The sequence below is a fragment of the Lissotriton helveticus genome, chromosome 4_1 (assembly GCF_964261635.1).
Source record: "Lissotriton helveticus chromosome 4_1, aLisHel1.1, whole genome shotgun sequence".
NCBI lineage: Eukaryota > Metazoa > Chordata > Amphibia > Caudata > Salamandridae > Lissotriton > Lissotriton helveticus.
Genome location: NC_136063.1, coordinates 875,962,055 through 876,106,233, shown reverse-complemented (window position 1 = coordinate 876,106,233; position 144,179 = coordinate 875,962,055). Strand labels below are relative to the sequence as shown.

General features: G+C 44.6%; 1 non-coding gene and 1 pseudogene across 1 annotated transcript; both read right to left on the bottom strand.

Moving 5' to 3' along the window:
* Window positions 1–125,760: 125,760 nt before the first annotated feature.
* Window positions 125,761–125,910, bottom strand: LOC144829819 (5.8S ribosomal RNA; annotated as a pseudogene).
* Window positions 125,911–127,568: 1,658 nt separating this feature from the next.
* LOC144829808 (5.8S ribosomal RNA) lies at window positions 127,569–127,722 on the bottom strand. Its single transcript, XR_013610839.1, has one exon. It is a non-coding gene; the product is annotated as a 5.8S ribosomal RNA (ribosomal RNA).
* Between the last annotated feature and the right edge of the window lie 16,457 nt (window positions 127,723–144,179).

The window sequence follows — 144,179 nt, the reverse complement described above, 5'->3', positions numbered from 1 at the left end:
GTGGAACCTCTATAGGTAGGGATCCTCTGATCCAGATGTAAAAGTCTGGGTTGCGATAATGTAGTTTTCGTGCCAGTAGCAGCCTTAGTCCACTAGACTGTGGGGCTGTGGATCTGGACAACAAAACATAAATGTAGTTAGGCATTGGATGGCAAAGCAAGTTATCTGTATTGCCAGATAGTCCAATGGTAAAGAAAAAGGGATATATTACTCTATATACAATTAATATATTCAATAGCTGGACAAATCTCAAGATGACCACAAATACGTGAGGCCTGATCGGCTTACAATAGCAGTGCTAGGATGAAAAAAAAACCACAGTATATGTCCTGCAGGAGGACGAGTTGAGGATGAATGGGGGGCATGTTAATCCTATTGAGGTGCGCCTATATTTGAAAGGTCTAAATAAGTACTGCCCAAATTGTTTAATTGAAGATGTGCATCTAGCGCACTACAGACTTACGAATCGGAAAGGGAGCTCTAATTATATACGAAATGAATAAAACGCTTTCAGTTGGTTCTTACCAGTAGTAAACGCTGTTGTTTTGGATAACGTATGTATACTAAAGCAGTTTGCAGAGACTCACAGTGCCGCTAAGGACAAAATGAAACAGCCATGAGCGGATAGCCCGCATGGACCATAATGTAAAAATAATGGTAGAGAAAGAGAAGCAAAGAGAGAAGAGCAGGACTTACATTAATTGAAACTTTCTATCAGTTGTGGCGTTGAGGAATTGGTAGACGTAGATTAATTAAGCTGCAGGAAAAAAGAGGTTGCTTAATGTTATTTAATGGACACACTGTAGTGACTACACTAGCAGCGATATCAGGAAAAAAAAAAATTAAGGCATAATGGCACTTACCTACGATATCAGTGTTTGCAAGGGCGTCAGGGGAACCAGGTTATTTATGGAGAGGGTCGCACTAATTGAGGTCCGGATATTCACTGCATGGTCCCACGCACCTGGAGTAGTCCACAAACCGGGCTACAGCAGCGCTGTAGCAACGTTCATTGTGCAGTGGCAGCCGCTGGCTATTTAAGATTTGTTTGTGGAAAATGCACGCCAAACCCCCAACGGGGTGTAAAGGGCTAACTTACAATGATAGTTCTGGGATTTAAAGGGATAAATTAACTCAAATTAACTCATCCAGTCTGATGGCTTTCGCCAGCGGCTCTTTGTAGATATTAAATAACAGGAGTGAAATAGGACACGTCTGTCTTGTTCCCCTCTGGATGTTGAAACTAGAGGTTAACATGCCATTTAATAGAATCCTTGCGGATGATCCCTGATAGCATTTCCTCAGGGTCTGAATATAAATGGGGCAAGAGCCCATAGTCCTAAGAACCTCCCAGAGATACACCCAGCAGACCCTGTCAAATGCCTTGACCGCGTCCAAGGCCACTACTGCCAAGGGATCTGATATTACTATGGCCAGGTCAATATTGCCTATCAGCAGCTGTGTCTGCTCCTGTATGTATCTCCCGGCTACAAAGGCCTTCTGGTCAATATTGACCAGATTAGGGACCAATTTAGCCAGTCTCCCTGCTAAAATACCCATAAAGATTTTGTAAGCAGCATTCAGCAGGGAGATCGGGCGTTAAGAATCTGGTTTTAATGAGTCCTTACCGGGTTTAAGTATTAGTACTATGGTTGCTTCCTTCCAGGATGGTGGGATCTGGCCTGCTGTTAAAAAGGTTATCCAATACCGGTACTAATTCTTCTGAGTTTATAAACTTCATTAGGCAGTGGATCTATTCCTGGGTTCCATGATGAAATATCGATTACTAAAACATCGACCTACAAAAATATCGCCACAAATACATCGTCTAGAAAAATATCGTAACCATATACTTAAACAAGGATTTACACAAATATCGATATTTTTTTATCGACTACTCTAATATCGTTAACAATTATATTGTCTACATAAATATCGACTACTACATTATCGACAATATTTAAAATAACATTACCTTCTACATTAATATCAACACTAATATCGACTACCTTTCTACTCATATTAATATAAATAAAATATCGTCATTTTCTTTATAACCTTATATACACATTACCTTTCTGTTATTCACTTTTTCATAGTTATTTAAATAAAAAAAAAGCTTTTCTAACATATATGTATATACAATATGTATTATTTATTTATATATAATAAGAAAAAATACATTAGTAATATAAAGTATGTATGACGTTACAACACATATTTTTACAACGCATACCTTTACAACGAAATTTTTACAACGCAAAAACCATTACAACGCATGTATTTACAACGCATATTTTTACAACACAGGTACCTTTACAACGCATACCATTACAACGTAAGTATTAGTAAATATATAATAATATTTTTAATATAAATAATTAAAATGAAGAGATTTTAATTTAGTTTAATTTAATTTAATTTAATTTCATTTAATTTATTTAATTAATATATTACATTTTTTTTTACCCTGTACCCCTGTACCCCAAAAACACAAAACTGATCCTGAACAATAAAAATACCCCTTTACCCAAAAACTAAAAACTGACCCTGACCCCTTAAAATACCCCTTTACCCAAAAATTAAAACTGACCCTGAACCCTAAAAATACCCCTTTAACCAAAAACTGACCCTGAACCCTAAAAATTCCCCTTTACCCAAAAACTGAAAACGGACCCTGAACCCTAACAATACCCCTTTTCCCAAAAACACAAAACTGACCCTGAACCCTAAAAATACCCCTCTACTCAAAAACTGAAAACTGACCCTGAACCCTAAAAATACCCCTTTACCCAAAAACTGAAAACTGACCCTGAACCCTAAAAATACCCCTTTACCCAAAAACTGAAAACTGACCCTGAACCCTAAAAATACCCCTTTACCCAAAAACTGAAAACTGACCCTGAACTCTAAAAATTCCCCTTTACCCAAAAACTGAAAACTGACCCTGAACTCTAAAAATACCCCTTTACCCAAAAACTGAAAACTGATCCTGAACCCTAAAAATACCCCTTTACCCAAAAACGTGAAACTCACCCTGAACCCTAAAAATTCCCCTTTACCCAAAAACTGAAAACTGACCCTGAACTCTAAAAATACCCCTTTACCCAAAAACTGAAAACTGACCCTGAACCCTAAAAATACCCCTTTACCCAAAAACTGAAAACTGACCCTGAACCCTAAGAATACCCCTTTACCCAAAAACTGAAAACTGACCCTGAACTCTAAAAATTCCCCTTTACCCAAAAACTGAAAAATGACCCTGAACCCTAAAAATACCCCTTTACCCAAAAACTGGAAACTGATCCTGAACCCTAAAAATACCCCTTTACCCAAAAACGTAAAACTCACCCTGAACCCTAAAAACACCCCTTTACCCAAAAACTGAAAACTGACCCTGAACCCTAAAAATACCCCTTTACCCAAAAACTGAAAACGGACCCTGAACCCTAAAAATACCCCTTTTCCCCCAAAACTCAAAACTGACCCTGAACCCTAAAAATACCCCTTTACCCTAAAAGCCAAAACTGACCCTGAACCCTAAAAATATCCCTTAAAAAACCCCAAACATATTACATTTTAAATATAATTATATACTTACCAATACTTACGTTGTAATGATATGCGTTGTAAAGGTACCTACGTTTTAAAAACATGCCTTGTAAATACATGCATTGTAATGGTTTTTGCATTGTAAAAGTTTGGTTGTAATGGTAGTAGGTTGTAAAAGTTGCTTTGTAAAGGTTGTATACCAATATAAACATTACCAAACACTATCATACACTCTTATCGGATTACTTTAAATCACATTTCACTAATTTTAACATTGTAATAAATATTTACCATTAAAATAAAACACATATAATACATTTGGTTATAAAAATCGAAAACTATTATTGATGCTACTAACTCTTTACAAAATAACGGCTTTCAAATTCAAACTAATGTTGTCAGCCAATGAATTTAAATTATATTTAATTGAACCAATCAAGTATAACCATTAATTAACTCACTACTATAAATACAATTACAAACTTAACTTAAATTACCTTTTTTTGGCCAAACTTGGAGGGAAACGGTTACCTTGCTGAAAAGAAGAGAATACACACCTACTACAACGGCTACAACACAGCATACTACAACTCAAGTAAGTCAAGTCCCATTTCATTTATCATACAAACCTGTTGAAAAGTAGCTAAACTCCCTAAACTAAAAACATTGTCTTTATATTTGTTTAAATATAACTACAACATCCTATCAACAACCACCACAAGATAATAATTAAATTAAATTATAAACTGCCTTATCCATGTCTACTTAGAAAGCTTTTAAATAATTTTAAAAAGTTGCAAAGTAAAGTTGCAAAAGACTTGATATGTTATTACCTACTAATATATCCTAATACAATAAATAACACAAATTAACTTTCTTTTACAGAATATACAAACGTCATCTACCAATCTACAACTAAACTAACAACATCTTCTACTACATTAAGTAAGTATACCCACTGTGTCTATTAATAATCAGAAAGACAAAATAAACAACTATAAAACTAAATCATTTTTTTGTACTATTCTTTACCACAACTACAGAACATTAAAGAGTGAAAATCTAAATATAAGAACAGAAAACATAAAATTAGCAGGAAAACAACATTGTAAGTATGTTTTTGCACTTTTTCCTTTTAACGTACACATCTCAAGAAATGTTTTTCACTTTTACTAAAAAAACATATATATGTCTTCACAGATCTACCTTAGACATGGCAACAGGAGCTACTTTTATTACTTCTCAAAAAGGGAAAATAATGCTGAGCTACATGGGTTACACCTACACCCAAGAAAGAATAAAAGGGAATAAAACTTACTGGAAATATAGTAAATATTACTCAACTGCATGCTATGGTAGAGCACAGACTGTTGATAACAATGTTGTAAATGTACATGAGCATAACCACCCACCCAATGTAACAGAAGTCGAAGTAAGAGAAGCACTAGAGACATTGAGAGAAGCTAGTACAGGCTCACAAGAAACAAGCACCACTATTTTGAAAAATGTTTTAAGCAAGGTGCCAGAACATGTCACAGGACAGTTACCTTCAATACCCAACTTGAAAAGATTAATTGCTAAAACAAAACGAGATTCTGATCCAACTCCACCAGCAGCTGAAACTTTTCAAGACATTAAAATATATCCTGAATATACTATTACACACAATGAAGATAAATTCCTAATGTATGATAACCACAGTCATGATAAAAAAAAATTACTTTTTGCAACAAATAGCAATTTGCAAAAACTAAAATCGTGTGAAACCTGGATGATGGACGGAACTTTAAAGTATGTCCCAAACCTTTCTATCAACGTTACACCATCCATGGTGAATACCAAGAAACAAATATCCCTTTAATTTATACACTGCTGCCAAATAAAACAAATGCTACCTACGTAGAAATTTTAACAACTATCAAAGATTTTACTGATAATTACTATCCACAAAGAATAATAATAGACTTTGAAATAGCCATGATTCAAGCTATACTTAAAATATATCCTCACACATCTATACAAGGGTGTTATTATCACTACAACCAAAGTATATGGAGGCACTTACAAAAATCTACTTTAAGCATTGAATATTCAACAAACAGTAACTTTGCCTATCAGATTAAAAAGTTAATAGCATTGGCATTTGTACCAACAACAGAAGTTGTTAACTATTACAATTTACTACTTGACAGCCCTTTCTACCGCACCAATGAGAAAAAATTAACTCCCTTCTTAGACTATTTTGAAGATACCTGGGTGTGAAGATTACATCTTTCTGGCCACCGCAGACAACCTAAATTCCAAATTCCATGGTGGAATGTGTATGCTAGTACTATGGCACAGAAAGCCAAAACTAACAACGCGGTCGAAGGATGGCATAATGCCTTCCAAGCCACAATAGGAAGAACACAACCCACACTTCATAAACTAATCCAAAGCATCAAAAAAGAGCAAAGCTACCAAGAACTAAGAATAGAGCAATCTCTATCTAAAATCGGCCCTAAACTAAGTAAACAAACATTAAATATGTACGAATACCTACAGCAAAAAATAAGAATGGACCCAAGTATCGAAGGTCTTGAATACTTAGAACTAATAGCCAAATCTATCCTTTAACAAGCAACACATAAAAACATTTCAAACAATAAAACAATTTTTTTTAATGTAGTTAAATTATGTCATGTAAAAATAAATGTAATCTATTATTACAAGACATAATAAAACGACATTTAAAAAAATTGCACAATATAGCACAATCCACCCCAAACAAAAATATAATATTAACTTAACTGTTCTGCAGCTGTAGAATGTGTTACGATTAGAACCAAAATCAATCCACATGTTTTAAAAAAATCCCCACAAAATGCCAAATATACAACTGTTTTATAAGGGTCCCAGTAGCAATACTCTGGAGAACGGAACCATAAAAAACCCGAAAAATAATCACGATAAAAACTCTCCAAAATCCCGAAAAATCAAGAAATGTAGTGAAACATTTACCTGTATTTTACAAAAAATACGAGATAAAATCCATCTGCTCACCAAAACGAACACCTGTAAATAAATACTAACAAAACCCACCTACAATAAATACGAAAGCCAGAAAGCCTAAACATAACATATAAAACATAGGAAAACACCTGAACTAATTCATTTACACAATACATAAACCTTAATTTCATAAGAAATATCTAAGAAAGTACGTTATCAATAACGACCTTAAATAACACGTATTTTTCACATAAACTGTAAAGTACAACACATAGCAACACGTACACACTACAACTAGCTCTATAATGTATTAAAATGTAGTTAAAATTAATGTAAAATAAACTTACATTCACCAACACGAAGCAGCTCCCAACCGCGAGGTTCCGTTTTCTGAAATGACCCAAACAACGATGTAGATAGACTAAAAAGTGAAGTTCAAAAAACAAAATGGCAGCACAATAAAAATAAAAATAGGACTAAATCCCCATTATTAAAAATAAACACTAGAGATGAATAGTAATTTATTTTCCATGTTTTGTAATAATTTACTTATTGTTTGTAAATAAACATATGATTAATGTAAAATATACAATAATAAATATAATATATTTATATATTAATTAATTATTGTATATTAAAAATATGTATTTGATTGTTAAAAAATATTTTTTATATGTATAAAACTGAGCACTATTTTATGTACATACGTTTAGAAAAATACAATTACATGTCAATTAATTAACATATTAAATTTAAAAAAAGAAAAATTAAAATTTAATATACTAATTAATGTAATATAACAATGTATATATGACTAAAAGTGCATAGTAAAATGTAAACAAATAATTGAAAAAGGTGTATTAAAATTATGTAAATGTTTGCATCAACAAATGAAAGTATGAATACAAAAATGTGTACAAAACTATATTACTATTGTACTTAATAAATGTTGACACTTGTGATATGTATGTAAAAATGTAGAAAATATTCATATTTGTTTATTTATAAAAATAATATTACAACATTATATATAATAATAATTCTAAAAATAAAAAAAATGTAATTTTTTTTTATAAATAAAAAAATATAAAACATAACTCATAGAAAAGACTTAACAGTAAGCAACAATAAATAACTATTTTAACTCCAATCATGCATAAGTCAGATAAAGTGCTGGACAGGAAACCATAATAAATAACTATTCTAACTCCAATCCTACATAAGTCAGGGAAACTGCTGGACAGTAAACCATAATATTTGTGATATTATAACACATAAACATCACTTTATATATATTAATAACAACTCTTATCTATTATACTACAAAATAGACTATTAAATTACAATCACATAATATGTGTTTTTTGAACATAACAATAACACATTTTTTTAACCAAAATTTAAATTTCAAATTTCGATTTTTTTTATAAATTTTTACATAATTTTCACAATTTTATAATTTTTAACCCAAACTTTGTTTTTTAGTTTTTCGAATCATTCTTAGCATATATTATAAGAAATACACAAACATAAAATATTACACACTTCACTTAATTTAATATAATTTAAAAATTAATTTTCTAATTTAAAATGTAAAATTTCAAAATTAAATATTGAAATTCAAAATTTCGAATTTGTCAATTTTTTTTACATAATTTTCACAATTTTATAATTTTTAACCGAAAGGTTGTTTTTGTTATTTTCGAGTCATTCTTAGCATATATTATAACAAATACACAAACATAAAATATTACACACTTGACTTATTTTAATATAATTTAAAAATCAAATTTCTAAATTCAAATTTCAAATTTCAAATTTAAATATTGAAATTTCAAATTTCGTATTTTTTATAGCAATTGAATTTTTTATTAAACACTATATAAATAAAACCAACACTTAATTACAAAATTATTATATAATACATTCAATTTCAATTAAATATAATATTTTTTCGTATTTCAATTCATAATTTTTTTTAATTAAATTTACATTTTATGAAACATATTTTAATATACTACCCACCCTTATCCCCTATATCACCAACAACCCGCTACTAAATCTTTTTAAAAACCCATTAAAAAAATAATTCTGTTATTAAAATTAAATTTCAAATTTCGCCATTCAAAATAAAAAATAAATTAAAATTTTCTAATTTTTTACCATTCTATACATATTATTTACACTACTTTTTTAAATTACTACCCACCCTTATCCCCTATAATACCAATAACCCGCTCCTAAAATATTTACAAACATTTAATTTTTTTTTACATTTTGATCCCTATAATAATAAAAATAGACATTTAATTAATAATGTTTAAACATAAAAAAAAATTCTACACTTATATAACACATTAAATTATTTTGTCGATATTATATTCAACGATATTTCTCTAAACGATATTCTATACAACGATATTTTATTTTGACGATATTTTTGTCATTATACAAAATCGATATTTACAACAACGATATTTACTTCAACGATATTTTTTAAATTCGATATTCTTACCTCGATATTTATGCTAGTCGATATTATCCCGTCGATATTCCTGCTTTATACCCTCTTCCTGATGCTTTGATGTTTCTGGATTCCTTTATTTGATTTTTAATCTCTTGGAGTTATAGGGGCATCTAGAAAATTGTGGCTTGCATCTGTTAGTACTGGCAAAGATTTACCTCTTAACCATGATTGTATTTGGTTTGGAGAGGGGGCAAGGCTCTCTCTGTAGAGGTCCGAGAAGAGGAAGAGAAGACAGGTCTGCATGTCTTCTACTCTACTTGATTTTTCCCTGTTGTTATTTATTATAAGCTCATTAATGTTGTTCTTTGATCAATAAGTTCTTGCTTTCCAGGCCAGCAAAGCCCTCCTTTAGATCTGGAACGTCCCCTAACACTAATACTAGGGGTGCGGCTGCCGGGGAGAGAGGAAGGAACTGCAGTCCAGGGGCCCATTGACCGGTAGTCGGTGTTTCTGACCTTTGATTACCACGCTGGCTACCCTCCCCATTCTTTGGTTCCCCCCAGACCTGCAAGTAGTATTTCAGGATTAGCGCTCCTGTTAGGTCTTGCTTCCCTTGTCCCGTTCAGATGTTGCATCGGGGGCTGGCACAGAGCTGCTGTGTTGAGGTATGTCACCAAGTGAGTGTTCATGTTGGCAGAGTCATCGATATTACTGTGTGGCGGATTAGACCTTACAATGGGCATAGTCCCAGTCCCCTCCTTTGAATAACTCATAGGTGGAATCATTCCATGCGCCTGTATATGGCTTTGGGGCGCTGTTTCTGAACTTGATTCCTACATGGGGGGAGTGATTTCAATAGGTGTGTGTTAATTGTTGCCTGGATTTCGAGATCTGCTAGCTTCACTTCGATCCTAGTAAATTTTGTTAATATAGGATTTAACAAGGTAGCCACCAACATTTCGAAACTCTGCCACATGTCCTCATTTAATAAAGGCTTCATTTTACATGGGGGAACTTCGATTGAATTTTCTCCACCATGTACATCACAATCTCCTACTTGGTCTTCGTTACCCATTGCATTTGCTGCTCTGTTTTTTTTTGCAGGTTTATTATTCTGTGGGCCACCACCGCTTCCCCTTGCCTAGGTTCCCGTTATCCGGCAACTTCTTCGCCCCCACTGCCCTTGATGATGACCTGTTTGTTGGTAGTGCAGGTTCTTGGTGCTCCGGGGCCCCAACATTCCATGCTGGTATTTCTACATCCTGTGTTAATGTAGGGAAGTGTATATCAGCGGTATGCATGGTTGCATCCCCCTGCATGGTCCCTGTTAACAACACAGGCTCCAGAGATAGGCGACACTGTGTCAATTCAATTTCATGATTTAAGACCGATGTGGCTCGAGTTAAGAATGAGTAAAGGGTCCCCACAATTCCACCTCCCTGGCTGTCGATCAGGGTCTTGCATGTGGGTATTTTGCTCATCTCTACTACAAATATGAGGTTGGTGGATCAATTAACAAGCAGCTGTCCAATATGCAAGTAAGCAATTGCAGTGAAATGCAGTGAAATGTACCTTTACAGTGTGAACAATGTCATACGTCAGAGGGGCCCCAGCCCAGCCTACTCTGGCGTGGACGGGCCTGCCCTTGGCATGGGCTTTGCCCGCACCGCAGGAGCACGGGAGCGCATCACGCTTATGTGGTGCAGTGGGCCGAAGCCGGAAGTGACAGCCGCTTGCCTGGGGAGATGGAAGCTGTAGTTCTTTCCCTGGTGGTGCTCCTCTCTGCTCGGTGCTCAGCTTCCCCCTGCAGGATCTGTCAGGTCTGGTCAGGTTAGATTAACAAACAAATACAACTTCTCGGGGCACGTTGCGCTTATGTGGTGCAGTGGGGGGAAGCGGGAAGTGACAGCCGCTTGCCAGAGGAGATGGAAGCTGTAGTTTTTTCTCCGGCGGTGCTCCTCTCTGCTCGGTGCTCAGCCCCCCCCCTGGGGGATCCATCAGGTCAGGTCAGGTTGGATTAGCAAACAAAGATGGTAAAATCTTTGCTCCAGACGGCTGTTGTTGTACATGGTGTAGCCTCATGCATATTGTAGTCCTTTCATGACACATGTAGAGTCATTCCACATACTGGCACAAGTGCTCATCTTTATTTCAAGTCTCTCGGATAGCAAAGGGTAAGTGACAGTACTTCAAACAATCATACCTGAATCTGGGAGCAAGATATTTCGATGCACAGTCTTGTTTTCAATGGGAGATATGTGAAGACACATGTGGTCAAGTTGTGTTCTAGTAAGGATGCGAATGACAGTACCATAATGGGAATTTCTTCAACAACAAAGGGACAGCAATGGTGGTGTGTAACATGTGGACAAAGCAAGAGGAGCACAGTATCTTTTGATTTCACACAGGCACATTTATGAACAAAGTTCAAATGTTTCACATCATGTGACAGGGAAATGTTAGGGGGCAGTCTTATACTGTAATTGTTTCTCAGACAAATCCTCTTCTTCAGATGTGTCTGTTGGATGCTCAGTGGGGCTGTAGTAGGAGACTGGGTTGGACAATTGACACCTACAGCAGGGACTGAGGATGTTGAAGCCATGGTTCCAGCAGCTTTTCCGTGTGGCCAGTAAGGCATCAGTGCATTTAGGATGTTCTGCTGGTTTGTCAGGACAGCTACTACATCCCGGTGGTAGGCAGACATTGTGGCGAGGTAGGTAGCCTGCTTCTGCTGCAATGTCCTTAGAATGTCAAATATTTCCACAAGTTGTTTCCCCACCTCACTGGTGCCACTTTGGGAGGGCATTTGTTCAAGACTCTGCCTCACGACACCAGCAATGCAATTCAGGGATTGAACAAGGCCAGGACATGGAGGGTTGTTGCCTTGTGTATCCTCAAGGCTCTCATTAATGGAGTTCAGATATCTATGGATGGCCTGTAGCCTGCCTACTATGGTATCCATCCCCACATGCACGTTTTGCACAAGCTTGTGCTGGATTCCAACAGCACTCTGTCGGAACAAAAGTTATGTGTCCTCAGAGTTCAGGAGTGGATGTGTGCTGCCAGATGCAGTGGGTACACTTGGTTGTGAATCACCTTGAGACCCCACTACGCTGGTGTCCCTCACAGCAACTGGAGAGGGTCACTGTATGGAGCCCAGGATTTGATGATCGGTCTCCTGATCAATGGTGGACAGGATCTTGTCGATCTCAGGAAATTCCAGTGGATCAAACACCTGAACAGAGGCTGTTTGCAGAGTAGTTAGTTTAGGCTAGATTTTGCTCTACTACTTCACAGGATATTTTAAAATGTGAGTGATGTGGACCAACCCAGAATGCATTCTTGTGGTGCAAACCAAGGGTCAGACTTCTAGCCCCTTGCGCCAGCAGGGTGTCACTTTTTGTGATGCACCAGTGATGCAGTGTAGAGCCCCATATTTTCAAGGACACGCAAAGTCACACTAGTTGGCTTTTTATGTCCTTGTAAATATGGTCCCTTTGCGTGCAGCATTTTGCGTTAAATGGACACGCCATTGGTGTTGCTGTGAATGTTCCCATGGAACAGCCATAGCTTCTGCCATAATTACAGATTTACAAGAAATTGTTACGCTGGGAATGCCTTGGTAGGTTACGCCTCCCCAGGGGAGGTATAAGGATGCACATCTACGAGTTTATTCCTCATTCAATGCATGCTGCATTTCTACAGCACACATTGGAAGAGGGAAAAACCTCTTGGGATTGTTCTTGTGCAGGAAAGTGTCCCTTCATGCACAAAATCAATCTGCCCCGCAATGCAGGCACCCTTGCATCATGGTGCAAGGATGCATGCACTAGTGCACAGCAGCCTATTATGCGCTGGGGCAAAGGACAGGAATGCCCTGTATCACATATATATGGTACATTCCTGCCCTTTTTTTTACGTAGGGCATTGCAGCTAGATTACTTGTGGCGCTGCCCTTTGTCAAAAGCACCTAATTTAGGACCATGTTCTATTTTGACACAGCACTTTGCATGAAAGGAAAGTTTCATGGATGCTTCTGTGGGTGTAACCACCAACATACATGTATTTATCGTCTTTTACTTATTTTCTAAATTTTGTGAACATAGGAGTGCACCCAAAACATGAACCTACACAAGGGCTGTGTAAGGAGACACAATGAGGAGTGATACTTTATTATCTCATAATTTTGAATGGGCCTCATTTATGAGTTTTTGCCGTGCGCAGCACCAAACACCTTCCTGCAAAATTGTCAGTTGTGGTACTGTACTTTGCCAAGAGTCAGGGATCCTATTCAAGAACTTTGATGAAGTCATATGTAGTGATTCTCACTATGTTGTTGTTTTCACTGTTATATGCACATCAAAACTCTAAAGATGTTTTCCTCTGTCTGTGACAAACATGATGGGACTGATTCACAGAACTAATCTGAGACACTGTCCTAAACTTACTACATTTGGTATTCACAGAATGTATTTAGTAGTATTAAAGTTAGGATTTTGTCTTAAGTTAAAATGTTGTCTTAAGTTAGGATTTTGTCTTAAGTTAGGATTTTGTCTTAAGACCAAAACTTAAGACAAACTTAAGTTTAACTCAAGTTTAACTTAAATTTAACTTAAGACAATATCCTAAATTAAGACAAAATCCTAACTAAGACAAAATCCTAACTTTACTACTATTACGCGTGATGAAGAAAAATTAAAAACCAAAAAAGCAATAATGCGGAAAAAATGGAGGGGCACGATTTATTCAACGACTTACTCTGCTTTTTCCAGAGGGGCGACAATTTGGGTTAGACACAGTATGCCGTTTGCAGAGCTGGAGCGAAAGGTGGATGAGCAAGGCCGATTCATATTAGTGAAGGGCACATTAGATGGTACGTTGATAGTGCTTGGTTGTATTTATGCCCCGAACTTTGACCAGGACAAATTTTTGACGACAATTGGTCTGGCGCTTGCGGACTGGGCGGACATTCCCTGGGTCTTAGGAGGAGACTGGAATATGGTCCTTGATTTGAGCCGGGACAGATCACACCCCCCCCTGCAAGTAGCTGTAGTATCCCGACTGGTGGAATTATTCCAGACGTGGTCGACAGGGTGGGGCCTGAGGGACATATGGCGTGCACTTCACCCGGAGACAAAGGAATATTCTTATTATTCACATATACACATGCTACACACCAGGATTGATAGGTTCTTGTGCTCCGAGTTGCTGGTCTCGAGGGTGGGGAACCCAGAGTATATAGCAAAAACCTTTTCAGATCATAGACCACTGTCGTTTAGTCTCCTCTGGGGCAGAGTCCCGACCCCGGTCCGTACTTGGCGCTTAAACCCGCTCCTTTTAGAGGACACCCCCTTTCGGTCATCCTTGTCCGGTGCCCTGAGTAAATACTTTGTAGAAAATTGGGACTCGGCCTCCACTAATCTGGTGGTGTGGGATGCCATGAAGGTCGTAGTGCGTGGCACGGCAATAGGCCAATTGGTGGGAGCCCGACAGGAAATTCACCGGAAACTCTGCGCTATAGAGGATAGATTGAAAGCACTTGAAAGAGCTGCAGAAAGAGAATATAGAACATGCTGATACACTAGAAACATTGCGAGTCATAGATCACAGAGAATACCTCCGCCGGCAACATATGAAGGCAGACAAGTCAGGGGCGCTATTAGCCCACCTGGTGCGGGACCACCCCGACCCCCCGGTGATAACCCAAATACGAACACGAGCGGGCGACTTGCTTTGTACGCAATTAGAGATTAACAGGGCGTTCTATGACCACCTGACCGCGCTGTATGCCCAGCCTGAACGGGAGGATCTAGACCATGTGTCCGACTTCCTTGGTGACCTTCCTTTCCCAAACCTGACGGCAGATGCCCAGAGGGAACTAGAAGGACCCATCACACAGCACGAAATACGGGCCGCCATCAAACCCCTTAACCGCAACAAAACGCCTGGTATGGATGGGCTCCCGGTGGGGTTCTACGTGACCTACTCTGACACCCTGGTGCCGATTCTAGAAAAAGTATATCAGACAGCGCTTGTAGAGGGACACCTACCCGACTCCACAATGCAGGCATTGGTTGTCTCGATACCGAAGCCTGGTCGGGATAACTTGGATATGTCGAATTACAGGCCCCTCTTGATGCTCTCCACAGAGTATAAAATACTTAGCAAAGCAATTGCTTTAAGACTGCAGATGCATCTCCCTACCTTGGTTCATAGGGATTAATGTGGATTCCTCCCGGGAAGGAGCACCTCCATGAATACGAGACGGTTGCATGCACTCATGGCGACTACACCACAGCATCTTCCCAGGGTGGGCTGCATAGCATTGGACCTCACACAGGCAGTTGACTCATTGTCTTGGTCGTTTATGTTTGCAACCTTGGAGAAGTTTGGGCTCCCAGAATCCCTCCTGGCATGGATCAGACTGCTTTATACTGCTCCCTTGTCAAGGGCGCGTACAGGACGGCATGTTTCTGATGGTTACGCAGTACACCGCGGCACTAGACAGGGCTGCCCCCTGTCCCCACTCTTATTTGTCCTTGCCCTCGAACCCCTGGCCATAGCCTTGCGGGCCCAGGAGGAGCAGAGAGGCATCCCGAGTAGAGACGCACATAATCTGCTGTCGATCTACGCAGACAATATTTTATTATATCTAAAAGACCTGGAGGCGGACCACATTGCCATATATGAGATCTTTTACCGCTTTGCCCGAATTTCGGGCCTGGCTATTAACCCAAACAAATCCAATGGCTTCTACTTTCGGGATACACGAAGCCCAGCTTCCATTCCCTTTGGCGTCTACCTCATCCCGGTGGCTCAGACTACTTTTAAGTACCTGGGGATCCAGGTATATAGGACGCAGGAGGACCAGATAGATGGAAATATCAAATGATCCATCATGCGCCTTCGTAATTCTGTGGGCTTCTGGACAGCTTTGCCTTTATCTGTAATGAGCAGAATCGCGATTTCCAAGATGGTAATGCTTCCCCGTATGCTGTATTTTTTTGTTAATCTCCCTCTAATCCTACCGCAGTCTATATTTGATACACTCAATACACTCTTAGTTTGCTTAATATGGGGGGTTGGCAGGCGACGGATTACTCTTCGCAAGTTGCAGCTGGGGAATAGGGCAGGGGGCCCCAGATTTTAGGGGCTATTATTACGCTAGCCAGCTACAGTGGATGTCCTATTGGACGGCAGGTCGGAACCTCTACGAAATAGACTACACACCAGAGAGACTGAGCCGGGGAGAACTGCACGTCCTCCTGCTCCCGAAGAGCTGAATCCCCACCGAGTGCCATCCACTCCTGAGCACGGCTCTGGCGTGCTGGCGGAAAGCCCTGGCATACACGTCATCGGCTCTGGCGTACGCGGCTAATATTCCTCTGCTGGGAATCCCAACACCGCAAGGTAGGCTCACGGATAGAGTACTGCGCCCCTGGCAGGCGACTGGAATAACGGGAGTAGGCGCCTTTTTTGGAGATGATAACCTACTCGATCACGACACCTTCTTACAGGCCACGGGCGCTCCCCCCCGACTCTACCTACTGCATGCCACTGTCACGCATTACATCAGACAAAATTGGGCGCCACAACGACTCCAACCTCCACAACATAAATTAGTTCACTTGTTATACTACATGGGAGCAGGGGGACACCTGGTCCGCTGGCTGTATTTGGGGATTAGGAAGCACGCTGCAACCTCGATCACAATACTTAGGCACACTTGTGTCCAAGACACGGACATAATACTGACAGAGAAAGAGTGGCAACTGATCTTGGAACACCCTCGACGAGTTTCACGAAATGGCAAGTTCAGATTTATACAAGTGATGGTTCTGCACAGGGCATACCTGACCCGCAGACGGCTACATAAAATGTTTCTGGACTCCCCCCACCACTGCCCACGCTGTGGAGAGGACAAGGCTGGATTCCTCCATATGGTTTGGTCTTGCCCACGGCTTCGAGGGTATTGGTCGGAAGTGTGCTGGACGTTGCGGCTGGTTGCACATTTGCCAGTGCCGGAAGAAGCATTGCCCTGCCTCCTGGGGCTGCGTAGGCGATCTAAGTCACTGAAGGCCCAATTGAAACGACTTGACCTAGCCCTCCTATTGGCCATCAGGGCGATAACGATGAGGTGGAAATCCCCCAGACCACCGGGGATACCCCCGTGGCAGGCGGAGGTGGTAAAATGGGGGCGAGCAGAGGGATTAGCTCTCAGAAGGGAGGAGGCACGGGGCCACCGGAAATATCCCGTATCTCAAGACTGGGAGGTTATGCTGCTGGCACTGGAAGGCATAGACCTAACCCTGGCACCCGGGCGTGGATCGCAGGGGTGAGAGAGACGGGAGGGGGGCTGCTCTGAAGGGATCTGGAAGTTCCCGAGTACCCGCACAACATACTAAGATGCAGCTTATAATACGGCACATATGAGACAGAGATGACTGAGCTTAGTCGTGAGGGATTCCGTTCCCACCAGGAGACGGGGGAGGGGTCAGAACATGGATGGGGGGTGGAGGGAGGGAGGCGGGAAGTTGAGTGAGTTATTTGTTTATTCCTACGGAAATGTTGAATAAGGAAACAGACACGCAGCCGATTTGTAACGCGAGATAAGTTGATGTAACATATTGAAAGCATACAATGTTGGTGGGCTGCACGTCACCGGGTATATGTCTTGATGATTACCCTGAAGGGATGGGAGGTTATGTATGAGGGAGAAAACCGAAAAAAGGGCTGTCGAATTAATGAGATCAAATGCACCGATCTGTCTACTGTTTGTACAGCTATAAATAAAGAGTTTATAAAAAAAAATCAAAGCAATAAAGATTACTCATCAATGAAAAAGAATATCAGCCAACAGCAAATGAAATTGGCGAAACAAGGCAATTCTTTTCCACAGTCAATGAGTGCATAAATGGCAGATGCTACACAGTTCTTGGTGAAGCACTTAAAATTAAAATTCAGTGAGAAAGTTCTGTCGAGCACTCGAAACATTTTGAAATTCATCTGAGACTTACCCAAGCTGAGCATAAGGGATTGGTGTTGGGACCTTAAGTATCCTCAAATAAATTGTGGAAATGTCTTCAAACTTGCATGGGGTAGAGAATTCCGCTTGTTGCCAGTGAAACAAGTTTAAATAAATAAATCACCTCTTCAAAGCTTGAGAAGAATCCAGTATGAAGTTTATTGAAGACAGTAGTCAAAAGGTCCCATCCACCCAGGAGAGTAGCTTCAAAATAACTGTCAGTAAGAGAATCACTTATGACATGCTCACATTCTATCACCATGGCAATAACCTGGAATGCCTTAAGCATAAGGCAACCAACAGGATACCACACAGTCCTTACTTTTTCTCTTGCTATGGGTCAGCACAGCAGGGAGGTGTGTGGTGCTGCCCCACACCAAAAACTCATAAACGAGGCCCATACATATTATTAGATAGCAAAGTATCACTCCTCATTGTGTCTCTTTACACCTCCCTTGTGTAGGTTCATGTTTTGGATGCACTCCTATGTTCACGAAATGTTGAAAATGAGTAAAGGCCGATAACCACATGTATGTTGCGTGGTAACACCACAGCAACATCCATGAAACTTTCCTTTCATGCAAAGTGCTGTGTCAAAACGGACCATGGTCCTCAATTAGGTGCGTCTGACGTTGGGCTGCGCCACAAGTAATCCAGCTGCACTGCCCTACGTTAAAAAAGGACAGGAATGTACCATATATATGTGATACAGGGCATTCCTTTCCCTTGCCCCAGCGCAGAATGTGCTGCTGTGCACCAATGCATGCATCCCTGCACCATGATGCAAGGGTGCCTACATTGCAGGGCAGATTGATTTTGTGCATGAAGGGACACCTTCTTGCACAAGAACAATCCCAAGAGGTGTTTCCCTCTTCCAATGTGTGCTGCAGAAATGCAACATGCATTGAAAGAGGAAAAAACTTGTAGATGTGCATCCCTATGCCTCCCCTGGGGAGGCGTAACCTACCAAGGCATTCCCAGCTTAACAATTTCTTGTAAATCTGTAAATACGGCAGAAGCTATGGCTGTTGCATGGTAACACCCACAGCAACACCAATGGCACGCCCATTTCACACAAAATGTTGCATGTAAAGGGGCCATATTTACAAGGACATAAAATACCACGCAGTGTGACTTTGCGTGTCCTTGAAAATATGGGGCTCCACACTGCATCACTGGTGCATCATTGGATGTTTTAAAATCAGAGCTGCCTAATGTGAATTGTATGCGCCTACGTGGAACAGTAAAAGGCCTGGATGTGCATAATTGTTTCATTTGAAAAAATTGGGACTTTCATCAGTCAAACCGTGTACTGTGTAACAAAGTCTGATCAAATAAGGATAAAAATTGGAATAAACATGGAATAAAACACAAGAGGAATTTTGCAATTATTGCTTTAAACTGTGGGATTGGAATTGGAGCGTCACAACGTTGCAAATATTTTGAATATGTAAAACGTGCTTTGAGGTGAGGCACGGGTACAGTCAGCACGCAAGCGTGGATAAAAGACAAGAAAAAGAAAAAAAAATGTGAGTACGTTGATGAACATTGGTGTGCATCCTACCACTCTCAAACTGCATTCATAGAATTATTCTTACCTCAAAAAACTGCAGTTTGCACCCAGCAAAGATTGTTTGAACCGGATTATGACTGCACAGTAACAGCATCACGAAGAAGACTTGTTCAATTCTCGATAAGGAAACAATGAGCTTTTGCGGTTTGCTCTGAGGCTTATGGTCGTGCAGCACGTTGAAATAAAATTGCTGTATTTCATGTTTTTTTAGTCACGTGAAAGGAGATAAGTGCACTAAACACAAGAACATTTATTTTATATTATATTGTTTTGCACTATTCAAAATATGTTTTGTTAACACTAAAGGTGAAATATAGTAGAGACTGTCGAGGATGGAAGTTCAGAACAAGATGGAGGGAGTTGGAATCATGCGCAAGGGGTAGAGGAACAGGTAGTTGGAGGGGAAGGAAGGCGCAAGGAATGTGTCAGAAGATAGGTGGGAGTGAAGTTGGGGAAGTATTTAAGGAGGAAGGAGGGGGAGGAGTTAGTTGTTTGAAACTCCATTCGGCAACAGGCAGTAAATGAGAGAAGATGTCGGTATAGAGACAAGCAAAGAAGGGGGAAGAGCAGGTATGTAAGAAAAACGGGTTTATAAGTGGGTTTACAACCGGGATAGAAGTGGTAAAAGCAGTGAGGTCGGGCGGTTGGGCTGTGCATGAAAAGCGTGTGGGAGGATTGGTAGATACAGGGTGGATAGAGTTAATTGGAGCACATCGGGTAATGGAGAATTTGCCTAGCAACGCGGTTTTATTTGGCAGGTATGAGAACGAGGATGGAAGCGGGGGAGGTTACCGCGTTTGGCGGACACTCCATAGGGTGTTAAGATTTAGTTTAAGGGTGACATAATGGTTCTTAAGGCATCAATGCGGTGATTTAACAAGGCATTCGGTTATTTCAATATGATTTAAAACATTTAAATATGATTGTTTGAAAACAGAGATTTTTTGTGAATCCATTAAGGCTGTAAGCATAAAAGTCATTAACAGAGGTTCTTTGTTTTAACTTGACAGCTATCCCTGACGAAGGGCGAAAAATGCCCGAAATGCATTGGATGTTTTAAAATCAGAGCTGCCTAATGTGAATTGTATGCGCCTACGTGGAACAGTAAAAGGCCTGGATGGGCATAATTGTTTCATTTGAAAAAATTGGGACTTTCATCAGTCTAACCGTGTACTGTGTAACAAAGTCTGATCAAATAAGGATAAAAATTGGAATAAACATGGATTAAAACACAAGAGGAATTTTGCAATTATTGCTTTAAGTTGTGCGATTGGAATTGGAGCGTCACAACGTTGCAAATGTTTTAAATATGCATCACAAAAAGTGACACATTGCTGGTGCAAGGGGCTAGAAGTCTTGCCCCTGGGTTTGCACCACAAGAATAAATTCCGGGTTGGTCCACATCACTCACAATTTCAACCCTGATTCCTTTTCATACATGAGTGAGTTATTTGTTTATTCCCACGGAAATGTTGAATAAGGAAACAGACACGCAGCCGATTTGTAACGCTAGATAAGTTGATGTAACATGGGGGCTGCTCTGAAGGGATCTGGAAGTTCCCGAGTACCCGCACAACATACTAAGATGCAGCTTATAATACGGCACATATGAGACAGAGATGACTGAGCTTAGTCGTGAGGGATTCCGTTCCCACCAGGAGACGGGGGAGGGGTCAGAACATGGATGGGGGGTGGAGGGAGGGAGGCGGGAAGTTGAGTGAGTTATTTGTTTATTCCTACGGAAATGTTGAATAAGGAAACAGACACGCAGCCGATTTGTAACGCGAGATAAGTTGATGTAACTTGTTGAAAGCATACAATGTTGGTGGGCTGCACGTCACCGGGTATATGTCTTAATGATTACCCTGAAGGTTTGGGAGGTTATGTATGAGGGAGAAAACCAAAAAAAGGGCTGTCGAATTAATGAGATCAAATTCACCGATCTGTCTACTGTTTGTACAGCTATGAATAAAGAGTTTATAAAAAAAAACAACAAAGCAATAAAGATTACTCATCAATGAAAAATAATATCAGCCAACAGCAAACGAAATTGGCGAAACAAGGCAATTCTTTTCCACAGTCAATGAGTGCATAAATGGCAGATGCTACACAGTTCTTGGTGAAGCACTTAAAATTAAAATTCAGTGAGAAAGTTCTGTCGAGCACTCGAAACATTTTGAAATTCATCTGAGACTTACCCAAGCTGAGCATAAGGGATTGGTGTTGGGACCTTAAGTATCCTCAAATAAATTGTGGAAATGTCTTCAAACTTGCATGGGGTAGAGAATTCTGCTCGTTGCCAGTGAAACAAGTTTAAATAAATAAATCACCTCTTCAAAGCTTGAGAAGAATCCTGTATGAAGTTTATTGAAGACAGTAGTAAAAATGTCCCATCCACCCAGGAGAGTAGCTTCACAATAACTGTCAGTAAGAGAATCACTTATGACATGCTCACATTCTATCACCATGGCAATAACCTGGAATGCCTTAAGCATAAGGCAACCAACAGGATACCACACAGTCCTTACCTTTTCTCTTGCTGTGGGACAGCACAGCAAGGAGGTGTGTGGTGCTGCCTCACGCCAAAAACTCATAAACGAGGCCCATACATATTATGAGATAGCAAAGTATCACTCCTCGTTGTGTCTCTTTACACCTCCCTTGTGTAGGTTCATGTTTTGGATGCACTCCTATGTTCACGAAATGTTGAAAATAAGTAAAGGCCGATAATCACATGTATGTTGCGTGGTAACACCCACAGCAACATCCATGAAACTTTCCATTCATGCAAAGTGCTTTGTCAAAAGGGACCATGGTCCTCAATTAGGTGCTTTTGACGTTGGGCAGCGCCACAAGTAATCCAGCTGCACTCCCCTACGTTAAAAAAGGACAGGAATGTACCATATATATGTGATACAGGGCATTCCTTTCCTTTGCCCAAGCGCACAATGTGCTGCTGTGCAACAATACATGCATCCTTGCACCATGATGGAAGGGTGCCTGCATTGCAGGGCAGATTGATTTTGTGCATGAAGGGACACCTTCTTGCACAAGAACAATCCCAAGCGGTATTTCCCTCTTCCAATGTGTGCTGCAGAAATGCAACATGCATTGAAAGTGGAAAAAACTCGTAGATGTGCATCCCTATGCCTCCCCTGGGGAGGCGTAACCTACCAAGGCATTCCCAGCTTAACAATTTCTTGTAAATCTGTATATACGGCAGAAGCTATGGCTGTTGCATGGGAACACCCACAGCAACACCAATGGCATGCCTATTTCACACAAAATGTTGCATGTAAAGGGGCCATATTTACAAGGACATAAAATACCACGCAGTGGTGGGGGCGGAGCTTGCAGGCAGCGACAATGGCAGCCTAATTCCCTAGCTCCGCCGGCACCACTATTTATCCTTTAAATATCCTTATTCAGAGCAGCGATTTCAACTCCCCTCCCGCTCTACTAGCAATCGGAAGTGCTCTAGATCCTAGCTGCCCGGCGCCGGAGGAAAATCCGAGCTGTGTGAGGCGCGTGCGGCTCGGCGGAAGATCGGGTGGTGGCAGGCCGCAGTCCGCGGTCCCCGGCAGTCCCTGAATCCGGGCGACGTCGCTGTGCGTGCGGCCGGGGGAGACGGGTCGCTCCCGTGTCTCGGAGGACAGATCAGGAGTCGGGAATATTCCGGCGCACACAGTGGACGCGGGATCGGAGCTGCCTCGTTGGCCCCCAAGCAAGGTTGGTGAACACACGGTGGGCGACTAGGAGGCCCTTTGAGGCGGAGGTAGTGTCGCAAGTCTCGGGAAGGCGCCATTTTGGGTCCCCAGCGCGGCTGCAATGAAGACGCAAGATCGATGAGGCTGGGAGCTGGGGTGCGAACCTGAGACGCTTCGATAGCTGGCGATTGTTGCTGAGTACCAGCACAGGCCATATATACAGGTGGAGGGCGGCCGACTACATTGCTGGTTCTCTGTTCACTCCGACTAAGCTACGGGGCGACCCTGTTCTCGAGGCCTCCGTCCAATAGCCTGCAGAAGGGAAACGCTACACCCCCACAGGGGCATACTCCCCCGTGGGCTACGAGTTACCCTGTGGTGGGCGTTATTGGGACCGCAACCAAGCAGACGCTGTGATTGAACGTGATCAGCACTCCGAAGCAGACAGCGACAATCACTGAGTCCGTCGCGCAGGAAGGGCCTCCCACACCATAACAGGTCAGACTGAGCGAGGCTGATGCAGGCATCCAGCGTGTTGCCTTAACTGCAGCGCCGGGAGGATAGCGAAGGACCCAGCGTCGGGCCTAGTGCAGTCTGGCTTCAAGAGTCCACGTCCTAACGTCCGGTGGGCCCCCCTGGTGGACACAACTGTCCTTTTGAGCTGCGCAGACGCCGACCACCCCGACAACATGGGGAAGGGGGATAAGACTCAAAGCAGACTCCCATTTTCGCAGAGGCGGGTTCCGGTACAAAGCCCCCCTTCACAGCACAGAGAGGAATCACGCCCTGAAGAGTCTCACGCTGAGGACGATGACCTCAAATCTATGCTCCGGTCCATGAAGCAGAGCCTACAGTCCAGCATCTCTGCGCGGGGCTCCAAGATGGACGCCATGTCCTACAGAATGGACCGCATGGCTGAAAGACTTGACAATCACGCGGAGAAGCACGACATGGCGGAACGGAGAATAACAGAGGTTGAAGAAGCACAGACGGAGTTGTAAACGGCCCACAGGAGAGTGGAGAACCTGATGAGATCCCTTCAAGACAAGACCGAAGACCTGGAGGCATGTTCACGTCGCCGTAATCTCTGCATTACGGGCCTGCCGGAATCCACTCAGACTGGCAAGATGGAACTCTTCGTTGAGCGGCTGCTCACCACCCTGCTGGGAGAGGGGGTATTTTCGACAATGTTCGTGGTGGAACGAGCACATCGATCTCTGGGTCCACAACCAAAGCCGGGACTACCTCCTCGCCCAATTATAGGGAAACTGCTCAACTACAGGGACAGAGATACAGCTCTAAGGTTGGCTCAAGCCAAAGCGGATCTACAATACGAAGGCTCTGCGATTTCCATATTCCCGAATTTCACAGCTAGAGTGCAGGAAGCACGTAAACACTTTGCTTCACACAAGAAACGCCTCAGGGAACTGGGACTAGACTACGCGATGCTGTATCCTGCCAAATTGCGTGTCAACAGACAGGGCCACTCGCACATCTTCACTGACCCTACAGAATTGCAGAAGGCACTGAAGAGCTGGTCTAACGAGAAGAGGAACGGCAATGCTGACCAACAGGCGGACAATGACAAGAGCCAACTGGATGAACAGGAGTGATCTGGTGTTTGGTACTCCACGACGGGGTCGCGTGGCGGCAGATACAGGTCGCTGCTGTGAACCCCTGTTGATCTGAGGAGATGGAGAGGACTGGGCAACCCACTTCACGAGCAGACTGATATATTGCAGATAAGTGGAAGCTGGGTTTCTGGGGAATCGCACCTGCCAAACTGTAGTGTTATTAGTTAGCAGGTTGGGTGAACTATAATACTGTGTACCCTCTTCTCACTCCTTTGAGATGGGGGTTTGCTGCCACTTCAGGGATGGGGAGAGGGAAACCGGTCTCCTGAGGAGATGAACAATGCACTATATGAAACTGCTCTGTTTGTTACGAAGGTGGTGCGTGGCGGGGGGGTGGGGCCTAGACTTCATTAACGGAGGTTGTTGAGATGCTGACACTGTCTGGCGACCTTGGCCCCCGTACGCATCGCTCTGTTGGAGTTGGAGTCAACATGTTTCATGGTTTTATATCAGGGTGGGATGGGGACCTGCAAGGCCAAGTTGGGTGGGTCTGCTGTGGGAAGAGGGTGGAACGTTCTGGGAATGTTGTTGTTGCACTGATGTCTTTTTTGCCTGCTAGCAGGGACAGCGCTGGTCTTATGCTCCATATTACTCTGTATGGGTATACCACTCTTCTGACATCGATACTACACACTTGGTGGCCTGCTCCAGTTGGTCCATCTTGCCCAGCTTACCGACGTGCTCAAGGCACCTCACTGTGTTTCCTTCTAATGCTGCCACATATCACTCTGAGGCATACAAGCCATTACTTCAGGTATGGCTGAGACAATTACACCGATGGCAGACAATGCCACTGACTTTCTAAGGACTTTGACTTGGAACGTGAGGGGTCTCAATGACTATCGAAAGCTCAGAAAGGTCTTAAATTACCTACGTAGACAACACATCGACCTAGCACTACTGCAGGAGACCCACGTCCCTCTCACTAGCAAAATGCTTTCAGCTAAGGGGTTGGAGGGTTGCAGTGTAGTGGCAGGGTTCACAACACACTCAAGGGGGTGGTCACCTGGGTCAACCCACAATCTAAACTGAAACTAACGGCACTTGAGAAGGATCCTGAAGGTCGCTATTTAATTGCCAGATGTGTAGGTAAGGGGCATGACCTCCTAGTGGTAAATGTCTATGGTCCTAACTATGACTCCCCTGACTTTTATGCCATGCTAGCCCAGCACTGCAGGACTCACAATTACTCTAGAATGCTTTGGGGGGTGATCGCAACTTGGTGTTTGATCCGGAGTTGGACAGATCAACGGGGCCGCCCCGGCGTCCATCGGCAGCCGCCCAGTCAATGCAGGCAGAACTTGTTAAATTAGATCTTATGGATGTCTGGAGAAGCCGACATCCCCTGAGAGGTGGGTATACCCACTACTCGGCCTACCATGATATCCACACCAGAATCGACTACTGGCTGGCCTCCCAAGCGCTTGCTCACAGTATTAAGGAGTGCATGATACTACCGCGCACTCTCTCAGATCACTCTCCGCTGCTTCTGACTCTGGAAACACCTTTACAAAGGATTCCTCCATTTACATGGCGTTTCCCCCCGTATTCATTGCTGGATGAGGTTTTCAGAGGTGAGTTGGCAGATGAGATCGATAACTTCTTTGAGACCAATGTCGGGTCTGTCGATAGTTTTTAAACAGTGTGGGAAGCATTTAAAGTATTCATTCGTGGAATAGCCATGTCCAAACATTCCAACGTCCTTAAGTCCCTTAGACGGCGGTTGCAACAATTGGAAGCACAACTGTCGGCCCTGGAAGCACGGCAGCTAAATGAGCCCGATGCAGAAACTGCTGCGCAGATTAAACTTCTAGTTACGGAATACAATGAGGAGGCTGACAGGGAGGTGCAGCACATGGGTAAATATGCCACTGCCCGCACCTATGTCGAGGGGGAGCGACCTGGCTCCCTTCTAGCTCAACTTCTACGGAATGAAAGACGCCAACAGGTGATAGGTGAGCTGGAGTCGGAATCGGGGAGGGTAATTACGGACAACTCGGAGATAATTGTGGTATTCCGGAATTTCTATTCTGGCCTTTATAAGTCCCGATCCTCACGGGTTGAGGAGGAAATTGACGATTATTTAAGCTACATTAAAATGCCTCTACTGTCAAACTCCCAGAGGGAATTCCTTATGATGCCCATCCAGAAGGACGAGATCTCCGATGCACTGGAGGGGATGCGGTCCGGGAGTGCCCCTGGCGCAGACGGGCTAACAGTAGGCTTCTCTAAGGCTTTCAAGGACAAGCTGGTGCCGCTTCTATCCACCCTCTTTGATGACATATGTGAAGAGGGAAGTATGCCTGGTTCCATGAGGGAAGCCCTACTTATTACGCTTCTGAAGTCTGGGAAGCCCCCTAATGAATGTGGCTCCTACAGGCCCCTATCCCTAATAAACGTTGATGCCAAATTGTACGCTAAGGTATTGGCAACACGCCAGGTTCTACTTGCGCCGGAGTTGGTCGCCCCAGAACAGGCTGGATTTATTCCCAGCAGGAACCTCACATATAACATCTGCACTGTATTAGGAACCATGCAACACGTGCGACAGGAGAACAAAGCGCTAGCGGTTTTCCTTGACATGGAGAAGGCCTTCGACTCGGTGGAATGGCCCTTCATGATCAGAGTGCTCCGAAAGCTAGGGCTGGGAGATCCATTCCTACAGATGATAGGTGCCCTGTATTACAAACCCAGAGCCAGATTGCGAATGGGTGACCGGGTCACAGACGCCTTTGATATATGCAGAGGTACCAGGCAGGGCTGCCCTCTCTCGCCCCTGCTGTATGCTCTAGTGGCGGAGCCACTGGCATGCGCGCTCCGTGAATACCACCGGAATGAAGGTATTAGCTTCCTCACATACAAGATCTGTATTTCTACTTACGCGGATGACACCTTGTTGTATGTCCGGGACCCGGAGGCTAACCTTTCTCCAGTGTTGAGGGAGGTGGTTCGGTTCGGAGCTCTTTCAGGACTGAAAGTGAATTGGAACAAATCAGTGGCGTTCCCGTTAACACCTGTGACACTGCAATTTGATATGGAATATCCGTTGCAGTGGACTACGGAACCGGTTAGATACCTGGGGATCCAGCTCCATCCCGATCCCGACGTTTTGGTGCGGGAAAATTATGGCGTTGCATACACTAAGTTAGTGGAAGATGTAGATAAGTGGTGCAGACTTCCTCTATCCCTCTTGGGCCGTATCGCCATTATGAAGATGGTCGTGTTGCCCAGATTTCTGTTCCTGTTCAATAACATCCCGGTGGTCCTATCTAAAGCCTTCTTTACAACCTTAACGCAGGCTCTTATTCGGCTTGCTTGGGGTGGTAAACAACCCAGAGTTCAATGGAAAGTCCTTATGCTCCCATATGAATTGGGAGGGCTGGGAACACCGGATATGGAGCGTTACTACCGAGTCGCCAAAGCGGCACGCCTGCACACATGGATACACGGGGACCACAACACTCCACAGGTTATATTAGAACGTTTGTTCACGGACCCATTGCCCCCTCCGGCTACGGTGTTGCAACCGGCTGACCGCCGCATAGGCTTACTGGACTCGATTAAATCTACCAACCATGCATGGCACGCGTTGTTGAAGGAGCAGAGCTGCGAGTTACTGTACTCCCCGCTTGTCCCGATAGAATGGGCGGTGTGGCTTGCCCCACTGGCCGAAAAAGGGGTCACGCGGGCTTTACACCAATTGGGAATCATAAAACTGGGTGACCTATTCAAGGACGGAGTGGTTAAGACCTGGGAACAGGTTGTGTCCGTTGATGTGATGACCACGCTATTACTGCGCTTCCAGTTCCACAGAGTCCTCACTGCGTTACTGGAACTTTTGGGCCCAGACCTGGCAGAGCCCCCGGAAATCCCAGAACTTACGTATGTGATTAAAACATCCTCGTCGCGCAAATTGATCACGCATCTTTTTAAAATAGGGGCGCAACACAGGGTACAACAACCACTCTCAAAAGCCAGACTGGCATGGCAGTGTGACCTGCAAATGCAGATTGATGATGTAATGTGGAAATACTGTTGTCAAAACACGAGGAAACTGTCTCTTAACGGCAGACACAGGCTGATACATTTCAAATATTTGCAACAAGTATACTATACCCCAGAACGTCTACATAGATACGGCCTTCGACAATCTGCCGAATGCGAGCGGTGCCATGCCTCAGTAGCAGACTTCATGCATATGGCATGGAGCTGCCCCGGTATTAATACATTTTGGAAAGAAGTCTTTTCGGAATTGAGCCTGATACTGGATACGGAACTCCCTGCTAACCCCGCGCTGGCATTGCTGGGATACTCCAAGACACTCCCATTGGCAATACGCCGTCTGACGGATATGGGCCTGCTGATAGCTAGACGAGTTGTCGCCATATGCTGGATGAGAGGCCCTCTGCCGACTACACGCAGATGGGCCAGGGACATGCTTTACTGTAGCACCCAATCGCAAACTTATAGTGAGCTCCATCCACCTGGGAATAGGCCTAAAAACTTTTGCGGTCTGTACCAAACATATTTACACACCAAGGACAGCGCAGATACGGAACAGTGTGGGGCAGACGATAGTCAGGAACTACTGGAAGAGTTAGTTGGACCGACCGATTAGGCACTCACCTATATTGAGAGCATCACCTGGGGAGGGGGAGGAACCTGGACTTACTTCACCCGGGACACATGGGGAAGTCCGAAGGTCGTGAGCCCTCCTACACACATTTACACCTGGGGGGGTACGTGGAAGTAGAGGATTGTCCGGATGATCCTGATATAATGGTGGAGTTGGGCGGGGCGGGACAGGAGTGTGGGAGGACTTATTACAGGTATTTGTGGGACTGAGTCACAGCATAATTTTTAAGGCAAACGGTATGTGCTAGCGGGCAGTTAGTATGTTGTGGGTGGTTTGTTGGGTATAGTTCATATATTGTTTAGCGGGAAGGGACTAAACAGGTCTACCTCTTAGCTGAGCAGCCGCAACGATGTTCTATGACAAAGAGACTGCCTTTATTCTTCTGAGACAAGGCTGGGTGGGGGGTACCGACGCAGCATGGGAATTGGAGTCGACTGCAAGTAATTTTCCCGCACTCCGCCGGACCCCCGGGTTGTCGGCTTACTGGCTGTGTTTGATCCGCTCTGATAGCGTGACTTTTCTGCCCATGTTTTGCTGCCGGCCCTCCGGGTTGTAGGCTGATGGCTGTGAGTATTGTATGATACCTGAATAAAGGTTTTTGGAAAACTAAATAAATAAATAAATAAATGAATACCACACGGTGTGACTTTGCGTGTCCTTGAAAATATGGGGCTCCACACTGCATCACTGGTGCATCATTGAATGTTTTAAAATCACAGCTGCCTAATGTGAATTGTATGCGCCTACATGGAACAGTAAAAGGCCTGGATGGGCATAATTGTTTCATTTGAACAAATTGGGACTTTCATCAGTCTAACCGTGTACTGTGTAACAAAGTCTGATCAAATAAGGATAAAAAATATGTAAAACGTGCTTTGAGGTGAGGCACGGGTCCAGTCAGCACGCAAGCGTGGATAAAAGACAAGAAAAAGAAATAACATTTTCAGTACGTTGATGAGCATTGGTGTGCATCCTACCACTCTCAAACTGCATTCATAGAATTATTCTTACCTCAAAAAACGGCAGTTTGCACCCAGCAAAGATTGTTTGAACCGGATTATGACTGCACAGTAACAGCATCACGAAGAAGACTGTGTTCAATTCTCGATAAGGAAACAATGAGCTTTTGCGGTTTGCTCTGAGGCTTATGGTCGTGCAGCACGTTGGAATAAAACTGATGTATTTCACGTTTTTTTTAGTCACGTGAAAGGAGATAAGTGCACTAAACACGAGAACATTTATTTTATATTATATTGTTTTGCACTATTCAAAATATGTTTTGTTCACACTAAAGGTGAAATACAGTAGGGACTGTCGAGGATGGAAGTTCAGAACAAGATGGAGGGAGTTGGAATCATGCGCAAGGGGCTATGGAACAGGTAGTTGGAGGGGAAGGAAGGCGCAAGGAATGTGTCAGAAGATAGGTGGGAGTGAAGTTGGGGGATGTATTTATTGAGGAAGGAGGGGGAGGAGTTAGTTGTTTGAAACTCCATTCGGCAACAGGCAGTAAATGAGAGAAGATGTCGGTATAGAGACAAGCAAAGAAGGGGGAAGAGCAGGTATGTAAGAAAAACGGGTTTATAAGAGGGTTTACAACCAGGATAGAAGTGGTAAAAGCAGTGAGGTCGGGCGGTTGGGCTGTGCATGAAAAGCGTGTGGGAGGATTGGTAGATACAGGGTGGATAGAGTTAATTGGAGCACATCGGGTAATGGAGAATTTGCCTAGCAACTCTGTTTTATTTGGCAAGTATGAGAACGAGGATGGAAGTGGGGGAGGTTACCGCGTTCGGCAGACACTCCACAGGGTGTTAAGATTTAGTTTAGGGGTGAAATAATGGTTCTTGAGGCATCAACGCGGTGATTTAACAAGGCATTCGGTTATTTCAATATGATTTAAAACATTTAAATATGTTTGTTTGAAAACAGAGATTTCTTGTGAATCCATTAAGGCTGTAAGCATAAAAGTCATTAACAGAGGTTCTTTGTTTCAACTTGACAGATATCCCTGACGAAGGGCGAAAAAATGCCCGAAATGCATTGGATGTTTTAAAATCAGAGTTGCCTAATGTGAATTGTATGCACCTACGTGGAACAGTAAAAGGCCTGGATGGGCATAATTGTTTAATTTGAAAAAATTGGGACTTTCATCAGTCTAACCGTGTACTGTGTAACAAAGTCTGATCAAATAAGGGTAAAAATTGGAATAAACATGGATTAAAACACAAGAGGAATTTTGCAATTATTGCTTTAGGCTGTGCGATTGGAATTGGAGCGTCACAACGTTGCAAATGTTTTGAATATGCATCACAAAATGTGACACATTGCTGGTGCAAGGGGCTAGAAGTTTTGCCCCTGGGTTTGCACCACAAGAATAAATTCCGGGTTGGTCCACATCACTTGAAATTTCAACCCTGATTCCTTTTCATACATTGACTGTCATCAACAGCCAATTTCCAAAGCTGCTGTCTTTGATTAGACTTGATAAACAACCCACAAGATTTTTGAAAATCTTATGTGTGGTGGTGGTGCACAGTGCACCCACCACTTTTTAATACTGTTTCCCTATTTCTTTGGGTTTCGTCTTTTCTCTTTCCATTTCACAGAGCGTTGCTTCACACCCTGAGCTGTTGCCAGGAGCAGTGAGTTTCCTCCTGATTTGATACAGGTAAGGTGTTATGTTATGGAGTCCCCATCTATCTCTTTGTGAGGACTGCGATTTATTATCATTACAATTGAATGTGTGTCTGTTGTATTTTTAATACGTAGACCGCTGCTCAGTATGTACAAATGTAAAAACAATATTCCCCCTTTTCTTTTTTTGACAGGAGTACGAGACCTATGCCTTTGGTGCCAACAATTAACATACACAGGTATATGGTTGTATCGTTCCTTACACAATGTGTTACATTTTGGCCCACAACTATTGTGCAGTAGTTACATCTAGGTCCTGAAGAAAGCCAAGATCACAGGAAGATCTGAAATGGCTGAAAAATTTCGACCTCATTACTAGCGTGATCGCACATTTATTCAGAGCGCTCTTGCACTTTTTTAACCTTTGACACCAGAGGATACTTAATAAATATATATATTTTTTCCTGGTAGCCAATTTTAATTCACTAATTTCACACTGCACTACATATTCACCACACTGCATTATACTAGACTGATCCTAGGTTAGAGTGCAGCCGAGAGGAGATCCCCAAATGATGAAGCATGCCACTTCGTTGGGTGATGGGAATCCGTCCTCTTAATTGAGACTCCATTTTGTTTATTTTCTCCTGTTGGACGCATTCTGTAACAACGGTCTTCACACACCATTTTTCCCTTTCTCCCTTGTTTCAGACCCGTGGATTTATGTTGCTGTTATATATGGTCCACATCACTCACATTTGAAAATATCCTGTGAAGTAGTAGAGCAAACTCTAGCCTAAACTACTCTGCAAATAGCATCTGTCAAGGTGTATGATCCACTGGAATTTCCTGACATGGACAAGAGTTTGTCCACCATTGATCAGGAGACCCTTCACCAAATCATGGGCTCCATACAGTCACCTTCTACGGTTGCTGTGAGGGACACCAGCATAGTGGGGTCTCAAGATGATCCTCAACCAAGTGTACCCACTACATCTGGCAGCACACATCCACCCCTGGACTCTGAGGACACACAACTTTTGTTCAGACAGAGTGCTGTTGGAATCCAGTGCGAGATTGTGCAAAAGGTGCATGTGGGGATGGATACCATGGTAGGTAGCCTACAGGCCATACATAGATGCCTGAACTCCAATGATGAGAACCTTGAGGATACACAATGTAACAACCATCCATGTCCTGGCCTTGTTTAATCCCTGAATACCAGTGTTGTTGTCATGAGGCAGAGGCATGAACAAATGCCCTCCCGAAGTGGCACCAGTGAGGTGGGGAAACAACTTGTGGAAATATGAGAAATTCTAAGGACAATGCAGCAGAAGCAGAATACCTACCTCACCACAATGGCTGCCTACCACCGGGATGTAGTAGCTGTCCTGACAAACCTGCAGAACATCCTAAATGCACTGATGCCTTACCTCTCACACGGAAAAGCTGCCGCAGCCATGGCTTTAACGTCCTCAGTCCCTGCACTAGGTGTCAATCGCCCAATCCAGTCTCGTACTACAATCCCCAAAGAGCAGCCAACAGATACACCTGAAGAAGAAGATTTGTCTGAGAAACAATTACAGCGTAAGACTGCCCACTAACATTTCCCTAAGTCATGTGATGTAAAACATTTGAACTACCTAACTAACGTTAACTATGCTGCACAAGTATTACATAAGATCACAAAACCATCTACCTCCACCCTCCTTTAACACATCAATGCACAATCGACAAACATACTTAACCTATTCACAAACTAAATAAACATTTAAGCCTACACAATAATATATATTTTCTTTATTTATACATGTCTGAAACGAATGAAACAGAAACCCTATATCTAATAACGATGGGGTGCATTCACAGGACAAATCTGAGACAAAATCCTAAACTTACTACTTTTGGTATTCACAGAAAGCATCTAGTAGTAGTAAAGTTAGGGTGTTTTTATTAAGTTAGGATTTTGTCTTAAGACCAAAACATAAGACAAACTTAAGTTTAACTTAAGACAAAATTCTAATTTAAGACAAAATCCTAATTTAAGACAAAATCCTAATTTAGGACAAAATCCTAAATTTACTTCTACTAAATGCCTTCTGTGAATACCAAAAGTAGTAAGGATTTCGTCTCAGATTAGTTCTATGAATCGGCCGGATGATATTTTGTCAGTGATTCATATTGCACACCTACTGCCAATAATTCTGTTAGACTCTATTGTATTACCCATAAGGCTCAATATGGACAAGCCCCAAGAGCGCCTTGTGAAATATGTCCCAAGCCACTCTATAAGGTCTTCAGCAGGGAATCAACTATCATGCCCGTGGTTTAACCTTGCGGAAAAAGGAGGGTGAGCCTTCTCCGTCTGCATCCCACAATTATAGAATAGGCTCTCACCCCATCTCCTATCTAAGGAGGCCCTCCTACCATTTAGGAAGAATTTGAAGACCGTCCTCTTCATTGAAGCCTGAGCTTAATTCCATTCAGTCAGGTGCCATACTCACCTGGGGGCACTGTAGCTTTCTTCTCATAGCGCTTAGAGACCTGTCGGTATTAAGCCCTTTATAAATCACAATTAACATTAACATTAACATAAACTCAATTGTATGATGGAGGTGTGCAAGTATTTGTAGTGTTCCAATTGCCAGTCGCTTTGTCCCACTTTTTTATTGCTGTTGGTCTTCTGGCTAGATCTTGTTTTATGAGGCCAGAACAGCCTAGATTTTGGGTCCTATCTCAGCTGGCACCTAGACAAACCTAGTAAACTTGCACAATTTGTAAAACTGGACAACCAGGGGAGTCCAGGGGTGTGTGACCAGCGTGGCCCTCACCAGGTAATTGTGCCTTTGCAAACCTCAAATTTAGAATAAAAGCACACATTTTTCACACATTTTCCACACATTTCTATGAGGAAAACCTCTGGAATCTGTGGGCAGTCACAAATTTCCTATCACCTAGCATTCTCTCTGGTCTCCAGATATAATTGTTACCTCACTTGTGTGGGCAGGTCTAGTAGCAGTGACAAGAAAGGGCCAAAAAGGCAAAATAGTCACATCAGATTTCTACACAGATAACAGACCCATTTTTTGCAAGTTGGGTAGCTGTGAATTTTGGGGCCTAGCTCAGCGATCACCAAGGGAAACCTAGCAAACCTGTACTTTCTGAAAAAAAGACTGCCAGTGGAGCCGATTGGTGCATGACTTGCGTGACTCTAACAAGGTAATTTTACCCAGAAGCCCTTACAAACTTTAAACTCTCACATTTCGGTGACAGAAATGTATTTAATATGTAGGGAGCCACAAATGTCTTACCACCCTGAGTTCCCACATGTCTCCTGATAACCACTGTACCCCACTAGTGTGAATGGGCCAAGAGACAACGACTGAGAAGGTGCTATTGCTCTACGCTGAGAGATAAGCAATAGGAGTAGCTATGGTATTTGGGACTGTGCTGTGGTGACACCCATTCAAACATACAAATCACAGTAATTTTGTTTAACTACACAACCAGGGTAGTCCAGGGTGGATCCCATAAGGTCTTCTTACCTACAATGCCCATATAACCTCTAACTTGTCCGAAACTATGCATTTCCTTTCATTTCTGTGATGGTAACTACTGGAATATGCAGGAATCCACAAAATTCATACAGCCCTGCATTCTCTCACCTGTGCTGATAAACACTCAGTCCAACTTGTGTGGCTAGGCCTAGTGCCCCTAGCAGAAAGTGATCAAACAATTGAGTCACTTGGGAAGGGCTCACATTGACCTTGGATCAAACAATGATGAATGGGGATACCTTGTCAGGGCTCCCATTGACCTTAGTTTGATCCAGTCCTGTAGTGGGCAGTAGGCCCAGTCACAAGAGGGGCAATTATTTTATCGGCTCAAGTGGGATGCTGTAGCTACCTGTAGTTTTTCTTCAGGTCTCATCAGGATTACCGTCGTCTGACGAAAGTTCCCTACAAACCATGGAATTTTGGGACCTTTGATAAGTCAACCTGTAGCGATAGGTGCAAGAATAATTCTCAGGCCGCTCGGTTAATTGGGTAGTTCCTGTGGGGTAAACAAATTATGTGGGAGAAATGCACCTTTGTATGGGTGGAGAAAGTGGTCAAACCTACACATACAAAAGTACTCCTAGATAAAGCCAACAATGCAAAATGGGCCACTCGGTACCTTACACTGTCCCATGCTCCACCCATAGAATGCCTTCCACCTTGAAATGTAACATGAGACGGTTCAAGCCACTGAGTTGCATTCCTTTTGTTTGCAAAGTCAAGCAAGGCAGTGCAAATTGCTCACTGTGTGGTTTTGTAAATATTACTGAAGCCTTTGTGTTGTTATTGCGTAACCTTGCACAACAAACGGACAACAGAAAAGACTTGATAAATCATGGCCTATATGTATACCCACACACATAGCCCTAAATCTTAAAGAATCAAAGAATATGGAATGGGGTGATAGGTTTGTCTTCTGTGTGACAGCATTCATGCTCCATCTTGCAATAATCATTCTTACTTTAAAATATATTTTTGTTAATGCTGGCACCTATCCATAAAGAAAGATGAGTTAGCAATACTTGTGATGTTTTGACATTGCATGTTTGTGAATCTGTGTGGAACCACAGTTTTCATATGACTCAATAATACCAACACATCTCCCAATGAAAATGGTACCTCACTTGGGTGAGGTGGTCTAGTGCCTGCAATGTTAACGTGATTAAAATGCACCATGAACAAATCACATTTTTCCCCTCAAAACTGACCCTTTTTTCAATTTGGGGAGCTTGGAATGTTGGCCCTATCTCCACTGGCACCTAGGAAAACAGGTAAGCAGGCTGTATTCCTTGCATATGGGTGGGCTATATGCCTAGTTTTTCCTACTGGGGGCTAGACCGATCAAGTAACTTACTTTAAACACTGTCCCAAATATCGGGCATCCAATTTTTATAAGCGAGGGATCAATGTGTCATTCTTTGAGCAGCCAAGTCAGCGCTCCTTGAAATTCAGAGAGGACTTTTCCAGCTAGTGTCGCTCCGTATACATATTCTAGAAACAGCGTTTTGTAGACTGTTGGGAATACACCACACCTCTCGCTTAGTGCTGATAGATTTCCTGCCCTAATATATTGGGGTAGTATAGCACTTTTGGTTTGTCCTGCGCATTAAGACATATGGTATGACATCCTAGAACCCTTTACATGGTTTGTTTATATATTATTTTATATATAATTTTTTATATATAATTTGGTTTTTATACAACAGAGAGGTGCCATGCTCTAACTGTCTTTGGCTCCTTGGATCATCTGATATATCCACAAGGAGTTAAAAGCAAACAACAATGAGGCTATAAATGTGGCACAGAGGTTTAAAACAGTTTGAGCATAGCCCATAAAATGCTGGAGTGTTAAATCACTCACCGCACCCGCATGGCAAAGTAGGTCTATCACATAGCCAATGAGTTTCTTTTTTCAACAGTAACCAGGTAGTGGGGAGAGACTGGGAGCCTAACCACTATCTTATCAGATACTCTCTGGATGCGGAGACCCGCACTAAAAGAAACATTTTACCTTCTTTTTCTTAGGGCGGGGTCTCTTAACACCTGAGTGGGTACCAGGTGAGGTGAGGTTAATACCTCGCACAACACAGGTGAGTGGATCTGTCTTGAGACTATGTAGAGAGGTAAACAACCTTTACAACGCAACTTTTACCACGCAGTGCCTTTACAACGCAAATTTTACAACGCAAACCATTACAACGCATTGTGCTGGGGGGCGCTCTAGGATAGGGAATAGGTTTAATGTACTATCCAACACCTTCCCTACTATCCACGGGGACTGGAGTTGGAATAGTAAATTAAACAATTCACTATCCAGCGCCTAAAAGCATTATGCGTTGTAATGGTATGCGTTGTAAAAACCTTGTTGTAGAAGCATGCGATGTAAAAGCATGCGTTGTAATGTCATACATCCTGTGGAGAAGGTGAAGCAATGCAATTTTACTGTGTGTACTTTTTACTATCTGTATATATATCTTTCTGCATTATTATCTCTTACAGGAGTGAAGCTCACCCTACCTGTATGGAGGTATTTTTACTTATCACTGTAAATCTATGATCTCACTAATTGCAGTAGCTAGAATTTGATTAGGTCCTGACAAAAGCCAGGGCAAGAGGCCCCCATTGGCTTAAACTAGTTGACCGTAAAAAACAACGGCATATTTGTTGAACGCTGTTTCTGCACTACTTTAATGGGTTTGGAAGTAATACTCGACTAAAAGTATCTGGTTACCTCTATATCCCTTTTAACTTGCACACCCACTCCCTCTTCTTTGTTTGCACTGCTTTTTCTGGTATTATTTGGCCCTTGTACCTAGGATCGTAGGCATACATTATCTTTAGTTTCCTGTTGTCTGTGTATTACATTGCTCTTTGCACAGAGTCACCTCCTGGATTTATGAGGTGCTGTGACAGGAAAGCTGGAATTCCATATGATGACAATGGCCACGAAGGGCAGTTGATGGGAATCCGGAAGCCACTTTTCCTAGGTAACAATATGATTCATGTCATTGAACAATTGTGGATGTAACACCCTGTATAGTGAGTTGAATGTTTCAGTGTTTGCATTTCCTATTACTTCTTTTCTGGTCCTTTGTGTTGACCACAAGATTCCACTTGTGTTTTTTGAACGTTTGGCTTTGGGGATTGAATCTGTAGTTGGTCGGTAAACATCTTCCCTTGGACCCTTGTTCTCTAGTAGAACTGTGTTTAGTACCTAGGAAAACCTAATAAACCCTCACATTTCTAAATACAAGACAACCTGAGAATTGCAGGGTGTGGTGGCTTGTGTGACTCACACCAGATTTTCTTAATGAGAAACCCTTCTAAACCTCAAAAATTGGGTAAACGCACACAAATTTTCCTCACACTTCTGTGAAGGAAAGATATAGACTGTAGAGAGCCACACATTTTCTACCACCCAGGGCTTCCCCATGTCGCCCGATAAAAATGGTACCTCACTTGTGTGGGTGGGACTAGCTCATGCGACTGGAAAGGTCCTAAAAAGCAACATGAACATATAACCTTTTTCCACTTAAAAAGATCTGTTTTTTTTGCAATTTGGGTAGCTGTGGATTTTGGGCCCCAGCTCAGCTGCCACTAAGGGAAACCGACCAAACCTGCACTTTTCTGAAACCTGGACATAGAGGGGTGTCCAGGGAGATATGTCTCATGTGGATTACACAAAAGGTTTTCTCACCCACAATGCCCTGCAAATCTACGTTTTGCATAAAATCATGTATTTTCCTCTCATTGGTCCGTCATCAGCTGGGATCCAGAAATAACCTTAAAAAATATTCCTGGCATCCAGTGTCCTTTCTCAACATGGGGCAATTTGGGGAAAAGAAAAAAAAGGTCAGAAAGAGAGGTTTTGCACATTCGCGGTGCTAATATGCCCCAATGCCAGAGTGGGATGCCCGTACCCCTTTGTTTTACACAAATGTAAATCACTTGTATCCAGTGTGCTTTGTACCCCAAGTCAGGTGGCAGGTAAGGGGCAACCACCCCAATTGGCACAAATCTCCAATCTGCCTCTCCTTCAGGAAGAGAGACTCTATTGCCCATTCCAGGGTGACATTACTGGTTCGATGCCGGACTATGTCACTCCCAGCCTTTAGTTTGTTTTGGAGCTATTATGAAATCCCTGCAGTCTAGTGGCTTTTCTATACCCCTGAGGTGGAATTTGGGTAAAGACTGTTGCACCTGTTCTAGGGTGGGAGGGCAGCTTGATGCCTGTGTGAGCTACCTCCACCCTGTTTTTTTTTGTTTAGGGTCTCATTTTTCCCCTGGTGTCTAGTGGCTTTATTGTCCTCCGTGGGCAGATTTTGGGTAATCAACCCCAAACCATCCCTAGGACAAATAAAGGCTGATGCACCCATTCCAGACATGGCATGATGCCTGGTAGAACCCACTATTCAGGGCTTTATGACCCCATTGGGGCAGAATTAAGGAAAAAAGACTATAAATCCCATTATGGGATGACAAAAAGCAAAAAGAACATATGATGGACAGAATTCTGGACAATACAAACATTCTCCCCCAGTTACACATCTGGGATTCATTCCTTATTTTATTGCTCACCATGCCACCCCAGTTTGGACCCAACCATTATGCAAATCAGTCTTGACCTTGCTACTTGTGGGAACAGTTCAGCCCGAACTGCCAAGTCAGGTCCTCCCTGGACCGAAAACAAGTTTCCTGGGACTAGTTTCGTGGTATCAGCCCTCATCAGCCAGGCTAGCTTGAATCCAGTGGTACAGTGAGCATGGTATCCACGTCTTGGCTTATTCTTCCCACTTAGAGCGACAACAACAAACACAAAGATGTAATATAACCTAGATCTGTGACTGGGTTTGAATGTTTGACAATGTTCAGCATTCCGTTTTTATCATCTTTTTTTGTTGCTATATTTTGGAGTGGTAAAACAGCACAGTGAAGAGGGTGAGCTGCCCACACCCCATTTTGTTTTCTTGTGGACTATGCTTTCCCTAAAGTGTAGTAAACCTTCTATCCTCTTGGGGGCAGATTGTGGGTTAACTCTTGCAATCCACCCCAAGGAGGCAGAAAGACTGTTGTGCTGACTCTGGGCAAGGGTCAATGCCTGGGTGAACTGCCACACTCTTTTTCTTGGGCCTTGTTTCCCTTGTTATTCAGTGGCATTTCTGTCCACGGGTGGATTTTGGTTAAACAACCCTAGTTCATCCCCAACAGGGCAGAGATATTATTGCACCTGTCCCAGGGTGGGAGTTTCACAAGATGCCTGGGTGATCCCACCCCCTTTATTGGATGGTGCCTGGTTAACGCTTGGGTGTTTGACTTTCTGTCAGCTAGGGAGGCAGATTGTGGGTAAACATCCCCTATCTGCTCCTACATGGCACAGAAAGACTGTTCAGGGGTAGGGGCATACTACGAGGCCCATCTTTCTCTTTTTTAGGCCATTTATTCCCGGAGTCTAGGAGGCTTTCTGCAAGTACTATGTCAACACCCCCATTGAGCCCTCAGGGAGCACAAACACTTGTGTGTCTGTGATGGGGTAGGAGCAAAACGTGATGACTTGGTGAGCCTTCCTCACCCCATTTTATTTTGGGCCTTTTTTTCCTCTGGTCTAGTGGGATTTCTGCTCACCAGGAGGCACATTGCAAGTAAAGAACTTCTCTTTGTTCCCCTCAGTGGAGCAGAGAAACTATTCTGCCTGGAACGAAGGAGAGCACTAGTCCAGTGCCATTGGGAGCTTTCCCCTTTTTTATTGACGCATATGTTTCCTGGTGGAAATACAAAAAAGGGAATCCCCCTGGTGCAAGCTCTAGAAGAATTTCCTGCCTCTGGTATCAGGGCATGCTGGAATATTCAAAACACCTGAGAGGTGGTGGACCTGTCCAGCACATCTATTACACACAAGAGGTTAAATATTAATATAATTTGAAATGGTATTAGCTATTCTATTTTTGTGGGTTGGGGTTTATTTTGAGAGAATGGATGGGAAGTGATTTAAATATGAATATTTCAAAATGAAAGTACTTTTTATTTAATAGATATATTTTATAGGTAGATTTCTTTAATAATTAACATTTATATGTTATATGTTAATGTTTTTGAAAAAAGTACGATTAATATACAATTATTAGATTTCAAAAAAGAAATTATTAATGTATTATGAATTTACTTTATTGAAGGAGTTGAAATGTCATGTAATTTTTGTTAATTCGTTTTCTGGTTTATGCAGTTTTATATTTTAAATGATTTGGTTTTTTAACAGGTTGTGCGGTTTATTGGACAATTTTAGAGCACTTTTTTAGTATTAAAATAATTATCTTATAATAGTATCAAAGGAATAAAGTGTTAATAATGTTTTAAATTCAATTTGTGCAAATACCGTTTAACTATTTTAAAAAACATCATTGCGCTTCAGCATTCATTTTAATTTCAAAATTATACTAACACCATCACCACAAACATAGGAGAAAGTACATGCAGAGGAGCCATCTTTACAATTCTCATCATTTAAATTATTACTGTTTTTTTTTATACAATTGATCAATACATTTATTCAGAAATAAAAAATATTTCTCTAGAGACGGATAAACAAATAATGTGAATCCCAATGAATACAATCAATCTATTTATTAAACCAACAGTAGTATACATTTGGGGCATATTTATTGAAGTTTTTGCAAAATTACAGGGACTATGACTGCAAAAATGACATTTTATAATTTACTAAACACCTTTTAGTCATTCAAAAGTGCAAATAGGAAGGGAATTGCTGTGTGCTATATCAATGGTTGGATCAATTGCTTGTGACCAAAACTGGGGTCCCAAAACATTGAGATGCAATTTAAGCTCGAAAAGGACTAGGAATTCATTTGCAGTTATGAAGCTGTCACTATTCCCTTTTGAGAATCATGTTGGTGGCCTGGAAAGAGCAGACTTTGATCAAAAGGACCAATTCCTGCTATCTCTGATGTATTCCCAAATGGAAATTACATTTATTTAAAGCAGCACCAGCTCCTTTGAAGAACACCAGCAATTTATAAAACAGTCATTTAGGAATGTAAACACAAGGATGGTGTCTGCAGTTCATTGTAGGTTGCCATTAATGTGCTTGGGGGCCAATCATGGTGGGATCGTAAATGATGACCTGCCTAATTAATATTCATTACATAGATTGATTTTCATCAACCTGTGATTAGAGATTTACTGACACTACTCATTAGTACATATGGTTACAATCATATACTGGTTGCAAATACTGGTGCACTGTTTGCAAACACTATTTGTTACATTGCTTGGTATAGATGTGGCACCTATATCCTATTATATATGTTTTGTCTCCAGTATTTCTGGAATTGGAGTTACAATTGTAAAACAGACTACCAAATGTATGTACATCCCAAAGATTGTGTGAACGACCACCTACAATATGTGTACTTTTCTCAATTATTGTTGCAAGGTTGGAATAGTAAATCAGCCTCCGCAATATATGCACTATGTCCAATGTTTGTGGGATTTAGTTAGATTACCAAAATACACTTCTAATATAGGCAATTTTCTCAATGTCTTTAGAATTTGAATAGTAAATCAGCCTACCTCTAAATCAGCCTCCCTCTTAAGTGAATGCAATCCCTCCATTATTTGAGGGATTGGAGAAGAGTAAATATAACCACGTTCCCATATTTTGTGGGATTAAAGTTGATATAGTATGTCTGATCCCAACAACATATATACTTTTGTAAATGTGGAATTGGAGTTAGATTACAAGATTGTTGCCCCACTCTCAATATATGCAATTTCTCTAATGTTGTGGTGTAAGGAGTTAGAATAGTAAATATGTTTGTCCACTACATGAACTTTAACCATAGCTTGGGGACCTGGCATTACTTTAGTAAATCAGACCCCTACAATGTATCTACAATGTGGGATTGGAGTTATAATATTCCATTCAATCCAACTCTACCAATATTTTCACTTTACTGAATTCTTGTGGTATTGGCAAAAAATACTTAATCACATCCTGCATTATATGGACATCATGCAGTGTTTGGGGGATTGAAGTTAGAATAGTAAATAAGACCCCACTGGTAGATGCACTTTTAACAATATTTGTGATATTGGGGTTAAAATAGTAAAGCAGACCACTACCCAATGCATGAAATGAAATGAGTGGAATGAGGTTACAATATTAAATCAGATCCCCTCCACTGTATTTACTTTACCCAGTGTTTGTGGGATTGAAGTTGGAACAGTTATTATGCCCTCACATATTCACTTTTTTCCCAGATTTGTGGAATTGTAGTTGCAAGAGTAAATCAGATCCCACAATTTAAGGACTTCTCACAACCTTTGTGGGGGTTATTTGGAATACTGAATCAGAGCCCCGCCAATAAATGCATTTTACCCACTGTTTGCGGGATTAGAGTTAGACCGATAAATATTGCCCCATACCATAACTTCCTTCAATGTTTGTGGCATTAGAGAGGACATAATAAATAAGATACCCTCGATATATGCATTTTGCACCATGGCATTGGGATTAATGTTAGAATAATAAATATGTTCCCCCATATATGTACTTTTCCCCATATTTGTGGGATTGGAAGTAGAAGAGTAAATCAGATTCCCACAATATTTATACTTTCTACTATCTTTGTGGGGTTTTAGTTAGAATAGTAAACCAGAACCTGAAACTAATGCACCTTCCCCAATGTCTGTGAGATTAAAGAAAACTAGCTTTGCCCAGAATATGTACTTTCTACAATGTTTTGGATTTGAATAGTAAGTATGTCCCCCATATACATAATGTCCACTATGTTTGTGGTGTTGCACTTAGATTGGAGTGGAGTTTTAATTGTAAATCAGATCCCTTTAATATATGCACATTCCCTAATGTTTGTGGGACTGGATTTACAATCCTAGAATAGTAAATCAGACCTCGAATATGTGCACTTTCCCAAACTTTTGTTTTATTCACTTTCACTAGTGTTTGAGGACTACAGTTAGAATACTAAATTAGAGCATATCTATTTGTACTGTTTATTTAATTATAATTTGCCTATTATATTCTGTTTTAACATTAGCAACACTCTATTTTATAAATATACAATTCAGTATATATGTATTTATAATCTGTGGGGACAATGAGAACATATTTACAGGTATATTAAACTGCATGAAATATAAAAGTTTAATTATTGTATTTTTTTACCTCAACAACATTTATTATGCTGAGAATAATAGGAAAACACATGAATATTATGAATTTAAATATGCATGAGTTGTTTGTAAAGTTACACTAATAGAAAATATAATTTGACATATATAAACTCATGTTGAAATAAATCTGTTTGTTTATATTAATATTCTTAAGTGATAGAAATGATAGAAAACACTTAGGGGTCCATTAGGATGGCGGGCGGATTGCCCCCGCCAGGCAGGCGGTAGCCACCGCCGGCCTGGCGGGGGCAATCCGCCCGGCATCCTGACTAAAAACACCCCCCGCCATATTATCATGGCATGGTTGGCCGCGGCGGACGGAAAGACCGTCCGCCGCTTTTCCGCCCCAGTCGCCTTGCGGCCAGGGCGGAAAAGGGTTTATATGGTGGCGGTGTCTATTTGCCTAGAAAGGCATGCGGAGTCCCCCTGCGGGGGCCCGTTGCGGGCCCCCAGGGACTCCGTGGGGGTGGGGGGTGCACATGGGGGGTACCTATGGTACCCCCCTGCATTTCAATGCACAACATGACAGGCACCTCACGGTGCCTGTCATGTTGTGCATTGAAATGCACAACGTGCATTTTTAGCATTGCGGCGGGCGGTGCTTTCAGCACCGCCCGCCGCAATGCTAAAAATGCGGGAAGCTGTGGCAGGCGCATCTTAATATGTAAAACGGGACCTCCGCCCTTATGGCGGGTGGTCCCATTCACCGGTAGGATGACGGGCGGACAAAGTCCGGCCGTCATCCTAATGGACCCCAAAGACTGAATAATAGATTCTGTAAACATTTTTAAATTATTTTTATAATTGTAATCATTTTGTACATTCAAAATTAAATATAGTGTTTACATTTTGTATAACATTTTACTAATATTTAATACAATAAATATACATTGGCAGGGATGTTTTGTAATCTATGTTTTATTTTTATTTCACCACCATTATTTTGCTTTAAGTCCATAGTTTATCACTTCTTCCATTTTAACACCTAGGGGACATCGAGGATAGCAGCTGCAGGTTCCTGGTTCTTTGAATCTGGTAAGACTTATATAATATATGTCTTTAATAATAATAGATATAGTGGGTATAATTTAATGTGTTTAAGTGTGCTTGGTTAGTAATTCATAGATCAATTGATATATACCAGTAATTTCTTAGTCTATGTTAGGTGTTTGTACGCTGAATAAGTTTGCAATTAGTAAATTGTTGTAAGTTAAAGATTTTAGTAATGTACAGGTAGTTGTTTGTTCAACATGGTAAATCTTTGAATATTTTGGGGTGTAGGTAGATGCATCATTCTTTAATCTAAAGGTCTTTATTTTGAAGGAAAATGCATTGGTATTTTTTTTCCAAGTTCAACCTTTTTTCGGTTTCCTTTTGTTTTTGAGTTTACTTAAGTTTTGTTTCCAGCGCAAATTTTTCTGGTTTTAGATATATTGTTTAATTTTGTCAAGACCGGTTGAGTCCTTTTTTTGTATAGTAAGGTTAGATGAATTTGTAGGCTATTGATTTCATTTCATATAGGCCATGGAAGATTTGAAAAAGTAAAACTTTGAGAGCTTGTGTATGTGATTTGCTTATTTAAAAGTTTAGGACGTAACGTTTGACCTAAAGACTGTTTCTGTCGGAGGTCTTAGGAGATTGTTGCTTTTTGTTGTTTCTCTATAAAATGGTAAATGATGGGGTGTTTGCTATGAGAGAGTTGAACCACTATTCTTTGACATTGTTTGTTTTAGTTTCTTTGATAAGGGTATTTTCTAACAAAGTCCGCTATGGGATGTGGAACCAGGGTAGGTGCATGTGCACTTAGTGGTGGCTGCATCCATTCCTGTTATCATCAAAATAGTCAAGGAAAAGGCCAATCTAGTCTTGATTAGCATTTGTGGGCCCGATTCACAGAACTAATTTAAAACAAATTCCTAAACGTACTAATTTTGGCATTCACAGAATGCACTTACCACGTGTGGAGAAGTGTGGCTCAGGGGTTAGAGGCGGCAGACCCGGAAGCTGAGATCGGTCCTGGACCAGGGTTCAATTCCCCGCCTCGGCGGGTCTTGGGCTCAAAAATTCCACGGACTCGATAATTCTCATTCTGGTGCCTACTCGACTCACGGGTACACACTCTGCGACTCTGGGCAATAGCTTGCTTAATCTCCACTATGGCCCCTCGTGGCGGGATGCCTGGCTTTCACCTTGTGGATACCCTGCTGGGGTTATCTCACAGGGGAATATCAGGACGGGTTCCCAAGGCAAGTGCCTTGATGCCTTCGGGTGATACGTGCGCTATATAAATCACAATACATTTACATTTACTTACTACTTTTGGTATTCACAGAATGCACTTACTACTTTTGGTATTCACAGAATGGATTACAACTACTAACTTTATGTCTGCACTCGGGCCGGAGATTCCGGCCCGGAGGCGGAGATTCCAGCCTGGAGGTGGGACTTCTGGCCCGGAGGTGGGACTTCTGGCCCGGAGGTGAAACTTCCGGCCCGGAGGTGAAGCTTTCGGCCATGGCTACATCTCCGCCACCATCATGAATCCCCACCTCCGGGCCAGAAGTCCCACCTCCGGGCCGGAAGTCCCACCTCCGGGCCGGAATCTCCGTCTCCGGGCCGGAATCATTCTGTGAATGCCAAAAGTAGTAAGTTTAGGATTTTGTCTTAAGTTAATTCTGTGAATCGGGCCCTTAATGTGGGGAATCTAGTAGTAAACCACAGGGGCATAATCTCAAGGACTTATCGCTGATTTATCTGCACTGTAGCACCGCAAAAGTGGCGATAGATTTATCGCCCTATTCTCAAGCTGGTGCAAACTGCTGACTTCGCCAGTTCTCCAGCAATATCTGCCGCAAAAAACATTGCCACGGATGAGAGGGACAACTAATGCTTATGAGATGCGGAGTAGGAGTTCACGTGCAAAAACACATGAAAACACAACTGGATGACATTCTCAACAACCAGCCAGATATGCGATGCAATCCCAAAACAGGCGATAAGGCGCATTAGCAGCAGGGATTTAACACCTGCCTTTTACTGGTGTTAAGCAGGACAACAACCTGCAGTATAAAGGGTAGCCCAGCCCAGAGCCACATCTGAAGACCAACACATGTCATGGAGCTACTCATCACGCAGCTCGGAGTCCCAGGAGGGCCACAACACCCACCGCCACCACCCCCAGGACCACCCCCCGGGCTATCACTGAGGCAGTGCAGAACAAGACAGCTGACCTTCTGAAAATGGTATGGCCCCAGCCACACAATTCCAGAATGTGGGGAGAGGTGGTAACCAAGTATGTGTGAAGGAGGCAAGTCACTGGTGAATAAGAATGCACACAATGCCTAGTGTGGCGGTGATGTGCTGAACAGACTTCAGTATGCAGAGCACAGACATGTCCATGTGGACATATACTGCTGGTGTTCGTAGTGTTGTGGACAGTGGATGCAACCATGTTATCTCAGGCAGTGAGTCCCTCGGTCATGTAGCTTAGTGATCCCCCCTGTAAGCGTAAGCAGAGTTGGCTGGTCCGGCGTAAGCCAATCCAGCATAGGAGTGTGAATGAAAAGGCCGGGGCTAAGGGTGTGGTTCACTTCCCGGATGGCCAACGCATCTGCCAGGACGGCGCCCCTCACCCTACCATGAGTCAGCCACCATAAACGCCAGTCTCCTCAGCTGCTCGCTGGCTTCCGCGACACAGGCCTCCAGAGCACCCAGCGGCAGAGCACCGCAGAGTTCTGTGTGTGCTGACTACTACCTTTGGCCTACACTGTTGTCAGCAGGTCCCCCAATCTTAAATCAAGTCTTGATTAATTGATGGCACAGTCCAGTAGGCAACAGACATTGCATCCAGTGCAGCTCGCCCGGACAACGCATCGCCCGGCTGTGCACCCGCTGAGCAATTCAGGTGCCACTAACTCTATGCAGCGCAAGTCAACGCCAGGTGGCTGTGGGCCCTTGCTGACCACTGCCTCCGGCCTACACTGCGGTCAGCAGGGCTCACACATATCAAATACAATACTGACCGCTAAGAACATGCCATCATTGCCGGCTGCGCACCCGCTTTGCTCTTCAGGTGCAACTAACTCTGTGCAGCCCTTCTGTCACCCATGGAGTGTAAAATGCTATATGAGTGACATTCATGTCCACTTTCCAACAAGGGCTTGGGGACTTAGCCCGTAATAGACCCCATGTGGAAACAGCACACGTGCTCAAGCAAAAGTGCGTGATGACTCCATGACCTGCACATCACATTTACAGGCATCCTGTCTTCAAAGAAATCAGTTATATACTTGGCACCTCTTCTGAACCTCAGAACAATTGTTCTGGTTCACTTCCCACTCCACTCTAAGATGTCCACCGAGTTGGATGCCCAAAGTTGGGCATCCAGTCTACCAGTTTAAACCTTTAACCACCAGCGCGCATGCGCGCTATACTCATGCCGAATTACGGCAAATTCAGTCATGCTGCCCGGCACGTACTGGGGCTTGGCATTTTCCTACAAAAGCTGAGTTCCTCGTGGTGCCCTGTTCCAGCCACGACTGCGGGGGACTGATACAGGTTTGAATCAGGACACTCATGAGACCAAGTAACACAATGCCGTTTGAGCTCACATAGACTCCCATGCTCATTTTGTTGTCCTTGACTTTCAGATTGGGACTTTGGAAGAGCACCTCCCCTGAGCCTCGATAATCTGCCTGATACCCCTAAATAGTGTAATTATGACCGCATAACATCATGCATGTTTTTAACAATTCTACCTAAAAATCCATTTTTAATCAGTGCACAATGTCACACGATCGCATGTAAATGTTTTCTGTATAATAATCTGTTTTGCACAGTGCGCCGTGGACCACTTGGTATAGTTCCCAAGTGGCCCCCACTTACTACACAGTGCCACCCAAGCACAGCTGACGGGCTCCACAGGGCACCACCATTACCCTCAAAAGGCCTCTAGGCCCAGGCACCCTTGTTGTTGTAGCCACTTGCCCGCTAGGGGCCATGCTATTACTACCTTGGCAAATGCGTGCTTGCACTCATTATAGCTGCACAGGAAGCCAGTACTTATTTCCTAACAGGCAAAGCATGCAACAAGTCTCTGCACGCCGCTGTAAGCATGTGCCACATTCCAGTACGACAATCACTGTAGTAGGCACATAGACAAAGACTACAGCACCTTTTAAGATTGCCTTTAAGATTGCATTTTATGTTGGGACAAAATATATGTCTTGTCTTTTCCTTTTCCTCCCCTAACAGGTCATTTTTCAAGTGCCAGTGTGTACGCCGACACGTATACCACACACCTTAGGGCCTGTGTAGGTACCGCACAGGTTTCACCTGGCATTCTTTACCTTTGACACTCACTAATCACTCGCCTGGTCCTGAAGAAAGCCCTTTCACTTCTTAAACGGGCTGAAACATGTAGACCGCCACACATAGTCAACTAACGGTAATAGTTGCACCACATAGATTGCTTTTAACCATATCCTGAGCCGCCAGTATTAAAGTCTAAGGCAAGGAATCTCAGATATATTTTTAACTTTATTAATTCACCTCATATCACATAGCTGCACAACACCAGCTCCGCTGTAATCAGGCTTCGTGGCACAACCACGGGGCACTCGGCCACCCGGTTGGGACCCCAATGATGAAGCATGACACCAACTAGGTTGGTGTGTGAGGGGTCTTTTAAGAACACCTAATGGGTTCATTTTCATACTACACATAGTGATTGTATGCGTACACATAGTAGGTCCATCCACATTGTTTAAGTTCAGCTCATGTCAACTCCATGTGGCTGTGGGCCCTTGCTGACCGCTGCCTCCGGCCCACACTGCAGTCAGCAGGGCTCGCACATATCAAATATGATCCTGACCTTCAAGGACAAGCCATCATCACTGGCTGCGCACCCGCTCAGGCCTTCAGGTGCCACTAACTCTGTGCACCACAACTCATGGACCCTTTATGATTGAGTTTCGTGCTGTGGACAGGGGACACAACAATGTCACCTCAGGCTGTGGGGAATACTTGGGATGATGATGATGAAGATGAGGCAGGTGTATCACACCCCACTGCAGCTGCAGCAGGAACATCTAGCACAGGCGTCACTGGACAAGTGACCCGGGTAATAAAAAGGGGACGGGCGAGTGTGCCCGTAGCCAGTTCAACTATCTATCTAAGTGTGCCTGTGTGGTCATTATGTATGCATGATGTACCCGGGCCCTACATTGTGCTGTGGACAGCCGACGTAACCATGTCACCTCATGCAGTGGCTAAGACCTTGGACATGTAGCTATGTTGTCCCCCCGTTAGCATAACCGGAGTGGGCTGGGCCAGCGTATGCCAGTCCAGTGTAGGGATGTGAAGAATTTGCCCAGGGCCCTGGGCGTGGTTCAATTCTGGCTTGGACAAGGAAGTAACTAATGCGTGTGTCTCTGTTGTAGTGTCAGCGCCACCCGGCCCGCAATCGACAATTTTGTAATGTAGCATGCTCCCGGAGGGCGGGCTCGTGCGAACAGAGAAATGCCATGTCAAGTGTTGTGTGTATAGCCAAATGCCTAGCCCTTCTCACAGCGCGAGTTCAACCAGGCATGAACTCTACATCTGTGTCTGCCCTATCCTTACCATAGGCCTACACTCCCATGGCTGCCCACCTTCAACAGCCAACATCACTGTGTCGCTGTCAGGCTTGTGGACATACGCAGACAGGCATGACAATGGTGTGCCGTAGGAGTGCAAGTGATGCAACCGTGCCGCGCACACAAGTAAATAGGCTCCGGGGAGGGAGGAGCAACTGTGAGGCAACATAACACACATTGATGCCACAAATTTGCTACTTGCAAGACATGTCAAACATGAATTCCAAAGTCACACACATCCCACCCCACCCTGAAAAAGCCACTTCACATTTCCCAAATGCAAGGAGATGACAAACTAACATTAGGGATGAAAGTTCCTTTGTCTGAATTATCAGGCGGGAGCACATCTGCACCTCCGTCCTCAGAATTGCATGTGCCTAGCACGCCCTGACAGATACTATAGCAGCTGATGACGACTCTCACACTCTGCACAGCCCAAAAAAAGACCAATGTATATACACCCCACAGACAGAAGTCCTTGCTTGAAGTTATCTTGCATGGAATGGCCTTTACACTTACTCCTACACCATCCCAGGCGTACAACCATTGCACACTAAAACAACTCATTTATCCGAGCTGTGGCATTTCATCCACAGAACTGGCGCAGGTCAGAGCAGTGCCACTTCAACCAGAGCCTCTGACGCAATGGCAGAACATCCCAGACACAAGCACAACCCCTGTCACGTGGAACTGCACCGTGCACGTATGCTGCATTTACTGGTGGCACTGCCATTGGCAGTGCTGCGGATCAGTTACATGCTATACTTCTGCCTTGCCAACATCACCTGCGTTCAGCAAGTGTTCTATTGTTGATTGTGCACATTCAAGTGGTGCATACATGTCTGCCTATCTAACTAGACAGTAGATGAACTGGATTTTGAAATGTGTGTGTGCCCCCTGTTGGCATATGACCAGGAGTGTCACTGTGACACTTGTTTATGAGATGCCTTGATACTTAGCATACATGCTGGCAGCTGGACCTCGGAGATTGCACAAATCCTTGTGTGCACTGACCACATTGAACCGCTCCCCTATTGGGCTGTAGTACTAATTGGTGAAAGGGGGTGGGCGCAGCACATCTGTCCAGACCTGCTCGTGGATTGACTCGCTGTCCTGTTTGATGAAGTCAACTACGACCTCATGTTGGAAATGATGGCCTACGAAGCTGCAATTGCTTTCATGGATGAGTAACTGCGTACCCACAGCCACAACTGATTGGAACCCATTGCACATGTCCCAACACCTTGTTGCGTCTTGGATATCCCACGACAACAGTGGACATGGCTGCATTCACCTGGACTCCTACTACAGGAGCGGACAACAACGCGGGTTAACGCACAACTGTGAAAGGTGAGGCACTCCCCCGGGATGGACAGCAGAGCTTGGCAATGTTCCTCATTCTGACATACTGCTACAATGGTATGCATGTTGTGGCAAATATCTTGCTTATACTGACATGCATATGCTAATAAAGTCTACCCACCTTCACTTGTATTCAACTGTGATGAGGGTTGATTTGAATGACAATGTGTGTCTCACTGCCTATCTGGGTCAGTGAGCAGCCATCACAACGCGGGCATTACCACGCGCTGCCATTACGACGCTGCTTTTACAACGCAAGTCGTTTCAACAACTTGCGCTGGAGGGTGCTGTTGGAGAAGGAATAGTTTAATTTTCTATTCCAACACCTTCCTTACTGTAACGTGGGCTGGAGTTGGAATAGAAAATTAAACTATTCCACTATCCAGCGCTTACAGCGCAAATCGTTGTAACGACTTGCGTTGTAAAAACAGCATCATAATGGAACGCGGGGTAAAAGCCCGTGTTGTAATGTCATACAACCATCTGGGTCAGGGCCATACATGCGCATTGATAGCATTACCCAGAGAGTACCTGGGTTAAATCACTGTCCCTACATTCATCCATACTTACATACTTGATTGATCATAGCCATGACACATCTGTGAGACTTAGAATGTTTTATTCACATTCAGTGATGTGTTGAAGCTGGAGCAGTACAGGGCCATGCAAACCCCACTTTACATTGTTGCCCCGTGCAGGGCCAACCAGAGTCATTCAGGGATTGACAAGTTCATCAGAAGTGGAAGACTTCAGTCTGCAGTGTGATGTATGTGTCATTGGTAACCAGACAAAATATGGCAGTCCATGTCGAGGTCTAAGGTGAGTGTCGCTGAGTGTATCGGGGGACAGTGGAAGGTGTTATTCTAGGGCATGATGCAGAGGGAAGAACCAAGCTGAAACCGGCCATATGGCGGAGGTGAATGCTACCACTTAATTTTACCACAAAGCTAGATTTATCATCATCTTCGTCCTCTGATGTGTCAGGTGCCTCACATGTGAGTGGTGGTGTTTTCTCTGCATCACTTTGTGGCAGTGGCACATCAAGAGCCGGAGGTGGAATGTCTGCCGCACTGTGTGGCAGTGACACTTCAGGGGGTGGAGATGTGGATGGAGTGGTAGCAGCAGCATTCATCCGCTCCAGGACTTGTGGGGGTAATGCCATGAAGAGGATCTGCAGGGCATGGAAGATCCCAGCTACATCTCACTGGTGTGCAGCTGTGGCAAACATTATTTCCACCTGCATCCACTCCAAGCTCTCCATCATTCTCCTTATGTGTCCCAACTCCCGGGTCACATCGCTGGAGCCACTCTGAATAGACAGTTGTTCTTCGCTCAGAGTCATGACTTCAGCGATGTCAGCCATGGATTGTTGGAGAGCATGTAGCGGACAGTGGCTGTCTGTTAGGGACTGTAAGTGGTCCCTGATGGGACTTAGACCCCACGTATGGCATCTAGCTTGGCTCCCATGAGGTCGAACCCCACCCGCAGCTGATCAGCCATCTTCTCCTGGCACCCTAATACACAGCGTTGGAATGCCATGTGTTGGTTGTGGGGGTCCTGAGGGACAGCCGTGGTGCAAACAAGCGGCAGCAGTTGGGTCCTCTGTTCTGTGGTGTAAGTGTTGTAGTTTGCACCTCATTGTTTTCAATGTTGAGGTGCTTGGATTCTTATGTGTGTGTGATGCATTGTGAGGGAGTTGCCCCTTCAGCTCTGATTTTGCTGGCCCTTAGCCCTTTCAGGCAGTGTGCCTTTCACTTTTGTACTTATACAGTGCTGAGATGTTGCACACTTGGGTAAGTTGGGCTCTTGGTCCGAGCTGTGACTCTTGGGCATGGTTTGTCCACAGATGTGCTATTCTTAATTGTGCATGTGTACCATTGTGCCCATCTCTCCCCGTTCCCTCAGTCCCTGGTCGTTACTCACCCTGTTGCTGTTGGCTCCGGTCATGTAGTGCAGTGCCCGATCCCCCAACTCCTGCAACAGTCTCCCCAGTGATGGTCCCAGGCTGGTCCTCCGTGGAGCTTGTGGGGTTCTGGTTGTCCTCTGTACTTGCTCCGGCTACCTCCATGGTGCTTCGCAGTTGTTTGTGTTTTGTCTGTGTTTTTTGTTGCTGCTTTTATAGTGATATTAACCGCCTGACTTGTGGGACTTGCAGGCGTGGCGCTGCTTATCGCTGGATTTTTTATCGCAGTTGGGACCATCGTAACTTTTTTCACGTTCGGGTTTAGATTTTTATTGCCATCCCGGTTATTTTATCGCAGACATTTGGCGCGTTATCGGGATACTATTGCATGTTACCGTCGTGTTGTGAATACAACATTAACACATAGATATTTTCCAGCGATAGACGGCCACATGAAAATGTCTGTTAACCTATTTTGGCGATGGTTATCGCAGGTTCTTGAGAATATCCCCCACAATGTCTTACTGTGTCTTTACTTGTAACATACAAGCTTGATAATACTTGACCTATTGGCCTTGCCAGTGCATGTGCACTAGATTTTTTATTGCACCTTTTGCAAAAATACAAATAGTATATTATTTGAATAAAATCCCTTTGGCATTCATTTTGTATTTTTTTCATTTCCTTTCTAACTGTAGAATATAAAGCTGTAATCTTTAGTTGCGATTTTTTCTCCCCAAAAATATATTTACTTAATATTCTGTAAACATTAAAAGGCTAAGAGATTAGTTGGTCGGACAAAAAACTGAACAGTTTGACACCAGCTTGATGCCCATGGATTGCAGAAATGACATTTCTTTCAAGGTTGTGTTTCATTTTCCATTAATTATTCACAGAAATTAGCTTGAGGGCAATGTCAACTTCCAACTGTGAAATGCTTGTAAATGAAGGTTTCTGAACCTCAACATTTAAGTAACTAATACAGACCTCCCATTGCTAGAACACAATTTAACTCCCCGCTGGCAAAAGTGAAGTTAGATGAAGATTGAAAGCGAGCATTCTCATCATCTTCCTATTCATTATTTATATGCTTTCAATTAAATAATCAGATGTGCAACATTCATGAATACTGATTCCTTCATTCTCATGGGAAAAAAGTGTAATATTTAAAAGGATCTAAAGTCCGTTCACTTTGCCCTTTTTTGTTACGTCAAGTTCAAACACTTACTAGGCCATCTCACAAACAATAATGACTTTCATCAGCAATTTCCTCGTTTCTAAGCGTTTTAGATGACAAATATACTCAGGTTTCATGCAGAGGGGACATATTTCTGAGCCAGTTTTACCAGGTTTCAAAATCACGACCTTCAGACTACCTTTGTTGTCAGCATTGAGCATTCAGCTCACTGAGCCGTTCTTCCGGCTGACACAAATGACAAGGTACAAACCTTTGCATCATTATTCCTAAGCCTTTTCCACACACAGGCACCTCAGTTATGAATGTAGATCTGCGTGTGGATCAGAAAGTACACCTTAAATGAACCGCCCAGAAAATAGCTCAATCTACTTGGATGAACTTTGGATATGGCTCAAAACAAATATTGCTGTATGTCTTCTCTCATTCCGTCCAGGAAAAATAGTTAACAGCAACAATATAAATCGAGAAAGAGGTGCTTCTAAAAGGACAGTGAACGGAGCAGCTTGAGACTACGATGGATATTAAAGCCTCAGAGGAGGGGAGAGGACACACTGGGAAGCCAGATTCTCGCTACAATAGGTTGCTATCTCAGCAGGACGCCATCTTGCTAGCTCCTCAGTCTAATGGTGCGCAGTCACCAGTCAGACAATCGGTAAAATGGACTATGCACCGGCCAGTTTAAAATATGTCTGCATTGCTGCAACTGCTCAAGGAAATGCCAAAAACGTCTGCAATCATGCTAATTCCTGTAAAACTGAGCTGACGACCTGGGCATGCTGTGGTCATTGGGAACCAACATAGGGCCATATTATCAAGAGCGGCGTTAAAATTTTCGCCGGATTAGCGGCAGAAAACTGATAATATGCCCTGGAGAATTCCTATAGAAGCCCATGTTCACACCAGAACATGGACTTCTATTGGACTTCTCAAGGGCATATTATCAAGCTCATTATCGCCGCTTTAGCAGCAGTTTTCTGCAGTTAAACCTGCGATAATTTTTAACGCCGTCCTTGTTAATATGCCCCAACGTTTTCTAATTTTATCAACATACCCAGTGGTTTTTTTAAACCCACTTTCCACAGTTGAGTGTCAAAAGGGTGGGAATAAGGATATATATCATGATAAGCAGTCATGGCAAACTTGACAATGTGGGAGGAGATGCCCATGTAAGTAAAGGACTAGTCACATTAATGATTGTTTTAAGCAAAGGCACATTTGTAATTTATGGATTGTCAATATCTCTTTCCTACCCCACGATTGCCAGAAATTCCCACGGGCCACAGTAGCATTTCCGTCACAAGCCTCAGCCTTTAATTAAATAATCAACCATGTTAGATGTCATAGACCACAAAATGGAGACCCAAGAACAAATTGGTTAGGAAAAAAGGTGGCAAGTTTATCAACCACAGTTACATAAAGGCAGGGGGCTTGAATTACAGCGGCTCGTCCGCTAAGGTGGAGGAGCGTCGCCCCACAGTTTAAAAGGAATGATAAAATGATAATGATGCAACGTTGATGTTACATTATTATCATTTTATCTTTCTCTATGGAGCTCGATCCAGGTTAGGGCAGGGTGGTGTGGGCTGTGTCACAGGGAGCGGGATGAGGAATGCCATAATGTGCACTTAAGTGTGCATGGCGGTTTGGCCAACTGTCTTGGGCCTGCCACACCGTCATTCGCTCTTAACATGTACTCCACCCATATGTTTTGCACAGCTGGGTGGAGGGCATGCATAGGCTCCGACTACCTGTCTGAGCGCCAAACCAGGCTGCTCAGACCAATCACAACGCTCCTGTCATGTTGGTGACAACAGGGTCGTGATTGGCTTTGGGGAGTCTGGAAGCCTGCATGCTTCCTGTTTCCTGCGTCAGAAGGAGGAGAGGTGACAGCCCTTCAAGTAAGTGAACTATTTTTTTTTAAAACAATCCTCCCTCTCCCCACCCTACCACTACTTTTTAAAAGAGGCCTCCACGGCTTGAATTGGAGTTTGACAGATGGGTTTCTCTGTCACTATTATGACGGATGTGACACCTGCCATATTACAAGGCCCATTAGATATTAAGTACTTGAAATATGGCAGACGGGATAGGCGGTAGTCTACCTTTACTACATGTTCCATTACTTAGCATGCACTTACTACGCATACTGTAGTTACTGTGCAAATTAAAGTTTTGGGGTACAGGGGTACTTTTAGAGGTGAGGGTTTTGGGGTGTAGGGGGTATATTTATGGTTCAGGATGCATTTAAGATTTTGGGGTGCCAGGGTATTTTGGGGTTCAGGGTGCATTTGGTGTGCTGGGGTAATTTTAGGGGTGTGGTTGGTTAGGGTTTTGGGGGGTCATTTTAGGGTTCAGGATGCGTTTAGGTTTTGGGGTACTTGGATATTTTTAGGGGTCAGGGTGTGTTATGGTTTTGGGTTGCATGGGGTATTTGGAGGATTGAGGGTGTGTTTAAGGTTTTGGGGTGCTGGGGTATTTTTAGGGTTCAGGGTGCGTTTAGATTTTGGGCACAGTGGTATTTTTAGGGGTTAGGGTGGGTTAGGGTTTTGGAGTGTAGGGGGTAGTTTTTTACGGTTCAGGGTGCATTCAAGGTTTTGGGGTGCTGGGGTATTTTTGGGGTTCAGGGTGTGTTTAGGTTTTGGGGTGCTCGGGTAATTTTAGGGGTCTGGGTTTTGGAGTGTAGGGGGTAGTTTTTTACGGTTCAGGGTGCATTCAAGGTTTTGGGGTGCTGGGGTATTTTTGGGGTTCAGGGTGTGTTTAGGTTTTGGGGTGCTCGGGTAATTTTAGGGGTCTGGGTTTTGGGGTGTAGGGGGTAATTTTAGGGTTATGGGTGCAGTTAAGTTTTGGGGTACTGGGGTATTTTTAGGGTTCAGGGTGGGTTAGGGTTTTGGGGTGCATGGGGTATTTTTAGGGTTCAGGGTGGGTTAGGGTTTTGGGGTGCATGGGGTATTTTGAGGGTTCAGGGAGCGTTGAGGTTTTGGGGTACAGGGGTATTTTTACAGGTCAGGGTGGGTTAGGGTGTAGGGGTGTAGGGGGTATTTTTAGGGTTCAGGGTGCATTTTTGGTTTTGGGTTGCTGGGGTATTTTTGGGGTTCAGGGTGTGTTTAGGTTTTGGGGTGCTGGGATAATTTTAGGAATCAGGGTGGGATGGGTTTTGGGGTTTAGTGGGTATTTTTAGGGTTCAGGGTGCAGTTAAGGTTTTTGGGTGCTGGGGTATTTTTGGGGTTCAGGGTGCATTTAGGTTTTGGGGTGCTGGGGGTATTTTTAGGGTTCAGGGTGCGTGCCAGGGGATAAGTTACTATTACGAATAATTTTTCGTTTTAAAGTAACAATAACGCGTTGTAATGGTATGCGTAATAATTAACTGCGAAGTAAAAGCATTTTTAGGTTTAAAGCATTTTATTGCATTTTAATGAACAAGGAAAACAATACAGAAAATGAATACAGTCGTCGTAAGAACGTAATGCAAAGTCACTGTTCCAGGAGCGCCTTCAGAATTCCGTACATTACAATCAGAACATTTGTAGAGCCTCAGTCTAGGTGTGAGCGCCGTGACGACATATTCCAAAACCAACAACCCTCCCTCAACTCCCCCCTCCCTGCCCTCCCTTCAGGACCCCCCTCCCCCCTCCCCCTGTGTTGATCGAATGTCTTACACCTCCATCACCTCTGCGAAGGATCCACACCTCCCATCATGTTCTCCCTTCATGTCAACTAGGCAATCGGGCTAATCGGGGTGTCAGTCGCAGTAGCCTGAGATAACGGGGACAAGTAATTTCTTTGAATTCTGACTGCAGTAAAGTATGGAAAGGCTGCCACAGGTCCTCAAATCTATCCACCTCGCCCGCCACCCTGAGGGACAGCTTCTCCATTCCCAGCACATGCCATAACCTGTGTAACCAGCCTATAGTGGTAGGAAGGGTGGTGGTACGTCAATATATGAGTATGTTCTGAATCGCCGAGCCCAATGCGATCGCTATCTGTCTGCCCTCCTGGACCGTAGAGGATACATCAAGACGTTAGGTAATCCTAGCAGGACATATGCCGGGAAGCGAGGCAATTCAATGTTAAAGCACTGGTCTATCTCGTCTAAGATCTCCTTCCAATAAGGACTCAGTAACGGATAATCCCACAAAATGTGTGTAAGCGTGCCAGGCTGTCCACATTCGCGCCAACAGGTGCTCGGGATGTTATGGTTCATTTCATGCAGCCTCTGAGGCGTGTAGTACCAATATGTGGATATCTTAGTGAAGGTTTCAGTGAGCCCAGTGTGATATGCTGAATGACGCGCCCGGTAGGAAATGTCGTCCCAGTCTTTGTGACTCAGTTCCCTCCCCAGCTCTCGCTCCCAGCGATCCCTTCCGGGGTTGTGGATGTGGTAAGGGTGGGTTGTAAGAGTCGGTATAGGTCAGAGATGAGCTTGGCGTCCGAGGAACGTGTCGCCAGCCACATCTCGTATGGGGTGAGTTTCCGGTCGGCCAGGTCCCGCACTTGCGACTGAAGCGCCCAATGGCGTATCTGCAGACACCGCATATGTTCAGTCTCGGGGAGGTGGTATTCCCGGCTGAGGTCTTGGAACAACACGGCACCCTCCGGACCGTACATGTGAAACAAAGCGCAGCATCTGGCTGTCCGCCAGAGCGAGAACGCGCCAGGTTCCATCCCTGGTTGAAAGTCGGGGTTCCCAATCAGTGATGTGAGCGGTGACGGGATGGTGGTGAGCTCATGCGAAACATTCACGGCATCCCACACACGGAGCGGAACCTGCGTGACAAAGGACGCATAGAGATTGGGGGGGGCGGTGACATCTGCGCATGAAGGGTATCTCCTGTAGGGTCCTGCCCGCCACTGCCTGGTCCTGAAACAGCCAGTGTCTGTCAGATTCCCACTTGCTCCACTCCACTAGATACCGCAACTGCGCCGCCTGAAAGTACTTGTGGAGATCCGGAATGCCAAGTCCACCGGACTCAGGTGCCAACGTGGACAAGGCTCTCCTGAGTCTGGGTTTGCGGCCCTGCCAAACAAAGAGTTCGATATCGGTCTGAGCCTGTCGTATCCATCCTTTCGGCGGCTGAAGCGGCAGGGCCCGAAACAAATATAGGACCTGCGGCAAGAGCATCATCTTCACGCAGCGATAACTTGCCTTTGCTCCAGCGGGACAGTTCCTCCTTAATTTTCTTGCCCAAGGCTGCGTAATTAGCAGTCACCATGGCAGGCAAAGAGGGTGCTAGTAGTATGCCCAGGTACGGGACTAGATCTTTAGACCAACGCAAGGGGAAGCGTCCTTGTAACTCGAGTCTCGTTGCAGTGGTTAGCGAGATGTCAAGGGCCGCCGACTTTCTGATATTCATTTAGAAACCCGCCACCGTGGCGAAGGCGTCCATCTCGGCAATGCAAGCGGGGAGCGCCTCCCTCGGATTATCTAGCATTAAGATCACATCATCCGCATACAAACTAAGGGTGTGAATGTATCCCCCCATCCGGACGCCAGTCACCTCCGGGTTTCGATGAATCCTCTGGGCAAATGGCTCCATGTAAAGAGCGAAGAGTAGCGGGGACAGTGGGTACCCTTGCCTGGTGCCCCTCTCTATCACAAATTGGCTGGAGCTGCACCCATTCACCCGTACCATCGCGGAAGGGGATCTGTAACAGTTAAATATGAAGGTGTGGAATTTCTCACCTATACCCAGTTTGCAGAGCACTTTCTCAAGGTATGGCCAATGCACTCGGTCGAACGCTTTCTCGGCGTCAACCGAAAGCAGCATGCGTTCCCCGGGAATACGGGAGGCATTCTCTAGGATGTGGACCACCCTCTTAGTGTTATCCACTGTTTGTCTGCCTGCGACAAACCCGGCCTGATCCGGGTCCACTAGCCCCGGCAGATGTGGCACCAAACGCGTCGCCAGGATCCCCGTGTAGAGCTTGAGGTCCACATTCAATAGCGAGATCGGCCGGTAGGAGTCGCATTCAGCCCGGTCCTTCCCCGGCTTGGGGATAACCGATACCGTTGCCTGGAGAAGATCCGGAGGGATAGCCCCCGGCTCCGCAAAGGAGTTAAAGAGCCGCGTCAACAGTGGCGTCAGCTCCTCACAGAACGTTTTGTAAAAAAGTGGGGTGTAACCGTCGGGACCCGGGGCTTTCCCATGCTTGAGTCGGGAGATAGCTGCGATCACCTCCTCCGGTCGAATGTCCCACTCCAGGTGGTCTGCCTGTTCCGGGGCGAGGGTAGGGAGGTCGACCGACGCGAGGTAATCAGCCTCGGCCAAGGCCGAGGGGGGCTCGCCCGCGTAGAGATCGGCGTAATAGCGACGGAACCCGTCCGCAATCTGGTGGTCTTCCGTAGCCGATGTCCCGCCGGGAATAGACAGTTCCCTAACCCGCTGGCGTTGGTGTTTCACCCGAAGTTTGTTCGCGAGTAAATGGCCGCATCTGTCGCCGCCAGTGTAATACGCGTGCTTCAGGCGCAGCGCTGCGTACTCCGCCCTGTCCACGTCCAGCGCGGAAAGAAGCTTCCGGGCTGCTTTGAGTTGCCTCCAGACTCTGGGGGCCCCCGTCCTCTGATGCATCTGTTCCAATTCCCGCACCGTATTCGTAAGTTCGTCCCTTTTCTGTTGTCGTTCCCTATTCTCTGCGGAGGAGATGGCGATAAACTCACCGCGGAGCACCGCCTTCAAGGCGGCCCACTGCGTCGCTCGGGTGGTATCTCCATTATCATTGTGTTTCCGATACTCAGTAATCGCGGCGCGTACCTGTTTTACTACCGTCTGCTTATGCAATAGGGTATCCCGAAGGCGCCATACCCCTCGTGAGAGAGACACCGGCGGCAGTCGGAAAGAGCCCGATACCGGAGCGTGATCAGACAACGTAAGGACCCCTATATCGGAAGCCGTCGCCAATTCGGCAACCGGTCCCGTAACCAGGAGATGATCTAGTCTAGCGTACGTCTTGTGCGCGTGGGAGTAGTAGGAATAGGCCTGCGTGGTGGGGTGTAGGCATCTCCATAAATCATGCATATCGAGATCCCCCAAGCGGGAGTTACTCAGCTGTGAGAACTCCCCGGTGTGTGGGCGTCGCTGCGTGGATCTATCTAAGGATGAGTTAAAGACCATATTCAGGTCCCCTCCAATGATTATGTGCCTGTCCGGGGTAGTCGCGACGTCCTCTAGAGCTGAATGTAGAAACTGGTCTTGGCAATCGTTAGGGCTATATATCGAACCCACCGTAAACAGAAATCCCCCCAGTTTGACCCTGTAAGCCAGGAGCCTCCCTCTCTGCTCCGCAACCTTGTGCAGGACCTCCCCTCTAAACTTTCTAGACACCAGGATTGCAACCCCCGCCGTTTTGGTAGGCCCTGAGGAAAAAAGCTGTACTGGGAATTTTGGTGACCTCATGCTGAGGCAATCTCGGTCTAGGAAGTGGGTTTCTTGTTAAAGACAGATGTCTGCCTGGGTGTTTTCAAGTAGGGAAAACATTGCTCTACGTTTGACCGGGTTATTCAACCCCTTCACATTAAGGGTAACAATCTTAAGGGTCATGAACGGTCATCGTAAGAGTAGCGCTTAATGAACCTGAGTCAATAGTGATTTCAGTGCGAGTTGTCGGCGTGGTTTGTAACAAATGCAATGACCAGCTAGCACGACACTCGTAACTCTGCACCTGCAGTTTGAGGACAAGGCAAGAGCAGCAGCATAAAACGACAGCACAGCACAAACCCCAAATCCCCCCCAATCATCCCTCAACCAGCCCTGAGAAAGTGGTGTGAGGATAAAGCAAGCGCAACAGCAAGACAGTACAGCACAGCACAAACCCCGTATCCCCCTTACTCACCCTCCGAACATCCCCCGAACTGCCCAACTCCCCGTTTCCCCTCCCCCGTCCAATGGCCTACCCTCTTCCCCCCCTCCCCCCTCAACCCCAACCCCAACCGTTTAAAGAACACCATAGTCCCAGTCTGGTCCATAACGGAGAAGTCCGTGGAGAATTATTCGAGTGGACGTCCAGCCACCACCTATGCCCTCCCGGAGCCCCCCCCCCCCAGAACCCTCGCACCTGCAATGATGATGAGGCCAATATGATCTCCCCCCTGGAGCCTGCTCAGGCTGTCAAGGCTATATCACCAGACGACATGTCTCTGGATACCTCCCGTATGGCGCTGTCCATTTCAGCTCCGATCGTGGGAGAATCCGGTCGTGGAGGCGGGAGCGTGGGTCATCGCCTTCGAACCGTCTGCCATCCCTCCCTGGAGTTGCGACGGCGGCGAGGCGTTGGAACGTCGTCATCCATTGCGGTGATACCCAGCACTCCGCAAGTGTCCTGGAGGGACCGAAGCTGATGTAACGTCCCGTTCCAACGGAAAATGAGCCTGAAGGGATGGCCCCATGAGTACTGCGTGTCGTGTTCCCGCAAAAAGTCCGTGGCGATCTTGAAGGACTTGCGTTTCTGCAATGTGATCGTGGATAAGTCCTGAAACAAGGCTACTTGATGACCCCGGAAACTCACCGGCTGCTTTCGCCGTGCCTCGTGCAATATCCGTTCCTTCAGAGGAAAATCCGGTAGGAAGGCCAGAATGTCTGGGGGCGGCGCCGAGGCCCGGCGTGGTGGACCCACTCGATGTGCCCTGTCAATTCTCACCGGGAAGTCTCCGGGTTCGCCGAATATGTCGCGGACCGGTCCCTCAGGTAGGCTGCTGCGTCTTCCCCCTCTTCTTTAGATGAGATGCCCCGAACTCTGATGTTGTTGCGCCTGGACCTGTTCTCGAGATCCTCGGCGTGGGCCTGGAGGTCAATCTGTTGGTCTCTGAGCCACAAGACTTCCTGCTGTAGGTGAGCAATCTCTTCATCCCGGGAGTGGCTCGCTTCTTCCACGGTGGATACTCGTTCTCCAAGCGAGTCGACCTCTCTCCTCACCTCCCGGACTTCCCCGGCCACCTCCTGTTTCAGCGTTTGGAACTCCTCCCTGAGGGTGCCGAACAGCGAATCCAGAAAAGACCTGGTTACTGGAGGTTCTCCCCCCCTCCGCTCCTCGAGAGCCAGTCGGGGGGCTCGGGGCTGGTTGACTCCTGTCCTGTCTCGGAGCACCTCTACCCAACATCTCGGGCAAGGTGCGGTCTCCTTTCTTGCCCCCTCTGTTGCTCGACATCTCAGAGGTGGGGGCGCGCCGCCGGAGGGAGGGTATCCACAAAGGTCCCCAAGGTATGGCGGTGCAGGGGTCAGGACTCGCGCAACCGCGTCTCCCCCGGTGTCTCCTCACCGACCAGTTTGAATCAGCGGGGCTCCGGTACCCCAGGGGCGCCGATCCAAGGAGGGGTGCAGTGGTCTGCTCTCAGCGGCAGGCCGGCCCTGTTGCGGGGTAATGACCAATGTCCAGTAGCGGCAATAGCAGATTGTTCCCCTTCTTACTCAGGAGTAGGTCACCACGTTGCCGGGGCCCCGATCTCGACTCCGGGCCGTTGCCCGAGTTGCAGCACCTCCGTAGGGGTCTAGGGCGAACACCACCGCGCCACAGGGAGAGGCGGCACAGGCCGGACCCCCTCCCGGCCGGCTCACGCCACCGCAATCAGCCGTGCAAGTTCCTGTCGGGCCCAAAGGCGCCCCCCGCCCTCGGCTAATCCCTCGATGATGATCTTGGCTCCACTGCGTAGCCTCGGTGCCGCGGAGGGAAGGGCCGGGGGGACAGGGGCCCGGCTCCAGTCAGGGTCGCCGGCTCGTGTGGCGGCTCTGCTTCCCAGGCCTGGCGCAGTCGCCCCGGTGCCGGGTCAGGCGGGGCCCCACCCCCGTGCGTGAGAGTAGCTGGGCACTCCTAGACTCCCCGGTCTTCGCCTGGCCCCACCTCTCTGAAGGGGCTCCGGGAGGGGGTCCAGGGGTCGGCGCGCAAAGACAGGCCTCACGGCCTACCTGATCCCCGGAGTAGCGTGGCAGCTCCTCGCCGGCTCCTCCCCCGCTCTGTTCCGGAAAGCGCACCTCCGTTACGCCAGGAACCTCCGCCCCCAGGTCTCGTCGGCGGTCCGAGAGGGATGTGCCCGTGAGCAGCCAGTCCTCGCTGAGGCACCGAAATTCCAACGGCACCTCCGACAGGTCGCGGCCTTCCGACTCGCGGGTCTCCGCTGGGTCCGCTGCCCGCTCTCGACCCGGGGATGTCCTCAGCGAGGCGCCGCGCCGTGTCTGCGGGGCCACCGGAGGACTCGGGCCGCACCACCGCTCCCACAGCTGCACCTGGTCTCTCCGCCGCTCGATCCGGGGGAGATCAGCGGTATAGGGCGGCACAGGGGCTCCGGGGTCTCGGGAGCTCACGGTAAGAGCGTCTCCTCAGCCCGCCATCTTGGCCACGCCCCCAGTAAAAGCATTTTTAATGTATTTGTATATATTTGTGAAGTAAAAGCATGCACACTAAAATCATGCGTAGTAATGGTATTTACAAAGTAAAAACTTCGAAGTAAATACCTGCGGAGTAATGGTATGCTAATTAACTTCATATATTCGGGATAGCCACCGCGTTTGTGACAAGGATCCCATCCACCAAACTCTAAATTAGGTCCAGGGTTACCTGGCCCGTCATTTTGCATTAATACATGTGCTTCAATGAAACTTTAAGTGTGATATTTTAGCATGCGCTGACTTTACTGACTGTTACTGTCTAATGGTCATCCTTGAAAGCTGGGCTTCAACCTTGCCTTGCATGCTTGTGGTGAGACATTACCACAAGTATAAACACTGGGACCCATTAGTATGTTGGGCGGATCATCACCGCCCGCATGACGGTGGCAATCCGCCCGACATGTTTACCCGCCGGCATGCCAATTCCCCCCGCCATATTACTATGGAGCCGGCGACCGGGTGGAAAAGCTTCCAATATGGTGGCGGTGTCTGTTAGACACCACCATCCATATCAGGATGCATGCGGGGATTTGCCTTTCCGTGGTTTCCTGCTTTGTAATTCTATTAGTCACGGCCTGTGCAGGCAAGAGTGTTGGGGTGGTGGGGCCAAGTGGGGGGGGGGGTTTTGACGGACAATGATAAATTATTTATTGCCAGCCACAATAGCATGAATGGAGACACTATCTGCCAGCATTCCTCTAGAGGTTGACAAGTGGCTACTGGCAAATAAACAAGATTATCTTGGTCAAAGACATGCTCATAACTGCCAAGGATAGAAATTCCATCAGTGTTTACATTCCTTCCTAACCCTAAAATTTGTGACAGCTCCTACACCCTTTATACACCGAGAGTACAACATACAGACTCGCCCATTGCATCATCCAAGTAAATCATTAAGGCACAACATGAGTGCACCATAGGACAGAGGAATAGTTATCTGATTCAGAGATAAAGATGGTTGATGAAAAACAACAAGGGGCAGCCAAAGAAAATGGAGGGCAATATGGAGGATCAATGTGGGCAAAGTAATTCTGTTCTATTTTTCCCTGAAATCTCCATCAGAACAGTGAAAGGTGAAACAACATGTGTGCACAAGTCCGTTGACTGCAATATTAGTCAATAATTCTCCAACTTGAAAAGATTACATAATAACCAAGCTAGAAAGTGTCCCCATGCAGCGGGCAATATTTGGCTGTCTGTTTTACTTGTCCTTTTAAGTAAGCTGATGGTGAATAATGGCAATCAGTGAGAAAATGTCGACTACCACAATATCGAGGTAAAAAAATATTGTGACAAAAATATTGAAGTCAAGAATATCGACACCCTATCGACATCATATTGTCAAAAATATAGTTAAAGATATCGCTTTTAAATGTTAAATAAATAATGTAAAATAAAATAAATAATACATACAATTAAAAGAAACATAGTTAAAAATGATAACTAATGCATATAATGTACAAAGAAATTAAACATATACATATAAAATACAATATATATACTTACTTAATAATGTTCATAAATAAATATTTTAATAACTTATAATTTCTTAAAAAAATGGTATCAATTATAATTAAATATATCACATACAACAATAATATAAATAAAAATATAAAAATGATACATAACAAATTAAAAAATTACAATATTTTTAGGTTTTTTTAAATAAATGATACACTACATTAACTACAACAGTAGAGAAAATATTGGATAGTGGAGGGAATACAATTACTATTCCAACTCCAGAGAGTGCAACAGTAGGGAAAGTGTTCGATAGAGAAAGGGTTAAAATTACTATTCCCATTCCAGAGAGTGCAACAGTAGGGAGGGTGTTGGATAGCATAGGGGTTAAAATTACTATTCCCACTCCAGTGAATGCAACAGAAGGGAAAGTGTTGGATAGCATAGGGGTAAAAATTACTATTCCCAATCCACTGAGTGCAACAGTAGGGAAAGAGTTGGATAGCGAAGAGGTAAAAATGACTATTCCCCCTCCAATTAGTGCAACAGTAGGAAAAGTGTTGGATAGTGTAGTGGTTAAAATTACTATTCCCACTCCAGTGAGTGCAACAATAGGGAACGTGTTGGATAGCATAGGGGTACAAATTACCATTCCAACTCCAGAGAGTGCGACAGAAGGGAAAGTGTTGAATAGCAAAGTGACAAAAATTACTATTCTCACTCCAGCGAGTGCAAAAGTAGGAAAATTATTGGATGGCATAAGGGTAAAAATTACTATTCCAACTCCAGATTGTGCAACAGTAGGGAAAGTGTTGGATAGCAGAGGGTTAAAATTAACATTCTTATCAATATTTTATTTGTATTCATTAACGAATTAATAATTAATTAACAAGGTATTATTTATGAATACCAATAAATTAAAATTAATAATTACTTTAATAACATTTAATTACTTTCAACCCTATTCCCTTATAAACCCAAAACCCACTCTTATAATAAATTAATTCAATTAATATAATTTAAAAATAATCAATTAATACAAATTAATTACCAACTAATCATCAATAAACCACAAATTAATTATCAAAACCCACAAATTAAAATGAACTAATTTATTATAATTAGTTTACTTCCCACCCTATTCCCCTATAAACCCACAACCCGCTCTGTAAAAAAATTAACACAATTAATATAATTATCAATCATTACATTCATAAAAATGATTCACCAATTAATAAATAATTAACAATCCATTAATTATCAATACCAATAAATAACAATTAAGAATAACTTAATTATAATAAATTACTTCCCACTCTATTACCCTATAATCCCACAACCCCCTCCTAAACTAAATGAACACAATATGTATTACCAATTAACAATTAATTAACAATAAATTAATTATCAATACTAAAAAATGTAATTATTACTTTATTATAATTAAATTACTCCCCACCCTATTCCCCTATAAACCCACAACCCACTCCTAAACTAACTTAACAGAATTAATATAATTACCAATTAATAAAAATTAATTACCAAATAAATATGAATTAACAATCCATTAATTATCAATACCCAAAAATAAAAATGAATAATTACTTTATAATATTTAAATTACTTCTCACCCTATTCCCCTATAAATCCACAACCCGCTACGGAACTAAAACACAAAATTTAATTAAAAATTAATAATTTCAAACAATTATTATTTAATTTACTATTTTTAAATTACTTCCCACCCTATTCCCCTATCAACCCACAACCCACTACGGTCCAAAAACAGACAAGTTAGTTTAAAAAAAAAATTACCAACTTCTAAATATTTATTACATATATTTAAAAAAAATAAAAAGCATAACAAAAAATGTGGAGCATATACATATATAGGCGTCGATTCCGATCCGGTAAAATATTCCACCGTACGATTCGCATTCGTATCCGAATCCGTACGAATGGGAACTTTACGTCCGACCTGCGAATTCCGATCCGTTCCCATCGAATTCCGTACGAATATCATCGAACCGTCCGAATCGCAGTCGATGATCCGTACGAATATGCATCGGGAATCCTACTGTACGAATCGTAACCAGCCCGTACAAACACACAAGTACGATCCTGTACGAGAAGCCTGACAGCGATTCGTACGGAACAAAGTTTTCGCACTTGAATAATGATTCGTACGGCAATATTCGGCTCGCATCAAGCAGCGTCAACACATACCATACGTGTACCCCTCGCTCAAGCACAAGTACGACACACACACCCCACCAACAAGCCCACGTGAAAACCCCCACCAGCCAACGGCCCGTACCAGTCAATCGCGCGCACAACTACGACACGCACACCCCCCCAACAAGCCCACGTGAACACCCTCACCCGCCAATGGCCCGTACCAGTCAATCGCACGCACAAGTACGACACGCACACCCCCCAACAAGCCCACGTGAACACCCCCACCCGCCAACGGCCCGTACCAGTCAATCGCACGCACAAGTACGACACGCACAGCCCCCAACAAGCCCACGCGAACACCCCCACCCGCCAATGGCCCGTACCAGTCAATCGCACGCACAAGTATGACACGCACACCCCCCAACAAGCCCACGCGAACACCCCCACCCGCCGACGGCCCGTACCAGTCAATCGCACGCACAAGTACGACACGCACACCCCCCCAACACGCCCACGCGAACACCCCCACCCGCCAACGACCCATACCAGTCAATCGCACGCACAAGTACGACACGCACACCCCCCAACAAGCCCATGCGAACACCCCCACCCGCCAACGGCCCGTACCAGTCAATTGCACGCACAAGTACGACACGCACACCCCCGAACAAGCCCACGTGAACACCCCCACCCGCCAACGGCCCATACCAGTCAATCGCACGCACAAGTACGACACGCACAGCCCCCAACAAGCCCACGCAAACACCCCACCCGCCAATGGCCCGTACCAGTCAATCGCATACACAAGTAAGACACGCACACCCCCCAACAAGCCCACGCGAACACCTCCACCCGCCGACGGCCCGTACCATTCAATCGCACGCACAAGTACGACACGCACACCCCCCCAACACGCCCACGCGAACACCCCCACCCGCCAACGGCCCATACCAGTCAATCGCACGCACAAGTACGACACGCACACCTCCCCAACAAGGCCATGCGAACACCCCCACCCGCCAACGGCCCGTACCAGTCAATTGCATGCACAAGTACGACACGCACACCCCTGAACAAGCCCACGTGAACACCCCCACCCGCCAACGGCCCGTACCAGTCAATCGCACGCACAAGTAGGACATGCACACCCCCCCAACAAGCCCACGTGAACACCCCCACCCGCCAACGGCCCGTACCAGTCAATCGCACACACAAGTACGACACGCACACCCCCCAACAAGCCCACGCGAACACCCCCACCCGCCAACGGCCCGTACCAGTCAATCGCACGCACAAGTACGACACGCACACCCCCCTACGCGAACACCCCCACCCGCCAACGGCCCGTACCAGTCAATCGCTCGCACAAGTACGACACGCATACCCTGACATACGACCGTCCTGACTCCGTCAGTAGCGGTCGCTCCCCTCGCTCCCTGGCTCCTGCTGATATCGTAGCGCTTCATCTCTAACATTGACTGGTGCTGGTATTGTAGCGCTTCATTTCTAAACATTGACTGGTGCTTTTAATTTTGACTGCGCTCAGACCTGACCATCTAAAATTGCCGCATTGCCTAATTATAGCATAACGCTATTGTCTTTGCATATTGTAGTGCTTGTGTGCCAGCGTAGCACTTTTACAGGTCGCATTGTGTCCCTCTGATTTGACTGTGCCTGATTGTGCCTGCGCCTCTGCCCACCCCAACCTCGTCCGGTCTCCTTTCGTTATTGCTGCCATCTTGTTGTTGTTGTGCCTTCCAGCCCGCCCCTCCACCCCGCTCCCGCCTCCCAGGTGACCCTCCCTCACTCCTTCCCCTCCACTATCCACTTATGTCAGATGCATTAGCGTGCAGCGTTCACGCGCACCATGCGCGCCGAAGGCGTGCCAAAGGCAAGCCCGTCTACGCCCGTCCGCGCCTGGACCGCGCTCAGCGCCAGACCCCCTGGTCCTCGCAAAACCCACTCCACCCGCATAACGTATAACGCCGCTACCCTCCTTGCCCTTAACCCCGGGCGCATTCCACATTGCTGCGAAGCTGCCCCAGGACACACCCATGGACCCTTCGCCTGCCACTCCTGCAAGTTCGCCTGCATCAGGACCCACACCAAATCCTCCTCCTCCAAACACAGCTCCGACTCCAACCACCTGAAGTGCATCCTGCTGAACACCCGCTCGGTCCACAAACACGCCACTGAACTCTGGGACCTACTCGACACTACATCACCGGATGTCGCCTTCCTTACAGAAACTTGGATGAACGCCTCATCAGCGCCCGACATCGCCATAGCCATCCCGGACGCTTGCAAGATCATTCGAAAAGACCGCACCAACCAAACAGGAGGAGGCATCGCCATCGTCCATAAGAACACCATCCGTATCACGACCAGCTCCGACGATAACCTAGCGACCGCCGAACACCTTCACTTCCAGATCCACACCGACCCCAGGACCACACTTAGATGCACCCTCATCTACAGACCACCAGGAACCCGCACACAATTCAACAAAGACATCACTGACTTCATCAGCCCACATGCCCTAACCTCCAAGAACTACATTCTACTGGGAGACCTCAACTTCCACCTGGAAAAAAATAACGACAACAACACCACCACCCTTCAGGACAACCTGGCCAATCTCGGACTCAAACAACTTGTCGACACCCCCACCCACCAAGCTGGTCACACGCTCGACCCTATCTTCACCTCCAGCAAACACATCTCCTTCGATCACACCTCAGCTCTCCATTGGACGGACCACAACTGCGTTCACTTCAACTACAAAAAGACCACGACCCACATCCCACCACAACCTATTCCTCGAAGAAACTGGAACAATATCACCACCGACCAACTCTTCACATCGCTCAACCAAAACCCCCCCGCCATATCATCGGACCCAAACCAAGCTGCCACCAAACTCACACAATGGCTCACCCACAGCGCTGACGAATTAGCACCCTTGAAAAATCACCAGATCAAACAAGGTAGCAAAAAGGCCCCCTGGTTCAACGATGACCTTAAGAAATCCAAGAAGTTGTGTCGTACCCTCGAGAAAACCTGGAGAAAAAACCCAACCACTAACAACCTGACCACCTTCAAGGACGCCACCCGCAAACACCACCAATTGATCCGATCCACCAAGAAATCAGCATTCAAGGATCGACTCGACAATAACGCCAACAATAGCAAGGAACTATTCAACATCGTCAAAGAATTTACCAACCACACCACCGGCACCAACGACATCACTCCCTCCCAAGACCTCTGCGACTCTCTATCCTCTTTCTTCCACAACAAAATCGCCGACATTCATAACAGCTTTGAAAACCTGTCCGAAGAACTACCCACTCCATCCACCTCCGAACCAAAACAGCACTCTCACAACCTTTGCGTCTGGAACCCAATCACTACTGAAGACACCATCCGTCTGATGAACTCCATCCACTCAGGTTCACCAACTGACCCATGCCCCCACCACATCTTCAACAAAGCAGACTCCATCATCGCACCCCATCGCCGCGATGTCATCAACTGCTCCTTCAACTCCGCTACCTTCCCAGAAAGCTGGAAACATTACGAACTCAGCGCCCTTCTGAAGAAACCCACAGCGGACCCCTCTGAACTTAAGAACTACCGCCCCATCTCTCTCGTCCCATTTCCTGCCAAAGTCATTGAGAAAGCCGTCAATAGTCAGCTCGCCGCTTTCCTTGAATCCAACAAATCCCTCGACCCTTCACAGTCCAGCTTCCGAGCCAAACACAGCACCGAAACCGCCCTCATCGCTGCAACAGACGACATTCGAACACTACTGGACAACGGAGAAACGGTTGCCCTCATCCTACTTGACCTCTCCGCAGCCTTCGACACAGTCTGTCACAGCACCCTCATACAACGCCTCAGCAATGTCGGAATACAAGGAAAAGCGTTGGACTGGATCATCTCATTCCTTGCCGGAAGAACACAGAGAATCCGCCTCCCCCATTCAAATCAGAGGCCACCAAAGTCATCTGCGGCGTACCACAAGGATCATCACTCAGTCCCACCCTCTTCAACGTGTACATGAGTCCCCTCGCATCCATCGCGCGACAACACAACCTCAACATCATCTCCTACGCGGACGACACCCAGCTAATCCTCTCCCTCACCAAAGACCCTAACACCGCCAAAACCAATCTACACGAAGGAATGAAAGAAGTAGCCGAATGGATGAAGAACAGCCGTTTAAAACTAAACTCGGACAAAACGGAAGTCCTCATCTTAGGATCATCCCCCTCTGCATGGGACGACTCATGGTGGCCACTGGCTCTGGGCACAGCACTCACACCTACAGATCACGCACGTAACCTGGGCTTCATCCTAGACTCCTCCCTCTCGATGACCAGACAAGTCAACGCCGTCTCATCATCATGCTTCAACATCCTACGCATGCTCAAAAAAATCTTCCGCTGGCTCCCCACCGAAACAAGAAAGACAGTCACCCACGCACTAGTCACTAGCCGACTAGACTATGAAAACACCCTTTACGCCAGAACCACAGCCAAACTACAGAAAAAACTCCAACGCATCCAAAACGCCTCAGCCAGACTCATACTGGACATCCCCCGTCAAGCTCACATCTCCGGTCACCTGAAAGATCTCCACTGGCTTCCCGTCAAGAAGAGAATAACGTTCCGTCTCCTCACCCACGCACACAAGGCCCTCTACGACCTAGGACCCGAATGCCTCAACAAACAACTGTCCTTCTACACACCCACCTGCCAACTACATTCATCCAATCAAGCCCTCGCTGCAATTCCGCGCATCAATAGATCCACCATGGGAGGAAGATCTTTCTCCTACTTAGCGGCCAAGACCTGGAATTCTCTCCCCACTCACCTCCGCCTTACACAGAACCACCTCTCCTTCAGAAAGCAGCTAAAAACCTGGCTATTCGATAAGTAATGCACCCCCATCCTCCCTCAAGCGCCTTGAGACCCTCTGGGTGAGTAGCGCGCTATACAAATTACTGAACTTGAACTTGAACTTGAACTATACCCCCCTAAGCGAACACCCCCACCCGCCAACGGCCTGTACCAGTCAATCGCACGCACACCCTCCCAACAAGCCCACGTGAACACCCCCACCCGCCAACGGCCCGTACCAGTCAATCGCACGCACAAGTACGACACGCACACACCCCCAACAAGCCCACGTGAACACGCCCACCCGCCAACGACCCGTACCAGTCAATCGCACGCACAAGTACGACACGCACCCCCCCAACAAGCCCACGCGAACACCCCCACCCGCCAACGGCCCGTACCAGTCAATCGCACGCACAAGTATGACACGCACACCCCCTACGCGAACACCCCCACCCGCCAACGGCCCGTACCAGTCAATCGCACGCACAAGTACGACACGCACACCCCCCCAACAAGCCCACGTGAACACCCCCACCCGCCAACGGCCTGTATCAGTCAATCGCACGCACAAGTACGACACGCACACACCCCTACGCGAACACCCCCACCCGCCAACGGCCCGTACCAGTCAATCGCACGCACAAGTATGACACGCACACCCCCCAACAAGCCCACGCGAACACCCCCACCCGCCAACGGCCCATACCAGTCAATCGCACGCACAAGTACGACACGCACCCATCCCAACAAGCCCACGCGAACACCCCCACCCGCCAACGGCCCGTACCAGTCAATCGCACGCACAAGTACGACACGCACACATAACGCCAACACCCAAACCAGCACAAGGACTTTGCAAACAAGTCGCACAACAACACTGAACATGTCTCCTGTGTACACACCATAGAGAATCAATGTCCTGGTCACAGCCAAACAGAGGTCAACACTAACACCCACCCCATATAACACACACACAACCAATTCAAATTAAGCCACACCCACTATTTGACCAATAAAAGGGTCCACACATACAACCCATCATCCTTTGCAACATACCCATTATTGCGCAGAAACAGAGAGCACACCAACAAGTGCAGCCACGGGGAAGGAGCTTCGCGCGCAACCAAGATGGCCGCGTGAGCTTAGGGCTCCCGAGACCCTCGCAACCTCCTGCACTTATCCTGTCTTATATCCTGCTCCTCATTGCTGTCTTTGTGAAGATGAACCACGCGTGAGGCGAAATTTGCAATCTGACTCTGAATCGGACCACGGGATCAGGAGTTATGGCGCCTTGAAGACTGCGGCCTACCCCTCCATGATGCCCGGCTGTGGAGTTGTCATGCTGCCCGACCTGTAATTGAACAACAGCGGCTCACAAGAGGCGGGTGCGACCGGCCTGATTGGTTTCACTTTCGGTTCTGATTTCAAAGTGACCAGTAACTGTGGAAGGGACTACCCCTGAGTTTGCAGATAACGACTGGGCCACCCGCGAAGGTGACGCTTGCTCTCACCGGATATTGAGATCTTTCGTCCCGTACACACAAGCCTGGATTGCTATTGCCTGACGAGACCAGGGATTGCCATTCTCTTGTCTGGCTCCACGGAGCCACGGCGACGCGTCTCCATCAATGGCAGGGAAGCGTGAAGGAGACAAGGTGAAGGCTAAGACTACTCGTCGAGGTGGCTCCATGCAATCTAATAATATGGACCGCTATACCCAGATGAAGGGTTCTCCCGGGGGTGCCCGCACGAAGGAACAATCTACATCGTCAACCGAGCCGATCCTACAAGACGTCATGGCCGCCATAAATGGCATCAAATCCACATTGGGACACCAATTTGAGGCCCTTGCACATAAACTCGATACCGTTGCGATTGATGTGAATTTGATCCGTGCGGACTTGGGCAAAACGAATGAAAAAGTCAAATCTTTGGACATTAAGACCTCCAGTTTAACGAGTGATGTCACTGCACTGCAGACAGACGTCGATCGCTTGAAGACCAGCAGCGATCTTATTATACGCCGCCTCGACCATTATGAAGGAAGGGCTCGCCGAAATAACGTCCGCATCATAGGGGTTCCGGAAAAAGCGGAGGACACGGCTGCGGACCTTTTTGTGGAGGACTTAATCATTTGCCACCTCGCTCCCAAGGGACTGAGTAAATTCTTTACTATTGAACGTGCCCACAGAGTCCCGGGTGGCCGTCCAAAGCAGGGAGCTCCTCCACGTCCTATAATAGCCAGAATCCTCAACCTTCGAGACAGGGACGCTGTGCTGCAGGCTTCACGAACTAATGGCCCTACGCAGTTTGAAAATTCTACAGTCAGCTTTTATCCAGATTTCACTCAATCAGTCCAGAGACAAAGACTTGGCTTTATGGGTGTAAAACGACGATTGCGAGGCATGGGTCTCAAGTACGCCATGTTGTTTCCGGCCAAGTTACGAATCGAGTATGCAGAGCGGACCTATTTTTTCGATCGTCCAGACGTTGTTGCTGGTTGGCTTGATACTCTACCGAACCAGCCTTCTCCGGAGACTCAGCCTGGTGGAGCTTAGGGAGGACAAGCAGAACAGGAATAGGTGCCGGCTGACGGAGTCCTGAGGTATACAGGACATTGGACACTGACGCAGCCAAAGCTATGAGTAGGGAGCAGCAGGGACGCCTATATGATGTTGGCGATAAGGCCAGTAAATTAATCGCGTGGCTGGACAGGAGGGATAGAGCCAGTAGAGTGGTACCCGTGATTGAGACGGCTGGTGGTGTTCGGGTGTCTGATCCTATAGAGATTGTTCGGCAGTTTGCGGATCATTTCCAGATGGTGTACTCTTCAGTGTCTGACAGACCTGAGGAGGATTCGCATCTCTTACTACGAGATATTTCTTTGCCGCGTCTCCCTGACGAGGACCGAGAGCTGATTGACTCTGCAATAACGGCTGATGAGGTGGCTCTTGCTATTCGTTCGCTGCGTTCGGGGAAGTCGATGGGTCCTAATGGCCTACCTATTGAACTCTACAAGTTAAGGCCTGATAGAGTTGCTCCCTATCTGCGAGATATGTTTAATGAGTCCCGGGAGTGTGGCTCTCTCCCTCGTGATCAGCGTTTAGCGACCATTGTGGTGATTCACAAGGAGGGAAAGCCCAGAGACAGGTGTGCATCGTACCGTCCAATATCCCTCTTGAACGCCGAGCCTAAGATTCTGGTGAAGATCCTGGCAAACAGACTAATCACTGTTATCGGTGACTTGATCCATCCGGATCAATCCAGTTTCATTCCGCGCAGGAACACCGCTCTTAATCTTCGGCGTTTGCATGGTGTTCTCGCGAGGGCATCGACGTTGCGTGAGCCGGCCATCTTGGCGTCTCTGGATGCCACGATGGCCTTTGACACTGTTGAATGGTCATACTTGTGGGCCGTGTTAGTTAAGTTTGGTTTCGGACCGGGTTTTATTGGTTGGGTCAGGCTGCTCTACGAGGACCCCCTTGCGCAAACTGTTCTCAATGGTCGAGCATCGGCTCCCTTTTCTCTAGAGAGGGGGACTCGTCAGGGTTGTCCTTTATTGCCACTCTTGTTCACTCTGGCCCTCGAGCCCCTTGCCGCGTGGATTAGATGGGAGCCTTCGATGAAGGGTATTCGGTGGTCTCCTTCCTTTGAGGATCGTATTTCGCTTTACGCGGATGACATTCTATTGTATTTGATATCGCCGTGAAAATCTCTGATGGTACTATGTGACGTTTTGGCCTCGTTCGGTAGAAACTCGGGCCTCATTATCAATTGGACGAAATCCTATTTATATGTCCTCTCGGGCGAGGTTCCCTCTCTCCCGCGTAACTGTCCCATTCAGATAGCTCACGCAGGGTTCAAATACCTGGCTGTTTACATCTCCCTGGACCCGACAACTCGTTATCGGCAAAATCTTCTAGCGTCCTTGTTGCGTCTGAAACAAGATGTCGCGAGCTGGCGAAGGCTCCCACTTTCACCTTTAGGTCGTGCCGCGCTCTTTAAAATGATGTCTTTACCTCGTTTTCTTAATGCTCTTCAGAATGCCTTTGATATCATCCCCGGTAGCTACTTCCGAGCGATCGAGGACCTTCAAAGACAGCTGATCTGGGACGGCAGACCGCGTATTTCTCTTGCTAAGCTGATGCTCCCGTGGTACGATGGGGGTATCGCCATCCCGGATATAAAGCGTTACTACTGGGCGTCCCACCTGGGAGCTATTAACCATGGCATAAATGGCCCCACACCACACCCTGCTTTCGCTATGGATAGATGGCTACTGCCCGGTGGCAACTATTATAGGGCGCTGTATTCCAAGTCTGCCATCGGGGTGCTGTCCGGCCCCACTAGGATAGCAGTGCGTTTATGGGGAGATGCGACCAACGCAACGGGGTGGACTGATCGTCTGACTCGGGCGACCCCGCTCTTTTGTTCGGACAAGCTTGGTAGACTCTGGAATACCAAGGGGTTCGACAAGTGGGACCTCATCGGTATCAGCAAGGTAGGAGACCTGTGGGTTAAGGGGCAGGTAAAATCATTTGAGTCATTACAGAAGGAGTTTGAATTGAATAGTACTGAATATTTCCGCTATGTACAGGGTCGACATGCCCTGCGCTCGGTCTTTAAGGCCGGAGAGGTGGTTCCGGAGTCATCTCTGCTCGAGGACAGGTTGTTAGATGGTTATGTGCCTGATAGTACCATCTCCCTCATTTATAAAAAACTGATTAATGATAGAACGGACCTCCTCACATGTCTCCGAGAGCAATGGACCCGTGACGGCCTTGAACTGGATGACGAAGACTGGCAGTCTGCGATCTCCTCCCCGAAGGAGGTCGCGATCCCAGCTCGTCTCCGGTTGATCCAGCTTAAGATTCTGAATAGGATTTACGTCACGGGCCCTCGTCTGATTCACATGGCTTTCTCTGAAGATGGTCTGTGTAAACGTGGTTGCAGGCAGGTGGGGACATTCCTCCACATTATTTGGGAATGTTGTGAAGTCTCTGCCTACTGGAGTGATGTGATGGATGAAGTTATGGGGATTACTCTTCGGCCGGTAGCCAGGCGCTGTCTATTGAACGTGTGGGAACCAACTGATCATAAGGTAGCTCAGACGCAATGGGTAACCCTGGGGGCCATGATTGCTAAAAGGGATATTGCCCAGTTGTGGGGATCCCCGAGGGCGCCCACGGTTGTGGCATGGAAGGAAAACATGGACTGGTGCATGTTCAGGGAAAAAACGGTATACCTAGCCCGTGGTAAACCCCGAAAATGGAATAGAGTGTGGGGACCCTGGAATGAGTACCGCGGACATATATGTACACCACCTGTACTAGATATCCCAGATGTTCCGTTATCTCCCCGAGCCTACCTTCCACTATCGTCTTACATATGTTTTGTCAAGGATTTTTCCCTTCTCCCCCCCCTCCTTTTCTTAACTGCCTTGATTATAGACTGTGATGTGTTGTTTTTCCATCCAGTCTTGGAATCAGTACTGTAAATGATGTTTCCTTTTGCCTTGCTGTTTTGTGTTTAAATTTTCAATAAAAATAAATATAAAAAAAACAATTGCAGCCACATACCTGACACACATACACCCTATCACATCTATACCCACACCACCCCCTTCACAATCACAACCACACACCCTCATCCATACAGACCATCACCCCCTCAATCACATACACCCCACACCATGACCACACCCAAGAATCCAAAGTTCACTAACCCGGAGAATGAGATACTTACAGATGAACTCATCAGAGTCGAGCCACAGCTGTTTGGCGCATTGGTCAGACAGACCAGCCTGGCCGAAAAAACACGCCTGTGGGAGAGGATCGTAGCCCGGGTCAGTGCTGTTGCACCCATCAGGCGCACCAGGGGGGAATGTCAGTCCAGGTGATATGAGCTGCGGAGGATGGTCAAGAAGAAAATGGACCAGGACTATGCCTCTGCACACCACACTGGAGGTGGTGGTCCCCGCAGACCTCCTGTATACCATCCCTGGGAGGAGAGAGTCATGGCCCTGCTGCCACCGGTGGGAGTACATGGAATAGAAGGAGCCGTTGAGTCTGGTGAGTGTACAAAAAATACATGTCACATGGGTGGACTTACAACAGTGCCCAGCAGCATGGGGTGGGTGGCCATGAGTCCTAGCAGGACACAACTAAAAGTGGTTTGTTGCAAGTGGGAGCCACAAAGGGTGGAAGGTGGAGGGTAGGAGGCTGCTCTCATCCCATATGTCCCAGGGCCTCACCCAGGCGCCATGCCCAATGTACAGGGATAGGGAAATATCACACAAGATAGTAGACCACAGCTCCTAAACAATTTCATGTTGCGGACACACCTTCCAGAGATGCAATATTTTGTGACACAGTAAGGCAGTGTAGCAAGCGAGCAAGCACAAACAACCTGTCTTCATCCCTGTCTCCCTCTCCCTCTGTCGCCCTCTCCCTCTGTTGCCCTCTCCCACTGTCGCCCTCTCTCACTGTCGCCCTCTCCCACTGTATCCCTCTCCCTCTGTCGCCCTCTCCCTCTGTCGCCCTCTCCCTCTGTCGCCCTCTCCCACTGTCGCCCTCTCCCACTGTCGCCCTCTCCCTCTGTCGCCCTCTCCCTCTGTCGCCCTCTCCCACTGTCGCCCTCTCCCTCTGTCGCCCTCTCCCTCTGTCGCCCTCTCCCACTGTCGCCCTCTCCCACTGTCGCCCTCTCCCACTGTCGCCCTCTCCCACTGTATCCCTCTCCCACTGTCGCCCTCTCCCACTGTCGCCCTCTCCCACTGTCGCCCTCTCCCTCTGTCGCCCTCGCCCTCTCCCACTGTCACCCTCTCCCTCTGTCGCCCTCTCCCTCTGTTGCCCTCTCCCTCTGTCGCCCTCTCCCTCTGTTGCCCTCTCCCACTGTCACCCTCTCCCACTGTCGCCCTCTCCCACAGTCGCCCTCTCCCACTGTCGCACTCTCCCACTGTCGCACTCTCTCCCTCTGTCTGCCTGCCTCCCTCTGTATCCATCCCTCAGTGTTCCTCCCTCTGTCACCTCAACGCAGCTCCCTGGGCACACACACAGTTGCACACAAGCACTGCACACCATAGAGCAGAATGTTTAGGGATGTCTCCTAAGTACCAGCAGTCATCTACTAAGTGCCTGCAACACACCCACCATTTGCAGTCAACACTGTACTGTGTCAGGACACACATCTCGGAAAGCTCTGTAGTACACAATGGGCACAGGTGTAGGCAGCCCAATTCCCTCCTGTGATCACCGCAAACACAAACACCAGGACAAGGTCACTCATCCTGTGCATGAACACAAAACCACGAATATGCCAGCATGCTACACCAGGGGGCAGCCAAATCATGAACGATGGACACTTGCAATTCACACGCAAACTACTAGCATGGCCTGTCATACACCCCCCTTACAGAAACTCATCCCCTGGGGACAGGCATTGGAGTGCAACACTGTCCCAATTGTCATGTACCACAACAAAACACTCACTCATATGAATACGCATACAACTCATACATGCACATTGCAGATGCTCCAGTCCATTGTGCCTCTTAACCAATGCACGTGCCCCATCTCATGAACGTTGTGGATGCACTAAAGTACCAACATGGACATGGGTATTGACAAGGTGATGCGTCTATAAGAAGTGCCAAGTTCAAAAGCCATGATCTATAACTGTGTGTGTACAGGTCCAGGGGTGTTGGCATTGTTTGGCCATCAGGGAACAGCAAAAGACATCCAAAGTAGTAGATGACATGCAAATTAATGATGCTCTGTGTCTTATATCAACATGCTGCCTCTGAACTCTGTGCATGCTTGACGCAGACATAAGGATTTACACCGTATCCTGGATGTTGCGTGAACCTGAGCAATGCTTTACACATGTTGTGCCGGCAAGACAAGACACAGCAATGGCTGTGTCAGTCATTGTCAAGAGAATGGAAGAATGAAAATACCCCAGAGTACATGTCAATTTACTACCACTACATACACAACTGAACAATGTCAACAATGTAAAGCTTGTGGAACTGTGATGCTGATAATGGATAACTAAACAAGATGTCACTTGATAGTGCCTTAACAGTGTCTGTCTCTGCCACACACAGGGGAACGTGCGGAGCCCCCCCAACCAGGGGGAGAAGGATCCCAGTCCCAGGCTCAGCAGGACCGAGACCCCACCGACAGCGCCGCCCCTCAACGCACTGTGGATGACCCCAACCAACCTGGCTCCTCTGGTTCCCAAACCCCTGCAGCAACTGTACCAGCTACATCTCAGCCAACCACCGGACCCATTCCCACCACATCCCAGCAGACAGGTCAGAGCCCTGCCCATGATCCACAAGAGAGCCTGTCTGAAAATGAGGGACACCCTTTGTCGGGCGCCCCTGAGGTTGCTGACGACCTCCACCCTGGCAGCACTCGGGGGGGCCCGTCGATCGGATGTGCCCACAAGCGCAGGCCGTGTTCGTGTGGGTCAGGGTGGTGGAAGTGGCAGAAGGCGGAGGCGAGATTCTGGCCAATCAGCTGCAGCACCCAGTATGCCCGAACTCGCTAACATCCTGGAGGCATACCGGCGGGACACCAGGGAGGTAAGCAAGCTTGCGGAGGCCCTCAACCAGGTGAAACAACAGCAGGCAGAGCAAATAGCCAGGCAAGACCTACTTTATGGACGGGTGGAGGCAAGTCAGGCTCAGCTCTTGATGGTGCATCGGGATATTTGCCATACGCTACGTCAGATAGCTACCAACATGCAGCACCCTCCCTGTGTCACAAGGCCAGCAACATCACGGCAAAGTGCGACAGCAGCCACAGGGAGGAAGGAGGAGGAGGAGGAACTCTCTGACGTAGCGTCCCATGCACCATCCATGCCTGCACATGAGGGTCCCCCAAGGAAGGTGGGTCGTCCACGGCAAAGACGGTGAGGGGCAGTGGGCCATGCACATCTCCAAGGACACTGGACCTGGCATATTGCCCCTGGGTGCAACAGCATCCCCTATGAGACTCTCCCACATGGACTTGCTGGTCACAGTCTGCCCAATGATGCCAAGCACTGTGGCCTGGACTCAGTTGACTGAAACTGTAAGGCATCTCATCTCCAGAAGTGAACTTTGGATTCCACCCCTTTCTGTACAGCACCTATTAACGTTTCCTGCACAAGATCACCCAATAAATATTCTAAACCTCATACGCATTTAGTGAGTTATCTTTGAACCACAGCACAAATTGATATGTGTGTGCAAATGTATAAAATGCAAGGGTATCCAACAATCAGCAGCCATCCACACACTTGGATCAGAATCTGAGTGAGGACACACATCGGTCAGAAATTCCTAACAACTAGATACATGGATGGAAAGACACACCTGTGTGGGATAGTAAATGCTGGAGGGGGGTTTGGATCCCAAAACTGCTATCACAGGCAGGCCCAGGAGAGTCACTTTGAGGTGTACAGATCAGTGTGACAAAACTAGTAGTCCACGTAGGGAGTACCTACAACTGTGTCCTCAGGTATGTGAGCTATCATCAGCATGATGCAGTACTGTAGATGTGATGAGTGGCGCATAGGACAAGGGTGGCAGGACAGACTGTGGGCAATGGGCTGTAGCACTCTACACAAGCACACCCGAATAGGTGACCTACCCCTATGTAGCTAAAAGTACTATACTACTGTTATGGGAGCAACGCATACAGAACAACTACAACGTCTGACAAATACCTACACCAGAACGGGGAAATCACACCACACCCAAGAGACGTGGTCATGGTGTGTGTCCCATGTGGCTACTTGACTGACTGTGACAGCTATGTTGAAGTGATGTGAGCAGGTTGTGTACTGCCACGTGACTGTAAGCAAGCAGTTTAGTGCTGTTATGGTGTTGACAAGGTAACACTGTACAATATTGTGCCTATGGAAGGTGTGTGTGTGCTGTACACGGCACATGACCTGGTGGTACGTAGACCCAATGTCATATGAATCTGCCATAGTCGTGCCAGTATGTGTTGCACACACAGGCATAGCAGCTGCAATGGCTGAGTTTGAAGCATTGTGATAGCAGGAGGGTGAATGTCTGGTGTTGTCTGTGTGTAGGGTGGCAGGATCATGCTCTATAAATGGATGGAAGGAGGGTAATCCTGTAGGTCTCTGTGTTCCTGGATAGTGTGCGCTGCATGGTGGCTGTGTATGCAGCAGCAGCAATGAGTGAAGACAAGACGGCAGGAGGGGTGTGACAACTTGCAAAACAAGCACATACCACAAGGGCATTGGCAAGCCACAAAGTGACATGTGTATGTAAAGGCAGGAGTGTCCTGAAAAGAATTATGAAGGTATCTGATTCTATACCAGTTCAAGTTTTAAGACTAGAATTTTCCATAACAAGTTCTTATGCTACGGCTGTGGCTAACGTTATAAGGTGGGCTTATAACCTCCTCCATGCAAAGGAGGGAACGCTTAGATTCTTGTTGAAAAACGAAACTTTCGATTCAGGAGCTGCTAAACAAACTTTTCTAGGGAACATGACTGTCGCATTTCGAATGGCCAAAATCTGTCCTGATATTTTACTCACTTGGTCTGCATCACAATTGAAACTTTTTCTCAAATGTTTTACCCCAAAATTGAGTTATGACCTCGATCTTGCACATAGCGATAAACTATCTACTTACAAATCTTTCACGGACTTACTGGAGTACAAACATATCCAGCCGTACATTGGGTTTTCCCTTACGCATAGTGCGAGGAGGGCGATCTCAATGTTACGACTAGGCATACTGCCTGTGCAATCTTTTAAATCGAGATGGTCAACTGGAGAAACCCCACTATGTTCCCTCTGTCAAGGGGGTGACAAGACCATTGAGCATTTATTATTTGTATGCCCTAGTTCTAACGTAACAGTAGCACGTGCTATGCACCTTGATCCAATATATCGCACCTGCAGGATCACAAAGGTAAAAGATCTATTAACAGTGTGTAAACAGCCTCCTAATGAACTTGTTTGTTACAATTTTTATAAATTTTTTAAATCTTTGTTAATTTTATACTGATTTAAAAAGTAATTTTTCCTTTGTTCTTCATTAATTGTTTAATGCTATATTTGTGGTCCTCTGTTGAGTACCAACACAAATAAAATCTTTTTGACTTTTTTGGCAGGAGTGTCAGCCTCTCTCAGGGTCACTGCAAATAAAATGGCACAGTAATCACCAAAGATCACAGTCACTGGATCAGGGCCCTTACGGACTAGTGGGGCACAAGACACACAGCGTCAGCAGGTGTAGACTACAGCTAGTGTGTTCAAAGCTAAACAGCAGCTACAAAGCCATCTACCTCACACACAACATAGTATTCTAGCCTTCTCCAACACCATGCGTGTGGTCACTTTACAGGTAAACACATAACAAGCATAAGCTAACTTCATGCCAAATAGTATACATGCACATTAGAAGGACATGTGCGTTGACATCAAGGCGTAACAATATTCTGTAGAAGTCAGACGTCATGCACAACATGATTATTTACATTGTGAGCCCATGGAGCATTATCAAACATACATGTGCATTGGCAAGAATTCCAAATAACACTATTAATGAAGTCACCTGTAATGCAGCAGTACTATTAGCTACAAGCCTGTCAAGGACTGGCCGTACCTTTCTTCATCAGAGTGGTGTGATGCTCAAAGGGTTCCACCTCCAAATAGCCCCTTGGTCTGAGTACAAACGACAGACACAAAAGGGTGATCAGGCGAGGGAAGGAGGGGATGGGAACTGCTGGGAGGGAGACCTGAAACAGAGGCAAATAACCATTAGGAGTACATTCTCATGTCACTGACACTTCAGAAACCTCATTTGCTACACTGCACCAGTCACACCTGTGAAGTGTACTGACTGGAGACAATTTTAGATGAGTAATCATGCTATCACATGAGATCCGATGCTATGACACGGACACATAAAACTTAGGACAGTCTGTCATCCATTAGAGTCATGTGTAACACTCACAAGTGAGCTACCATGCAATGAGATCTATAGTACATGTTTCACATTACAGCTGCTAAGACTCACCATTATGAAAAGAAGTTGTGGATGAGGTGACTCCGGATATCATCTTCACCCTCCTCGTTGCTGGCATCCTGGGCAAGGCCTTCACCCTCAACGGGTGGATGTTCCAGCTCATCTGGATCAAGGTAGAGTGGCACGGCCTTCTCCACTGCCATGTTGTATAGCATGCAGCACACGGTGAAGATGTCACACACCTTGCGTGGGCTGTATTGGAGGGCTCTGCCTGTCTTGTCCAGGCACCTGAACCGGCTCTTCAGGAGTCTAAATGTTCGCTCGATCACCCGCCTGGTCTTCCCATGAGCATTGTTGTACCGCTGGTCTGCAGCTGTCCTGGGGTTGCGTAGTGGAGTCATTAACCACGGCATGTTTGGATATCCAGCGTCTCCTGCAAATTGACATCATGGTAATGAGTGTGTAATATGATGCAGATCATGAAGTTGTGACATACTGACATACATAGCTGACAGGGTATACTCACCAACAATACATGCCCGGTGGTTGTGCAGCTGCAGCATCATCTGTGGTACCCTGCTACGCCTCATGATGAAAGCATCGTGGCACGATCCTGGAAAACGTGCACAAACATGTGAGATAATCATGTTGGCAAGACACACCACTAGGGCATTTATCGAGTGGTAGTGTTTCCTGTTGCGATACGCTTGCTCCTGAGCCTGTGGTGGCACCAGAGTAACATGTGTACCATCAATTGCACCAATTACATGTGGCATGCGTCCCAGGGCATAGAATTCCCCCTTGACATCTGTCAACTCTTCTGGAGTAGGGAATGTAATGAATTCATCTATGTGCAGCAACATAGCTGCCAATACATCGCTCAATACCCGGCTAAACATTGTCTGAGACATCCCTCCCACATCAGCTATGGTAAATTGGAACGTACCCGTGGCAAAGAAATGGAGGGCTGCCATCGCCTTTACCTTGGGTGTCAGGGCAGTTGGATACCTGTGGCGTGGTTGTAGGTGAGCCTCCAGCCTGTCAGTCAGGTCCTTGATCATCTGTCTGTTGAAGCGATAACGACGGATGCAATTGCGCTCCCTCATGGCTTCCAAGTCAGGCAACGGCCTTTCCAGAGGGGGTGCCCTGAAATACACAATTTATCGAAAATGTCTTCAACTGTCTGACTAAGACAATAACAATGTACATGGCACAAGCAACACTGCTTCAAATAATCTAGACAATTTGGAGTGTGGCGTGGGATACACACTGATGTAACATGTGCCAGCTCCCAGCCACTCCTCCGTGAAAAGTAAAATACCTGTGGTGTGTGGAATGGATATGACATGCATACAAATGATCTGATGGAAAGGTCTTAGTGAGCATGACAACGTATCATGTCAGTGACACACGTCATGTGAATGTCAGTAGGAGGTTGTCTGCACATCCAAACAGCTGACAGCAATACACACACACACACCACATGTGCCATCATTTGCACAGTTCTGCCTTAGTCATGTTGCGGTGTGTACTTTCCCTAACTATTACATGACCATCATCATACAGCATAAATGTTTTATTTCTCACAAATGGTCTGTGATGCCATCACACATATGAGCCGGTCATTAACACACGTGGCATGGTGTGCGTACATTAGAAACCCCGTCATCACGCCAAGGAAACAATATAGATGCTCCTACAGCAGATGTACTGAACTGTATGGACTAGTTACTTACCTTTTGTAACAAAATATCAGTAAGGAACAGTAGTTAGTAGCATTTTCCCGACTTTGAATACATAACAAGCTTTTGACAAATTTGCCTCCGTGGATGCCATCGATCTGCCCAGTGAGTCGGGGCTATCCAGGCCACACCGGAAAAAAGACAGTGTCGCTGATTGGCATCCTACAAGGGCGTGGCCAAGTATTGCCCGTATCTACAACGCACACTCTGCCAGCAGTTACACAACCATGTCCCACAGAGAGTGTGGGTAGCGAACAAAGAGGCATGTGATGTTGGAAGACCTCACTCCCAGACTCAGGGAGGATGATTACATGTTTCCGTATGCTCATACCTCTTGGAAACCCTCTACAGCGGAGCTAACGGGAATGTGGTCTGTGATTTGGAGGCCTGGATGCCCATGCTCTTTGGGGTGGGGTGGAAAGGACAGGCAACATGGTCAGTCCGGGGAAGGGTGTGGGCGTCTGACAACGTGCCTATCTACAGCCAAACATGCTGCGTGCCTGTACATGCTGGCCAATATAGATACAGTACATTCCTCAAGATAGGCCTGCAGAGGCTCAGCGGAGCGTGAGTGGAGTTTAAGGACCTCAGTGAGGAGGTTGGTCCTCACGGCGGCAACGGGGAGATGAAGGGGCAAGGCTCCGGCCGCCCACGTAAACACAACACTGTACGTTGCCCGCTCATCCAAAAACACATTTGGAGTAGAGACTTCACCAGTGTCTGGCTAGGTGTCCAGACCACTCGCATCCCCCAGTCCACCTGTCCTGTTATCTTGGGACTGACACTCACATGCCAGTGGGTCTTCATGACCCTCCCAATACTCATTAACACCCATTGTAATAAGCTGTGCCCGGCTCATTGAAGTTTAACTCCCCATGCAGCATTAATAGCGGTGTTCTGCCACACAGTTTCCACGCCGGAGCCGTACAGTGTGTGGTATCGGGGACAGCACCACACGAGAACGGCGCCAAGGCTGACACCTGGGGGACAGTTGCCAGTGAGGTTGTGAGGTGAACCAGCGAGGACCAGGATGACCATTCAGATCCTGTCTGTCCCAGCGGTTCCGGGACGTATGCGCCGCCTGCGTCAGGGGCAAAGCGAGTGATGGCGTCAGCGGCAATTCACCAGACGCGCTCGTGCCCCCAGACGGGTCCGCTGGGCCAGAAGCCGCCGCGTAGGCCGTTGGTGGGGTGAGGGACATCATGGACATGGAGAAGTGCACTTACTCCTCCTGCGTCACATGCAGGGCAGGGCCCGGAGGTCGTGATGCTGGCTACGACGGCTGCAAATCTGACGGCGCCGCGTGGGCGGTGTCACCCAAATCCCATGCAGCATTGCACGTGCATTGTGGTGATTTGGAAGTGCGATGACATATCTTTGACTTATTTGGGTTACCTGACGACTTAGCCCTGGAGGACTGATGTCAAATTCAGGGGCTCTGATGTCTCAACACCCACGCCCAGGCACTCGTCCTATGTCCAGACCATGAGCTATAGTGGTGCAGGGCCAACTGCTGGAGTCTGAGCAGCTTGTGGGACCAATCACACCTGGATTCATATGTCTGGTCCCGGCATTCGGAGCAGCTCTTGTTGTTGTGCTTGACGTGAAAACAGTGGAGACACCGACGGTGAGGGTCAGTCACCAACATGAGTCGTTTGCATTCCTCACAGGCTTTGAAACGGACATCCATATTGGCACCGTCCGGAGTCAGACAATCCAAGTGAAATGGTCAGAAGTGAACGTACTATGATTTTGGGGCAAAAATGAGTAAGGTTACACTTATACGGGACCAGCGCTGGTGTTGTGAAAAAAGAGTACCTGACGTGTGCACGCAGAGGTGACGTCTGAGTACTCAGACAACGTCATCACGGCACACACAACACCAACAACACATGCTGAGCCGCAGGACATGCCTACCGACACACAAGTGTACTGCTGAGTGGAAATTGCCATATCCAGGATGACACGTGGGGATATTCAAAGGTGAGTAATATGATACTGACCTGTTAATTTCATATGCAAACAGCATGCACAATGTCGCACATGGCACACACATGACGTGGTCACACAGGGTCATGCTGTGCGGCTATTACACCTCTGTGACAGTGGGCATGTTGCTGTCATCATGTGCCAGTTCCCTGTACTGAATGGTGTGCCATTCCAGTGTTGATGTGTATCAAAATATGTTGCAGACGTTACTCCGGTGTGAAGTGTTGAATGCATGTGATACACATGTGCAATATGGTTGATGACATGTCTCGTCAGCTCTTCACACATAAACCGAGGCACAAGGTCACAGTCCCTGTGCTTCTTCTATGTCTGCCACACCTGGGGCATGCTGATGTATGGATGCCATGCTAATGTATGCATCCACATCCTCGACATGAGTGTAGACTACATCCCTGCTATGTGATTTCCTGGAGTCACTCTCCCAATGGTGACATGAAGGAGGACAGGGACGCAGCCTACACAATCGTTCACTTGAGCATGTCTGACGCACTCTACCCCAATGGTACGTGCGTGTGTACGCCTCGTTTCCCTATTGCATTTCAGCCATATGCGAGCCAAGCGTACCCCAATGGTACGTGCGTGTGTACGCCTCGTTTCCCTATTGCATTTCAGCCATACGCGAGCCAAGCGTACCCCAATGGTACGTGCGTGTGTAGGCCTCGTTTCCCTATTGCATTTCAGCCATACGCGAGCCAAGCGTACCCCAATGGTACGTGTGTGTGTAGTCCTCGTTTCCCTATTGCATTTCAGCCATACGCGAGCCAAGCGTACCCCAATGGTACGTGCGTGTGTACGCCTCGTTTCCCTATTGCATTTCAGCCATACGCAAGCCAAGCGTACCCCAATGGTACGTGCGTGTGTACGCCTTGTTTCCCTATTGCATTTCAGCCATACGCGAGCCAAGCGTACCCCAATGGTACGTGCGTGTGTACGCCTCGTTTCCCTATTGCATTTCAGCCATACGCAAGCCAAGCGTACCCCAATGGTACGTGCATGTGTACGCCTCGTTACACCATTGAATGGGTTGCATAAGCAATGGCAATGTCACCGTACTTGTGTGGGTATTTGAATAAATACATAGGCAACATCTAGGGGAACAGTGTACTGATCAAAATGCAACCAGGTTGTCATGGATACAGAGTTTTTTGAGCCTCCTACAGGTGTTCTAGTAAATTCAGTTGGGCAAAAGTATACAATGTTGCAAATGTTGTTGTTCAGCTCAGGCTCAGTTTTCAAACCATGCATATGTGTGTAATGGCCTTATGTGTGATGTGATTGGATGGAACATAGGATGCTAACTATGGTGGCCTATCACACACTGCTCCTTGGACTCACAGACCCTCTGCAGCACAGATATAAGGCAGCATGTGGCTGTGGGAGGGCACTTGCCTGTACAACATTGGTGTGGTAACCACAGCTGCTGTCTCTGAATCCTCTGGACCCTGATTAGCTGAGCATGGAGAGGGCACCTACATTCACTGATGGTGAGAACAAGGCCCTGCTGGATGCCCTCCTGCCCAACTACAGCAAGCTGTATGGGAGACCAGGGGATCAGGTCAGTGATGTGTGCAATACCTTGGAGTGTGCACCTGTTGTGTTTGTGACATTATAGCCACTGTGTATGTATAGTGTATAGATGCAATGTTGTTAGGAGTGAGTGCCAGGTTGTACAGTGTTGTTTCAAGAGGGTTCTTTGTTGTAGTGGGGTGTGTGACAGCGTGTCACGTGCTGCAGTGCACCCAGATGTAGCATACATTGCTCTGTGAGTGCCATGCTCTGAGTGTTTAGCACCCGTCATGTCATCTGTAGCCTTTCAATGGCATGTAATGCAGTAGTGTTTGCTCACAGGCCACATACTCCTGGACAATGATGCAAATGTGTGGAGCCTACGATGCCCTGTTGTTATCAACCATTTTGTGCACATATGTGTGTCTTTAGATCATGGACCAGGTGTACTGATGCTCTTTTACTTTACATTTGTGACAGGTATCTGCCTATGAGAAGGGTGAAATCTGGGTGGACATCGCCAGGGCTGTCAGGAGTGAGGGGGGCCTTGCAGGAGGCTCAGAAACATCAAGAAGAGGTGGCAGGACATCCGGTGCTGGACCCGCCACATCGCCAGAGTACAGCTGGGGCTGGAAGCTCCACGCCGGCATGGCGGCACCCGCCACCTCACCCCCCACATGCTCCGGGTCCTGGAAGTGGTGTTCCCAGACCTCCATAGGCAGTTGCAGGAGGGACAGCAGCAAGAAGGGGGTAGGTACATGTCTGTTTGTTGTCATGTGTGTCACATGCTCCCTTCAGTGCTCCAAGGCATGGTAACACTCCCATAGTTTGAGTGGTGTGGTCAGACAGGCACTCCATGCATTGGCATTAGAATGTCCCAGTTTCTGCAGCTGCTACTTTACATGCCTTGCCCTACTCCACATTAGCCCTGCGTTTTGGCTGATGTTTGTTTTTCACATGTACTCCTATGGTGCAATGTCTCAGTATGCATATTCCTTTGCACATCATCATGTTGGAGGGGGGTCTGTGACACCTGTTGGTACATTACATGTAGCACCACATGTGCACTGTGTCTGCCATTCTTAATATTTTGGCACTGATCTTGAGTGTCAACATGTGTTTTTTGCACGAGTCAGCCTCAGTGGCCTTTGTCCATGGTACTCTTTCGAATTGTCATGTGTTGGCTACAGGTGCACAATGTTCATGTGCAACATTTTGGGCTTATGCATACTCACACTTGTTGTTTCTAACTAATAATGATGGTCAGCCACACAATGAGGCTTTGGGTGTCAACAGCTGTGATGCCAGTGTGAGGTGTTGTTACACTTGGTTCTGGTCCAAGGATGGCATCACATTTCAGTTCAGGCAGGACTTTTCCCATGTGGCACAAGGTCTAAGCAAATCAAACATGTCCAGGTTTGGGTGGCAGGGTGGGTAAATGAGCATGTGATGCATCATCAGCTATCCTGTTGTCAGGCAGTGGACCATCATTGTGTCTCCCATACAAGTTTTTGCCTTGCCTGTTGCTTGTATCCTAGTATACATTGAGCGCTGTGTCTCTCACAATTGGCCAAAACTAGACTTATCATTGTGTAGAGTTCAGTGTCATGTGACTCATGATGCATGCCATGTTTAGAAATGAGCCCAAATAATTTGTAGCTGATATGTCTGATGTGTACAGGTGACTGATATGTTTTTATTCTTCTCCTTGCCCACAGCATCATCATCTGAATCTGGAGGAGACACAGGCGCGGACCAGGCAGAGGGACCCAGCGACAGTGCCACCTGCTTTGAGGAGTCAGAGGGAGGCAGTGGCACGGAGGGTGAGGAGAGTCTGCAGGCCGGACGACATGTGACTGACACATCTTACCATGCCGACAACTCCGAGTCAGACTCTCAGGAGGAGGGGGAATATGCAGCAATGGTCACTTCTTCATCTTTGGCTGGCTGCCCCTCCTCCAGTACCATCTCCACCCTCCCAGTAGTTAGTCTCCCTAGGGTCCGTGCTAGCCCCCGTGTCTCCTTTGTTCCCGGCACCGCAGCCCCTGCCCCTGTGTCCCCTGCTGCCCTCAGTGCTGAGACTGTGGACCTACTCTGGCAGATAGCAGTAGGTCAGACATCCATGCTGCCTGTCCTCCATGGACATACTCAACTGATTACACAGTTGGTGTCGTTCATGGAGGGCATGTCATCGGCCATGTCTGATCTACGTCGGAGTGCGCTGCCATAGAGTCAACACTGATGGCAGCTCTGTACACCCAGCAGCATCTGTCCCGCCCATCCTTCAGACCCATCCACCTCTGCCTCTCACATACCTACACAGCATACACACACACGCCACAGGTCAGACACACCCAGCACACACACACACAGCATAAGAAGCTCAAAGCTTCACGCACCCAATCTCAAGGGGATGTAGGCACACCCACAGGGAGAGGGGAGACACCTCACACACGCATCCACACACCCAGGGGAACAGACTCACAGCCCTCTACCTCCACCCCCAATGTGTCCCCGGGTTCAGGTGGTAGTTTTTCCGCACTGGCTGAGGTGTGCAGCCAGGTTTTTGAGGCTACTTTCGGCGATGCACCAACCAGTGTGGATGAATCCACTACACCTGCACCCACTCCACCTGTCCTTCCCTCTCCTGTCCATGCGGTGCCGGAGGATTCCACAGATGGTGCCCCCATAGTTTCCACAGCGGATTAAACGCAATATGCAGGCAAGTTTTGGTGTGATCACACCCATGGAGGCACAAACTGTTGCTCAGACTTTTTTGGACTGCCCATTGGCCTTTAATGAGCAAGGACTCTTATTTGGATTTCTATTTTGAACCAGCTGAATAAAGCAATTCTTTTCATTTTCTGAACTCAGTTTGTGTGATAATGTCTGTGACTGCTGTGTGCCCGGGAGCTGGTGTGAGCTGGTGTGATGTTCAAATATAGTTATGTTGACATGTGTCATTCGCCTGATGGTAATGTGGTTAACAATGATATGTTTATGATGTAAGGGCTAGGCACTGGTGGACAGTAGTGGGGGTGTTGTCCACACACACACTCTGATGCTGGGCACTGGTGGGCAGTGGTGGGGGTCTCAGCCACACACACACTCTGATGCTGGGCACTGGTGGGCAGTGGTGGGGGTGTTGTCCACACACACACTCTGATGCTGGGCACTGGTGGGCAGTGGTGGGCAGTGGTGGGGGTCTCAGCCACACACACACTCTGATGCTGGGCACTGGTGGGCAGTGGTGGGTGTCTCAGCCACACACACACTCTGATGCTGGGCACTGGTGGGCAGTGGTGGGGGTGTTGTCCACACACACACTCTGATTCTGGGCACTGGTGGGCACTGGTGGGCAGTGGTGGGGGTCTCAGCCACACACACACTCTGATGCTGGGCACTGGTGGGCACTGGTGGGCAGTGGTGGGGGTGTTATCCAGACACACACTCTGATGCTGGGCACTGGTGGGCACTGGTGGGCAGGGGTGGGGGTGTTATCCACACACACACTCTGATGCTGGGCACTGGTGGGCAGTGGTGGGGGTCTCAGCCACACACACACTCTGGTGCTGGGCACTGGTGGGCACTGGGGGGGTAGTGGTGGGGGTCTCAGCCACACACACACTCTGATGCTGGGCACTGGTGGGGGTGTTGTCCACACACACACTCTGATGCTGGGCACTGGTGGGCACTGGTGGGGGTGTTGTCCACACACACACTCTGATGCTGGGCACTGGTGGGCACTGGTGGGCAGTGGTGGGGGTGTTATCCACACACACACTCTGATACTGGGCACTGGTGGGCACTGGTGGGCAGTGGTGGGGGTGTTATCCACACACACACTCTGATGCTGGGCACTGGTGGGCAGTGGTAGGCAGTGGTGGGGTCTCAGCCAAACACACACTCTGATGCTGGGCACTGGTGGGCACTGGGGGGCAGTGGTTGGGGTCTCAGCCACACACACACTCTGATGCTGGGCACTGGTGGGCACTGGTGGGGTTGTTGTCCACACACACACTCTGATGCTGGGCACTGGGGGCACTGGTGGGGGTCTCAGCCACACACACACTCTGATGCTGGGCACTGGTGGGCACTGGTGGGCAGTGGTGGGGGTGTTGTCCACACACACACTCTGATGCTGGGCACTGGTGGGCAGTGGTGGGGGTGTCATCCACACACACACTCTGATGCTGGGCACTGGTGGGCAGTGGTGGGGGTGTTGTACACACACACACACTCTGATACTTACACTTACAATGACATAGCAGACGTATGTCCCACACGTCTATTACACTGGTGAAGTGCGGTGACGTACTTAGATGACGTAGGTGCGGCACGTCTCCATATTACACTGGTGTTGTGCGGTGACGTACCGTACCCTGAGGTCGATGACGTAGGTGCGGTACGTCTCCGTATTACACTGGTGAAGTGCGGTGACGTACTTCGATGATGTAGGTGCGGCCCGTCTCCGTATTGCAGTGGTGTTGTGCGGTGACGTACCTTACCCCGAGGTCAATGACATAGGTGCGGTACGTCTCCGTATTACACTGGTGTTGTGCGGTGACGTACCGTACCCCGAGCTGGATGACGTACATGCGGCACGTATTACACTGGTGGAGTGCGGTGACGTACTTCGATGACGTAGGTGCGGTATGTCTTCGTATTACACTGGTGAATTGAGGTGATGTACTTCGATGACGTAGGTGCGGCACGTCTCCGTATTACAGTGGTGTTGTGCGGTGACGTACCGTACCCCGAGGTCGATGACGTAGGTGCGGTACGTCTCCGTATTACACTGGTGTTGTGCGGTGACGTACCGTACCCCGAGCTGGATGACGTACATGCGGCACGTATTACACTGGTGGAGTGCGGTGACGTACTTCGATGACGTAGGTGCGGTACGTCTCCGTATTACACTGGTGGAGTGCGGGAGTGTGTGGACCAACGTACCCAGATATTACAGTCGTGCAATGGAGATGTGCGCGTGTGGCAACACGTACAGGTATGTTGGACTTCGTTGTACTCACCTTCTGCGCCGTCGTCGGTTTCTAAGTACGAGGTGGTGGCCGTACAGGATTGGGATGAGAAGGACGATGGAGTTCATGTCCTGCTTGTCGCGTACCGGGGTGCGGTTCGTGCCGGAGTGTGGTTTTACGGTAGTTTTGAGCTCTCGTAGAAAAAGAGCCGTACGGAGTGTGTTCTACACGGATCGTACTTCCTGGTTCGGAAGACGCGCTCTTTTTACGTTCGGACGTAGCGTCGAGCGTCAGCCGACTGCAATTCGTATGGACTTTCGATTCGTACGGCGTTTTTTACGAGCCGTACGGAGTGACGCTTTAGATTGTGATCGTACTTGCAGATTCGTACGGGGACGCCTACGGGTGAGATTCGTACGGGGAAAAACGCTCCGAACCGCAATTCGGAGCCCTTTTTACCGGATCGGAATCGGCCCCAAAATATATACTAAAATACATAACACTAATATAAACATCGATATTAGCTTACCCGTCGCGCGTTGCTGCGATCTCCGAAGAAATGAAATTTAAGGAAACTCGTTATGATAACATTCAATTTACATTGTGTCATTTTTATTGAAACTTATTCATTTTAATATGGAAAACATTTCAAAGTGTCGTTTTGATTCTATTTATTTATTTGAGTGCTTGTGCATACACAATTTTTTGTCTTTCCGTTTGGTGCGTACATCAGTATTCAAAAGATTATGAGGGCCCCGGGGGGGCCGATATTTAAAAAAATGTTATGCCAGAAACGTTCGCGGGAGTGTACTCAACTTCACAAAGTTTCCTGGCGATCGAATGAATGGTGTTTTAATTCTATTTATTTATTTGGATGCTTGTGGATACACGATTTTTTGTTTTTCCGTCTGGTGCGTACATCAGTATTCAAAAGATTATGAGGGGGCTGGGGGGCCAATATTTTTAAAAAAATGATGCCAGAAACCTTCACGGGAGTGTACTCAACAACTTCCCAAAGTTCCATGGCGATTTTTTGTTTTTCCGTCTTGTGCGTAAATCAGTATTCGAACGATTATGAGGGCCCTTGGGGGCCGATATTTAAAAAAAATGTATGCCAGAAACCTTTGCGGGAGTGTACTTAACAACTTCCCAAAGTTTCATGGTGATTTTTTGTTTTTCTGTCTTGTTCGTACATCAGTATTTGAAAGATTATGAGGGCCCTTGGGGGCCGATATTTTAAAAAAATGTATGCCAGAAACCTTCACGGGAGTGTACTAAACAACTTCCCAAAGTTTCATAGCGATCGGATGAATGGAGTTTTAATTCTGTTTATTTATTCGAGTGCTTGTGGATACACGATTTGTTGTTTTTCCGTCTGGTGCGCACATCAGTATTCAAACGATTATGACGGCCCTTGGGGGCCGATCTTTAAAAAAATGTTATGCCAGAAACCTTCGCGGGAGTGTACTAAACAACTTCCCAAAGTTTCAAGGCGATCAGATGAATGGTGTAGTAATGCATAAAGGACAAACAGACAGACAGACAGACAGACATACATTCGTTTTTATATATATATATAGATGACATTTTTGCACATTATATTACTAACTTCGATAGTAACAAAAACGATATTTCTTACCTTCTGGTCGATATTCTGGTCACCTATATTCTTGATGTAGATATTCTGTCCCTCCGATATTTCTGTAGGTTTAAAAAGATACTTTATATCGTGTCTGTGCACCGAATAATGGTTGCAGTCAAGTACCAATTTAAAAAGATAACAACCTTCCAATTCTTCCGTTTTGATTAAAAAATATAAAGCTTTTTCTGGGAACCAAACTTTAGCGCATTGCCACGATAACAAGCAGAAGTAAAAGTACTGGCAGCTGCACTATACACAATACGGTACCTAGCATACAGAGCAGAAGCAAACATTCTAAAACTGACATTGCCATGCAGATAATCAGTTGAACTTATACCACAGGCATGACCGGTAGAAGGATAGTCATACCCATTCCATTGTAAGTCAGACTTGGCTTCAATCAGACTTTGCAAATGATTCATTGATTGCTTCTTGGATGTCTCCCTAGCACATACGTTTCCCAGTACGTTATATGGGTTTCTCATTCAGTACTGGCTTTTTCTTTGTATATTCATGCTTGCAGAGTTGAAAATATAAATCATTAAACAAGACTGCAAATACCAGAATGCAAAGTAGAAAACCTAGCCTGGATGAGCTAGTCGCATATAGCAATGTGAGACTTGAGAGTACTGCAGAAAAATGAAAGCACACCCATTTGATGTGTTTTTTGCGCTTTTGATGAGTAGTATTCATACTTTAGAGGTTATGTCACTAGCTAGTAGATGATATTAGAATGGAACAGGGCTTGTCAAAACATACACTGTCACATAGTGTTGAGCTCAGTGGTGGCTCGGCGATGCAGGGAGCATAATGTGAATAGATTTATTTATTTATCCACTTACTTTACTCCTGGCTGTCGTACATCCAACTCCACTACCCGCCACCCTACCCCTTCCCACCTCGCCCATCATACCACCTCACTCCCTCTGCGAGCCGCCACTGGTTGAGCTTAAGAAAAATGTCACACATACTAGCAACAAACAAAAAAGGAAAACAGTGCATGAGGCTGCAATTTATCAGCCTAAAATGTAATGTTGTTCTATGTCATCTAGGAACTTGGGTGCCACTCATATCCGGATGCGGAAAATAATTGTGTTTTTGTAATTATCGTAACAGTAAATGGCTAAGAAGCCCATTACGAGCATCAATACAATCATAAACACTGCTATCACACACAGGAGATTACAAATCCCATAATCCCAAAATAATCAAACATGAATTTAACCTTGATTTGTATTTTCCAAATATATTAGCTGTTGACAGAAATTTCAAATGTAAAACATGTACCACATAGCATGCATATACAAGTGTACAATTATATATCCGTGGAGCATCGACTTCAGAGGGCAATCATTTTTTGTATTGCAGGAAATGTACCTGTACTCTCTATACTATCATGCATGCAGTGTTTGCAATGGGCAAAATATAGCAGAACAAGATGAAAGACCAAGTTATGGAAGACATAACACTCAAATCTCTTTGGGTCTCTGTTTCACCTCACAGGAACATCTGCTGTTTTTGTGTGAAGTGATTTGGTCCCTGCTGAAGACCCCAGTGAGAGCCCTAGGGAGACTAAATGCCCACCTGTAACTCCACCAACCCACTATAAGCTACTACATGACTTGCAATGGTAGACAATGAAAACATGCTCATGGACTACATTGTGGCCACCTGATCTGACCAGGCAACACCATTATGACAGGGAAATTAAGACAATTGCACCTTGTTCCCACTTTAGACTCGATAACAGCTTGCAGACTCCAGGAATGCATACATCGGTGTACTTATTGGGAGCTCCATACAATATCATATACTGAGTGTGGCTACAAACTACACTTGCACCTGGCCCAATTTCCTCTTGAAGTGTGGGGACGTCATCTTTGAAGAGCGGTTAAGTGACATTACAGTGCAGTATGGTGCCTCCATGAGGGAAATTGCAGAGTTGAGGTGAAACCTAATATAAAAAAAATGAATATTGCTCCCAGAACCAGCAGTCATGCTAGAGTTACTAGAGTCAGACTGCACATATTCACAGCCATGCTCCAGTGGACAGAGTGGACTCTGCAGCAAGCACCCTACCTGAACAAGAAACAGGTACATTTCTTGGAACACCAGTAACATCTGTCAATGCCAGCTGCACCATGCCTGGGGCAACCCAGAGGTCAGCACAACCAACTCGAAGCCTTGCAGCCCTTAAGCTGCAGCACAGATGCCTCTTGCTGCACTTTTGGCACATCAATGTCCCCCTAAAAAAACGGGCTTCATAAACAAGTCAACAACAACCAACACTGGGCAAAATAAGTAAGTAAACAAAGTGTGGCTTTATCCCAAAGATCTATATACTCAAAAACTATATTATCTACTTGCAAGAGACAGCTACACTCACCAGCACCTACTCTGCAGAGACACAGCAAAAACCAACGATATCCCACTACAAAGAAAAGAGAAAATCAATTACTCACAATACAACAAAATTCACATCAAGCACAAATGCAAAAAGTTTCTAACACTCAATAAAACAGAAGCTAAACATTCAGCTATTTTCACACCATTCACAAATAGACATTCATGCAGGGAAATTAAACTCATTTAGAGTAAATAGTACAAAAAACATTTTCTTACCAAACACATGCAACTACACAAACTGCAGAACCACCAGTGATGAAACCGCAACCTGGAACATCACTCAAAAGCCTTGAACTAGAATAAAAAGGAGAAGAAAACATTACAATCACAATTCACAAGAAATACATCAATTAACATTATAACATGCTATGCCACTACTCAAATGAACAACCTGCCACCAAGGGGGGCAGAAAAACAGCCAAAAGAAAATAATAACTAATGCCCCATCCATTTGGGCCAACTCTTACCCAAGGGGCCATGCCAAAACCTAAATATATACACATCCCTGGTGCTATTGGGTTTTCTATCCCCCAGGCAGATGGGTTTTCGAATAGGGCTGACCTGCCCCTAGTGGGGGTGGTGCTGTGTTTTGATTTGGATTCCGTATGAATTTTCCGAATCATGCCATTATATAGGTAAAATTCACATTGCCCTTATATAGTCATAGAAATCCAGCCCTTACTTAGGCATTGCTCATGATAACCAAATACAGGCATGACTACTTATATCCGTTCATCTACGTCACAACGAGTTCTTGGAAAACCAGACTCTTAAGCCCCTAGGACTTTCCCCTGCTTGGATATTGATTTCTCCAAGAACTCATTTATTATGCATGAATATCTATTCCTCAGGGGTACATTCATGACGTTCTTATGCCCGACTTTTATGTCAATACTGGCATTCCTGAACACCTTCAAAGTATAAATATGCCTTCACTTGCTATGGCAAGGCATGGTACGGTGCGGTTCTACTACCTACTTGCACGACGCGGCTCACCACAGCAAGTCCCGAAGGAAGTCAAGTCCTCAACTGACGCACTGACCAGGCGCTGTCATTCTCCTTGACAAGAATCCAGCTCCAGTGTTTCTGACTCAGCTTGCGGGGTGTTAGAGATCGAGTCCCGGGAAAGAGATACCAACCTCGCTCATTCTAAGGTATGGAGCTGATTAGAACTTAGATAAACTTTTGGCAACTCTTGGCATAACTAAACCAGACTAAGACAGCGCCTACTTCTTCCCTCGTACCAGACTTACGTTAGGTACACTGGGATAGGATTATTTTAGAAGCACCAGATGAGTATTTCAGCCTGTGGTATTTATGTATGTATTTTAATGAATATATGTCATAGCTACAAGACATACCTTTACAGTAATATTTTATCTTACTGCAAACGCTATACGTATTATATTTCACATTCTGTCTTACGATTGTAGCAGTTCATATCTCTTGCATGAGAAATAAGGCTGTTCAATAAACCCCTTTTTATTGAAACGCCTGTCTCTCTATTTCTATGCAACTCTGTAGAAACGAAGCATGCATGATTGACTGAGTGAAACGGTCATCTATTGTTTCCACGACTCTGAAGATACTGTTCCGACTTTAGGGCAAACAAAGTTGTTATGTTTATGCGGTTGTCAGAAACAAATCCCTTCTGGTTCATTCAAGAATTTTCTAGTGACCTCTGAGTTAGCTGGCACACACAAGTAATTAAGTTTAATGTACTCGATAGAGATATACTGACCTCAGTCCTATGTCAAATCTATAGTGTATATTATTCCAACGCATATAGGAACTACACTACAGTCGGGGGGGATGAAATGGGCCACACGTATAAAAAACAAATTAGGGGGCAATCTTTCCCTAAGGAATCGCCTCCATGCACTATAAAAACAAATCCCTGGCTTAAGTGGGGTTTTCTGCCCCCCTCGGGACAAAAAGGACAAAAAATGGGCTGATCTATCCCCAAGGGGCCATTTCAAAAATGGGGTTTGACCCAAAAATGGTCCTGGACCTAGGTATTCAATTGGTATCAAATACAATGGTCCTAGAACCTCGTTCAAAATAAGCTATGAGTCAAAGGGACATGGCTACAATTAATTCTGTGCAAAGTTAAACTCCTTACGCCTAAGTCAATAGTTTAAACAACTAATGTGAAGTAAAAATAGCAACAAACCAAACAATTTTAGTATTCACCAAATAATTTAATATGTTCAGTTTCTGGTTAATTATGTCAATACTGGCATTCCTGAACACCTTCAAAGTATAAATATGCCTTCACTTGCTATGGCAAGGCATGGTACGGTGCGGTTCTACTACCTACTTGCACGACGCGGCTCACCACAGCAAGTCCCGAAGGAAGTCAAGTCCTCAACTGACGCACTGACCAGGCGCTGTCATTCTCCTTGACAAGAATCCAGCTCCAGTGTTTCTGACTCAGCTTGCGGGGTGTTAGAGATCGAGTCCCGGGAAAGAGATACCAACCTCGCTCATTCTAAGGTATGGAGCTGATTAGAACTTAGATAAACTTTTGGCAACTCTTGGCATAACTAAACCAGACTAAGACAGCGCCTACTTCTTCCCTCGTACCAGACTTACGTTAGGTACACTGGGATAGGATTATTTTAGAAGCACCAGATGAGTATTTCAGCCTGTGGTATTTATGTATGTATTTTAATGAATATATGTCATAGCTACAAGACATACCTTTACAGTAATATTTTATCTTACTGCAAACGCTATACGTATTATATTTCACATTCTGTCTTACGATTGTAGCAGTTCATATCTCTTGCATGAGAAATAAGGCTGTTCAATAAACCCCTTTTTATTGAAACGCCTGTCTCTCTATTTCTATGCAACTCTGTAGAAACGAAGCATGCATGATTGACTGAGTGAAACGGTCATCTATTGTTTCCACGACTCTTAAGATACTGTTCCGACTTTAGGGCAAACAAAGTTGTTATGTTTATGCGGTTGTCAGAAACAAATCCCTTCTGGTTCATTCAAGAATTTTCTAGTGACCTCTGAGTTAGCTGGCACACACAAGTAATTAAGTTTAATGTACTCGATAGAGATATACTGACCTCAGTCCTATGTCAAATCTATAGTGTATATTATTCCAACGCATATAGGAACTACACTACAGTCGGGGGGGATGAAATGGGCCACACGTATAAAAAACAAATTAGGGGGCAATCTTTCCCTAAGGAATCGCCTCCATGCACTATAAAAACAAATCCCTGGCTTAAGTGGGGTTTTCTGCCCCCCTCGGGACAAAAAGGACAAAAAATGGGCTGATCTATCCCCAAGGGGCCATTTCAAAAATGGGGTTTGACCCAAAAATGGTCCTGGACCTAGGTATTCAATTGGTATCAAATACAATGGTCCTAGAACCTCGTTCAAAATAAGCTATGAGTCAAAGGGACATGGCTACAATTAATTCTGTGCAAAGTTAAACTCCTTACGCCTAAGTCAATAGTTTAAACAACTAATGTGAAGTAAAAATAGCAACAAACCAAACAATTTTAGTATTCACCAAATAATTTAATATGTTCAGTTTCTGGTTAATTATTCAAGTATTATCCAGGTATTTCAAAAAATGAGAAAAGGTTGCGCCAGGGGGGAACGTGCGTAAAGGAGAAGTGCTCGGTGCGAAAAAGAAGGAAATTCAGTGACATGGAAGAATGGAACTTTGTATTATTTTTTAACAATATGTACGGTTGTCAATCACCGTCACATACAGCCTAGCTCCATATATAATACAATACTAATAAGGTTATTTGCACACATACAGGATTTGATTTCCATAATAGCACGATAAGGGTCACATAAGAAAGTCTAGGACTAAAACAAGGGCGTCAACGTTTTGATCCGTCTTAGGGCACAAGGGAAATTCTGGGCCTCGGTCATGCGGATATTCTTCAGAACTGGGATAGTGAATGGCGACCTGGGATAAGGTGGGTAGGTCACCTAATGGGTAAAGAGAGTATCAATCAGGTCTGTTGCTGTAGGTCTGATAACGCAGCACAAAAGGGGGACGAAGAAAGCGGGCTTACCCTACGTATGAGCGTGATGGGTAGCCGGTGGCTATTTCATGTCAGCCTGATTGGGAACGGTTCCTCCAATTAAGTATGCGGGTGCTGGAGAGGAATAAAATGGCCAGGATGAGTGGGCATTAATGTGGAAACATGATTAAATCCTAACCGCTGTCTGAATAAATGCCTTCCAAAACCTCTATGTTGCTGTTGGTAAGGTAATTGTCACCCGTCTAGATTGTGCTTTAATCACAGTACGATCGGTGATCTAAAATTAAATAAACGGCATCAGGTTAGGGTTGTTGGCAAATTGGGGCCGGGGGTAGTGGCAGAGTTGGTATTTAAAAACGAAAGGAAGCCACCGAGAGATTTACCTGATTCTATTCAGAAATCCGGGACCTGTTCCGTCTCGCTGCATAAACAGAATGCGAGCCGTTCCAACCGGCAGGTAGTTAAAGACCGGAGGCGCGCGAAACCGCGGGGGAAACGTGCGGCGAAGGCCGGAGTTAAAAGACTCAAAAGGATCATGCGCCGGGGATTAGAAGAAAGTTATTACACTGCGAGCGGTGAAGGCTCGTGGATATAAATGAAGGGGGTATTTACAAAATACATAGTCGATGATGTTAAAACGCGGACTCACGGAATCATATATATCCAATGATAATATTGGGACATCCAGAGCAGTTCTCGTGGGTGATGGATATGCAATGCATACAAAGTAGCGGGTGAAAGGAAAACAATAAACATACAAGTAGATCAAGGCAGGTCTCATGGATGTTGGATAGGTAATGCATACAAATTAATGGAGACATTAAAAAACAAACATTTTACTAGTGGGCATAATTTAAGAAAAAAGACTCCATTCCATACTAGTCACAATAGGTTATTATGTACATTGAAAACATGCAGCATAATTCACAGCTGAAAAAAATCAGGACATGAACAGATAATTAACATAGCATTTCTGTCTGGCGGATTATCCAGGAAGATGGCAGGTTCATTTCTTACCTGGAGTCCAATGGGGATGACATTGGATTGGAGGTATTTGACCAAAGTATGGCCATAAAGTCTTGTTCTAATAAGTTTTTTCTCAAGTCTCTCTGATTTGGATATTTTTTCATTCAGAGTGAGGTCTAAATTGGTGGTAGTACTTCCCAATAAAGATCTTCCCCCTTGTTCTTGTAGAAGTTTCTATATGTAGTCTTCGGTGTAGGATAGTGTTTCTTTCTCAGACATGTTCCACACTCAACCAAGAGGTAGAACAGGTGTGGTGTAACTGGTAAACCATGTGCAGACAATTACAGTGGGACAAACATATATATGTACATATATTTAAACAAACAGAGACCCTCGCAGGTTGAGTGTGGACAAGACTTCATGGCCATACGTTGGCCAAATACCTCCAATCCAATGTCATCCCCAGTTTGGACTCCAGGTAAGAAATGAACCTGCCATCTTCCTGGATAATCCTAAATTCAAAGAAGCTTTCAGTTTTGTCTCAAAAAATTGTTCCAGGCACTGGATGGTGCTTGGGATTGAGACTGCCATCGAAGAGGTACAACGACTTTTTAAAGAAATTGCAGACCTTAGGAAAGAAATTATAGAGGACCGAGCACACACTAATGCCAAAGAAGCCCTGGAAAGAAAGAACCATCAGGGACTTTGATCTATATACACACAGGCCATTAAATTTGAGAAAGAGTCTAGGGACATTAAAAACTACGACAAGAAACACACTTACCCATATCTTAGTGAAGGTTATTACTCAAGGGAACAACAAGGCACCTACTCCAGCAGAGGTGGAGGAGGCTACAGAAGATACCAGACCTTCTCTGGATCATCTGCTAGCAGTGGTTCAGAAGGGGATACTGAGCGTCCAGGTCCTAGCACAGACACATCATCCTCCAATAACACATACACGGATCAGCAGCCTTTTTTAGGAGAGGACCCCTGGTGGGGACAGAGAGGACGAGGACGCCCCTGGGGCCGCCCGAGGGGAGCGAGAACTCAAACATGGATTCAGGGCAGAGGCAGGGAGAGGAGACAAATCCACTTCGAACAGGAATCCCATGGGGATATTCAAACCAGACGCCAGCACTACAGATGGTAGTTTACACCGCCACTAATCCCATAATCAACTTGTCACACTATACTCTGAAACCCAGTGAACAAGAGATTTTGGAAAAAGGTCTGTCATTTGTCCCTACAGCCCTGCCTAATGACTTTAACATCAAAGTTGAACTCCACCAACTTTTCAGAAAACTCAGACTTAAACATCACTTCCTAAAAATTCCACCTAAACCCATTTTCTCAGGCAGTGGCCTTAGACCACCATCCTAATTCAACCCCCCAACTCATCTGATGCCACCCAAACTTGTAGCATATGAACAAGTGGTGATGAGAGATGTCACCAAAATTCTAGCTGAAAGACAATACATCAAATATAATATAGGTAAATCTGAACGAGAGGCTTTGACTGCTTTAAAATCCAACACCAGTATTGTCATAAAGCCTGCCGACAAGGGTGGGGCTATTGTGTTTCAGAATACTGAAGATTACAAGAAGGAGATACTATCCCAATTAGGTGTTTGGGGGAATTATGAGAAGCTCAATAAAGATCCCACAAAAGACATTGGCAGTAAGATAGCATGTGTCACCCAGAAGGCTTTCAATGAGGGTTATCTGAACAAATCTGAACTTGAATACCTTAACAACAAACACCCCAGAATGCCCACTATCTATACCTGCCCAAGATTCATAAAAACATGCAGAATCCACCGGGCAGACCGATTATATTGGGGTGTGGTTCCATCTTGGAACCTCTTTGCAGATACATAGGTATGTTCCTTAAGCCGATTGCTGAAAAAACATCTACCTACCTCATGGATACTATGCAAACCATCCAACTTGTGGATGGGCACCCTTACGACACGAAAATCAACATACTTGCCACTATGGACATTGCTGGACTTTACACCAATATCCCCCAAGCTGCAGCATTGAAATGTATGGAAGTGGTACTTAACCGTAGACCCGCACCACACAAGGTCCCAACAGAATTTATCATTAGTCTGCTTACTATAGCTATGACCAAGAATTTCTTTTACTTTCAAGGGAAGTACTACGAACAAACTAAGGGCGTAGCAATGGGGGCAAGCTTTGCCCCCAATCTGGCCATCATTTACATGCATGAATAGGAGCAGGAATTCATTCTGAACACCCACAATCCATTCCAGGGATGTTTAAAAATGTGTTGTTGTTACAGTGAGATGTTCTAATTATTTGGGAGGGATCCACAGATCATTTACAAGAGTTCCAAAATTGGCTGAATAATTGCTCTGCCGACATTCAGTTTACCTTAGAGTTTGACAGGGCATCTATAAACTTCTTGGATATCATGATCAAAGAGGAATCAGGTGCACTCCTCACCAGCCTGTACCGGAAGAGTTCTGAGCGTAATGATCCAGCGGCCTATAGAAAATATGTCATAAATTACACTACCTAACTTTACTACTTATACTAATAATCACTAATTAAACACAAAGGCCCATTTAATAAAAGTGACATATTATGACCAACTGAACCATGTGGCCTAATTAACCTTTTCACAAATTATGTACATTTATATACAACCGCTGTAAATGGATATCATTATTTCAATAAACCTAACTATTTATTAAGCCACTTATGGCGATGGAATCTAGCTAATGGTAACCTGAAGCCATGAAATGTCAAGACCAGCTTGTTTTCAAAAGTAAGATTTTATTAGCTATTTATCATAATTTTGTAAATGTAATTTTTATTAAAACATTTTTATTAGAATTATTGCAAGTAAAAACATTATAAGTTTCAAATTTATTATTTGCAAAAGTATTTATTAGATAAGCATTTTTCAAAACCTAAGTCCCTAACTAGACTAAATAAATGGAAATAAAGTAAAGTCTTTGAGGGTTCTTACATGCTCCAAGTAAAGTCCATCAGCACGACACCCTCTTCCAAAGATCAGCAAAAGCAGCAGCGAGCAAGCAATGACCCTTCCACGGGGAATGGGTTTTTATACCTTACTAAGCTAACTAATCTAAGTAAAAGTAATTCTTTTCTGCAAAAGTCGGAGTCCCATTGGTTCACAAGTGACAAGTGACATGTCACCTCATTTTCAAAACACCAGTTCCGTCACTTTCTTAGAGTCCATTGTCTCTAGCATTCGAGCTCCGAGGCTTCCTCAGATTGCAACATTTTCTTGCATAAAATTTGTCATCATGTCATTCGTTTCCTCGGATGCAAAATTATCAAATGTTCCTCCTACCGGTTCCTGGCCTTGGCCTTGTCCAAGTAGGAGACTGCTAGAAACACACCACGCTTTCCAAATGTTGCCACCGAAAGGAAATCTTTCTTTGAAAGGACTCTCTCTTGCTCCGTGCAGAAATCATTTGCAAACTCGAGTAAACTAGGCCCAAAAGTAGTCAATTTAACGTCCATTAATATATAAACAAACACAAAAGAATAATTAATGTAAGAAATATTATTTGTTCTGTTGCCACCCAGCAATTACTAATGATTAACCCATTAGTCTAAATTACCTAGCCAAAGCAAACAATTAAAGCAGCATTATATCTACCAGTCTTCTTAAAAATCCATCGAAATTCTTTATGCACCTATAGAAAATAGAGTGACGCCACATAGACAAGGGAAGCAAAACAAGCACATGCATATGTTTAAAAACAGCTGCAATTAGTTATAACATGACAAAAAGACAAAAATTCATTTATAAATTTTTACGAACAAAAGATGCAACAATAATGCACATTTATGAGCACACATGTTAGTGTCCCGCATGTTCTTTTCATGAAATGCAACTTTAAACTAGGTTGAATTAATACAAACACAGCACCAAACGTTAATAAAGTTATTTTACATTATGGAAGTGTGACTTCACGAGTTGAAATAATATTATTTCCAAATCTCGCTCCATCAACTCCCTCATCTGGTGATTAACAAATCACCACACCACACCCAAAATTTAGTAAAAATTTTGACTAAGCGAAAATGGTTCGAATTCATTTGTATTAGTATTTTCTAAAAATTTGTCTCTGCAAAATCTTTGCAACTATCATATTGAACTCTACGTAACTCTTGTAACTCAATTTCTTTCTCCTGTTCCTTTTTGATCTTATAAATTCGTTTCTTTTCCCTCATGTGTTTCTTTCTCTTGTGTAACATGCAACTAATTTTTGTCAAAACTACTATAAATATTATTACAAACAAAGGTGTTAAAATCTTGCCAAGAACTGAACCACCAATTTCTTGAAACCAAGTTTTAATAGCCTGGAATCTCTTTGCAAGTCGCTCTGAAAAATCATCCTCTTCTAAAGGAACTATTTCTGAATGCATTTCTGTAATATTTTTGATATACATCTCAATATTCTTACTTTCATCAGGGATATAAGTACAGCAGTGCTGAACATGTAAAATACTACAGACTCCTCCCTCTTTTGCCAGGAGTATGTCTAATGCAAGGCGATCTTGCATCACCATAGATCTAATTGCAATGACCTCAACATTCACTAATTGAAAACCATCTGCTGTGTCAGTTGACAATCTGTCAACAATTGTGGATACTTTTCTGATTCTTCCTGCATTCAAGGTTATACCTACTAAAGGTATTGCTGCCTCAAAAATATCTCCCAAAATTTCTGTAAAACTTTCTCTTTTATGTCTATTTATATGATTATTAATTTTAAACACTCCTTCTTCATTTCTGTCAACATGAAATATCTTTGGGAAAACTAATCCAACAAAACATGTCCCATACCAATGATCTGGAAGATTATAATAAGCCTTATCACCACAAATAAAGTAAATCCCAGGAAAAATTGGATCTTTGCCGCCTTTGAATCCCCAACCTCCCATGATTTGATAAGTGTCCTCACAATTACTAGCTCCTACAAAATAATTATCAAAAAGTGTATTATCTCTTCTAATGCAAAGCTTACCACTAATTGGTTTGTCTATGTGTATTGCAACATTATCAAAAGTTTTGCCATTAAGCTTCTCATCCTCTTTTTGCCAAAATTTAGATTTAGTCTGTTTGACTATTTAATTTCTCTTATAAATTGCTCTTCTCTCCTCAACAAGATTCAGGAAAGACTTTTCTTCAGCTCTTAATTTGCAGGTTAAATTATTCTTGTAAGCATACTCATAAGTAAGTTCGTTAGTGACTAAAAAGAATTCCCTCATCTGTTTAGCTTTTTTATGTTTATTTAAAGCACTCTCAATTTTTAAATTCGCAAAAATCTCATCAAAGTTTGAATAGTAATATTCTAAGCGACCAGTATGATAAAATAAGCTAGCTAACACACTACAAGTTATTCCATATGTGAGAGGAAGCATATTGTATGTCACTCCCTCAGAAACAGAAGCAGGTAATTTTACACAGACGTAGCAATCTTTAACACTCATTACCTTAACATATTCATTCTCCCAAAAGCCTTGAGAATGAATTGCTTGAAAAATCACTAACAGATTTTTCCTGATGAATTTCAGATTTGTGATCAATTACTTTGTTAGCTATATCTATTGCACTATGTTTGTCTTGACTAATTGAAGCTTTGCTTGTCATATTTGCTTTATATCAATCTTTACTAATTTCAAAAGGAATGACAACAGCCAATACTAACCAGAGCAGAATTAACATGAGCACACACACCAGAGTCATCTTACAGCATTTCTTGAGAATGGAACACCTTGAAGTACTCCGCTTCATAACATAAGGCATCTTTGGAAAATCTTATCTCAAAAAGATAATAAAAAGATTTTTTTTTTTTAAATTATCTAAAATTCTGACTAAATATATACCCCCCTTTTTAAAATCTTTTTTTTTTGTAAATCCTCTAACAACTTTTCTTCAACCTAATGTCACAAGTTAGTTTCCAACTAAACAACTTTTCTTCGACCTTGTGTCACCTAACACAATTTCTTCAGCCTTTTGCCATAAACAAAACCCAAAGATTTTCAGATTAGTACTTCAATCATTGTCACTAATTTCCTCAATCTCTTCCTGACTACTGCTGTTAATTTCAATAACAGGAGGAATAATCAGATAGGTCCATTCAGGAGATTTATACTTCTGATTAAGTCTCAAAATTCTTTTTGTTTTTCTAGTCACTACTTCTATTTTTCTCCCTTTTTCAACTTTCTTTTCAGGCTCTTTTTGACTAGTGATTTCGTTCACTTGCTCCTTTGACTTTTTAATCAACCTGAATCTCAATCCTCCATTTTCACTTGGCCATGATTCTCCTTTTCTCAAGATTTTTCTTTTCGGTTGTGCTATATTTGTTTCAGTCTTCCAAGATCTTTTTCTCACTTTTCCTTCTTGATCATCAACATCACTTTCTCCAGAATCACTATCAGAAATTTCTATTCTTGACTCAGGAACTTTTCTATTCGGCAGTCTCACTCTGTTAGGAACTATACTCTGTCTTCCATCACTGGTACTCGGTAATTCGACTTCCTCCTCTTCTTCAATTACCTCCAACTTCCCAGTTTCTGGTTTCTTGTTCCTCCTTCCAGAGCTTATTTTCTGCTTTTCGATACTCTCCTGGTCAGAAATTTCAATTGATTCAGCTTCTCTGTCTTCAAAATTTTCAATAGTCTCTACTCCATTTACTTTCTTGACAGACTCTTCTGCTGAATTCCTTTTTAACAGATCTTCATCACTTTCAGAGTCTATTTCAATGATTTCCAAATCTTTTCTGTTCAAGTCTTTATTCACTTGCAAATTTTCCAGATGTCGACCTCTCTGTCGATCTTCAGAATCTGGATTTCTTTCACTTTCTACTTCAGAATCAGAATCATCTGTAGAATCACTCTCTTCATCAGAGTTTTCAGGAGTAGGAATTGGAATCGTGTGGCTTGGATGTATCCACCTTTTCAATCCTTTACACTTTACTGCATTCGTTGTTACTAGAATTATTTGTCTAGCTTTCTGCCACCTTGGAACTAGACAATTTCTTCTTCGATGTACTTTAGTTCTAACCCAATCTCCAGGTCTCAGATCATGTGTCTGTACTTTGTCATCTGATTGTACTTCAGTTCCCACCTGATTAGACACAGAAGTAACTACGTTAGATAGTCTCTTGCAATATTCCAAAATAGCACTGTCATTAATGCTCAACAATTTCCCTACTGGTACAAAAGCTTGTCTCATTACTCTGCCCATAAGAATTTCATGAGGACTCAGACCTGTCTTTTTATCAGGTATGCTTCTTAGAGACATTAAAACAAGTGGAAGAGCATCTGTCCACTTCATACCTATATCAAGACACATTTTTCCAATCCTGTTTTTAATCGTTCCATTAATCTGCTCAACTACTCCAGATGCCTCTGGTCTGTATGCACAGTGTATTTTCTGCTCAATATGCAAAGCTTCACAGATCAATTTCAAAAGTTTATTATCAAAATGTCCTCCTCCATCACTCTCAATAGTAACAGGGAAACCGTATCTTGGAATAATTTCTCGAAGGAGCAATTTAGCCACTGTAATCGAATCACAATAACGTGTTGGAAATGCTTCCACCCATCTTGAAAACAAACACACAATCACTAAAACATATTTTAAACAATTGTGTAAAGGCATTTCAATGAAATCCATTTGTAATCTGGTAAAAGGACCACCCTCCCGACCTATGATTACTGTACCTACAACTGATTTCCTATTTGGGTTCATTTGTTGGCAAGTTAAACACCTCTGACAAAGAGATTCTGCAATTGTTCTGAACTTGGTATTAAACCATGTCTCTTTAAAAAGTCTGATCATAGAATCCCTTCCAATATGACCAGGGCCATGATACAATCTGGCCATGTCAGCAATCATACAATTAGGTAAAACTACTCTGCCATCTTTGTAAGTCCAAACTCCATCTTCATCTCGTGGTCTACATTCTGCCTTTAACCATGTGTTTTTCTCATCATCATCAGCTTCATTTTGTAAATCTCTTATTTCCTGCCATGTTTCAACTACTGTTGTTAGCATCAATGAATTCGAATCACTCTCTTTACTCCTTTCCCGATTATAAGCACAACCATTTCTTGCACAATACTTAGCCGTCTCATCTGCATAAGCATTGCCTTTGGTGATAAAATCCTCACCCTTTTTGTGAGCTGCACATTTTACGACAGCAATTTCTTTTGGTAATTGAATGCCATCTATTAATCTTCTAATGAATACTGCATTTTTGATTGGAGATCCTGCTGAAGTTAAATAGCCTCTCTGAGACCAGAGCTGTCCATAATCATGCACAACTCCGTATCCATACTGGCTGTCAGTTATTATGGTAACTCTCAAATCTTTTGATATTTCACAAGCACGAATTAAAGCAATCAATTCAGCAACCTGTGCTGAACGAATTCCTTCAAGACATGATGCTTCTTCAACATCTGCAACTGCACAGACTGAATATGCTGCCTTTAAAACACCTCCCTCTGGTCTTAAACAGGAGCCATCTACAAAGTAGACAAAATCTGATTCGGGCAAAGGTTTGTCTTTAATATCTTGCCATGGCTTGGTTCAGTATTCCATAACATCCAAGCATTCATGCTCCACATCAATTTCATCAACAATTTCAGAATCAGGCAATAAAGTAGAAGGATTCAAATTCACACATCTTGCAATAGAAACATTATCTGCTCCTAAAATAACTTTCTCATATTTTGTCAATCTGTTACTAGTTAGATGTTGTGTCATACTCCTTGTCAGGAGTATTTCAACTGAATGGGGAACATAGACTTTTACAGGAAACCCCATAATGATCCCTTCACTTTGCTCCAAACTGACACTAGTTGCTGCAACTGTTTTTAAGCAACCTGGTAAGGCTTTTGCAACCGGATCAAGAACTGCTGAAAAGTATGCAATGGGTTTTCTCAAATTTCCATGTCTTTGAATTAGTACAGACAATGCACATCCTTCTCTTTCACTGCAATATAATTCAAAATCTTTTTCATAATTTGGCATGCCTAGAGCTGGAGCTTCACATAAGCTTCTCTTTAAATTTTCAAAAGCTTCCAACTCAGATTCATTTAGAACAATTGGATTTTTTACATCAGATTTAGTTAATTTCTGTAGTGGTTTCGCGATTACTGAGAATCCACTTATCCATTGTCGACAGTAACCAACCATTCCTAGAAACATTCTAACCTGTCTTTGAGTTCTTGGAGGTTGCATTGCTTGAATCATTTTAATTCTTTCAATTGTTACCTGTCTTATTCCTTTTGCAATTCTATGTCCAAGATATTTCACTTCTTGTTTACAAAACTGCAATTTTGCAGGAGACACTTTATGTCCCTCATCTGCTAGATGATTCAAAAGTACAATTGTGTCTGTCACACAATTTTCTCTCGATTTTGCTGCAATTAGTAGATCGTCAATATATTGTACCAATGTCGACCTACCAGGTAGATTTAGATCTTCTAAAGATCTCTTCAACAACTCATTAAAAATAGAAGGACTGTCTGTATACCCTTGAGGGATTCTACACCATGCGAGGGTCCTATTTTGGAACCTGAAAGCAAACATTTCCTGACTCTCTGGATGTAAAGGGACAGTAAAGAATGCATTGCAAAGATCAATGACAGTATACCACTCAGCATCATGTGGAATCTGATATAAAATGACTGCTGGATTTGGAACAACAGGACAACATGGAACGACAATTTGATTAATCTTTCTTAGATCTTGAACAATTCTATATGTTCCATTTGATTTTTTAATTCCCATAATCGGTGAATTACAAGGGCTACTTTCAATTTCTTTTAAAACACCTTGTTTAATGAATTTTTCAATCACTGGAATAACACCTTCTATAGTTTCTGCTTTCATTTTATACTGAGGAATATTTGGAAATTCTATTCCCTGTTTCAATGCAATTTTGACTGGATCAATATGTTTCATCAGACCCATCTCATTTCCAGTCAAATCCCAAATCTCATTTTTGACTGTCTCTTAGTTCTACAGGTAGGTTTTCCTTTTCAAATGCAGGAAACAATTTTGTTTCTTCCGTTTCTACTAACATCATTGTCATTCTATACAAACCATCTTCTTCCATTGTTTGTAATTCTACTCCATCAGGAGAACAATATATTCTACAATTCATCTTGCACAATATATCTCTCCCTTGTAAATTCACTGGACTGCTATTACAAACCACAAATCTATGTTTGTCTTTAAAGTTTCCGATTTCAACTTGCACTGGATCTGTTAAATCAGTTTTAATTTGTTGATTACTTACTCCGACTACTTGGATGGTTTCCCCAGAGAGAGGTAGGTTTTCAATTTCCACTGATCTAACAGTAGAACGGGTAGCACCAGTGTCCACTAGAAAAGTGATGTCTACATCATTAACTTTCCCATTTACAAATGGACCAGACTGGTCAACCTCAAGAGTGGCTCCAATTACACACTCTTCCCCCTCTCTCGGGCACCGTCAGAAGTAATCATCAGAATCACTTCCTTGATTCTCTGTTAACAAAAACTGTCCTGAAGCATTTTGCACAAATTGTTTTTGAGTCCTTATTACCTGATCATCTCCTTCAAATCCCACACCTGGATTATATTTTTGACTTCCCCCAGAATTAGGAAAAGGAGGATGTGGAATTTGATTCTGCTGTTGAATCAATTGATTTTGTAGCTGTCGCTAAAGACTCAGGTCATTCAGTTTACGTTTCAAACGTAGCTGTTGCTGCAGATCAACATCGTTCTGCATCTGTGGATTTAACAAAGGATTTTTAAAATTTATAGGTGGGTTTTTACACTCACTCTTCCAGTGTCCAATTTCGCCGCAATTAAAACAAGGCAATTTCTGTTTTAAATCATCAATTTTAGCACTATATCTTTTATTATTATTAAACTTACATTTTCCTAGACCCTGATTCATGTTCTGATTTTGAATAACATTTCCATTTTTATTCTCAAGACTAGCAATTTGTTGCTCAGCTACTTTTACTTGTGCCCACATCGCTTTTTCCTTTAACTTCTTTTGTTTAACCTCTAACTCATCACTACAGTATTTTGCTTTTCTCAAAATGTCATCAACTGAAAGCGATTGCCATCCAACAATATTATTTCTAATCATGTCTCCAGCTTCAGGTCTAATCTGTAAATAAAATGGCTCATATCCTTTTCGTCTAATTTTTCATAGCCACTGTATTGTTTGAAAACTAATAGTAACCTTTCATAAAATGAATGAACTGATTCTTTAGGTCCCTGATTAGTTCGATCTATTTTAACCCAGTCCATTTCTTTTGGAGCAATCTTTTGTTTTAACCAATAAATCACCTTTCCATAAAAATCCATTACTATTGGAGCTGGAGCACCAGTTTCTTTAATTCGCTCCGGTTCCTCTTTTGGCCAACTTTACATTCTGTCCAAAGATCTGATGGAACAACGATGTCAAAAAAACCGTCCAGATCAATCCACAGAACTTTTGAAACTTTTATAAACCTGTCTACTTGTCGATACCATTCAACAGGCTTTTCTCTCAGTCTTGGAAAATCATTAGTGAAAAGTAAAATATCTGTCTCGACCAAGGAACATGAACATAACCTCCACCAGCAATTTCTCTCATTGGAAATTGTTTTGATAATTTCTCTAATTTTTCATCCTCCTTCTTTCTAGTCCACTTCACTCTCCATTTGCTCAATTCACCAAGCTTTTTGATGTAAACAATCAAGTCTTTTATGTGCATTATTCTTCCAATTGAGTTTAAATTCTCAATATCTTTTTCTGTAAAATCCAATCTATAATGCTTCCCAAAATTCTTTTGTCTACTTAAATCAATCTCGAGTTCAGCTGCCTGTTCCTCCAATTGATCATATTTATTTTTCGTTTTCCATTGAATACTCTTGCAGATGAACAGTAGTTCATCATCACGACAAAATTTTAGACTCTCAGAACCGATTGTACCAATTATTAATTCTTCTAGATTTGCTTTTAATTTTGCAACATCAAGTTTTGAATTTGACCCTCTTCTTTCAGAAGTCTCAGTATCAGATTCTGCACCCATTGGAGATTTGTTAAAAGAACCTTCATTGAAAGTTAAATCAGGCATTTTCGTTTTCTCATGATTAATTTCAGATAAATCTGAATAAAATTTTTCAGCAACCTTTTGAACTTCTGCATTTAAAGGAATCGTTAAACTTGTCCTGTTATTTTCTCTTTGTTCAAAAACAGGCTGAACAGGGCCAATAGTTACTGGAACAGTTACAGCTTCCATACCTTTAGTTATTTGTCGAATTAATTCTTCCTTTGATCCTAAATATTCTGAAGTATTTATAACTTCCTCATCCCTAATTTCTCTCATTAGAATTTTAGGGGCTTCCCTTTCTTTAGGAATTACCGAAATTTTTTTACCCCCAATGTAAATATCAGCATTTGTCCCAGTTTTTTATTTTTCTGCAGTTTCAAAAGATTCTGAATTATTAGGATACAATTTTGGAGATTCATTAATAGGAGGAGCACTTGGTGTATTTTCAGTAGAAACCATTGGAGTAGACCATGAACGAGGAGGTCTCAATGGTTCATTTCTTTTATTAGAAGTAAAAATTTCTTCTAAAACTGCATCTTCAGATTCACTTTCTATAACTACATTATTTTTCTTTTCAGATCTTTTTTCACCAGGAGATCCTAAAACCATTTCTCTAATTAAATAGAGACCATCACACATGTCTCCCTGTCTCCACATTCGCATTCCATCTTCATGTGTCTCACGTCTATAGCTTGGTATTTTCGGAGGTCTTTTAATACCACTCGCTTCTCTTTGAAGTTGAAACATCTCATCTTCCCATTCAACTAAAGCTTCAAATTGAGTGGGTCTTGGTTTCGGATTAAGAGCATTCATTTTTTCTCTCAAATTTCTTAAAATTTTTATATTAAATGAACCATCTTCTGGCCAAGTCAAAACACCGTAGTCCTTTGTATAATGCTTCCAGACATCAAACCATAAAACAGTATGATATCCATATTCACCTTCCATATACGCTGCAGGTGTTTTGTATTTATGAAGCAATTTACCACCTCGCGTTTTTATTTTCTTGTCAGGTGAAATAAAAATTTTAAACCTTTGAAGCATTGAAGGCTTTTTCTCAACATGTTTAAAATAATAACTCATTTTTCAAATCAAATCCAATTGAAGGAAATGATCGTAAAATATTTCCTGGATGTTCCGTAACACTAGCCAATCTGTGCGCGAAACACACCAACAAGCCAATCAGAGTTGAGCTACGTCACTATCTTGCTCAACGAATAGAATTAGTTTGTTCTCAAAGAACCAATCAGCTTACAGCACATCAGAGTTACGAGAGCCAATCAGAACACAGCCTGTGACGTATGCTATACAATCACTGCGCGAACCGTGTGACGTACACAGCTGCTGCGGTTTCTCGTGTCTCACTCTCAGCGTTCACCCCTCCTTTACAAAAACTTTTCACAGCGCCATTTTAAGAACGCTTTTTCAATGAAAATTAATTCAACAACCACAAGAAAGACTCATCTGTCTGTTTCTCTAATAAAAAGATAGAATTTCAATCATACAAGAATTCTATACGTGGAATAGACGACGCCATTCTCACAGAATATACATTTGCCGATAAAGTAATCCTTTTACTCTACCCTTCAAACAAGTAATAATGAACTTATTTCCCTCAGAATGCACATCCAAGTGTCAATTCAAAGTTTAACTTGAACCCTCTTACAAAACAATTACGCACTTTCAAACGGAAAGTATCCCTAATCAAACACACATGAAATCCGTACAGGACTCTCACCTGTTTATAGATATCATGCACCGTTAGTAAAATAAACGACGTTATCCCTACAGGACTCTCACCTGTTTATAGATATTAAGTATGTTATCCCTACAGGACTCTCACCTGTTTATAGATAATCATACACCAGCGTTAACTTACCCTTCACTCAAGCTCGAATATATACTATTACTCTTATCACAGTGACTTTTAGAGCGGGCTCATTGTCCCTATACTCATGCTGTTCAAATTTCTTAGATAATCCTCACTATACAACACTCCCTCCTAATCCTAATTTGTGTTGCACGGCGACAACACTTGTGATACACGGCGATACCACTACTCTGAAACAGATCAAATGTGCTGTGTGACTACCTTCTCATCACACTAATTTGTACCGGTACAACAAGGAATTTTCACGCTGCTGGAAAAAACCTTACATATAGCACGAAAACGGACTGAACATATGTTAGACATTGATCCTATGTAACTACCATATATGTTGGTTACCATCGCAACCATCAAATTCTGCTACCAAGGTAATTGATCCAGCGGCCTATAGAAAATATGTCATAAATTACACTACCTAACTTTACTACTTATACTAATAATCACTAATTAAACACAAAGGCCCATTTAATAAACGTGACATATTATGACCAACTGAACCATGTGGCCTAATTAACCTTTTCACAAAATATGTACATTTATATACAACCGCGGTAAATGGATATCATTATTTCAATAAACCTAACTATTTATTAAGCCACTTATGGCGATAGAATCTAGCTAATGGTAACCTGAACCCATGAAATGTCAAGACCAGCTTGTTTTCAAAAGTAAGATTTTATTAGCTATTTATCATAATTTTGTAAATGTAATTTTTATTAAAACATTTTTATTAGAATTATTGCAAGTAAAAACATTATAAGTTTCAAATTTATTATTTGCAAAAGTATTTATTAGATAAGCATTTTTCAAAACCTAAGTCCCTAACTAGACTAAATAAATGGAAATAAAGTAAAGTCTTTGAGGGTTCTTACATGCTCCAAGTAAAGTCCATCAGCACGACACCCTCTTCCAAAGATCAGCAAAAGCAGCAGCGAGCAAGCAATGACCCTTCCACGGGGAATGGGTTTTTATACCTTACTAAGCTAACTAATCTAAGTAAAAGTAATTCTTTTCTGCAAAAGTCGGAGTCCCATTGGTTCACAAGTGACAAGTGACATGTCACCTCATTTTCAAAACACCAGTTCCGTCACTTTCTTAGAGTCCATTGTCTCTAGCATTCGAGCTCCGAGGCTTCCTCAGATTGCAACATTTTCTTGCATAAAATTTGTCATCATGTCATTCGTTTCCTCGGATGCAAAATTATCAAATGTTCCTCCTGCCGGTTCCTGGCCTTGTCCGAGTAGGAGACTGCTAGAAACACACCACGCTTTCCAAATGTTGCCACCGAAAGGAAATCTTTCTTTGAAAGGACTCTCTCTTGCTCCGTGCAGAAATCATTTGCAAACTCGAGTAAACTAGGCCCAAAAGTAGTCAATTTAACGTCCACTAATATATAAACAAACACAAAAGAATAATTAATGTAAGAAATATTATTTGTTCTGTTGCCACCCAGCAATTACTAATGATTAACCCATTAGTCTAAATTACCTAGCCAAAGCAAACAATTAAAGCAGCATTATATCTACCAGTCTTCTTAAAAATCCATCAAAATTCTTTATGCACCTATAGAAAATAGAGTGACGCCACATAGACAAGGGAAGCAAAACAAGCACATGCATATGTTTAAAAACAGCTGCAATTAGTTATAACATGACAAAAAGACAAAAATTAATTTATTAATTTTTACGAACAAAAGATGCAACAATAATGCACATTTATGAGCACACATGTTAGTGTCCCGCATGTTTTTTTCATGAAATGCAACTTTAAACTAGGTTGAATTAATACAAACACAGCACCAAACGTTAATAAAGTTATTTTACATTATGGAAGTGTGACTTCACGAGTTGAAATACAATTATTTCCAAATCTCGCTCCATCAGTAACACCCTACTCAGGTATCAGAGCCACCATCCCCGTAACCTCAGGGACAACTTACCCTTCGGTCAGTTTCTGAGGTTATTGAGGAATTGCTCCAAAAAGGAGGATTTCTTCAATGAATCAGCTGGCCGCCTCACGAGACTACTTGAACGAGGATACCCCATTAGACATTTGAAACAGGCACGTAAGAGAGCCAGGCACAACCACAAGGAGTTCTTACTTGTCCCTAGAATTAGGAACAATAGTGAGGAACGATTAGTCTGTGTAACCACGTTTAATACCAAGAGTAATCGCATCAAAAAAGCCATTAATAAACACTGGCACTTGGTTACCGATGAACTTGGCAACATGCCCCCTCCCCTTCATGCCTTCAGAAAAGGTAAAAACATCAGGGACTTTGTGGTCAAATCACTATTACCATCACCTTCCATCTCAGGTCAGAGTACACTCTGGGGACTCCCACAGGTCAAAAGACATCATAAATGTGGCCTATGTAAAGCATGCCTGATGACTAAAGAAATGACAGAATTTACTCACAATGGTCATACATATAAACTTGAAGACCACAGTAATTGCAACTCCACTGGAGTTATTTATGCCATCAGTTGCCCATGCGGTTTCCTATACATAGGACAAATGACACAAAAAATCAAATGCCGCATACTACAGCATTGCAGCCGCATTAGATGCGCAGTCCAAGGGGCACCCCTCGTGGAGCATTTCTCTAACTTTGAACACACACCCGACAGTCTCAAATTTTTGGGTTATAGAGAAAGTTAAACCCAACCCCAGAGGTGGGGATTTTTCGAGTACACTGAGTAAACGTGAGTGTAGATGGATACACTCTTTAGACACCATCTCACGAGGGTTGAATGAATCCGAGGAAATGAACCGACAGGTAGCGGTCATAAATTAATTCCAGAGATACCCTAGACCCACCGCGAGGCCTTCGGTAGATAATTAATTCCCCTTGGCCCACTCATACCAGTGTAGGCACACCACTGTTGCATTGTATTTATTGTTCACTGTAAATATGTCCACCTATCGATTTGGCATTATTATGCATTATTCTTTCCATCACTTTAAATATGCCCACACACTGTAGGGCAGGATATCCCTTAATCCTGTGGAATAGCTGCACTACATTGTAACTTTGATCGTACCTGGTATGAACAATTGCCCTTGTACCACCTTGTATATACTGTACATCTCATCTGCCAGACAGAAATGCTATGTTAATTATCTGTTCATGTCCTGATTTTTTTCAGCTGTGAATTATGCTACATGTTTTCAATGTACATAATAACCTATTGTGACTAGTATGGAATGGAGTCTTTTTTCTTAAATTATGCCCACTAGCAAAATGTTCGTTTTTTATGTTCTCCATTAATTTGTATGCATTACCTATCCAACATCCATGAGACCTGCCTTGATATGCTCGTATGGATATTGTTTTCCTTTCACCTGCTACTTTGTATGCATTGCATATCCATCACCCACGAGAACTGCTCTGAATGTCCCAATATTATCATTGGATATATATGATTCCGTGAGTCCGCCTTTTAACATCATCGACTATGTATTTTGTAAATACCCCATTCATTTATATCCACGAGCTTTCACCGCTCGCAGTGGAAAACTTTCTTCTAATCCCCGGCGTATGACCCTTTTGAGTTTTTTAACTCTGGCCTTCGCAGCACGTTTTTCCCGCGGTTTCGCGTGCCTCTGGTCTTTAACTACCTGCCGGTTGGAACGCTCACATTCTGTTTATGCAGCGAGACGAACAGGTCACAGATTTCTTGATAGAATGAGGTACATCTCTAGGTGGCTTCCATGCGGTTTTAAATACCAACTCTGCCACTACCCCAGGACCCATTTTGCCAGCAACCCTAACCTGATGCCGTTTATTTAATTTCAGATCACCGATCGTACTGTGATTAAAGCACAATCTAGACGGGTGACAATTACCTCACCAACAGCAACATAGAGGTATGTTTTGGAAGGCATTTATTCAGACAGCGGTTAGGATTAAATCATGTTTCCACATTAATGCCCACTCATCCTGGCCATTCTGTTCCTCTCCAGCACCCGCATACTTAATTGGAGGAACCGGTCCCAATCAGGCTGACATGAAATAGCCACAGGCAAGCCATCACTCTCATACGTAGGGTAAGCCCGCTTTTTTCGTCCCCCTTTTGTGGTGCGTTATCAGATCTACAGCAACAGACCTGATTGATACTCTCTTTACCCATTAGGTGACCTACCCACCTTATCCCAGGTTGCCATTCACTATCCCAGTCCTGAAGATCCGCACGGCAGAGGCCCAGAATTTCCCTTGTGCTCTAGGACGGATCAAAACGTCGACGCCCTTGTTTTAGGCCTAGACTTTCTTATGTGACCCTTAACGTGCTATTATGGAAATCAAATCCTGTATGTGGGCAAATAACCTTATTAGTATTGTATTATATATGGAGCTAGGCTGTATATGACGGTGATTGACAACCGTACATATTGTTAAAAAGGAATACAAAGTTCCTTTCTTCCATGTCACTGATTTCTTTCTTTTTCACTGACTCACACCGAGCACTTCTCCTTTACGCATGTTACCCCCTGGAGCAACCTTTTCTCATTTTTTGAAATTCCTGGATAATACTTGATTAATTCACCAGAAACTGAACATATTAAATTATTTGGTGAATACTAAAATTGTTTGGTTTGTTGCTGTTTTTACTTCACTATCTATCCCCAGGGGGGGCAAAAAAACATACACATAAAATGTCCCCCAAGAAAGCAACCCTTCCCCAAGGGGTTGCTTCCATTTACAAAAAACAAAACAAAAATCACTGGAGCAGAAAATAGGCACAAGTGCCCCCAAAAATTGGGGTGCAATCCTTGCCTAAGGGATCACCCCATGCCCAATAAAAACAAATCCCTGGCTCTGGTGGAGTTTTCTCCCCCCGGGGACAGAAAGGCCTAAATAATGGGCTGATCTGTCCCCAGGAGGGCAGAAAATACATAGACAAATTGTACCCCCCCGTGGAAAAAAACAATCACTGGTTTCAGTGATTGTGGCTGTATTCTGCCCCCTGGGGTAGATTGGCCTAAAAATGGGCGAAACTGCCTCCAGGGGGAGCAGAAAACAGCCACTAGTGGCCCAAAAAAATGGGGTTTAATCCTTGCCCAAAGGATCACCCCCATGCCTATTATAAATAAATCGCATGCTCAGGAGGGCCAGTATTGCACCCTCTAGTCCCCGGATCGGCAGGGCGGGGGTTCTTACCCTCCCCAGGAAGCTGACCACGGTGGTGGGTGCATGTGCGCATGGGCAGCCAGTGGGACACCACAGACAGTCACGCGTGGCATGCAGCCAGGTGCCCCAGTTGGGCCCAGGGTAGACCAGTCACCAGCCCCCTCCCGGCCAAGGCAGGGGGGAGAGCTAGGCATGCCGGTGGCGTACCTCCTCGACTGGACCGGATGAGGGACCCTGCCATGGGTGATCAGCAGGGTCCGACCTTGTAGGGGGACAAAGGGAAGCGGAGCTAAACCCCGCAACAGCCCCAGCTGCGTCCTGGGGAAGCCCTGGCATGATTGACAATCGAGCAACCCTGAGACAGGTATAGCCCCGGGAGGAACCCCGCAAGATGCGTTCGAAGTGTTGATGATCAATGTGTCCTTGCAATTCATGCTAATTCTTGCAGCTAGCTGTGTTCTTCATTGACACGCGAGCCGATTGATCCACAGCCAAGAGTCACAGGCAACTATTCAAAAACGTTCACCCACCTGCGGGTGCAGGAGAGGCAGGAGGAAGGCGACGCCATTTGTCCGTCCACCGCACACGGCAAGACGGCCCAGCACCCCTTTCAAGGCTCCCTCTATGGGAGTCAAACTGAACCATTGGTGGAAAAAAGCGTTACCAGGCGCTTGGCCCCGGAGTCCCCCACCCGCGGGTGAGGGGGCTCCCAGAGCAACTGGAGCAGGCCACCCCACTGCCACCGGTCTCTCATGGAGTAACCAGGAGTGACCCTGCGAGTCTTCAAACCCCTCAGCCTGGCTGCATGGCACCGGGTTGAACTGGGTACCTGGCAACAAGGGAGGGTCACCCCTCATGCAAGTCAGCCGTCCGTTGCCAGGTGGCCCGAGCCATGCCAGCGGGCAGGTAAGTAGCCCAATCCACCCTTGCCCAGGTTGGAGGTGCCGGAAGGGAGGAGCCAGGTGGCTCCCCATCCCACACGCCTCCCACCAAGAGGAGCCGGCGTTCCCTCGCAGGCCCTCCGCTCCTTCCCTTCCAGGCTGTCCATGTTTCAAGACAGGTCGGGTGGACAGCTGATATTACCAAAGATACCTGGTGCCCAGCGTGGGCCTCCCCGCCCGGCACACCAGAGTGGAGGGCCACCTGCCACCCCAAAGCCTTCCTAACTGACCCAGAGCCGGTTGCAGTGCACCCCAGCAGACAAAATGCGCCCTGTGGGGGCTCTGTAGGGCCTGGGCGCCAGTCCTGTGGAGGTGATCCGGAAGGCCCAGGCCACCGACCTTCCCACCATGTTGAATACTCTGGGCGGACTGCACAGACCCCACCCGGTTTTCCTCTGAACAGTTTCACACCCTCTTGAACTCTCTCTTCAAAGTTCTTTTCAACTTTCACTTATGGTACTTGTTGGCTATCGGTCTTGCACCTGCATTTATCCTTAGATGGAGCTTACCGTCTGCTTTGAGCTGCATTCCCAAGCGACTCCGCTGGGGGCCCCTACCGGCCTAACACCTGCCGTGGGGTGAGCCTCAATCAGAAGGACTTGGGCTCCCTGAGCGACGCCGGGGAGTCCGTCTTCGGTACGCCTCATTTCCCACGAATTTAGCACTGGGCTCTTCCCTCTTCACTAACCATTACTAGGGGAATCCTGGTTTGATTATTTTCCTCTGCTCAGTAATATGCTTAAATTCAGTGCGCTGCCACATCTGATCTGAGGTCAGAGTCGGAAAACACTGACGCGTAGGGGGAGCTGGGGGACACCAGCGACCATGCTCTTGCAGGAGGGCCAGCATTGCACCCTCTTTTCCTCGGACTGAAGGGCAGGGGTTCTACCCTCCCCAGGAAGCCGACCGCGGTGGTGGGTGCCTGAAGCATGTGCGCATGGGCAGCCAGTGGGACACCACAGACAGTCACACGTGGCATGCAGCCAGGTGCCCCAGTCGGGCCCAGGGTAAACCAGTCACCAGCCCCCTCCCGGCCGAGGCAGGGAGGATAGGTTAGGCGTGCTGGTGGCGTACCGCCATGACAGGACCGGGTGAGGGACCCTGCCATGGGCAATCAGGGGGGTATGACCTTGTGAGGGGACAAAAGGAAGCGGAGCTAAACCCTGCAACAGCCACAGCTGTGTCCCGGGGAAGCCCCGGGGTGATTGACAATCGAGCGACCCTCAGACAGGTGTAGCCCCGGGAGGAACCTGGGGTCGCAAGATGCGTCCGAAGTGTTGATGACCAATGTGTCCTGCAATTCACACTAATTCTTGCAGCTAGCTGCGTTCTTCATTGACACGCGAGACGATTGATCCGCAGCCAAGAGTCACAGGCAACTTTTCAAAAATTTTCAGCAACTGTGGATGCAGGAGAGGCAGGAGGAAGGCGACGCCATTTGTCTGTCCACTGCCCACACGACGAGATGGCCCAGCACCCCCTTCAAGGCTCCCCCTCTGGGAGTCAAACTGCACCGTTGGTGGAAAAAAAGCGTTACCAGGCGCTTGGCCCCAGAGTCCCTCATCCACGGGTGAGGAGGCTCCCAGAGCGACTGGAGCAGGCCACCCCACTGCCACCGGTCTCTCATGAAGTAACCAGGAGTGACCCAGTGAGTCTTCAAACCCCTCACCCCAGCTGCATGGCACCGGGTTGAACTGGGTACTTGGCAACAAGGGAGGGCGCACGTCAGCCGTCCGTTGCCAGGTGGCCCGAGCCATGCCGGCGGGCTGGTAAGTAGCCCAACCCACCTTTGTCCAGGTCAGAGGCGCCTGAAGGGAGGAGCCAGGTGGCTCCCCATCCCGCATGCCTCCCAACAAGAGGAGCCGGGGTCGCCTCGCAGGCCCTCCGCTCCTTCTCTTCCAGGCTGCCCTGCCGCCGAGAGGGCCACTCCTCAGTTGCCTGAAGGTTTGTCGAGCCGGGACTCAGGCACGGGAGGGCCCAGGGTGGCAGGGCCATTTCAAGGGGGGGTGGTACCATCCTGGCGAGGCACTGCCATTCAGTTTCCCCCATAACAGGGGTCGTGCAGGGTGAGCGTGGGTTCCGTCTTGGGAGGGCCTACGGCTGTGCCCCTCCCTGAGAGGTACAGGATACGGGACCAACCCCGTCCCCGGTCCCTTGCGCATTGGTCGGGTCCTCCCCGGTGGAAGTGGCCGGTCCTAACCCAAGCACCCCATGCGGACACGGACCGCTCCGCCGGCCAGGGTGCACAAGGACAGGGCTGGGCCCTGTGCCTATGGTGTGATTAGGAGGAGGCCGAGGGCTTCGGGCTGGCACTGTCAGTCACTCGAGCTGCTCCGCCATTGATGATCCTTCAGAAGGTTCACCTACGGGAACCTTGTTACGACTTTTACTTCCTCTAAAGCAATTGTTTTGCACTTACCATTAGAAGACCATCTGTCCAAAAACAAAAATAACTAGCTGATTAGAGCAATTGCTGGGTTTTCTTATGTCAAAATCTGAATAAACATGGAAAGATTTGTCGAATCTATGCCACAAATTGTGACTTGGAGCATGGAAGCTTTTGGCTATTTATATGTGTTATGATATAATTTGACTTCAATATATGCGCTCTGGTTTTCCATCTGCTCCTCAATATAATGGACTCACTGCCATTACATTTTAGTTTATATCCCTCTGTGTGAAAACCTTTACCAAAACTTTGGGAATTTCAAAGTGTATTCTGCGTGGCTGTGGGCAAGCGAAGAATTGTAGGCTATGAAACGGAAAGGAAATGCAAAAGGGAATATATTTTTCTCATGGAGGTACCGGGTTGTAGGGATCTTTGCGGTTGGTTCACTCCCAGCCCTATTATTTATAGACGTGGTCTGCCCTTTAGACCGAGGTAAAGAAACAAATGCCCGAGAAACAAAGGTAGTAGAAACAAGGGCGACAAATGTTATTTTAGAAATCTTCCACCTTTGTTAAAAAATATAACTTGTCATTCAGAATTTAGCTTTCTCAAAACAGTGTACAAAAATGTAAAGAAAACTGATAGAACCCCTTCACTTTACCTTTTAAGCACAATTTTGAGGACGGGTAAATGAGAATATAAACAAGCGAAATGTATTCTGAGCACTGGCTCAAAAAATGAAGCTTGCTTCATTTTCAGGTTTCGAGCTCTGGATGGGAAGTGACAGTGAGCAAAAGACACGAAGCTAATGTGTCCTCTATGTCACCTGAAGATCAAGAGTTTGAAATTGTTCATGGTGCGCGCGAGGCAGCCTGTCACCATCCCTTGGGGATTCATTATCATAGCAGCTGCCAGGGCAGACACCTGTCTGTGCATGCCGAAACCTCGGCTGCTAACATCAACTGTCAATCAAGTGCTGGCTGGGGGGAAAGTTCCATCGCTTCAACGTGTGGGGGTCAGCTCGGGAAAACGAGATCCTGATTAAAAAAAACACAATAAATGGAAAATGCACGTGGAACTGCAAATAGGGTTTCACTTATGTATAAGGCAACTGTAAATGAGGCACAAGGTTCTGTAATGAGGTCTGGGATGGCCGGCGGGCTGGCACTTGACTTGTTACAGTACCGCCTTAGCCATCCTCTCTGTAATGCTGTGTCAAGAAGACAGTGCAGGAGAACGTACCTCAAATGCAGACACATTCTGCTAACAATTGTTACGTGGGTCTTCCCAGTATTTCAGCGTGGCTTTCATAACGTGAGTGGTTAATCACTAATAGCTTGAAAACAGCACGTAGACCAAAATCTCTGTAGACCAATTACATTTCTTTAATGCGTGTGTGTAGGCTTAAGGACGGCTATTTACTAGCTCTTGACCGATGATTAGTGTAAACTCATCACCAGTGGGCTGCTTTCATCACGACAGTAATCTTCTTGAGTTGCCAATGTGCAAAAGGAAGCTGAAAATGGCGAAGCACTTAGCACAATCTTTCAATAGCATAAAACGAATAACATGTCAGCTGGTCGGAAAATGTCCCATCTTACTGTGAAATCTGATAGATAGAAATGCAAATAAAAATGAAATATTTGTGTCAGATTTTCTTATCTGCCTTTGCAAGCCTTTCTGCCCGTAACACCACAATGGGAGAAAAAATTCACATAGGCGCACATACAGGGACTCATTTACAAGAAGTGACAAATCGCTTTTTTGCTCTGCAAAATGAGTTACGAATTGCTACGTCATTTTAAAACGCCTGGGATGCCCGACATTTTTATGGTATGGTGCATCATGGCATAAGGGCCAGACTACGTGAAAAAGAATTACGCTGACGCAGGCGTGATGGTGTAGCGCAGCGCAAGCTGACGCTTTGCCTGGAAAAGTGTTGTAAGGCTGATTTGCGGCATGTAACGCGACCCAAACCACCTTAGCATCACTTTTCAGTGCGTGAAAAATGAAAAAAGTGAAAAAATTTATGCAGAATTAAAAAAAAGTGGAACACTTCACAGAAGAAAGCCATGGAGCAGGGGGTAAAGAGCAACAGCCAGGACAACAACCACAGCACCAACCAGGATGTCCAGACAGACTCCCAGGGGAAGAGGAAGATTTGATTTGATTTTGATTTGATATATACATTTGTAGAGTACAGGCAAATACCCGGAGGCATCTTGGGGCTAGGTGACAGGGTTAGGAAGCAGGTCACACATACTATTTGCTGCTAATTGATGATCCTTTCGGAACAGGCTGGAATCCTATTGGCTCAAGAGCTAGGTTTTTAAGGTTTTATGGAACAAGAGCAGGGATGGAGGGGCTTTCAGTCCTAAAAGGAGTGAGTTCTATTTACAAATAACCAAAACCCCCGCCTACCCAGGTGGAATGCTTGTGGGAGAGAACAACCACATTATAGGCTGAGCTTGATAGAAAGGTTGTAATTGGCACATACCATCTGACGTTTTTCCCCAGGTATGCTGGATCTGAGCTGTGAAGAACCTTGTATGCAATGCACAGGGCCTTGAAGATGATGCAATTTCTCACAGGCAACCAGTGTAAACTGTTGATAGCCTGTGAGGCAGAGTGGAATTGGGGCCCTTCATCAACATCTGAGCAGCCGAGATTTGAAGGATCCGTAATTTATTCAGCGAGGTTTTGGGAAGATTTTGATATAATTCATTGCAATAATCAACTCTAAATAGCACAAGGGTACTAAAGATGTTTTCTGTAGATCAAAAGGTAGGAATTGCTTGATTTTCCTAATACTACCCTAGGTGTAAAAGAGGTAGAGATCACTTTATTGACTTGTTCCCTGTATGTGAGTTTGTCCTCAATTAAAACACCACGATTTCTCACTTTTTTTTTACCAGAATCGGATGAGAGCCTAGTTCATCCGGCGACCAGGAAGGGGACCAGAAAGAGGTGCTGTTGCCAAATAGGATGACTTCAGTTTTTGATGAATGTAACTTAAGACAATTGTTGACCAAGACACCCTCCAGCAGATCCTGGACTCCATTCAAACACCATGTCAAATAGTAAAGTAAAGTAAAGTCCACATTTGTAAAGCGCACAATCACCCGTAAGGGTCTCTAGGCGCTGGGGGCCGTCGGGAAGATTAAGCAAGCTATTGCCCAGAGTCACATGGTGCTGGACTAACCTGCCGCCGGAGCCGGGGATCGAACCGTGGTCCCCAGATTCCAGCGTCAGTCGCCCTGGCCGCGGCGCCAAATAGACTACCAACATTGTGTGGTAAGAGTCCAGCCGGAGCTGGAAGATGAGGTGAAGGAAGGGATGGAGACAATGGGGGGCACCCTACAGGGAGTCTGTAGGTATCTCAATCCCAATAAGGACACCTTGGAGGCTGTAAAAGGCACCTACGCTCTGCTCTATGGCTTGGAACTGTCCCTGGCTGTGGTTTGAAAATTATTTAAATGTTGTTTTCCATTTTAGAAACTTACTGATGCAAGTGGATGCTCAGTAACAAAGAAATATATGGTGTTAGAGATCTATGTATTCAATTGTGTGCCAAGTGTGATATCTAGACTTCAGTAACACGCAGCTCAATAGAAAAGCATATATATAGTAAAACAGATAATTTGATACTGACAAAAGGAGATAGCCATTGAGTCAGATATATAGTCACAACTTTTAAGTAACTAACAGTAATGAAGGCACTTTCATAGTGAGTCAGGGAGTACTCAGGTACTCAGGCAATCACCCAACCACTAGTGAGGCAGTCATCAAATCAGTTATTCAGTATCCATGGAGATATTCTATTACCTAGACACTACACATGTACTCTTGCAATCAGGCAGGCAGAAAGTATGTAGTCACTCAACTATGGAGGCACTACTTATACATTCATCTAATCACATAGACTCTAACCATTTACTTATGCAATTAACGAGACTGTAACTATGCAGTCATTGTAACACTAGCGCAGAAGCTATGCAGTCATCTAAGCATACAATTACAACACATGCAGTCAATGAAATGAGACACATGCAGGTACTCATGCAAACACTCAGGTACTACTCATGCAACCATCAAATTATATACAAAGTACTATTGTAGTAAATCTGTATTTCATCCAGTAGCTATGTACTCATTTAATTACTGTGGGAGTGCACTAGTCATGCACCCATATAATCAGCTAGTCATTACTGATGCACTCATTGAATCAAAAAGGCACTACCTATGTAGTTATCTAAACACCTGTTTATTGAATAAAAATCACTGAAACAGTACTGATGCACTCATCCAAATTGCTATGTGATATGATATGCATTAAATAATCATGTATGCACTTTCCATGCACTCTAAACATCATCTATATACTATCTATGCACTCCTGCAACCACCCAGACACTAAAGTTGCACTCATTTAGTCACCCAACCAGTAACTATGCATGTATTGATTTATTGGGCCATTAGTCATGCACTTATCTAATCATTCAAACACTACTCATGCACTCATGCAAACACCCAGATAGTAGTGATGTGCTCATATAAACAATCAGGCAGTAACTATGCAGATATGGAATTGCCCACGGAGTTCTGATATACACAGGCAATAATCTAGGCAGTACCTGTATCCTCAAAGAATCACTTAAGTACTATTTATGCACCAATTCAATCATCCAGGGAGTATTCATGTATTCAACCACAAACGCATGTTTTTACAAGTTTTACTGAAGAATATACAGTCTCATAGAACCATTCCGTGTATTATATATGCAAGGTGTGACATATTTTTTGGATGTAGTTAGATGAATTAGTGAGGTATATGATTTGATAGCCATTAACATGTGGATTGTTATATGCACTATTTACAAAAATTTGTCTCTGAAACATTTAAGTAAAACAGTACTGAGATAGTAAGTAGACCACTAACGCAGTGGTAGAGAGGCATCCAATAGCTCTTATGTTTTATTTTGCATTTATAGTGTTGAGACAATATATGCACTTGTACTCTAGGGGCTAAATTTAAAAGAATGTCATACAGTGCGGAGCTTCAAGCCATTTGACTGTGCCATGCTTCATTACTTTCAAAGCACAGGGATGCGTCATATTTACAACAATATGATTGATCCCTATGCTCTCTCCTGTGCTGGTGCAGAACTGGCTGTCATGCACCAACAAAGGCATCCTTGCACCATGGTGCAAGGGTGCCTGTGTAGTGTGAATTATTGTTTTGGTGCAGGAATGTACACCATCCTGTACAAAAACAATAACAAGAGGTATTTTCCTTTTTGTATGTGTGCTGTAGAATACAGCACACTTACAAATAAGAACAAATGAGGAGAAAAAACGTATTTCTCCTCGTTGCATCTCCCTATAACTTCCCTGGGGAGGTGTAAGATTCTGACACATTGCCAGGTTTCAAATTGTTGTAAATTCGGTTATGTGGCAGAAACCATGGGCATTGCATCGGAACACTCACAGCAACACCCATGGTATGTTTCTTTCATGCAAAGTGCTGCTTGAATAGCGGCTGTATTTATAAGGCCATGAAAGCTACCAGAGTGGCTTTGCATGGCTTTGTAAATATGAAGCAGCACATTACGGCGCTGGTGTGTCAAAAAAGACGCTCCGAAAAATGCATAGGGCTTGAAAATATGAATCCTTGCTTTGATGTTTATTTTAAAATTGACTGCAGGAGGGATACACTGTTCTTGCACCATGTACAAGTGAGAAGTGAGATTTGCTATAGCTGTGTTGTACAAGAGGGTGATAAAATATTAAAAGCTAACTAATAAATACATTTTTGTGTGTTGCTCTGGGTTGGTTATATTGAAGTAAGTGCATGTAGTAATATTTCTAAGTTCAACTGTAGATTTAAAACTGCAACAGCACATGACAAATATTTTTGTATTATGTGTAAAGCACTAGTACAATAGTTGGTACATTAGCAATGGTAAAACATTAAACATGACTTTTTTACAGAACAATGTCTACATAGCTACACACAGTTGCATTGCCTTCTAAAGCAACAGAAGTAACTACAGTATATTTGCAGAAATGATTTACAAAAGGGGCAAAATGAAGAAAAAGTGGTGAAAGAAAAAAATAGCTACTAAGAGGAAAAAGAGATTTCTTAAAAGGATATGTACACACTTCTTAAGATTAGAAAATAAAGAAAATGAAATTATGCCTATGAGAAAAAATAAGAGTGGACAAACTACATTGCAAGAACAGCAAAGATTGTAAAAGACGTGGACACACGCTAAACAGGAGACAGAAGCAAGTTAAGGAAATCAGAGGCAGAATATTTCGCAGCACAGTGATTATAAATTTACAAATAACTAGGAAAAAGTATATAAGAAGGAGAGAGGCACTGAAACAGAAAGAACAAGATGAGAGAGTAGTTGATAAGGTCTTTGCTTTGGAGATGAAGCTTTTCATTTTGATTCTTTTTTTTATTAGAGCAAAATTCAGATAATACAAAAATACATAATTCATAGTCAGGAAATACATAAAAACTTATAAAACAAAGACATCAGATTACAATAATCATTATTTGTAAAAAGATAAAAACAAGAACATACGCAGTTCATAGGAGCATTACAATTGGCATTAAGTTTTTCACACGTGTGGCTAAAATTTATAAGAAGAAAGAAAAGAAAAACAAGAACATAATCTTCACTAACCATTCCTTATAACATGAAACCAGGCAGTAATTGGAGACCAAATTTGGCCTCCACGTATTCTGGATTTTTTACCTCTAGCTTCATAGATAGCTATTTCTTGTTTGTAAATTCCTAGAAAACGGGTTAGCCACATTTGGAAAGTGGGAGGGTCAGCTTCTTTCCATCGGGCCGCCAATATAATTCGAAACACAGCCATACCCAAGAATAGAGATGTTTCCTCCTCCTTACTATGCCCAATGGTATTATCATAGCCTACTCAGTAAAGTGTTGATGATGCTTTCAATTTATGACCAAAGTTTTCTTCCCAATAATCAGAGATCATTTTTTTAAATAGGTCTAATTTAGAACATTCTGCAAACATATGTATTAAGTTTACAGGGCCCAAACCGCATCTTGAACGTTCATTATTTAATCTTTTGCCCCCTGTATATAACTTTGCTGGTGTATAATATAAATAATATATGGTTTTATAAAGTTGGGCCTTTAAATTAGACGCTAAAAATAATTTAGATGATAACAACAGAGACATGTCGATATCCACGTTCGGATTACCTAGTTTAATTGCCCAATCTCTCTCGACATGTTCCAGATCATCTCGTTGATTCTGAATCAATAGCTCATAAATAGTACCTATCCTAGTAGACCGTTTCCCTATAAGCTCAAAGAAGGGGACACTTTCCAGTACAATTCTTGGGAAGAGTTGGTTAAGAACGGTGTGCACTTGTATATATTTAAGAAAGTCACTACTGGGCACCGAAAATTTTAATTGTACATTTTGAAATCCAGTATTAGGTTCATGACTGAGAAAGTCCCTGACTGTAACAATCCCCATACTCTCCCAATTTCTGGCAGGTCTATCATTAAGTTGGAGTGGTAAGATCGAGCTCTGCCAAAGGGGGGTATATTTAGTGTATTTTGGTATTGCTAGATGTTTGGAGGTGTGTTTCCAAATGCTCCATGCACTATAGATGATCTTAAATGTAACTTTCTTAAAATAGGACGGCTCCAATTGCCTTAACAACAGCCCTCTGGCTTTATCGCCAAGTGCCAATTCGTATATTGATGGTAAGTCTTGATCTTGTACAGTTCCTATTAATGGTTTAGGATTAAATAACGGTGCCATTTGCTGGAGAAGAGCTGCCCAGAGATATAACATCATGTTAGGAATAGCTAACCCTCCACTATGATGTGGTAGTGACAAGTATGACAGAGCCCTTCTTACTTTGCCGTAGTTCCAAACAAGTTTGGACATACAAGAGTCAATGGTTTTAATAATATTATCATCAACCATCAACGGGAACGCACGAAATAGATATAGTATCCTCGGAAAGATGTTCATTTTAAAAAAAATTCCCCCTACCAATAATTGATGGGTGGAGATTATTTACTCTTATGAGGTCTTTTTTAATGGTTTTAATAAGGGGTTCATAGTTGAGTTGATTAATAATCTCCACCTTGGGAGATATACAAACTCCAAGGTAAGAGGCATTATCCACCTTATTAGGGCTTTCATACGAGATGTTATCAGTACATAAAACCATTGTCTTATCCTTATTCAGGGAATACCCTGAATAGAAGCCGAAAGTCTGAGTAATTTGCTCAATCTCCTGAATTGCCTCAGCTGGGTTTGGTTTTAATACTGCCACATCATTGGCATACGCTAGTATTTTAGTTTGATCGATCCCAACCGTGACAGGTTCTATTATATTAGATGCACGTAATTTTAGGATCAATGGGTTGTTATATAGGGCGAATAGAATTGGTGAACACGGACAGCCCTGTCTTGTGCCCCTTTGGATGTTGATCAACTCCGATTCTATACCCCTTACAGTGAGTCTAGCCCTATGGTCTACATATAGTGCCTTGATGGATTTGGCAAACCCTGGTCCTAAGTTGTTTAATTCAAGGATTTCCCATAAAAATCTCCAAGAGACTCGGTCAAAAGCCTTCTCGGCGTCAAGCAGGATCATCGACATCCAGCCCCCCGTCACACCCATGATGTCGAAAAGAGAGATGGCCCTACGAGTGTGGTCTGTAGTACCCTTTCCAGGGATAAAGCCATGCTGCCACGGGGAGACCAGGTGATCGACGACCCTGCTAAGCCGGTTAGCGAGAATCTTGGCGTAGAGCTTTGAATCAGAGTTGATCAACGAAATTGGGCGATATGAGGACGGAGATTCCGGGGGTTTTCCTTTTTTAGGGAAAATAGCTATATTTGTTTGTTGCCACGACTCTGGTGGAATGCTGCTCCATTGTACCCCCAGAAATAGATCTAATAAATACGGCGTTATTTATTTTTCAAGGATTTTATAGAGATCTAATGGAATTTTGTCTGGGCCGGCAGCTTTCCCATAGGCCAACTCCGACAATGCCAATTGTAGCTCAGTGATCGAAATTTCCCTTTCTAGGTCTTCCCTAGTAGCTTCATCAATATTCCGACCCGACCCTATCTCAGTTAACCATTCAGTTAGAAATTCTTTAATATCACTTGCCTCAGCTTGATCCTCATTTTGATATCGTTTTTGATAATATCGCCGGGAAGCTTCTGTAATACCAGCGGGTGTCGTATGTTTCTGGACTTCGGAATCAATAGAGTCTATCACATTATAAGACTGTTTCTGGCAAGTACGCAGTGCCAGCTGTTTTCCTACCCTCTCCCCGTTTTCATAAATTTTAGTTTGATTTGTCTGGAAGATTTCCGCTGCCCTTTGTGTGAGACCGCTATTAAGCTCAGTTTTAAGAACTAGTATTTTGCGCAGGCTGTTTCCCCCATCTTCCCCTCGCATTATCTGAGTGGCGTGTTGTTCTTCTAATTTTGCTAGCTCGTGGATATGTTGATGATTGAGTATATCCTGAACTTTCTTGCACTTGGCTACAAAGCCAATAGTCTCTCCCCTCAGTGCAGCTTTAAAACAGTCCCAGATCATCATTCTAGGAGCACTATATTGGTTATAATCAAAAAATTCCTGCGCCCAGACAGTTATATGCTGTATATATTCTCTATTGGCCAGTAATTTACTATCGACTGACCACTGGGAGTGGGGCCTATTAAAATTGGCAATATTAAGTGTGAGAGCAAGCGAATTATGGTCCGAGATTGTTTTTGGCGATTTAGTTATCTCCACATATATGGAGTATTCCTTTGTTGTCATAACATAATCAATCCGCACATATTTATTGTGGAGATACGAAAAATAGGTATATCCCGGGTCATTTTTGTGTTTATGATCCCATATATCTATTAGGTCGTAGCTATCCATGAGTTGTTTTATTGCCCTAAAAACTTTAGGCTTGCAACCAGTGTATTTCTGTGGTATTTGACTATCCCACATAGAACCCAAAGATATATCAAAGTGCCCACAAACAATCAGTGTCTTAGCCCAGGAAGCCAACTCCAGTTCCAGATCTTGAAATATCTGAGGGTCATCCTGATTCGAGCCATACAGTGAACAAATAGTAATGCCCATCTGTAGTTCAACTATGACCCATCTACCTAAAGGATCAACTAACCTGCGCTTAGCTTGCCCAAGAAAAGTTTTCGCTAAAATAGCCACTCCTCGTATTTTAGAGGTTTGTGTTGTTAATGCAAGCACATTGTAGCCGGGGATTCTTAACAGATCTTTCTCACCCACCGGAAGATGGGTCTCCTGAAGGCAGAGCACATCATACCAATTCTACCGAATTATTTCGCAAAAGTGAGCCCTTTTCCCCCTGTCATTCAACCCAGCAACATTCCAGGAACACAATCTTAACTTCCCCATTGCAATTGTTTCAAAAACAGACTATCAGCAACATTAAACCTGCTTCTTTTATTTTTACAATCTGACATTAAAATCTTGGTTCTGCAGGTAATTATGTTTTCACATGCACTTCTTATTGCATGTCTTATTGCGTATCTCGTACATCTGAGATTGCTCTTTTTTTTTATTTCTTCCCCACCTTCCACCCACCCCCACTCCATCCCCCCCACAACACCCCCCCCCCCTCGCACCCAAAAAAGGGCAGTTAGACTCCATCAGAGTCTGTAATGATGGAAAAGTGCTTCCTAACCAGTGCTCAATTAAATCAGAGTATTTGTCTTACGGGTAAAAACCGCCTTACTCATTTTCCTCAAAGAAATGTGCAAGTATCTAAATAATACAGTTTTATATCAGATTTTTTACCCATTTTTTTCCCCCACTTTGCCCACTATCCCCCATCATTATCTAATCAAAAAGAGAAAAGAGAAGAAAAAAAAAGAAAGAAGAGAAAAAATTGTATATATATATAGGGGCAATACAATACAATACAATAGTAAAGGTATTTCGGATCTCTCCCTTAGTTTTCATCTATTTCAGACTATCGAGGTACTCTTTTGCCTTAATTTCAGAAGAGAAAAATTTAGTTTAGCCTCCAAAAATTATTTTTAGCCTAGCAGGGTTGTTAAGATACGCCTGCGCCTTCTTCTCTTGAAATGGTTTAATCATTTGGCGAAGTCGCCATCTCCTTTCAACAGTTACATGACAAAAATCCAAACGGACAAAATAAGAGACTGAGTCTCTAGTGCGTCGTGCTTCAGGTCTGGCCTTATCGGAGATTGCCTGCCTAAGAAGGAAGTTACCGAAATAAACCAAAATGGCTCGGGGGTAGCCCCCCGATTTTACTGTGGACTTCAAAGTCAGAGGAACTCGGTGTGCCCGCTGAATTTCCATGTCCTAATTCCAATTGGATAGTTCGGGCAGGGTGCCTCGGAAAAGTTGTATCACGTATGTGCGGACATCATCTCCCTATGTTGCATCTGGAATGCCTAAAACACGCAGGTTGTTTCTGCGTAAGCGGTTTCCACAATCTTCCAGCTTCCACCTTATATCAGCCAAATCTGCCTCATGGGAGTCGACTCGCTCTTGGGTCACAGCGGCCTCGGCCTCATTAGAAACAATCCTAGATTCCACCTCAGTCATTCGCTATGCCAACAGTTCTTGTTAATTTCCATACCCCCCCCCTGCACCTGACGAAGAGCTGCCTGTGACTTGCGTCCATCCTGGGAAGTCTCCTCACGATGTGCAGCAATGGCCTGAAGCACAGTATCCATAACAGAATCTAATGTGGAAACAGGTTGGTCTGAATGGTCTGAATGCGCTAAGTGAGAGGGGTGAGAAGGGTGAGTAGACTTAAAAGAAGTTGGAATTAGTGGAGCACTCGCTGAGCCCGAAGGATTAACAAGTTGGGTTGACGGAGAATAGTCCCATGCCAATTCTGCTACCCCATGATGGCTCTTTTTCCTCCTTAGGGCCGTTTTCCGGCTAACCCTGGGATCATTATATTTCGCTTTTCTCCTCACTCTCTGTGGTGAAATCAGTCTCAGCATCGGTTTCATCTGACCATTCGACTTTATCCGAAAATGAGAAAAAATCACTTTGTCTGTCTCCCCTACACCTCCCACCGCCTCTACACCGCCCAAGTCAGGCATAATATTATTCTCAGCATGTCTTATTTGGGGGATTGGAGTGACGCCACGCCCATGCTGGGCCATGTCCCCCCCAATCACATTATCTGCCAAGGTTAAAGTATTTGCCTGATTGCATGGGGTGACTGTCAAGCTGTTAACTGTGTCTAAAGGTGCAGGAGCAGAAGCCTCTGGGATAGTCTGTACAGCAAAAATTAAAAGGGATCGTACCTTCATGACGAAATTCCTCAATAGTTGAATCTGAATTGCCATTAGCCCCCTCTGGTGTAAGACTGCCAGCATCTGTGCCATTAGCCGCTCCCCCATCCAAAGCAGGGGGTACTGCTACTCCTGGGGCAGTCTCAGCATTGCCACTGACGTTCACAGACCGCTCTGCATCATGTTTTCCAGCCGGAGTCTTCTCCTCCCCATGTCCGGCCGACTGCCTCTTCCCACCACTACCCGGAAGAAGTTTCGCAGGAGCTGGGGCTCTGCGCAGCAATTCAACCACAGAGGGGCCGGCACTCCCTCTTCCTGCCACAGCCTCACCATGCTTAGTCGTCCTGGGGGTCAGAACAGCCTCTGAATCAGGCACCACGGGATCCATCGTATCGCCGTCAGCAACGCCGCCCTGCACTCGCTTCGCAGCGAGCTCTCGATCCTCCTGAGCCTGCTTCGCCGTTCTTGTCTTAGCGGCGGCGGTTGCCAGTGCCGCTGCGTTCTTCAGAGCCATAACGCCGCGCTCTCCCTCCGACTTCAGCGTCAGGTACGTTTCCTCAGCCTCCTCAATAAAGCCGCCTTGACCAACAGCTTGTACTCCAAGGTTCTTAGACTTTAATCTCCCAAGTAGCCGTAGCACGGCGATCCCAATTAGTGAAGTGAAAAGCGATAGCTGCTCTCTTATCGCTTCCTTCCCCGAGGCAGTAGGCTCAAGCACGATCGTATCAAGCACCATCACTGCAATATAAAACCTTATTCTCCAGGCATTCCAGGCATTGTTTTAAAATGAAGTAGTACCGCGGTTTGCCATCATTGTACTGCAAACACCGGTCAGGACGCACAGCACAGCGGTCTCTCACACCGCCACCATCTTGCCCCCCTGATTACACTCCTTTCATTTTGATTCCAAATAGAATGAAAACTCTTGACGAAATAGTTTTGTACATGAAGAGGCAAAACCAAAAGAAAAGATAAGTGAATAGAAGTAACTTTTCTACAGTTTTTTGTGGAGAATGGATGCATAATTCTAGTACAGAGCCTTTCTTTAATGAAGAAAGCTATCTCCAGGATAACCGATTAGTTCATGCGATTGATGAAAGCGGACGATGTTATTAAATAAAGAATGGCAGTTCTGTAGCAAAAGAGGTGATTGTATCTAGAAATGTAGAAGAAGTTATTGCAGAAGAGGTACAAGGGAGACGAAGTCAGGTCCATGTATACAAATGAAATTGTAGTAGTGTTTGTAGTATTAGACAGCAATCCATTGATAAAATAAGGATCTTCCTACGTATATATTTTAAAGGCGAAGTTTAAAATACAAAATTAGTACTTTACAAGGTTTGGATCCTCGCAAGCTAAGAAATCATAGACAATTGCAAGGACACTCACTAGCTTGTTTATCAAAGAAAGTGTGCCAACGCACCTTTCATCATGTTCGAATGTTGGCTGTACACCACTCAACAAAGCAAACTTTAGTTAGGAGGCTGTATTATGTGAAAACTCCTGCTTTATGTATAGGAGAAATGAACAGGGCACTTGTACATGGTACTGTGGTAGAGGTAGAAAAGGTTTGTGATGATGTATAGATTTGGTTCTGTAATCCAGAACAGGACTGTAGGGAAAATGTAGAGTTGATAACAGGAGGAATTGTAGAACTGGACACTGGTGCTACAGTTGATAGTTTTGAAAAAGGGATCGCAAAATGTATGTGCTGAAAAAACAGAGTATGTTTGTATATGCTGTTGACACACTCACTACAAGAAACAAAGGTAGACTGTTGACTTATATTTAAAAAGTGAAATAGAGAATAATTATAACTAGAACAAGTTTTCACTTAATTTGTTTATAGAAGAAAGATTTCACTTGTCCACACAACAAGTTATTTATAAGTACTACTATAATAAATTAGAGGATAATAAAATGCCTGCTAGAGCTGTGCATAACAAGTTAGAACTAGTTCCCATTCCAGTGTTAACATTCACTCACCTGAATTACAGGTCGTTCCACTTGAGAGATTCAAGGATATTTCCCAAAGCCCCCAAAAATCTAACTCAACCTAAACTGTCTTTAGATAACCAGTTTGGTTAAATTAGATCTCCAGGGGGTGGGGATAAATGGGACAAAATAACCACAACAAATTAAAAATGAGAAAAGACACTCCCGCACTGCCAATTTTCCTAAACACAACTCTTCCTCTTCGTTACTTCGGAGGATGTTGCCGTTTTTTCTTCTATAACAATCCAATAACAAATGAGAAAACAATTATTAATTCTATTGACCTTATCCTTTACAGTTTACCATTGATATTGAATATGTATTCATAATCAATAACTTCTTTGTCACACAGTCACTTATTGTGTGATCTTTTCTTTAATTGTAATTGGCAGAAGCGTAATGGTGCTTGAGACTATTCTTACTTGTGCTGTAAAAATATGAGGATCATTATTGAGTAGAAATATCATGAAATCACAATTTTATTAACCCAAATACTATTCGTAAAACCAGACTTACTAATGATCTTTGCACGAGATGTGTAATCAAATATTTATAATATAAACAAGTAGATAATGTCTTGTATCCTTTTCTTTTGCAGCGGACCACAGGATTTTAGATGCGGGCCAGGAGCAGGAGTTGAAGAGATTGAATGTCGGAAGGTTGCCAGGACAACAAGGAAGAAAGCAGGAAGTTATCCGAAGACTGAAACAACGCCCAGACAAGTCGCGTCGTCCGGAGCCAGAGATTTCACCCGCACTGGAATCACAGGTAAGGAAGGGATTGAAAGAACGAATGCAAGCGCATCTCTTAGTTGCAGCAGGCCTTTTATAGGCAATCAGTAGGATGGGGTTCTGTACATTTACGCTAATGAGTCAGCGCTTTAACGAAAGAACATGCTGGGAACATGTTGGACTCTCTAATGAGTGTTTCACGTGCAAACTGTTCTTTTTGGAGTTACTAATCAAACCGTTGCCTGCATGTGCACATTTACTCGGAAAAGCAAGTTCAGTAATAACATAACATGTACACAAAAGGAGCTCCAAATCCTGAACATGTAATAGTATGTGGCCACACAACAATAATTCACAAGATCAATTCAAGGCAT